Here is a 144,179-nt window from a genome sequence, read left to right as displayed (position 1 = left end):
GGGCCCTGAAACTGCTGGGACGAGAACACCCCTACTCACCTGAGATCCTGATTGCAGCTGATGTCTGTGCAGTCAGAGCAGACCTGGTAAATGTAAGGCAATGGGAAAGGAGCAGCATTTACACCTGGGGGGTTTTCAGGGAATTTGAAACTATGGGAGAGAAGGAGGGATTACCCAAGGGTCAGTTTCTATGGTATCAGAGAACCAGAAAGATAGCAAAGAAGAAATGGAAGGAGTGGCCAGAGGAGCCAATAGCAGACCCTCTACTAACACTGCTCCACAACCTGGGTGATGGATGGAGGCCAGTGTCCAGGCTTTATAGTCAACTGGTGATAGGCCCAACCCCAAAAGCACAGTGTTGCAGCAGCGGTGGGAGGTTGACCTGGGAACCAGCATTACGGAAAAGGAATGGGAGAGGTTCCTGATGTATCCCGGGGAAGTGTCTAGAAACACCCGATTCAGGCTGATCCAATTAAACATTTTGTATAGGACCTACATGACACCAATCAGGATAGCCAAATTCAGTAACAGAACACACCCACTATGCCCATGGCGTGGGTCAGAGGGAGAGGGAATGTTACATATGTTTTGGAGGTGCCTGAAGACACAGTGCTTCTGGGCCAAAATAGAACAGACATGCAGAAAGGCTGGGGTAGTAAGGTATGCATGGACACCGAAAGAATGTCTCCTGGGAGCCCACCCAAGAATAAGCAAACTTAGGCATGTGGTCAAATTTATGGACATGGTATGTATACTGGCCAAATGGTCCATCGCAATGGTGTGGAAGACTGCGGGGGGACCACAATATGCTAGATGCACAGTGAACTGGAACACTGAACAACGGCTGAAACTGGAGTATGGGGTGATGGGGTGTCCAAAGCTGGGGAAGATGCAAGCCCAGAATATGAGGCCTGGAAAACGCTGCTGTGGGACTTCTTCCACCCATCAGATGATAAGCCCTCATGAATGAATAGAGACCATGCTTCCACTATCTAAGACCCGATAGGAACTAGGTTGTCAAAGCGAGGAAAAACGAATTGGCACCCGCTAGCCCCTAGTAAACACAGTGATTCCCTACACCCTAGAGCCTCCTTAAATGAAATGACGAGTACCCCTAGAAGCGAATTAAGTGGTAAAGACTGTTTGTTGCTGTTATAATATCACTAGTTGTTGTTGACCAACTAGTACATGTATGCACAACAATTATGGCAAATTGAGATGCAAAATGTAAATGTTAACTATAAATGCCAATAAAAACATTTTCAAATAAAGTAAAGAAGCAAGGAGAGGACACAAATATGCTGGACTTCATTTGAACAAAACTCACTGATGAGACATGGGGACCTGTGTTCACATGATAGGACCTTTCGACAAGGGGGTGGATGGGAGTGGTGCTGCAAAGCTTGTTTTAAACCATTTCTACGTTTCCTATACTTTTATTTAAAAAAGAAACCGTTCTGGGATGGGTTTTTTAAAAGTAAAAGTAAAGCCACCAGGAAGAAACTTACATTGTTAGTCTATTAATACAGCTTCAAAGAGGCACTGGCTGAGGCACGCATTCGCAGGCCCATGAGCTGCCACTGCTTCACTGATCCGAGGAACGGAGTCCGCACACACAGTGGCAGTGTGAGGCTACAGGCACCAAATGGACTGAGAGCCCCAAGTGTAGGTGTAACAAAATGTGTCATCGTGCCTCTGTATTTCTCAGTTCGCTCAAATTAATAAAGGACTGTCTAGTGCTCACAACTAAGCAGCCCCACCCAGACAGGCAGCACAGTGCCCTGCTGGCAGCAGTAGGCATGAAGCACAAGTGCTGTTTCTGGAAGATGGGATGCTATATGCCCGTACCACCTGTGGCACGAACGTCTGTGTAGTCTGGGGCGATACACCACTGTATTCAGTTTCTTGAATCGACCCATCGTAGACAGTTGTGCATTCGAAGAGTAATATATATATATATATATATATATATATATATATATATATATATATATATATATATATATATATATATATATAGAGCGTCTTGAGATTCGTTGCAGGGCTCCACCTAGGCACAAAGGCTTAGAAGCCAGCCAGCTACAATGGGTATTGAAAGCAACAATATGAACGTAAAATCCATTGGAAAGAAGGGACTGCTTAAGAGTAGCTACAAGCTCAGGAGTCTTTTCAGTCTTCAGGCCTGCATTGGTTTTAGGTGCCTCGCTTGAAAACATAAACATTGTATTGCTATTTGATGATATACATGTTGTTTTTGGCCTGGGAATAGATGTATTTAATGTCACAGTGTCTCACAAAATGCGTGTTGCACTTCACTGAAATGCCAAATGAGAAAAAAAAATCCATTGTTAGGAACTGCTCTTTCAGAGACACGGATGCCATTTCGAGGTAACCTTTCATCTTTATTCTTCACTTACAGATGGAATACATGTTTTAGAATGCGGATAATTTCGAACATACTTGGGAGACCTCCACCGCCCCCCTTTATCTTTCCCTGCTCAAACACCGGCTGTACTGTCATCACTTTTCATGTTAACCGACCCCTCTTTATGCATCTCAGTGTTTGATTGGCCTCCTTTTCACCCTCGATTTCTAGCCCCCCACCCCCGTTGACTCCCCTCCATCGCTGTTCTCACTCACTGTGGCAAGTCATGCAGCCCCTTGGCCATCCATCCAGAACCGCAGCTAAAAACAACCCCCTTTTCATGGCAGAGACTCCATGTTTAGAAGAAATGCCCAGCTTCCTAGAACGTGTCCAGTTTTGTGAATCACAGGGTGTGTAATGAGTACAGCAAAGCACGGCCGGTGGATTTGCGGTATAGGAAACCGTGGCATGCAAAGAAGAAATTCCATAGGGAGCACCGAAGCAACAGAGCGGTGGTGCAGGCGAAAGCGGGGTACATGCAGCAAAGCGGGAAAGGAACACTCATTCAACCATACCTTTAATCACCCATTCATTCTTTTATACTTACCCCTCCTTCCGCCCCCCACCCTTTGCACCCCTTTCTCCAGGCTAGTCATTCTGTAAAACTCTGCCTACCCCATCTCTTTCCTTTCATATCATGCTCACATCTTATCAACTGCTGACACTGGTGTGAATTCCTTCCCTTTGTTTTTCTCGTTTTCCACATATCACAGGCATCAGATAACCCCTGCCCCTTCATCCCACTGCTGACACTGGCAAGCATGCCTTCCCTTTGATTTTCACGTTTTCCCCCCATCTCACGGGCATCAGATAACCCCTGCCCCTTCATCCCACTTCTAACACTGGCATGCATTCCTTCCCTTTGATTTTCTCATTTCCCCGATCTCACAGGCATCAGCTAACCACTGCCCCTTCATCCCACGACTAACACTGGCATTCATTTCTTCCCTTTGATTTTCTCATTTTCCCGATCTCACAGGCATCAGCTAACCACTGCCCCTTCATCCCACGACTAACACTGGCATTCATTCCTTCCCTTTGATTTTCTCATTTTCCCGATCTCACAGGCATCAGCTAACCACTGCCCCTTCATCCCACGACTAACACTGGCATTCATTTCTTCCCTTTGATTTTCTCATTTTCCCGATCTCACAGGCATCAGCTAACCACTGCCCCTTCATCCCACGATTAACACTGGCATTCATTACTTCCCTTTGATTTTCTCATTTTCCCGATCTCACAGGCATCAGAGAACCACTGCCCCTTCACCTCACTGCTGACACTGGTATGCATTCCCTTCCTTTGTTTTTCTCGTTTTCCCATCTCACGGGCATCAGCTAACCACTGCCCCTTCATCCCACGACTAACACTGGCATGCATTCCTTCCCTTTGATTTTCACGTTTTCCCCCCATCTCACAGGCATCAGCTAACCCCTGCCCCTTCATCCCACTGCGGACACTGGCAAGCATGCCTTCCCTTTGATTTTCACGTTTTCCCCCCATCTCACAGGCATCAGCTAACCCCTGCCCCTTCATCCCACTTCTAACACTGGCATGCAATCCTTCCCTTTGTTTTTCTCGTTTTTCCATCTCACGGGCATCAGCTAACCACTGCCCCTTCATCCCACGACTAACACTGGCATGCATTCCTTCCCTTTGATTTTCTCGTTTTCCCCATCTCACAGGCATCAGATAATCACTGCTGCTTCACCCCACTGCTGACACTGGCATGCATTCCTTCCCTTTGATTTTCTCGTGTTCCCCATCTCACAGGCATCAGATAATCACTGCTGCTTCACCCCACTGCTGACACTGGCATGCATTCCTTCCCTTTGATTTTCTCGTTTTCCACATCTCACAGGCATCAGATAACCCCTGCCCCTTCATCCCACTGCTGACACTGGCAAGCATGCCTTCCCTTTGATTTTCACGTTTTCCCCCCATCTCACGGGCATCAGCTAACCACTGCCCCTTCATCCCACGACTAACACTGGCATTCATTTCTTCCCTTTGATTTTCTCATTTTCCCGATCTCACAGGCATCAGCTAACCACTGCCCCTTCATCCCACGACTAACACTGGCATTCATTTCTTCCCTTTGATTTTCTCATTTTCCCGATCTCACAGGCATCAGAGAACCACTGCCCCTTCACCTCACTGCTGACACTGGTATGCATTCCTTTCCTTTGTTTTTTTCGTTTTCCCATCTCACAGGCATCAGATAATCCCTGCCCCTTCATCCTACTGCTGACACTGGCATGCATTCCTTCCCTTTGTTTTTCTCGTTTTCCCATCTCACGGGCATCAGCTAACCCCTGCCCCTTCATCCCACTGCGTACAATGGCAAGCATGCCTTCCCTTTGATTTTCACGTTTTCCCCCCATCTCACAGGCATCAGCTAACCCCTGCTCCTTCATCCCACTTCTAACACTGGCATGCATTCCTTCCCTTTGTTTTTCTCGTTTTTCCATCTCACGGGCATCAGCTAACCACTGCCCCTTCATCCCACGACTAACACTGGCATGCATTCCTTCCCTTTGATTTTCTCGTTTTCCCCATCTCACAGGCATCAGATAATCACTGCTGCTCCACCCCACTGCTGACACTGGCATGCATTCCTTCCCTTTGATTTTCTCGTGTTCCCCATCTCACAGGCATCAGATAATCACTGCTGCTTCACCCCACTGCTGACACTGGCATGCATTCCTTCCCTTTGATTTTTTCATTTTCCCCATCTCACAGGCATCAGATAACCACTGCCCCTTCATCCCACTCCTGACACTGGCATGCATTCCTTCCCTGTGATTTTCTCGTTTTCCCCATCTCACAGGCATCAGATAATCATTGCTGCTTCACCCCACTGCTGACACTGGCATGCATTCCTTCCCTTTGATTTTCTCGTGTTCCCCATCTCACAGGCATCAGATAATCACTGCTGCTTCACCCCACTGCTGACACTGGCATGCATTCCTTCCCTGTGATTTTTTCATTTTCCCCATCTCACAGGCATCAGATAATCCCTGCCCCTTCATCCCAAAGCGAAGTTGAAAAGGAGCGTGCAATGAATCGAAACTGAGTTATTCTGCTTTCATGTATAAGTGAAAGCATTGTTCCACTTCTTTTAACAATCATTTGCATAATTCGCGATCTGCCCTTTTCAAAGCTAATGCTACCTTCTTAATTTTACTTGCTAGACTCTGAGAAGCTAAACACTTCACTCGGACAGTAAACCAATATTTCAGTCCTTGCCAAATGCCTCTTTCTGCATCCGTGCGGGAGTCAAAGTGGCTGTATGGGGGACAGTACTCTGCTCAAGAAGCAGGATTTAGAAAAATGATGCTTGAGTGGTGAAGCATGTGTTAATCACATTGCACATGTATTTTGTTCTTCTTAAAACCCTCATAGAATGCAATTCAACAGGCCCAAAGAGGGACAACATAGTGTATTTTATGAGCCAATGTATCCTCTTTGATTTAGTGGTTGTGTGTGTGCTATCCTTGTATGCTGACTGCAAGGTATGTATATTTATTTTTCACCACAAAATAAATACTCCGTGAACAATTTGGTTTAATTCTCAGGTTCCTCCAGAGTCCGTACAGAGGAGGAGGGTAAATATAACAAAAAAAAAACATTGCTTCCCTTACCCCCAACAAATTCTGTTTTTTGAAGGCATAGAAGTGAGTGTACCACTAGTTTGCTTCATACCTACACCCTTAGACCATGAAGGAAATACAAATGATTGTACAACAGTATAACATGTCATACCCGCGTTGTCGAGAGAAAGTAAACCCTAAACTGTCAACTCCCTACACGGTTTACAGACTTGGCAGAAGAAAACCTTCCAAGTGAAGATCCCTTTTTGGCCCATCCCACCCACTTGGCCATCTACCTTCCTCTCCCACCCGACACTTTAATACCAAGGGCCTCATTACGAGTCTGGCAGTAACCCTGCCGGTGCCACCGGCGGGTTGCCGCTAGACTAGTGAAATTTTACTGGCGCCTGACTTCCCAGTACCACCAGGAGATTACAAGTCCGGCGGCCCGGGATGTCAGGCGCCGGTAAACTGTAAGTCCCCATTCCCATAGAGAGTGGGGACTCGGAAGCACCGGCACCAATGCTAACAGTGCCATCACTTCTGTGAACGGTCTGCCTACCGTGGCCGCTGTACCCCGCAGGGTCAGACCTGTCAGGCACAGTGGCACCGGCAGGCAAACTCCTAGTTTGCCGGTCCAGAAACAAGGATGCCGGGTGGGGGCTTACTCGCACCCTTGTTTCCAGACCAGCAAACGTATCACGAGGCCCATGTCTGTCTTCACAATAACATTTTCAAACAGATAAGAGCTTGAAGAGGATTGAATCTCGGTTGGAAGAGGATTCATTCAACAAATATACTTAGCATGGTAGCGCCAGGGGCATGCAAACCAACCCTTTCCGCACATTCCGATTCCTAGAATGCAGGAATCCTCTTCAGACAGAAAGGTCTTCATGTCGACTTCTGGCAGCTACATATCTTCCCTATGAAATATATTGCATAGACTTCTGAAGAATACAGAACTCATCTCCTTTCAATAGCCTGAGTTCCACATTCAAAATGTTAACAGCTGCACTTCATAAGCACTGACCCAACTGGGCTCTCAATGTAAGTTATCACCAATATTGACAGAATGACTGATCTACCCCCGTAGATCTCCTCATCTACCTGTTGGTCCTTGAAAAAGACCGGCGTTGTGGTCAAAGTATGTGCTGGATGTCCTTTGTACATGGTTTAATTTACATATTCTGGCACCACCTGCATGGATGTCTTCATTTTCTGATGACTTAATTTGATGACATTACATTTTACTTTTTGTTCAACATTTGTTCCACGCACATAGTTGTTTCGGGTATTTCGTTATTAATCTTATGTCACTCTTCCCACCTGTCACTCCACTGAGGTTTCTACCATTAGGTTTCCTAAAGACAATCAGAGAGACAAAATGTGTAGGAACATGTCACTAGTCCAGGCGAAAGGAACAAGGGAATACATACACACACAGAAGAGTTAGGCTGTATGGCAGCGTGATAATGTAATCAATTGTGAACTAATTGTGACATTGTATCGAAGGGAGTGTAGAAATTATTCATCCTTGATCTAATGGGAAGTCTATGGGGTGAGTATGTAAGGCTGGGAGGAAGAGCTGGATTCTTTAAGGGTGCATTCAATTTTACGATTTTACAGCACAGATTGAGACTGTTGATGCCCCATAAGTAGACAGATGCAATGGCTTGTGAATGCATACTAGTAGGAGTGTGGGAAAAATCCTAATATTGACCCGAGAAAATTGAACCTTTTCCCTGATTCAAACATTTGTTGACCCATGACGTTTTGTGGGTCACTTTTGGGGTTTGAAACAACACCCTCTCACTCGCACAATGCTCCCCATTGCCCACAACATTGAGTACTATATGTTTTCCTATTTTCGGCACACGAGCTCTGGAAACATAGAAAGGTTTTACATGTCCCAATGCCATTCAGCAGCCTGCCAGATCCCAGTAGGGCAGTGGGACATGTTGTAGGGCCCAGAAGGGACCCCCTTCTCTCTCAAGGCACTGTTTTGCCTCTGGGTGCACATAAACCCTTCTGTGTGAATCTCTGGGAATGTTCTGAGGGTTTGTGGGACTCGAACCACCCAATCCAAGAATGGTTGGAGTGATGCCCAAAATAGTTTGTCAAACATTAAGATCAATTGGTTACAAGAAACCAACCTCAACTTGAATGGCTGGTGGGAGGAGTTTGTGGCATCACACTGCTATCCGATACAGAGTATGAAAAACTGGGTATGCACACCCTGCTGCCGCTACTGCAGGCTTGTTGGGTCCCTTGCATATGCCACTTTATATGACCAACTTTTTTAGATAGATATATCTTCAAGCAGGGCTTGAAGGGCATAGTTGGGCTAACGCTACATAAGAGGACATGGGAATAGTAACCAAACGTGTGCAGAGTAGTATCCAGAGAAGTATACAAAACGGCACATGCAAGACTCTGCCCAAGGGCCCAGAGAACATGTTTGCATTTGACACATTACACAAGAAACGGTCAACAGCAGTACAGTTATACTTTAAAATGTTCAAATAAAATGTCGAATGCAACGGTCTCCTTACCCATACATTAATTCTCCCTTTGACAAGCAACTGCATTGGATGCATGGCTACCAACTATAAAATAAGGACACTTGCCCAAAGCACAAGGGGTCTATCTTCAGATTATAGCAATTGCGTGGAACGTGACAAAGGAAAACAGTGTGTTTCTGTTGTCTCTAAATATCAGAATTTACACCCCCTGAAATTGATTCTCTCAAGACTACTCAATACCAATTACATTTTGATGGAAACATAGCTTATGGCAATATCGCAGTCAATTTCGTTTTACGTTTTTTTTATTCGTACTTATTCTGAGGTATATTTCAGTAAAGTCACATTCAGATCGCTGTGGATTGATCAACCAAATGCAAGTATCACAATACAACACATTGAGACGGTACGTACAAGATAGGAGATCTGAAAAGTAATGGCACACTTAAATGCAGAGAAACATAAACTGCGATTGAGTGAGTTGCATGTCACATGTCATGATTGATCTTTCATTGTATGTACGAACCACCAAATACGTTTATTAGAAGCCCTGCGACTGCTATGATTAACAATGCTATTAACGTTGACTGCCTGCGGCTTTGACATAGAATTCTCAGTAGAATGTGTCAATAGCTGATAAGGTGAAGTTGAGTTAATTCGAGATTAAATAGTCTGCCACAAATAACCTGTGATCACCCATATAGAAGCAAATCTTGTATTCAAATAGCATAGGTCGGCTGTTGTGCACATATCTACAACATGTGACACAATGAACAATGAAACCTCAATGTATTTGAGGGGTCATTCATATTTCTGATTAAATGGCAATCGTCAAAACGCTTTTATTCTTGAATTCCTGCGGTTCTCCTTTTGGGTTTTAAACATATAGCTTAAAGTTAACTCAAATGTTCGCACAAAATCCGAACCGATTCAAACAAAATACCACTTAATTTAGCTTTAGAAACATGTTTCAGATACACGCACTTCAATATATTGTACCATATATGATACTTGCCTTTTGGAATGGTGGTTTGATGTTGATGTATTATTACTTTTAAAATGAATTAAATAGTCCTGCAGAAAGTTATGCATCAATGTTTTGTAAGGAACGTGTCATGGGACATTTTAGGGCAGGACAATGGTGGCTTTTGAATAGGTCTCTTATTGAATGCTTGAATGTTTATTTATTATGCTCTTAAACACAAGTGTTTCAAAGCGCAACCATGCATGGGAGGGAAGACATAGGGAAGACAATGCAAACGATCTTGCTAGGCATGGTACATTCAGATTATGCAGGTGAACAGGGAAGGAAGTGCATGGGGGGAGGGGTCAATAGGGACAAGTGCGCTAAATCCCATCAGAACATGGTTTAAGTGCAGAGAGATACCACTCTCATGGGTCGTAACCAAACTGCAGTAGAGCTGCAGCAAGTTAAAGGCCCCGGGGGCAGGTGCAGGAGACTGGCGAGGAACGCTTGGGACCTGTGAGGCTTTGAAGGTACACCAGGCTGCCAGTCAGCAAAACTGAGCAGAAGTAGAGGAGAGAGAGCGAGAGAGCAGGAAGAGGTGGTTAGCAGGGGAGAGGGAGAGAGAAGGAGGATGCAAAGAGTAAAGTCTTATCAGTACCATGTGCTAATGACATTAAAAAGTCAGCAAAGCTGGCCAAAAAGATATGTGAGTCCAGCCTATCACAGAAGACCTTTTTCGATGCCAGGTTTAGTTCTATCTTCCAGCACACGTACGAGGAGGTGTATGTAGATATAAGGCAAGGAGTAGGGGTGTACTGAACTTCGGCTTCAAGTCACTATTCTGCTAAAGTTCAGCTAAAAAAGCTATTTGGCTTCGGCAGAATAGTTTCTGCAATAGTGACTCGAAGCCAAAGTCCACTTTCTATGATTAGCTATCTTCTCCCTGTTTGAGAGATGACAACCAATCATAGAACTCATGGCAGTGTCTAGGCTGCAGAAGCCAAATAAGCTGTTTGCTTATTGGCTACTGCAGCCTGACCACAAAGGAAACAGCCTCAGCATGCGTTGAAATAGGAAGTGCACCCGCAGATGCCAGCACCCAGAGACCGTCCATTACCCAGGTAAGTGCACCGGCCCAAAAACTTCCATGGATAATTTGGAGACCTCTCCACTCTCTGGGAGTGGCCCCCCAGACTCGCAAGGCCACTGGAGCACTTTGTCCACCCCAACGGCCTCGCAATTTGCTGAAGCCCCCAGGGCCCTTTCAACACGGTGAGGCTGCTGCGGTGCCCAGCACTCTTGCAGCCTCACCAAAATGCCAGTAATTTCCGTCAGGCCACCGGCGCAAAGCTGGTGGTCTGACTTTATATGGATACATCGGGGGCCGCTCCACTCGCACTTTGTCCACCCCGGCTGCCTCGAAATTTGCTGAAGCCCTCCCTCCCCCTTCAATATGGTGAGGCCGCTGGGGTGCCCTGTTCTAGAAAAACAGAACCCTGGTTCACCCCTCAAAAGACTGAACTCAGGCTTCTCTGCAGGTTGGCTGAACGAAATGGAGGGGCAGATATTGTACTGAGTTGAGAGCTCTATTCCGTACCTTCCTTTCTACCTACTTTAAAGCGATTTTTTAGGCTAAACACTTTCATTTTATGAAGTGTGTGGTGGCCCAAGGAGCTCTTTCAGATTGTCAAGTCTTTCTCCTCTGTGTCTACTGAAGGTGCCTCTGTCCCCCTTCACAAGCCCTATGTGACTGTTTACGTACTTCCTGGATAGAATTCGGGCGTCAGGAGATTGCCTCATCTACTGTGTCTCCGTTATTTCAGGCTGATCCCTCTCCAAATATTGTTGTGCTGTCCTTCTGGTCAGCTTTTCCACTTGTATTTCCTGGTGGATATCATTAATGCTACACAGAAGATGAGGTCTGCTTTGCCTTTGGACTCTATTCCTCTCCCCACCATGAAAACTATTATTGTGGCCACTGCCCCTGCCGTGACTGATGCTGTCAATCAATCAATCATTTTCACTGGCGCTCATCCCTGATATTCTTAAACATGCTTTTTTGATAACACTATTAAAAAAGCCCACTATGAATCCTGCTCTTTCTACAATCGTCCAATGTATTTAATCCCTTTTCTCATGAAGCTTTTGGAATCCCTGGTTTCTCCTCTACTTTCTTCTTTTTTTTAAACTCTTCTTACTTCGATTCTCTTCAAGCAGGGTTCAAGCCGGGCCGAGGTACTGAGTAAGTGCTTGTCTCAGTCGTGAATGACTTGACCCGTCTTTCTGATCAGGGTGGGGTAGTGACACTGATCCTTTTGGATCTTTCGGCAGCCTTTGACACCGTTGACCTTTCCATTCTGCTTCACCAACTGGTCACTGCTGGTATCTCTGACTCGGTCCTGTCCTGCTTTGGATTTTTTCTTTTTAACCATTCACAGTCACTCTCTCTTCACCCTTTTCAATCTAATCCTATAACTATCACTTGTGGGGATCCCCAGAGTTCTGCTTATTGTCTACATTCAGTCTTTGCCCAGGCTCATCCAGTCCCACAGATTCTGCTGGAACACTTATGCTAACAATACCCAAACTGTTGTGCATCTCAATCTGGCCGCAGCGGACGCAGCTGTTCATCTGTGCCGCTGTCTGGAGACCATGGGTAGCTGGATGAATCAAAACTGGATGAAGTTGAATGCTGACAAAACAGAGGTGTTGGTGGTTGGGCCCCCTTCATCTGTTTCTTTCTGGAAACAGGCCTTCTGGCCCACTTCCCTAGTTCCCTTTCCAACCCTGGTTGCAATGGTGAAGGACCTGGGCTGTAAAATCTCAGCATCTCTCACAGGAGAAGCCCAGATCAGCATGGTCGGCAAGAATGGCTAATTTAAACTTGAAAATCTCCAGAAGGTTCTTCCTTTCTTGCCTGCGCATCTCCCCGTTTCAGTTACAACATCTTCCATCTTTGGCTTGTTGGACTATTGTAAATCGTTGTATTTAGTTCAACCTCTCTATGTTCTGAACAGGCTCCAGGTGCTACTGGCACCCCTCTTCATGTCTCCATCTGGCCAGTCCTTCACCATCTACAATGACTTCCGATTGCTCGCCTGATGGAGTTTAATGCTCTTTGCATCACCCACCATGCTTTCTATGGCGCGGTGGCAGAGTTTCTTCAGGAGAAGTTCTGTCCTTATACTCCCAAACGTGATTTAAGATGTGAGCATGATTACCTCTTGCAGGGCCCTAGGTTTAAGCGCTCACCGGTGGGAGGAAGGGCCTTCTCTGTGACTGCGGCTATTCTTTTGAAATACTTGCCTCGTTCCCTCCATGCGACTGATGGCCATTTTTTGTTTTGTCATCAACTCAAGACTTTTCTGTTCTGATTCTCCTCCTCTGGCTCTTTTAGCTGTTCCCCTCTCAGTCCACCAGCGCCATAATGCCTTTATTGGTGAAAGTTTGTAGGTTCGGCTTAACATAACACTCAAATGGAGTCGGCTGAGAATTGCATTCTCTGCAGTATTTCTTTGAATACCAGTACTTTAAGCACTATATTTATTGTGTGTGGAATATTGCAAGTGGCAAAACAACAACAACACTGGGAAAGGATCTCATACGATGGACAACATAAGATCCTTTTGCTAAGGTGGACCAAGTACACCACTCCACTACAGTGACACACTACGTAACTCCAGGATGCAAATCTCACTGCTCCCGCACACCATTCTGGGAGTTGTATTCCTACACTTATTGGAATTTGCCATTCCATTATGTTGCGGGAATGGACCTTTTATTTGGGTTCTGTTTCTTCGATAGCACAAAAAGCATAGGTGTTAAGTGGCATTGGATATAGTGTATGGCTATCCTACACTCCCAGATACCCAAATGCTGGAATAAAAACAAAAGAGCATAAGGGATATCCCCACCAGGACACCAAGAAGACTAGAAAGCAACACATTCGGAGCCAGCTAATGTGGGGCGAGGTGCGTGCAGCTACGGTGGCCCTCATCCCTGGTTCCCGCCATGATCCACCATTAAAAAACCACCAACTGTCAGGCTCTAAGTTTCACCTGCTTCCCCCTGCCCTGCCCCCCCCCCCCCCAGATCCCAGCTCTCCTCACCTGAAGCAGCCAGGCAGGTGACAGGGCAGAAGTGTGGAGAACATAAGTACTAACACCATTTGTTCTCAGTTCTATCTTAATAAAAAAGTGTTAAATATTTGTCTTTCAAAAATACTTTGTTTATAGAGAGGGATCGATAAATGTATATAGAATAAAAAAAATCCCTACAGAAACAGTTTAAACAATAACACTATGATGCAGCTTTATTGTCCCCATGGACTGAATTAAACTACAAGTGATTTGTATTGGGATTTCAGATAAATATCTGTCGGGTTTTATAATTGTACCATCCCACACTGAAACAAATGCAAGATAAACCTGACTGGAGTCCTTGTTTCTCAGACTCCGAGCTCTGCAAATTTCTAATCACCCGCCAACACATACGTAGACTACAGAGACTCCCATGTGCCCATGCCCTCAATGATGTGTCTGTAGCCAAAGCTCTGCTCACTTAAGTCCTGTTTTTACTGAGTCTACGTAGAGCCAATCATGTTAAATGCCAACCAGATTGCAATCTTCATGTTGAGAAAAACTGTAGTGTCAATTTAGCTACTCAAATCTGTGTCTTTTTTAAGACAAATAAAATGACACAAAAAAAGCATTTAAAACTGTCTCCCTTACTATTAAGCATGCTTATTTGGCACACTACAAGGGTTTGATTTCTGTGTGGAAGTTAATATTTCCTTCACATCATGTATTCATGCATGTATCAAACAATAACTACAATCAGGTCACCTTATCACAGCATCTTTGTGTGCATCTATCTCTTGAACGTAAGTTCACAAAAGCCAGAAGACATTGTTTAGCATGTCTCTGAATTTTATTCTAGCACTTGCAGTGTTCCACTCAGGATTGGGAAAAATAACACTACACTCATGATCGTTTTCTTATCATATTACTGTAGTTATTTTATATACATGGCAGAGTGATTTAACATGATTTGTGTACTTTTTATCTCACCTCTTTGATAAACAGTATTCGTAAAAGCTCTACCAACTACAGGTGAGAAGATATGTGCAGAGTGGGTTCAAATACTTGCTTCACTACACAACTCAAGTGTGTGATCCTGGCCAAAACATCTGATCTCACTGAGCTTTACCAGACACAATTAGAAGTCTCCAGAAATGATTTGGTTAATATGCTTTGATACTATTTAAAAACATTGCAAGTGGTATAGTTCCCTATATGATATTAAAAGTAACCCTTCATATATGTGGGATAACGTATATTACAAATCTAAGTTTGTGTCACAGTCTTGTAATGCAACCTCCATTCATCCCCTAGAGCAGCAAAGGCTAATGTCACTCAATGTGATGACATTGTTTTTCTTTGATGCCAGTTAATATATAAGCAAATTAAGGGTGTAGGGTGAGTGTAGGCTCTGCATTTCATCATTCACATTTTAACAAAGGTTTGCATTTTAACTAGGGCCAAGGGTGTGAGACCTATAGATTTGAATCAAGGGTCTGAAACTCAGGCTGAATCTAAATAGATGTCAATGCACTGAACACATGCTAGAAAATGATTACTTTGCTCCATGATGCTATTTAATGGGCTGAGTTGCACTAAAATAAATGAAACTAACATGCTAATTTGCACTAACCATGTAACGTGTAACAGATTCCCATAATAACATTTAGTGGAAATGAGTCCATTATATAAACTGGATGCAGATTGACAGATAATGCATGGTGGTCTGGAAACAAAAATACACTTTAAACGTGCAGGATTGAAGCTCTGCCGTGTTGTAAGCTGTGGAATGTGCAGATCTGTTCTGCTAAAGACAGTGCTTTGTCTTGAGGCAGGAAGCACAAGCGAGATGTAACAAGTTCTCTTCAGCAATGAAGTTTGTGTTTTGGGTAAAGGCACAGAGGGAATTACATGCTATTTTGGTGGGATGATCTTGTAAAGGGGAGGTGCTTTTTGATTTACAGAGGGTTTGGTGAAAAAGATTTGAGGCAGAGAGGGCTGGGTCATTTCTTTCACTCACTGGCGAAAAAGGCAGAAGTGTTGGAAGGAAGAGAGGGCTGGTACCAGGGCAGACTGAGTCTTCCGGGCTGACGCTGTCTCTCTCCTGGGTTGGCAGTCATTAGAATAGCCGCAGTCTCGAGCAACCTTATCTGTGATTGACCCTGGTCACTGCCAAGCTGAGTTGTGGAATATTGCAACACACCTAGGTAATTATGCTTTTAATTGAGGGGCATGTGAAGAGGATGTTTGATACTATGTAGTATAGGTCAAAAAATTCAGTTAATTTTAGGCACTGCACTAGTAAAAACAATTTAAACGTGCATGTAAATTTGTGTTAATATTTCTCAAAGTTTTGCTGTCATTCAGAGTGTTTTTCCTGCCAGCTTTGTTGCGAAGTCAAGGGTGGCAACAGTCAGAGCTCTCCACTTTATCGCACATAAAAAGTGTTTATATGTTTGAATTAATAACGTGGGTGCACATGTCATTCTATGTAACTTGCATAGTTCTAGTTTATGATAAAGAACAATAATATGAATAGGTAATTTAGTCTCAGTGTATTTCTTCTGTATTGAGTCTGATTGATTTGGCATGCATAGAGAGATAAAACGTGCAGTAAGAAATCTCAAAGCAAAGTTAGTCACAGTCAATTGTTTTCCATTGCGAGGCTGAATGAATGTTTTGTATTTCATTTGCATGTTTAATATTGAACACAGCCACAAGGGCATAAGAGTAAAATATCACAGGGGAGGATGAGCCAATTATTCACAGTGTACTAAGTTCAGTATCTGTTTACTGTTAGTGACCCTGGTGAAATAATTATTAGGCAGTAGTCTCACCACTATTTAAATACCCCAACAAGTTTACCACAATATATTGCCAAGAAATACTACAACATACTACCTAACCAAATACCACAATATACCATGAGATACTAAATATAACCCATATAACCCCAAGAAAATCTCCTGCAAGGGGCATTGCACATCTTTTGATGTGAAGAGCTTCACAAATCCTAGAACTGCCCATCCATGTGTGTACCCAGATTGGGTTCTACATTATTTCATCCCCATCAACTACTAAGTGGAAATTTACTTTGTGGGAGATTTCATCGTGTTTTTTTTCTTTTATAATGAAGGGGTCACTCTTACCCCTCTACGTATTATTGTATTTTTTAACCTGCATCAGTTCACCAAAGCACGTAAACCTTGTGTATGTCAAGGAGGCAGAACCCATAATACAGAACTCCGATAAAAAAACTAAAGATTGGATAAAGCTGTTAAATAAATTTGAATTAATAGTATTGAATGGTAATACACCAGGAGATTGGGAGATGAATGTGACACGGATAATGGGATCATGTATGAACACTATAGATTACATGATAGTAAATAAAAGAGCTAGGACAATGGTCAAAGACATGGCTGTTGGATACAGAGAAGAAAGTGACCATCTTCCTCTGTATCTTTTACTTGCCAGCAGAACTCCCTCGAATGTAAAATATCAGAATAATGGGCAGATCCGAGCAAATATAGCAGGGAATAGAATACGATGGAACCCTAAAAATATCGAGAAGGGTAATAATACAGCTGAACCCCTGTTAGATTTGTTTGTTGAAATGGTCAGAGCAAATGAACTGCACAATAATAGCAACAATAATCTATTAGATATGTTTAATCAATTAACAGAACAGGTCAGAGTAGCCATAAGCGATAAACGCAGATATAAGTCCACCAATGAAAGATGGAATTTAGGAAAGAAGAAGAAACATGATAAAGCAATCCAACAAAAAAAGAAAACCTTACGGAAAGATATACGGGACTGTATTAAAGTGAAAGATGAACAAGCAACGAGTAAAATACGACACCTTAAGATAACATATAGAAGATGGCTGAAATTCCATCTCAAAGCAAAAAAAGAAGAGATGTGGCGTTCGCTAGCCGATGCATCTAATCTTAAGAACAGTAAATTGATGTGGGACATCATTAATGAGAAAAAAGATACGTGTATACCGATTAATTGTGTTTCTGAAAAGAAGTGGATCACCCATGTTACTAATACTATTGGTAGACTAGCAGAAGATGAAACTGACTATAAACCAGTAAAAACTGAATGGAAAGGTAATTATACAGTCGACTCACTAAATAAAATAATTAGCAAACTTCCTAAGTCCAGAGTTGCTGGCCCAGACAACACCTGTAATGCCCTATTACAGAAATCCCCTGCAAAATGGGCTAAGGTATTATATATTGTCTTTAAATGGATAGGAGTACATGGGAAGATCCCATATTCATGGAAGAAAAGTATAATACTTACGGTACACAAAAAAGGAGACCGCAAAGAACCCAATAATTACAGGATGCTAGCGATGCTGGATATTCCAGGTAAAATCTTCGGTAAAGTCTTGTTAGAAGAGCTAAATAAGTGGATAACCAACTGTAGAATTCTGCCTGAATACCAATCTGGCTTTAGATGTGGGTCATCCACAGCCCACAACATAGCCATTTTGGTTAATGCAGTAGAATATTCCTGGCTAAACCGAGGACTGCCTGTATATGCTGCATACATAGATTTCTCTGCAGCATTCGATACAATAGCACGTAGCAAATTGTGGGCTAAATTAGAGCAATGGAAGATACCAAGTGGCCTTCTTTACATGATCCAACTACTGTACAAAGATACCTCGGTCAGGATACGACTAGATGCGGAAGGACAACTCTCAGAAAACATCCAGACTCGACGAGGGGTAAAACAGGGATGTACTTTAGCAGCCACCCTATTTAATCTTTACCTCGCCGATTTTCTGCAAAATGTGAATTCCATTAACATGAATGACATTAAGTTAGGCAAACTGATGCTAAGTTGGTTGGGATATGCTGATGACCTCATTTTACTAGACCATACCCCTAAGGGACTACAGGCAAAACTTAACGAACTTGAAAAGTATGTAAACATTAACAATCTTGTTGTAAATATTAGCAAGTCTAAAATTATGAAGTTCGAAACGCAGGTAGCTAAGAAGAAGAGATTTACTGGAGGGTGGAAACTAAACCAACAATGGATCGAAATAGTACATGAATATAAATATTTAGGAGTTATCATAGACGACAAGTTAACATGGAAGGCACATTGGATAGAGACAAAAAGAAAGTGTATGATAGCAACTATGGCACTGAGTAGGTTCATAGGTAATTTAGGCACCTACTCTGTCGCAACAGTTGTAAAATTATATTCAGCTAAAATTGTCTCAAGTTTAATATATGGGGCAGAAATCTGGAGCAGCAAATTAGGGGACAATATTGACAAATTTGAAGCTAAGATGTTAAGAATTCTGCTGCGAGTGCCAAATGTAGTACCATATGAATACATGATGCTAGAATGTGATTTATTTAGTATAAGAAGTAAAGTACAACTGTCCTCTGCTGTACTATATGCGAAGCTTACACGACTCAACAATGATACCTTTATAGTGCGATTGATGGAACAATATAAGGGACTTGATTGTAAAACAGATTTAAAAACAATAGACAGATGGAGATTAAACTACCTCCAAATGATCAAAAATGAGACCTATACCTGGCTGCTATACTCTGTAGCCCAGATAAAAAATAAATTGAAAAAATTAATTTGGGAATTAGATAGAGAACAAAAAATAGTAAATCTGGCCACTAAAATGAATACTGGAATATATATAGAATATATACAAAAGAGGACACTGAAACCTAAATACCAGATGTCCTACCCTAATTGCTCCACCATTCGATGGTATTTGTTGTTCAAATTTAATGTATGTGAGGTTTTAGAAATATTAGGAGCACGAGTGGGAATACCTCGCGGACAAAGACTGTGTCGTCTTTGTGGCACCGATGCGATCGAATCGGCATACCACATTATATGTGAGTGTGAAAGTGTGCAAACTATACGCACCCAATATCTGCTGAAATATGACAACTCAATGAATATGTGCAATATGCATAGTGTATGGGAGAAGCTTGTGGAAGGTAATGATGCAAATCTAATTTTTTATTTAATGAAATTCTATGTGTTGGTTTTAGCAATTTTAAAAGATTTATCCCTGGATATTTTATACTATTAAGTGTGTAATGCAGTTGTTATATATATTTTTTTAACAAGAGACTGCCAGAGTTGTGTACATTCTAAGCTAGCAACTTTGATGTGATGATTTAAGTAAAAATATGTAAAACTGTATTGTTATATACATATTATCAAATAAATAAATAAACATATCTCTACCCCACCTCCATTGATGACAACTACCACCAAGTAACCTACCACATAGTGATTTTAGTTTAATAAACTAAGGAAAACGAACTGATTGAGAGTTGGGCAATTTACTGTTTAGTGTTTGTAAAGATGGGTGTGGAGGGTAGGAGAGTGAAACTAGAGGGTGATTATAGGTAGTGGGAAGGTAGATTGGTAAAGAGTGAGCGAGTGAGGTGAAAGAGAGAAAGTGTGAGTGAAAGAGGAGGCAGGGAGTAGGTGTAGTGGGAGAGGTTGGAGGGAAGGTGAGAGCAGTAGGAGGGAGAGAGGGGAAAGAGAGAGGAGACCGATAGAGAAAGACAGAGAGACAGACAGGGTCAGAGAGAGAGCGAAAGAGAGAAAGAAAGAATGTGACCAAGAGAGAGACAGGGCACCATCTTGATCATCATTTGTTGCATTGTGGGGAATCATCACATTAGGAAGGCCTTAGAAAGTCCAGGAGCGAGAAAGGTAGATCAGGCATCGGAATTTTGGCCACCACCTTAAGACCAGGACAGAACTACACAGAAGAGGTCGCCCATCAGTATTCATTCCTATACAGACATAAGGAAAATGGTATGCCTGGACTAGAGTGGAGGGAGCCCATGGGAGGTTGAAGAACCCCTGGGAATCCTTTTAGTCTGCCCTTGCTACCAGAAACAAGCAGTGGTAATGCCAACAGTTTCAGCTTGTGTGTAGGCAGCAAAAGCAATCGCCAGGCACAACCGTAGTAGTTTAACTGCCCCTTGATGGTAGAAAGTGCAAAGTGGTGTTAACACCTGGGCATCTAACAGTAGTGCCTGGCAAAAGCCTAATACTTGTACACAAGGCAAACCTGTTGGTTTGGCCAATGCTTGTTTTTAACAGGACTTAAGGACACACAGAGTGCTTATAAATTGAGTGGCTGATGGCAGATCAGGTTAAGACACTTTTAGCAGGCTTACAACTCAAATTAAGTCATTAAGTCATTAAATCTCAGAAGACTGCCTTGTATACGCACTGGCAGGCACTTGAGTGCAAAGTCAGGTGGTAAGGCTTGATTAAAGTGAGTAATAGTTCCCATGAGGAGGTGTTTTAGGCGGGGAAGGGCAAGAACTGGATGGGAAAGGCCATAAGGATTAACATAGACATGGGCAGTCAGTGGGTGAGCACATAACTAAACAACAAAACAACACCTAAGAGTTGTGTGTCCCTCCTCATATCCCACCACTTTTAGAATGTTATATTGTGTCTACATCACTAGCTATGACTGATTTTTGGTTGTTTCAGTTTATTTCACTTTGTTAGCTGTTAGGCACTACCTTTGCGCTTTGAGCAGCCTACACGTATCATCCATGGTAAATAAGTAACATTTTTTTCCCAAAAAATCTATTTGATCTTTTACCTGTTCTAACACGTTTTACTACGTGTATATTTCCATTCTACAGTAACCGGGAGAGCAATTAGTCTTGTTAGTTTGTTTTATTGGTAGGAAACAGGCAGGACTACACTTACATTGGCTTTCTTTTTCTCTCGTATAGCAACTAATTAGTTATCAGATATCACGTTTGCCGGGATAGGTTTTTGACTGTGTTGCACATCTCACATGTCTTGATTCCTTCCTTTTTTATCATGGATTCAACTCATTACTGTGGGTATGTCGAGCCCTAATTATCATGACATTGTTAAGGTGGTTGTCTCTGCTATTTGCCCCCGTGTATGTCTCAATGAGCATTCGTCACATTGTATGCATGTTTAACATTTTTAAAGTGTTTTTATGATCTTGTTTTAAGGGGCTCTCGTGTGTAAGCGTGGTGCCTTTCTTACATCACGCTGTGATTGACAGATCCTATTGCCTGACAAGTTATTTTGTTGTCTGTTTTGTCTAGTTGTATGTGTGCACAGAAGTATTAGAGTGTGGTGAGCATTATAATAAATAATAATAATCATTCTAATAATAATAATAATAATAATAATAATAATAATAATAATAATAATAGTAATAATAATAATGATAATAATAATCTGTGTAACCTTTTGGTTTTTTGTTATGTTTATTATTTCAGAATAACGTTTTATCCAAAATGCATTGGTCTTTTTTCATTCTGTTTCCTTTGTTTGAATCTCCATAAACAATGCATTTCATGGTTATTGTGCATAACTAATTGTTGGGCACTTTATTGGAATGTTCTTACGTGTTTATGTAATATTGGGGTACCATGCTTTGTGCAGGGACACTTTGTGAGCACACAGTATTACAGCTAGTGTGACTTATCTGCTCTATGTTCCGACTTAACCTAGAATGCCACTGGGCTTACTGCAGTGCTCCTTTGAGTGATCTGTACTTCGCTTACCAGTTATTGCTGGTTTACCAAAGATGCTGCCCACTCATTTCTCTTCTTTTGTTTCTCTTTCTTTTTCTTTTTTTTTGTCTCCTTTTTTCCCTCCTCATATGGCATTCCTCCTTTTTTGTACTCAAATGCAAAATGTTCGGCATATAGGTGTCGCAACACAACAACAACAACAAAAACTAAAGAGACATCCACGGGGTCCAACGTTCTGCTGACAAGATGGGTATTCACCCACTGTATCCACCAGGTCGTTGTTGCTGGCTCTTCACCTGCACGAGGCAGGTCTTCCAGGCGCACACCTTGGCCAGCACTATCAGGCAGACGAGGTCTACTTCTGTAGACCTCCCTGGAGTTCTGTGGCACCTTCTGGCTCCTCTCCATGTCCTGTAGCCTCCACCAATGGCCACAGCTATTTGCTAACTTGCACTTTGTATCGGTGGCATACTCTATTTCGTGGAGATGACTTAAAAAGTATGAATATTAATAATAAACTTGAAAAACCTATATGGTTTTATACAAATAGGTCGTTGCTGATGTAGCTTCTACATCTAGAACGGAGACAGTGCCAATAGTGCAAAGTGATTGGAGAGCTACAAGAACAGCTCCTGTTTTTTACATAGAAAAGCACATTGCAGACTAGACGTATGCTGAATCGAAAGGCTTGATAATTCTGACATTCATCGCAGTGCACGCAGTATGCTATACCCTCCCAATGTCTAACCACCCAATGTTGTCACAGGCTACCCACTCACAAAGGCCTAGTCCCCACATTATTGTACGGCTAGTCTGTATATCTCTAGTGACATAGGGGGCCTCTTGTGCTCTGCACCATCACAGGCAGGCTGAAAAGAAAAAGTACAATGTCTTGGTGGGTTTTGTGAGACTCCGGAGAGTACACTTCCTGGGATTCTACGTGTCCCTCTGTCCCAACAAGCATATGCATAGATGACAAACTTAAGAAACTCGAGTCCAGTCCTGGTTTTAACTTTGCCTTCTGGGGCTTGTAGCCTTGGCTTTATAAAGGGGAACTCTAGCCCTACAATTCACAGAATACTGGACTAGTACCTCCTCAATGTAGACATGTGTGTTCCTACAAAACAGTGAACTGTCCCCGTTTTATGGAAGGATGTAAAAGCTAAATACTCTTCAGAGGACTTGCCTAAATAATAGTGAGTGCAGGTCAGAAAGACCTGTGTGAAATGAACAGTGTACACACATAAGGAGCTTGCACAGCTGCTAGAAAGTTAGATGGATTAAAAAATTAAAGTGAAAACACAGAATGGGGAATAGTGATGGGATAGAATAGAAGGTATGAACGATCAAGTGGAACGTAAGAAATAGAAGATGGAGGAAAATACGGGCAGTGTTAAGGCGAAGGAGACTGAAAAAAGCATTGTCAGTAGGTTTCCATCAGGTTTTTGGTTTTGGAAATGTCAACATATATGGAATATGCTTCTCGTGATAGCAGCAGGATTGCAACTATTTTGAAGACACGAGGATCCTGTGCCATTTGAATACATTGGGCTACTGGAACACATTGAAGAGCTCAACCTCGTCTGAGGCAGCATCTGCAAAAAACACTTCATTTCAGAGACCAGCTTCCCTCCATGTGATTCTTTATTCTCGACATGAAAGAAAAATAACAAAAACACAGAAACACTCTCAATCTCGGGAAACTAACTAGAGCTGATTATTGTGGGGTCGGCTGTCGCCACACATTCATGGCCCATCTTAAAAGGGCAATACACTTGGGAGCGTCACACATAACACTGATGAAGTAACGCAAGACTGAACCTTTCCATAATACCGCCTGCTTCGTCCCACAACCCGAACAAAAAAACAAAAAACAATATCTAAGCTGAAAACACCATCAAACTTAAACGTGACTTTGCCCTGGCCTGGGGATTAATTACCTGATTATCTGGTTGCAGTTTGCTTAGTTTCTCCAAATGTTAACACGGAACAGCTGCATCTCCTTTAAACCTCTCAATTAAACGTTGCGCTCTTGTCCTCGCTCAACCCCTTCATGCCCCTCCAACAATTTCCTGTAAAGGAGGGCTGGGGTGTGGCCAGAACTGGAAACATGGCTATAGCCCAACTGAGGCCAAAACAAGCCCAAGCATAGGCCAATCACGTGCTACAACAATGTTGTGAGCAGCACAATTATCACATTGTATCTGCTGTGCAACTTTCAGTGTTGGAATTAGATTTGCAAAACCCCCCAAAAAGGCTTGCTTTGGCATACCTGCCAACAGTATTTATTCCAATTCTGTAAACTCTAATCCAGAACAAAATTTAAATTTCATTATGGGACCCGTAATCCTGGGTGTATCATGGGAAACTACAGGACTACAAGTCCCAGAAGGCAAAGGTAGAACCAGGACTAGACTAGTGTCTCCCAAATGGAATGGACACGGTTGGCATCTATGTTTTAGATCACATTGCTTTGTGATACTCATAGGTGCCAAGGTTTGATTTTGTGTGGATATGTGGTCAAAGTGCATTGGATACAGACTGCTCTGAAATTCCGGTTCCACCGCTTAGCTAAAGTGTATGATCCTGGGCAAACCATTGTTTCTCACTATGCATTATCTGCAAAACATTGAAGCCCATATAAATGATTCAGTTCACACTGTATGCTGAACCAGTAGGGCCTTTATGTGAGGAAACACTTTATTGGATGGATGGGAATGCAGAATTTACTCTTACACCAATAATAAGACCGACTCAGGAAGTTGGCAAAACTTTAGCTGTTTTAATATCAGTTGTCTAAAACACGGAGTACAACGGCATGAACGGACGTCTCACAGCATATCTCTCAATGTTGTACATGAGAAAAATACACTTTTATAGCAAAAACCTGCCATCATTGACATCATACTACGTGGCAAACTAAGAAAACAGGGACTGTGTTTGGTCTACGGGGAACATCTAGGTATACTTTCTATGGGGATAGGATTATGATTGGGTCTTTATAGTCAGGTGGACAACTATGCCCACCCCTAGTGCAAGTCATCTTCATTGTCATCAAATACACGTTTCATTGGCTCTCAAACTACTATAGGGCTCTTTGCAACGTAGCCCTATATAATTGGTTGGCATGCCTGTACGTACCCTTCTGAAAAATTCCACTTGTTAGCAGCGCGCAAGCTGGTTGATTGTGGGTGGACTCGACCATACCTCCCCACCCAATTAGCCCATCATCCATCATCTCTCCTGCTGTCTTCCATTTGAATTGTCTTTGAACTCGGCCTTGCAAAGTATCACTGCACCTGAGAACAGAAGGGAGTGTGAGCACGTTCTTATCTTCATTCTCGATGTAGCTTTCCCAAAGTTGATTTGCAACTACCCCATGTGACAGAAGCCAGTGTTTTAGCTTCTTCTTCGCATTTAATACTATTAAATGAATAAAACTTGGCACTCATTGTGTTTTTCCATTGCACCTTAACAGGAGCTTTCCTCGCTTCTCACGTTCATTGCATCTTCTCAAATAGATAATCAGTTTCTTGGCTGCCTCAACCCTTGACACCGGGCCAGACAAGTCCTCTAGATTCTTCCTCCATCTTCAGCTGCTTTTCTCTGCTGCGCCACACTCTCAGCCCTTCTGCTACTGAGGTCCTGGCTTGCTAAAATGCAATGTGGAACATCCAGATACTAGACAGATATATATATATTGGTGGCTCCGCCTGCCGTGTATTCACTACGTATAGCCAGCCTTCATGGTTGATTAGTCTACTTGTATTGTAACATCTGTACAGTTATAATGCGACTTATATTTTTCATTCAGTGTTCTTCACACGTGCAATCTTCATTCCGCACATGAAATGCTACTCGATTCTTTATTTCGTCATCAGATTCTATAAAGTTCATTAGCCTTCTCTTGGCATCTCTACTTGGCACGTCGTCTTTGCTTTTTGTGACGTCACCACTCTCCTCTTCATTCATCTTTACACTTCTTTCGGAACCTCTCCTAAGATGCCAACAGCTCTCCGGGGATACATGAAGAGCAGTTTTCTCAATGGATATCTTGTTTCAAAGGCTTTTCATGTGATAGGCATTATTGCTGGTGTTTTGCTTATCACAATTTCCGGTTACCAACATATAGGCAAGATAGGGGTGGGATTTGCGGTAGAGGTATTTGGCTCCTCCTCTACAATGCTATTAGAAATGCCACACTCATATGATTACTCCATGTATAATATTGAGTTTTAGGAGTAATAGATTACACACCACAAACACATGAGGTCTTGATGTGGCTGTGATGTGTGTATGATTGTGCTGTTACGCTGTGACTTATTTTTGTGATGTTGTTGTGATGACAATGTAGTTGGGATGAGGATGTAGTTGCAATGAGCTTCTGATAAGGTTGTTATTTCATTTGGATATGCATATTGTAGCGGAAACAGTTGTTAGGTGGATGCGGTTGTAATATGATTGTGATGTTGCTTTGAAGAGTTTTAATATGAAGATGGTTGTGATGGTTGTGATATGGGTGTGGTTTGGATGAGGATATCATGTTGCTGTGATATAGATGTAATATTTGATGTGATTGTGATATGGAGATTATTGGGCCTCATTACGAGGTTGGTGCTAGTCATGGCGCTATTAGCGCCATGACTAGCACCAATAACGGGACCGTGTCTGCCCTCGTTCAATGGGGACTTACCGGTCCAGTCTGACCTTGGCGGGACCGGTAAGTCCCCATTGTAATAGGGCTCAATGGGAAGGGGGAAGGCGTCAATAACAGTACCGCAAATTGCGGTACCATTATTGATCCCGGTATCCCTTAACGGGACTCGTCCATAACGCCTGGTAAAACCAGGCGTCAAGGGAGGGACTCACTAAGGGACCTCGGAATAGGGAGCAAAGAGATTACCAGCACCGGTGTTATTACCAGTGCTCGGTATCCCTTTGCGCCCACCTCTGAATGAGGCCCATTGTGTTGTGTTTGATATTTCGTTGTGATGAAGAGTGTCTAAGCAAATGAAGTTACTCTAGAAAACCACACAGTGGAAGAAAAGTGGTTAGAGCAATGAGTCTTTTAATGTTGGGGATAGGCATACAAAATGTGTGAAAACACAGAGCTACATTTATCTGTTTTATAGTGATTACTTGAAATGTGCACAAATCACATGATCAATCACACCATAAACCAACTCGACAATGTATAAATCATTATAATAACATGTTGATCAAACATAGTGTGATTGTATATCTCATGCCCTGACCTGAATGGAAGCCTGCACTTACCAGCATGCAAAGTATGCATCTCAAAACATCTACTTAAGGTTGTACAACTGTACTGTCAAGCCAAAAAAAAAACAGTGAAAGAAAATAAGTGGCACAATCACCTGCTTGTGGTTATTGTTTCACAAAGCATACAGCTTTATACACCCTTCCTATTTCTAATCACCTACCACTCAAACATTTTAGGGGACATACCATAGACCATGGTCTTTCCCCATTTTCCACTCACAAATATGTCGGCAGCCATATAATGTTAATCACATTTTAATGTACAAATCGAAAGACAAAACAGAACCAAGCTCTACTGAGCTCAAACATTCGAAGCCAAATGCTGAGAACAGCTAATCATTGTGTGTGCAGTCTTGTATGGCATTTGGGCCTCACCCTTTGGTTCTACCGATCAAAGATACAGAGATACCATTTATGATGGATTCCACAACCTGAGAAGCTCAGCCAAATTTCTGCAATACGTCTGTGAAAATTACAACACTACCTAGTTCCTTTAAAAAGAACAATGGTCATATGCACAAGACATGGGGTGGATGGAATCACGCTACTAATAATTAATGAGTGGGGAATCGATTGTCGGATTACTCTGACACATCTTATGATCTCCTGAGGGGTGTTCATGTTTCGGCAAGAGAGAGAGAGTGTGAGAGTGAGAGAGGCACAAAGGGAGAGATGTGTAAACATAAATAGCAAAAGGGCGAGATGCAACGTGAGATACACACACATGTACACACACCCTAACTATTCATTGACAAAGAGAGAGAACAGACACACACGTGAGAAAGTGTAAGGGGGTTAGCGGGCGAGAAAAGCAGAACAAACTGACAGAGAGAGAGAGAGCATGCATACTAGAGTGCACTGAAACAGAACCTCTGGACCACTCCAACAGAGGAAGCAGTATAAAGTAGCAGACCCTATTGACACAGAGAGAAACATTCAGAAAGTGATTTAAGTACAGTAGGGTAACAAAAAACACGTGTTTAGGCTTGGAACCTTTTGCATTCTGGGATTTTTAGTTTTCCATTGAGCGAGTGGATAATAACTCTAAAACAAGATTCTTTTGGCTAAACATGTTTCTCTAAGAATGTACATATTGTAAGGTTGCTTTGATATGAGATGTGTTTTTCTTTGGATTCTGGGACTTGCTCTTTTTTCTTACCCATTTAAAATGTAGGAAATCTGCAAGTAGGAGAATTCCAATTAAAAATGACAAAGACAGTAGGATTGTAGACCATGGGCCTCATTACGAGGTGGACGTTAAAGGATTAACGGCACCGGTAAGGGCACCGGTGCCGGTAAAACCTTGCCACCCTACTACGAGTTCCCTTTGCGGGTCCGCCCTCAACACCTGGTTTTACCAGGCGTTAAGGACAGGACCCGCAAAGGGACTTTGGAACTAATAACGGTACCGCAATTTTATTAGCGCCTTCCCCATTCCCATTGAGCCCTCTGGAATCCATGGTAAGTCAAACCACAACTATTATTGACATTATTAATACCAGATTTTAAATCATGGAAGCAAGCAACAATAAATTAGAAATTGTGTTAGCTGGAATGGACAGTCAAATTAATATTATCATGTACGATCCATTTTTCATAATGAATGGTATCATACCATTCAACAGTTGATCAATAAGTGGTGTAAGGACATTATCCTGTGACTGCACAACATGTGATGTCCTGGAGACCAGACATGATGACATAATCATGCTGCCACATCATTGTGGTGACGCAACATTAGTAAGCAGCCATTTTAGCCAGACACAGTGAGATTCTATTATGGAACTAGTAAAGGAAGTCAGACTTTGGTCTGAAGTGGGTAAGCATTTAACTTTCCAACTATTTATTTATGTATTTATTTTCACATTTATTCAGTGTGCAAAGCTCATGGGCATCCAGGCGCTATAACAAGACCAGTTACCTCTGAGAAAGTACAACCATAGTAAATGTACATTGTGATTGGGTTGACAGTTCCTGTGGTGGTGATCGCCAGTTGAGGTTAGTTGAACAACAGTGTTTTTAGAGCTCTTCAGAATGATCAATGTGAATGTTCGGCTCACAAGGCAGGGGGGAGAAGGTTCCAGTGCTTGGCTGCAATGGCCGGGAAGCTGGATCCTCCAGCTTTGGCCCATTTCAATTTGGGCTAGGTGACTCGGTGGGCACAGGCAGCCCTGGTGGGTTTGGAGGCGGATGCTTTAGTGAATTTTTGGGATAGATAAGATTGGGTATATTTGGACAAGCATTTGTGTGTGATGGAGAGAGTTTTGAAAATAATTTGTTAGCGAACAGGGAGCCAATGGGCTTTTTTTATTGCCTCAGTGATGTGTTCCATTTTAGGGATATTCAGTGCTGCTCTAAGTGTGTTGTATTGTATGACCTGCAGTTTCCGAATGTTGTTATTTGTGGTTCCTGCAAAGAGGGCATTGTAGTAATTGAGCCAAGATCCTACGGTTGCTCAGGCTATGGTAAGGCGGCTCTCTGGTGATAGGAAGGGTCTGGATGCATTGATTAGCTTGGTAGTATAGGCGTCGGAGGTGATGGCACTGGCATGCCGTGAGAGGGAAAGGTTAGTATCAAGATATACCCCAAGGGTTTTCACAGATGGGGAGACAGAGATCAGGATTCCGTCAATGTTGAAGGTGGAGTATTGGGGGTCAAGCCTCTTGATTACTGTGGGGGTGCCCACAAGGAGGATCTCAGTTTTCGTGTTGTTCATACATAGATGGTGAGTGGCCATGCAGGCCTGGATGGTCAGGTACACAGAGTTAAGGGAAGAGGCATGTTTAAGGTACTTGCCCATGAGTGGGTGTAGGATTTGTGTGTTATCTGCATAGTTTGTATAAGATACACTGATCAAGTCCAGAAGAGCAAATATTCGGATCGTGAATATGTAATATAAAGTAGGCGATACACAGGATCCTTGAGGCACTCAGCAGGTGATGGGTGTGTGGGGGGCACTGGAGTTCTCAGAGAATGGTCACCTAATAAAGCGGTGATCCAGACAGTGGCCAGGAGAATGTGCCAGCCTAGGATTTCGTGGTCCACTAGGTCAAACGCTGCTAATAGGTCGAGGAGTAGCAGCAAGGCAGGCTTGCCTTCATCTCTGATTTCATCAATCTGGATCTTTAGATCCAAGAATGCAGACTCTGTTTTATGGCCTGGGCAGAACCCTGACTGGTGTATACCAAGGATATGGTTGGCTTCTAGATATCTTTGGCTTTGCAAATAGGCTGCTCTATCCAGAATTGTTTGCAAGGAAAGGAACTGTTGTGATGGGACGGTAGTTGGTGGGGATAGCGGGGTCCAACGTGGGTTTCTTGATGAGAGGGAGTACCCAGGCATCCTTGATGTTGGTAGAGACTTAGCCTGTGGAGAAGAAGGCTTTGATGAATGAGGAATGAGTGGTGTAAGTATGTCGGAACAGTCTCTGATAAGGTTTGAAGGATAGGTATCACCCTTACTTTGGGATGGCTTAAGGCCTTTTAGGATAGTTATAACGTCGTCTTCCGCGATGTTGGTGAAATAAAACATAGGGAGGTCTTGAGGGCTGATGGTTGGAAGGGATGAGGTGGTTGTCGATGCTAGCAAGAGATCGACCAGAGATAATTTGGTGACAATTTCTTTTATGCACGGTGTTGATTTTGGTGAGCATGGCGCTTTGGATATTCGAGCACCATGATTCATCTTTGATTATGGTGACTGAGGGGTGGTGGGTGTTTCCAGTTCCCTGAAAATGTTGAAAATCTCATGGGTGTTGGGTTTGGACCTGTCGAAAGCGGTCATTATATGTGGCGGATTTAGCACAGACGATGGCTTTTTTGTAATGTTTAGCTGCTACAGAGAACAGTAACTTATTGGAAGAGCATGGTTCTTTCTTCCAGCTGGTTTCTGCTAATCGTTTGTTGGCACGGAGTGATTGGAGTTCCGGGGTAAACCAGGAGTTTCTATGAGCGAAAGGCTTGAGTTTGCGTAGTTTGGGAGGGTCATGTTGATGGCTGCCTTTAGAGTTGTAATATAAAAGGCAGCAAGTGTGTTAGGGTCTTTAGCGGGGCAGGGGGAAGCAGTGAACTGATCATGGGATCAAGATGTTCCTTGGTGAGGTTTCTGGAGCTACAGGTGAGGGTTGTGGAACAGCGATGGGTGAAGAGCAACCTAAGCAGAGAATAGAGAACTGCACTATGTTGTGGTCTGACCACGGGCAGGGTAGTTTGAGTGGATGGATATCTGGCATTGGAGGTCTGAAATCCAGTCTAAGATGCACCTTTTTTATAAGTGGGGTTGTTGATATGATGCTGGAAGCCAACTGTGCTAAGTGAGTTTGCAAGTGAGGAAGATGCTGGGTCTTCTGGGTCTTTATAGCCCAGGTTGAAGTCTCCCAGGAGGATCAATTTAGAGGTGAGCTTAATGTAGGTCCCCAGGGTGTGAAGGAGGTTCTCTTCAAAAGACGGGGCTGGGCACGCAGGGTGGTAGATGGTGTCAGAGTCAGAGAGGGTCCGTTTGGCAGACAGGATATTACAGTTATCAGGAATGGCAGAATTACATTTTCTGAAGGGCATTGTGTCCTTAGCTGTAAGTGCTAGACCTCTACTTCTGGCATTCGGTCTGTCAGAGAGTCGGATGGTGTACCCAGGGGGGAGGGCAATGAAAAGGGCAGGGCCAGATGAGGCATGCAGCCATGTTTCCGAGGTAGCTAAGATGTCCATGTTTAGTGTGGAAATGAGGTTGTTGATGTCCAAGGCATGTGCAAGGATGCACCATGCATTGATAAGGGTGCATTTTAGTGGAGGGGTGGGCACAAGGCCAGACTGCTGACCAGGATAGGTCTTGGTGGGGCCTCTCTATGGGGAGGAAGGCTTAGATGGTTTCTGGTTTCTGCAGGAGGCAGTCAGCTAAATTCTGGGTCTGGGGGAGATAACAATTATGTTGGCTAGGAAGAAGTTTCTATTGGAAGTAGTTTGTGAGAATGAGGTGTGCTGGGGGTTATTATAGCTAGTGGTAATGCTAGGAAGAGCAAGGGTGTCTTAATGGCTAGAAGAGGGTTGTCACATACTTGCGTGGAGTGGCCGGTCTGTCTGGATCAATAAGCAACGTGACTTGTTTGCATTTTGGGATTGGTGCTCTATGCAATAGGTTGGAGCAGCATGGAGTAAGGAGTCCAGCGGGCAATGGTTTAAGGTTCAAGGGAGTGTTTTGACTTCTGCGAGCTGCCGAAGGCGCCAGGCACAGGTGGGCTAGGTGTGATGTGCACAAGACATTATGTTTGGGTGGTAGAAGTGTGCGAGTTTGCATGTGTTTGAGTCGAAGCATTCCTGTGCATGGCAAAGTCGTGGGTGGTTTAGGGCTGGAGCGCTTGGGTGGCAAATATGCAGGTGGGGCCAGCAGGGAGGGTGAGAGGCCTGGTTTCACAAGGCTGGCTGGTGAGGGTAAATGATTCTTGAGTTGCTTGGGCAGTAACATTGGTAGGTATGGCTGGGAGTGGGTGGTGGTGCAGTGGAAGGTGGTGGGGTGGAGGTGGTGGGAGGGAGATATAATGTGGCTAGCTTACTGATGGAGACAGAGAAATGACTCAGTGGTGGTATGGAAATTATGGGACACGTTTGTGTGGTGGTTGGAACTGGGGCCATTACATGAATCAGGCTGTCTGATAGGGGTCCCTACTGTGGTGACAGGCATTCCTAACACCTCTGGGGCCATAGGTCTGTAGGGCACATGTGTAGGCATCAAGATCAGCGTTGGGGTCTTTTTGTGCAGTTCAGAGTAGATAGGCTGCCTAGAGTGGAGTTGGGGCAAGATTGTTTGCATGATTATAACAGCTAGAAGGGAGGGCAATCTGGCTGCATGAGGAGATAAGGGTAGACTGATCTGAGCATTGGAATGGAGTAAGCAGGACGCTAGTATGTTAGGGCAGGGGTATGCAGCGGTAAGGCACTCTGGTATAGGTTGTGCAACCAGGGCTGGGCGACTGTACAATCCCTGTAGGGGTGAGTGAGAGTACAGAGGAGACACAATGGGCAGGGGGTCTGGGCTGTTAGTTAGCCTTAATGGCAGGAGAAAGTAAGTGGGTGAAGGCATGGTAATATGTGTAGAGCAGTATAGTCTTATAGTAGAGGCCGGGCACGAGGATTTACCAGACAAGTGATGGAGTATCAAAGAATATGCCCAACGGTGGTTAATGGGCAGAGCAGGGCGTGGAGTCGGTTTCTCAGTGTCCTCCTGGCCCAGACAGGTCCATATTGGAAGAGTCATTATATGAGGTTCTTCGTTGTTGCAGGGGAAGGCATCTCATTAGTTGAAGCAGCCATAGATGCTGCGGTCGGGACAAGAGTATCACTGCAAGCAGCCCCAGCACAGGGCTTTCCTGCGGCAGCCATTTCTGAGTGGATCATTCGCTCATTAGAGGGATTCATGGTCAAATGGTCGACCTCACAGCCTGGATCTGAGGGAACAGGATCCCGATGCAGGGGTCGTCCTGCTTCTTCCTCTTCCTTCTTACATGGAGATAACACAGAGATAACTTTAAACTTAAACTTAGACACTTATAATTTCGAGGTCAAAATGTTGAGTATGACCGGCTCTCCATGTGCTTTGGTCCTGAATTTGTGATGGTGGCATGCAGCGTGGCTGGACCAGTAAGGTCCTACTCTTGATCTCATAAGGTAAAATAAATAACAAATTGTGAAAGTTAGTCACGCTTGCGCAAAGAAATGATTGCACATGAGTTATATTCAATACTTTTGGTTTATTATTGGAGTTCACTCTTAAAGAAAAAACAGCCAAAACCCAGGGCCTCATTACAACTGAGGCGGTAAGGTGTCTACAACGCCGGTAAAGGTACTGGTGCCGTTAACCCCGTACCGCCTCATTACGAGGTTCCCTGTACGTCTGGTCAGACCATATGACCTTTGCGGGTCCCACGAGGGGACCAGCATGCTAACAACGGGCCTGTCATTAACGGGCCCGTTGTTAGCATGCTCCCCATTCCCATTGAGCCCTGTGGTGGCTCAAATGGGAATGGGGATTGTCTGGGTCCGGGTTCCCGGAATGGGGAAATACCAGGCCCTCCAAAGTCGGAATGGCCCGGAATTTCCCCATTCAGGGACCACGAACCCGGACCCGAGTTTGGAGGCAGCCATGCCCTTATTAAGGAAACACAAGTCAATGCTGACTGGGGTGGCAGGTGGTTTGTCTTTGGAGACTTGATATTTCAGAATGTGGTAATGTTGTTGGTGCAGATCAGCAGAACGATATATGATTCTCAAATGGATGGGATTCCAGATTATGGGGACCCTGACAGGAGATCTGCATGTCTAGATCCCCAATCCCCCCAATTGGGGACCCCATTGTTGCACAACAGCTACCACTGAGTCAAAATGAAGATGTCCCAATCCAATGGTGAACTGTGACTTCTACAGCTACTGTATGCACTTTCAGAATTGCTTTGCTCATTCATCCAGTTCAGTATACACGACAGACATTTTTAGCTAGTGGTATGAGAGTTTGTACTGCACACGCAACACTCTCCAAACCTTTCTAGTGCTGTATGGCTGGCTGGACTATGAACATATCTTGTGTATCACTGTTTACATGGAAGTTAGCCATGCTACCACCACATAATCAACTTTCTCCCAAATGTTTGCTCCAGCAAGGTTCCTAGAATCAGAACCTTACATAAACAAGTTGGCTGGTTGTTGGAGGTCATTCAGCTGCTCTGATGACTTCTCTTGCTCACCATTAAAGGGGAATGTGACCCAAGGCACTGTCAAAGCCTTAGAATCGCTGCTATGCCCACTTATCCATATATGCATATTAAAGTGAACATTCCTACCCTGTGGTATTTCTCCCTTCAAGAACTACAGAATCATACAATGCAGATACAGTCTGAGATGGTGCATAGACATTGCTCCCTACTTAAACCTTGTGTTTTGTTGCTACTGATTGGACTGGCATACACCATACTTTGCTTTGGGACTGGCACGCCTCTCAGTTCTGGGTTCCCCAGACAGAATAATGCAGTGCCAAGCAAACAATATGTTAACAAACAAAGCTGAGTGCACTGAAATCAAACATAACTTCCCATATGCCTCATGAAGAAAAAAAGCTGAAGTTAACTAAGGCATTATAAGTAAAGCCAGGCCAACCCTACATGTTTCTGTTTTTTGCATTAATCATGCTGGAACATTATTGAGGTGTGCATATGCCATCAGTAATACACTACTCGTAATATCAATATCTTCCATTATTGTACTTAAAGATCATTTGTTTATATTTTGTAGGAGACAAAGGGCCCGATTCAATGAATAATGTGCGCCGAAAATTGGGGACTTGCGCATGGAATCGCGCACAAATGCCCATTTTTCATTTCATGGAACGCATAGCTCAGGGCTTACCAGGGACTTGCGATGAATCCGCGCCGGTCCAACTTGTAACAGCGACACCACGAACGCCTTGCGCGAAACTCCCAGTGAAGTGCTGGCCGGGTCTGCGCAGTCACCTAAAAAGGGGGCGGAAAACGTGGAATGGGGAACAACAAGCGAAAATGTGGGCGTTACGAGGGATGTTACACAGTCAAACAATCGCTACACCCACACGCGCACAAAGAAAGTGGATTCATGGATTGAAACAGGGATCGACAGTGCACAAAATAGTATACACAAATCCCAAAGCTTCTACGCCACGCGATAGCAGGTGGAAACGTCAGGGCCTGGATTTTCCACTCAAGGGCCACACTTTTTGGGATGCCTGACAACCAGGTCTATGCCAGGTATATGTTTCCCCCTCATATCACTCTAGACCTGGTCACAGAGTGGGAAGATGACCTAACATCACCCACCTTGTGCTCCCAAGCACTGAGACCCTTGCAAAAGGTGCTCACTGTGATGCATTTTTGGCCACTGGCTCATTCAAGCAGACAACTGCAATAGTTGGGGCCATATCACAGCCCACCCAGTCACAATGCCTACACCAGATGTTGGCAATCGTAACTGCACACCAATCAGTCCACCGGCACATCTATATGCCCCGGACACCTGCTGAAAGGCAGGCTGTGGTCCACGAGTTTTATGGGGTGGCACACTTCCTTGAAGTGCTTGGTGCCATTGATTGCCCCCATGTTGCTCTATGTTCACCTAGGGCAAAGGAACATATCTATAGCAACCGGAAACACTGGCACTCCATCAATGTTCAGGTTGTGTGTGATGACAAGGGTATTATTACCTCTGTCTATGCAAACTATCCTGGATCCAGCCATGATAGTTACATATTCAGAATGTCACCCCTATACCGGGCCCTGGAAGCTGGGAGGCATGGCAACACATGGCTCCTTGGTGAGTTTCAATGAAACTGCACATGCATGCATGTTAGACACAGACAAAAAAAACACCAATGACAAACATTCTCACCTCTCCAGGGGGCAGTGCCTGCCCTCTGAGCACCTACTTGATGACGCCAATACGGAACCCCACCACACCTGCCCAGGTAAGATACAACACCGCCCATATTGTAACTTAGGCCATAGTGGAGCACACATTCAGAGTGCTCAAGTCACGGTTCCGCTCCCTTGACCTCTCTGGTGGTGAGTTGCTATATGCACCACCATTAGTCTGCAGGCTCATAGTTACAGCTGTTAAGGATTTCAATCAAGCAATACACCTGCGTCTCAGCCTAGCATGCAATGCACAAATGAAATACTTATTTATTGTGTCTATAGGTTCAGTATTCTGAGTGATATATAACTCATATCACACCCCTTCTCAAAATACCTCCAGGTCACAATGGACCAGGAATCAGGCTGGTTGTTAAAGGTAATATTTATTCATTTATTTAAAATTCAAATCAAACATACATTTTAATATATATGGGGAAGCAATCACCAATTTGGTGACAATACAACTCAGAAAGTAGGTAAGGCAGTTAAATTCACTTATAGCAACACAGAATATAAAACACAGGGAAAAGAACAGTTTTGGCTTGTTGAAAAAATAGTACTTAAGTTAATATATCCCTCTGCAAATTTCTCCACTCACAATTAAGCAATTCTACACAGATGTAAGTAAGCAGCAGGTATTCACTAATATAGAACAGTGTACAAGATTTTAATACAATCTTCCCTCCACAAACAAGAGAGAAAAACGTTTTGGAAATTTTACACTTTTAAAATGACATTTGAAAATGGCTGTGTGAAACAATGAAAAGTGTGCAAACATCCTTACATTGATATACATTCCTATGAGAGCAACACTGAAAACGTCCTAACAAAAATAAGCTAGAAGATGAGCAACAGTACACACTTTGAATCAGAAAGGACATTTGGGTGTAGCTAAGGGTCTTAGGTTTCAGTCAGAGTTGAAATTAAGTCTCTAGCTATACAATTGAGGAAGTTATGCAAGTTTGAATGAGAGGCGTTTTGAGAAAAAATAAAATGGAGAAAAGCAGAAATTCTGTTTTACAATGACAGGTTGACTTTACTTAAACTAGATTAATGGCTAGGAAAAAGAAGAATGCCACCCGTGAATCTCCACAGTTACTTGGCCAGCGTAACCCTTCATGTGGTGGATATCCCGATTTCTTTGTGGGAATTACTTTATTTAATCCAAATAACAAATGGCTTATGGTCTAATAAAACAAAAGGAAGATAATCAGCGCTAACAGAATTATGGACAGAGTTGCAAGAATGGTTCTGACAATATTATAGGTTCTTAAGTTAAAGATGGGATGGTTGAGAGATGGGGATAGGACAAAGTAAGGCAAATATACTATGGTTTACTATGATTTCTATTGATACATACAGTCCACTGTAATTTAAGTTTGGACCGTCAAGAGCTCTGGTCATCACGGATCGGTTTTACAGACAGCAGTGTGTACCTGGTGGAATTGGATCCGCTGGGCGGTTCTGGTCAATTGGACTGGCACCTCAGACTGGACTGGATTGGATGGGATTGGCTCTTCTGGTTGCTGGATAATGTAGATCAGAGGGATGGCGAAAATTATTTCCCTTAAGTTTTGAGATGGTTTCAGGATTTGGGCCTAGCTGAAAAAGATTTCACAAAATGCTGAGGCCTTGGCTTCAGAAATCTGGAATCTGGAATCAGATGAAGAAGCCAGGAACAGAGCGCCACTCGGAAATCAAGATGGAGTCAGGAATCAGTGTGTCCTGTGTGTTGTGAGGTTCCATTATTTATCCTGCCAAATGACATCACTCATTTTATGGTAAGGGCAGACTTGCAACCCACACCCACAAGGCTATGATTGGTCAAAGGCACAGTTCCCGCCTTGCTCTTTGCTGGTAGGATGACAGAAAGGGTTGTCATGTTTTATGATCTGGTCTGGAAACCTCCCACAGTTATTTGGACAGAAATCTAACTTTCCCACAAATACATATTTATGTACTCATGCCCTCTAAGAAAATCGGATATATAAATTACATATTTTGTGGTTCACATTTACATCCCACTCCCAAGTCGGTGGGACCTGGTGTTGTCATTCTGTTGAATTTTGCAATTTTTAATCATAAAGGTTTGGCCTAACAATTCCTAATTCGGTACATATATGTGCAATCACCCCTAGTACATGGGTATATACTAATATACTTCTGCGCTTCTGCGCAATTAGTCTTTTTGCTTAACTTTTGTTCCTTACGCAGTAAGAAATCCTACCAAGTGTTCAAATGGCTGGCACACGCTCAAATTTACATGTATGTACTTTTCACCCGTGTACTTATTCTTGCCGTCAAGTTAAATGTCTTGAAGTTCTGTGGCAAAATAAGCAAATGAACTCCAAAAATCACAGGTCAGTTTTTTTCTTGCTTCCCAAGTGTGACCCTAGCTGGCCAGTCCTTTGAAGTTCAATGAGAAGCCTCCTACTGGAGTTTGGAGCATCCTGCCCCTCCCCTGGCAGGATAAGTGTTCAAGCCGGCTATTGTCTTCTCCTGGGGCAAAAGACAAATGTCTAATGAGGTCTTTTGTTATGAGTATGCAAGGCCTCCCCGCAGCAATTAGTCCTTTCCTGCCAGCAGTGAAGTGTCAACCTTTCCCAGGCTAAGGTTGTCAGGGCAGAATTTTTTTTTTTTTTATATAGTTAATTAACTCAAGACTGGGCGTAACTTTAAGTTTGACCTATCTTTCATTTAAACATATAAAATGTACACAGTTTATATGTGGATTTTTACATTAGAAATCCTTTGACATTTCTTAAAGAGTTAAACCTTTAGACAAAAACATGCTTTCAAAACAGGCGATTTTACACTTCATTCCTGAAAAAGCACATTAAACTGAGTCCTTTAAATCAGATTTTCCTCTGCAGCACATACACATTTGATTCAGCATTAGGTCTTCCCTTGAGCGCTGGGATTGTTTGCAGTCTGGATACATGTATCCTGCCAAGCCTTTTCTTGGTTGTGACTCAAACACAATTTTTCAATTTTGGCATCCATTTTGGGCTGTTTCTTTCACCATTTGTAAAGTGATGCAGTGGGCACCTTGGAATGGGTCAAAATATCCCACAGAAGCCCCCCTCAGACTTCAGCTTGACTTCCAATAGTGGGGAATTCAGGCACGTGGGATTTTTCTTTCTTCTCTTGAAGAACACAGGTTTCTTTAGGTGTAAGTTCTTCTCTCCTCAGTGAATGATGCGACACGCTCTCCTCGCCGTTTCTTGTTGGAATAGGAATGATACCCGCATCTTCTCTCAGGCTTCTTTTCAGGGGTGTGGAGGGACACCCCAGATCTCTTTGGTTTTTCCTCCCAGGTCCCTGAGGAGGTCCTCTTCGGATGTTAGGTGCACTTAGTGTTAACACTAGAAAACAGAACACACCCCAGTTATGAATATTTCCCCACTACTGCCTCCAATAGGGATGACAGCCGTGGGATATACATATGCATTCAGTGACAATTTACAATATTCCCCGCATGTATTTAATGACAATTAAACATCTTCCTAGGTTTCATCATTCTCTCCCTCTGGGTTTTCTGTATGCTCTTTGCCGCAAAATATGCATGGGATGGCAACTCTTTAGCTGGTTGATGTGGACCCACTTGTTTTCTCAGCAAGTCACATCTGGGGATGCAGATTCTGTAGGTGAGGCCTGCGATGATGACCTCTCTTCCATTTCTGAACTTCCATTTCGTACCGTAGTACATGGGCTACCTCAAGGCTTTCTTTAGGACTGCCAGGATCCTGAGATTTACTCTCCAGTTGAGACCGGGCTTGGCAATAACTGGGGTCTAAATTAATCTTGAGTTAGTAGAGGAGGTGACTGCCCATATAAAAGGCGGAAAGAACACCTGTCACAACCCAACAATTATGTACTATGCTTTTCTCATCTCTAGAAATTTTGATCATGCAACTGTTATGCTCACCTGATATCCCCGGGGGCGTCTGGAAGGCTCTGAGATCTGGAACCTTGGAGGCATAGTTGCCCAGTGCTGAATAATGAATTTGCAATTACAGAAGGGAGGATTTGTGATAACTGTCTCTAGTGGGTGAACCTCCCACTGCCCTCTGACCGATTCCCTTCCCACTGGGTTCTTTTCTCAACTTAGTTATTTGTAGGGTGAGCTATCCATCCTGCGTTTCTTCTGCAGGGGCACTTGACGTTTGTTGGCGAGCTGCCCGTGTTGCTTCACTGTTGCAGTACGCCTTCCTTAGGCCCAGGCCTGCTGTGACCCCAAATCTGCTAGTAGACTGGTAGGTTTGTTAATTGTAAGCCTTTGTTCTGTTTATGGTCGTAATTCATTAATTTCTTTATCTCCTTCTTTTCAGGTGCGAAGGTCTTGATGCTGGCGTGCCGGATGGAGAGGCATGTTTTCTAGGTAAGAGAAAGCGCGAAGCACAGCGCCTTTATTGTCTTTTAAAGCTAACCTGTGTTTTCTTCTTCTTCTCCTCACAGGCCGCTGTGGTGCTGCGAGTGGATGAGAGCGTGATGAAAAGCAGGCCCCCGGAATCCGTTAAGGTAAGTAGAGCGCTGCGCGGTTGTTTAATATTGAAAGCGAACCTTAATATGTCTCTTTTCCTTTGCAGATGTTGCTGTGGTGCTCCGGATGGAAGCGTGGCATAGCGCGATGGAATTCAGGTAAGACTGATGGAATTTGATGTTTTGGAAGCACATGTTCTAATATTGTTTTTCACTTTCTCGTTATTGCAGGTCGCAATGTTCGAACAGCAGCTGTGATAGCGGTTTCCCTCAAGCTAGTATTCACAGGTGAGTGATGTTTCTTCTTCTCTCGGTTTCCACAGATTACAGCCCAGTTGAGATGCTGAGTTCTGAATGGTGTTTTCTCTGGTAAGGCAGAATTAGTTGTCCTTAACGTCTCATTGAACATCAAAGGACTGGCCATTTGCTCACACTTGGGAAGCAAGAAAAAAACTGGACCTGTGAATTTTGGAGTTAATTTGCTTATTTTGCCACAGAACTTCAAGACATTTAACTTGGCAGCAAGAATAAGTACACAAGTGAAAAGTACATACATGTAAATTTGAACTTATGCTAGCCATTTGAAGACTTGGTAGGATTTCTTACTGTGTAAGGAACAAAAGTTATGGAAAAAGACTAATTGCGCAGAAACCATTATTGCTGCAAATCTAATATTTTGTACCCATGTACTAGGCCCATGTACTAGGGGTGATTGCACATATATGTACCGAATTAGGAAATGTTAGGCCAAACCTTTATGATTACACATTGCAAAATTCAACAGAATGACAACACCAGGTCCCACTGACTTGGGAGTGGGATGTAAATGTGAACCACAAAGTAGGTAATTTATGTATCTGATTGTCTTAGGGGGAATGAGTACATAAATATGTATTTGTGGGAAAGTTAGATTTCTGTCCAAATAATTGTGGGAGGTTTCCAGACCAGATCATAAAACATGACAACCCTTTCTGTCATCCTAACAGCAAAATTCAAGGCGGGAACAGTGCTTTTGACAAATCATAGCTTTGTGGGTGTGGATTGTAAATCTGCCCCTACCATAAGCTGAGTGATGTCATTTGGCAGGATAAATAAAGAAACCTCACAACACACAGGACACAGTTATTCCTGACTCCATCCTGATTTCCGCGTGGCACTCTGTTCCTGACTTCTTCATCTTGTTCCTGATTCCAGATTTCTTTGCAAAGCCAAGGATTCAGCATTTGCTGAACACTTTTTCAGCTAGACCCAAATCCTGAAACCATCCCAAAACTTAAGGGAAATAATTTTGATCCATTCTGGCTTGCTACCATTCATGCTTGCTTGCTGAAACTGGCCATCCCACTGATCTACAGTGTCCAGCAACCAGAAGGGCCAATCCCATCCAATCCAGTCCAGTCTGAGGTGCCAGTCCAATTGACCAGAACTGTCCAGCTGATCCATTTCCACCAGATGCGCCCTGCTGTCTGTAGACCTGATCCGTGATGACCAAAGCCCTTGACGGTCCAATCTTAAATTACAGTGGACTATAAGTATAAATTGGAATCATAGTAAATCATAGTATATTTGCCTTACCTTGTCCTATCCCCATCTAGCAAGCATCCCATCTTTAACTTAAGAACCTATAATATTGTCAGAACCATTCTAGCAACTCTGTCCATAATTCTTAGGGGCCGATTCATGGAACAAACGTACGCCGAAAATCCCAGCGCAAGCAGGCGCAAGGAGGCGCAAGCGTGAGAAAGCAAGCGCACATGCACGCGTGCAATTCAAGGAAGGCGCTGCGCTACTTTCCCACTGGTTGTGCGCCAAATCCGTGCATGGCGCATGCTGGCGCACACGTCTCCAAACAGCGTGCACTAAGCGCACAGCGAAAGCGCACATAGCGGCACACACAACAAAAGTAGGCAGAAGAGGGGGTGTAACACGCGGAATGGGGAATAACGTGTGAAAAAGAAGGCGTAACGGGGGAAGTACAGCTGGGAAGTACACGGAACACCCACACGCACGCGAACCACACGTATTCATGGAATTGAATAGGGCAAACCTGCGCACAGGCAAAGACAGGCACAGGCCTAAACACGTCCGCCACACGAAAGGCAGACGGTAGCGTCCCTGTGCATTACAAAAGTGTGCACAAATAAAAAGCACGCATATACTGAGTGGGGTACATGCATTTCAGGGGTGCGCGGGAAGTTTCACACGCGATTGGCCTGGGTACGTGTATTTCAGGGGTGCGCGGGAAGTTTCACACGCGATTTCAGCAGGGTACGTGTATTTCAGGGGTTCACGGGTAGTTTCACACGCGATTGGCCTGGGTACGTGTATTTCCGGGGTGCGCGGGAAGTTTCACACGCGATTGGCCTCGGTACGTGTATTTCAGGGATGCGTGGGAAGTTTCACACGCGATTGGCCTGGGTACGTGTATTTCAGGGGTGCGCGGGAAGTTTCACACGCGATTGGCCTGGGTACGTGTATTTCAGGGGTGCGCGGGAAGTTTTACACACGAAAGGGCAACGCCCATGCGCGATACGTCACAGACGCGATTACGCTCTAAGGGCCTTTGGTCCAATGAAATCACGTAAGTGTGCTGATGCGCTTACGCGCTAAGGGCCTTTCCTCGAATTACACGCTGACGTGCAATTTTTTCACGTGCTAAATCACTCCGTATCAAGCTGGCCACGCGAAAACAGACGGGAGACCACGCTCCTGCCCTGAAGGCCATTTTCTTGCCCCCCAGAGCCCTGAGCACGCTTCCACCTGCCATCTGCTGCTGCCTGCTGCCCAAGTGCCCTGCTATTTGGTGCCTGCACATCAGCCATCTGCAGGGGTCCAGTTGCTGTGTCCACCCCTGCTGGAACAGAAGACTCCCGAATGGGATACCATCGCTCCACAGCCCAGCCCCAGGACCCAGTCGCCCACGCACGCCTTCCTCGGGGGTCGCCATGTTGGGGCAAACACCATCTGAGACCACTGGCGACCCCTAGCCAGAGGGGCAGAGGGCCACCAGCTTCAGTCAGAAGGAAGTTGGTGTCCTGGTGGAGCATGTCCTGGGGCATTATGATGCCCTCTTCGGAACATCACGCGCCAACAAGGAAGGACAGGATAGGATCTGGCACGACTTTGTGGTTGCCATCAACGCGGAGGGGATGGCAACCCGCAACATCAAGCAAGTCAAGAAGCGCTGGGAGGATTTGAGGTCCAGGACCCTCGTAAAGGCCCGGCGCCTCGTGGAAGGGGGCCGGGGCAGCATGAGTACCATGCAGATGAGGGTCCTGGAACACGTAGCCCCAGCGCTCCACGCCCAGATCCTTCAGAGGCAGATCCGTCTGGAGTTGAGCGGTAAGTGGCCAAGCATTGCTGTGTGAGACAGGGCATGTTGCAGAGTGCTGGTTGTCTGATACTTGCCTGTATGTCTGACATAGGCCATGTACGTATGTGTGTGTGCAGGGACATCATGGTCATGCATGTGAGACCAGTAATGTGTGAACCACATGGTAGGTGCATGTATTACAATGCAACATGCGGAGCAGCATGCAGAATGCACACATTAATGCATGCCTGTCTCTGTTATTGGACATGGATGGGGTGTGAGAGATGGGTGCTGCTGTCATGGACATGTATGGTGTCCATGTCTGTGGGCCTCATTACAACTCTGGCGTTGGACCATGCTGCTATTAGCACCATGGTCCATGCCGGATTCCGCCATGATGGATGGCGGATTTACCGGCCCATTCCAAGGTTGGCGGGGCGGTAAATCCCCATTCACCATGGCCCCCTCCCCATTCCCATTTTTGGCCCATAGGGCTCAATGGGAATGGGGAAGGCGCTAATTACGGCACCGAAAATTATGGTGCCATAATTAGCACCAAGGTCCCTTAGTGGGTTGGACTTTAACGCCAGCAAAAAGCAGGCGTTAAAGTGTGAATCTGGCGTTAAGGGTTTAACGGCGCCGCAGCCTTTTACGGCGCCATTAACCCCTTAACGGCAGGGTTGTAATGAGGCCCTGTGTGTCTGACTTGCGTGTCTGTGACTTGTAAATGCCATGGATGCATGACACATGTCTGTGACAATGTTCAGATACACTGATGCAGCCTACTCATCCTTGTATCCACTGTGTCTGGGGTGTACAAGGCCAGATGGATGAAACTACGGTGAAGTGTGTGCATGTGATAGGCATGACCCATGATGCATGTGAGTTTCAAACCAGCATTGTATGTTTCAAGTGTCCCTTGGACATGTATGCTAATGTTCATTGCATGCGCCATGCCTGTTACTGCATGTGTTTTGCCTGCACTGACCCATGTGTTGTGGAGGGACATGATGGAAGTGATGTTTGACAGTGCCACTCATCTGCTATTGCTTCCTGTCTAGGGGACCATTGTACAGTACCCTGATGCTTGTGTTCTATGTCTCCCTCTAAACAGTGGCAAGTGTTGAAGAGGGCGGAGACGGCGCTGTGGAGCAAAGCGGCGGGGATGCCCCCACCGGCCAGCGACGCAAGGCCCAGTCACCCTCCAGAAATTTACCATCGTCCGGGAGTGAGGGGACTGGTGCTGCGTCTGCCACTACGGCTGCAGCAGAAGGGGTGGGTGAGCCCCCACAGGGGCTTGCAACAGCGGAAGACGGTGTGGAGCCATCCAGGTTGGTGGTTTCCACAGAGGAGGAGGAGGCCGCTACTGAGCCGTACATGGGGCCTGGTGGGGGTGGTACCACTGGTAAAGTGGTGCATTCCAGGGGCAGGGGCAGGAGGCAGCACAGGTCGCCGTGGAGGGGCCTGTGCATGTCACTGTCCCTGACACTGTGACTGCACCACCATGCACCAGCAGGGATGCCCCATCCCAGGCCCGTCCGCAGGTATGGGGGATGTCCATGTCATCTGACACTCCTCTACCTGCGGACGAGGGGACCCCTGGCCGTATGGAGAAGGTCCTGATTGGTGTTGCGTTGCGCACACATGACATTCGTGATGACGTGCGTGCTTCCCGGGGGGAGCACGCATGCCATCTCGAAGAGCAGCGTGCCAACGTGGCCCAGTTGGGAGTGTCCATGGTCGGGGGTTTTGTACATGTGTCGGCCACTCTGGCGGCCCTCTCCTCCTCTGTGGAGACTATGTGCCAGTCGTTCTCCATGCCGTCTTCCGGCCCAGATGCCACCAGGGCCCCCTGTGGACCTGCCCTGACCAACGGAGCCAGCTCGGTGGGGATCCCATCCCTGCCACAGTCAGGTGTCGGAGGTCCAGAAGGGGAGGACACCACAGCAACTGGACCCCAGTAGATGGAGGATGTGCGAGCATCATCGGGCACGTTCACGACGGCGTCGATGGATTCCATCAGCCTGGATGCCGTCGTGCTGGCAGAGGCAGTTGCGTCAGAGGCAGCGGCAGGCTCAACGGTGGGAGGCATCATGGCTCGTGGCCATCTACATAAGAGGGGCAGGCATCGGCTGGAGGGCAGGAGGACCCTGGAATGGGAGTGTCTTCCGTGTGGCAGCGGTTGGGCCAGCAGATAGGTGCGGAGCGGTGGCAGGCATAGGAGGCACGGCTCACAATGGTCAGGGTGGAGAACTCCATGCGCAAGGCGCTGAGGCGGGCTGAGTGCCTTGAGGAAATTCGCAAGGAGTTGGAGGTGTACATGGCATTATCCCTGCGAGACCTCAGGGCCAGAGAACAGGCCCGCCTCCAAGACATTGAACAGGAGTTCGATGATGCCCTGGCCCATGACATCAACAAGTGAGCTGTTGGACTTGCCCGCCGCCATTGTATATAGTTCATTAGTGTTTCATTTCTTTTTTCTTTCATTTGGGGCGCATGGACTATGCCCCACATTTTTGTATATAGTTAGTAATTAGGTAGGTTTCATTGTAGGTTTCATTTATGTCGTTGGGCTCACAGACCCTGGATTTGCTATTTGTACATAGTTTTACAGTGGATTTTTCTCCTTCATCTTTATTTTTCTTCACCATGGAGCAATGGACATTACGCTTTTCTTTCCCTTTGGATTTGCTTTCTTGGACGGTGACTTTGGACACATTTTCATTTGGATTAATTTGGATTTGCATTTTATTTATTTATCATTTTTTGAGACATGCTGCATTTTGATTATTATTGGCATTATTGTGTGTTTTGATTTCATTTCCTTCATTTTGACTTGAATACATTTTTGTTTCTTACTTCAATGTGTGGTCTTCTCTCATTGGTTTCATGCATGTCACAATGTGGGTTTTCTCAGTCATGTGTTGCCATTTTGTGGGTCTGACAGACTTGTACTCATGCACATACTGCTTATTTGTGATCTATCATGTAATGGGGATTTCAATTTTGAGTGGATGTAAAGCTTGGTTGGGTGTTTGGACTGGGGTGGCGTGGGGTGGGATTTGGGTGGCCATAAGAGCCAGGGAGCTAGATAGTGATGACGTGTTGGCTGGGGGACATGTGTCGGGCCTGCTGGCAGGTGCCCCTCACTGCTGGGGGGTGGGGGTGCTGGGGGACATGTGTCGGGGCCTGCTGCCAGGTGCCTGTCAATGATGTGGGGTGGGGGTGCAGGGGGACATGAGTGGGGGCTTGCTGGCAGGTGCCCCTCACTGCTGGGGGGTGGGGGTGCTGGGGGACATGTGTCGGGGCCTGCTGGCAGGTGCCTGTCAATGATGGGGGGGTGGGGGTGCTGGGGGACATGTGTCGGGGACTGCTGGCAGGTGCCAGTCAATGATGGGGGGTGGGGGTGCTGGGGGACATGTGTCGGGGCCTGCTGGCAGGTGCCTGTCAATGCTGGGGGGCTGGGGGTGCAGGGGGACATGAGTGGGGGCCTGCTGGCAGGTGCCCCTCACTGCTGGGGGGGTGGGGGCGCTGAGGGACAGGGGTGCAGGGTAGTCCCCTGTGGTGTGGGCTGCCTGCAGGGGTCATGGAGGTGGTAGAGGGGACACCTGGGAGGACCCCCCACGCACCCCCGAAATATGAGTTCCCCGCTCTGACAGCAAAATCGCGTGTAAAACTTCCCGCGCACCCCTGAAATACACGTACCCTGGCCAATCGCGTGTAAAACTTCCCACGCACCCCTGAAATACATGTACCCTGCTGAAATTGCGTGTGAAACTTCACGCGAACCCCAGTAATACACGTGCCCCGCTCGCACAGGGCCAATCGGGTGTGAAACTTCCCGCGCACCCCTGTAATACATGTACCCTGTAATCGTGTGTAAAACTTCCCACGCACCCCTGAAATACACGTACCCAGGCCAATTGCGTGTAAAACTTCCCGCGCGCCCTTGAAATACACGTACCCTGCTGAAATCGCATGTAAAACTTCCCGGCACCCCTAACATACATGTACCCTGCTGAAATTGCGTGTAAAACTTCCCGCGCACCCCTGAAATACACGTAACCTGCTGAAATTGCGTGTGAAACTTCCCGCGCACCCCTAACATACACGTACCCTGGCCAATCGCGTGTAAAACTTCCCACGCACCCCTGAAATACATGTACCCTGCTGAAATTGCGTGTGAAACTTCACGCGAACCCCAGTAATACACGTGCCCCGCTCGCACAGGGCCAATCGGGTGTGAAACTAACCGCGCACCCCTGTAATACATGTACCCTGCTGTAATCGTGTGTAAAACTTCCCACGCACCCCTGAAATACACGTACCCAGGCCAATTGCGTGTAAAACTTCCCGCGCGCCCTTGAAATACACGTACCCTGCTGAAATCGCATGTAAAACTTCCCGGCACCCCTAACATACATGTACCCTGCTGAAATTGCGTGTAAAACTTCCCGCGCACCCCTGAAATACACGTAACCTGCTGAAATTGCGTGTGAAACTTCCCGCGCACCCCCGAAATACACGTACCCTGCTAAAATTGCGTGTGAAACTTCACGCGAACCCCAGTAACACACGTACCCCGCTCGCACAGGGCCAATCGCGTGTGAAACTTCCCACGAACCTCAGTAATACACGTACCCCGCTTGCCATGCTGGTACAGGGTTAGCCCAGACCTTTGCGCTGGATTGGGGATTTTGATGGCTTTTCCCTGCGCGAGGGGCGTTCTTGGGGGCATAACTGGCGCTGCTGCAGTGTCGCTGCGCCACTGTGCGCCACGGCTGGTTTTGGTAGCTAAAATCCATGAATACGCTGTGCGCGGAAATGGATTTTAGCGCACGCGGCTGGTGCAGAGATTTGCACGCGCACACTGTGCGTCAGCCGTGTGCGCCACTTGTGCGCTAAATTCTATGAATTACCCCCTTAGTTTTAGCGCTGATTATCTTCCTTTTGTTTTATTAGACAATAAGCCATTTGTGATTTGGATTAAATAAAGTAATTCCCATAAAGAAATCGGGATATCCACCACGTGAAGGGTTACAGTGGCCAAGTAACTGTGGCGATTCATGGGTGGCATTCTTCTTTTTCGTAGTCATTAATCTAATTTAAGTAAAGTCAACCTGTCATTGTAAAACCAAATTTCTGCTTTTCTCTGTTCTATTTTTTCTCAAAATGCCTCTCATTCAAATTTGCATAACTTCCTCAATTTTATAGCTAGATACTTAGGGGGTCATTACGAGTTTGGAGGCAGCCATGGTGCTATTAGCACCATGGTTGCCTCCAAAGTGGTGTCCGGGTTCTCTGAATGGGGACTTACCGGGTCATTCCAACCTTGGATGACCTTTAAGTCCCCATTCAAAAAACCCTTCCCCATTTCCATTCGAGCCCCCATAGGGCTCAATGGGAATGGGGAGGGAGCTAATAACGGGCCCACAAACAGCGGGCCCGTTATTAGTTCCCTGGTCCCTTAGCGGATCCCGCTAAGGATGGCTGGTTTTACCAGCTGGTCTTAGTGGAACCCCTAAGGGACCTCGGAATGCGGTGGTAAGGTGTTAACTTCACCGGCATCCTTACCGGTGCCATTAACCCCTTACCACCACACTCATAATGAGGCCCCTTAATTTCAACTCTGACTGAAACCTAAGACCCTCAGCTACATCGCTACCCCAAAACCGCATCCCAAAACAGTGTCTTTGACCCGTTTTTCTTAAAAATTGCATAGTGAAATTTAGCCGGGAATTCGCAATTTTGCAAAAGTTTTGCACGTGTGTTTTCCCATTCAAAGTATTTCCAAACTTCGATTCTGATTCAAAGTGTGTACTGTTGCTCATCTTGTGGCTTATGTTTGTTAGGACATTTTCAGTGTTGCTCCCATAGGAATGTATATCAATGTAAGGATTTTTGCACACTTTTCATTGTTTCACAAAGCCATTTTCAAATGTCATTTTAAAGGTGTAAAAAAACGTTTTTCTCTCTTGTTTGGGGAGGGAAGATTGTATTCAAATCTTGTACACTGTTCTATGTTCCTGAATACCTGCTATCTTGTCCTGGAGCAAAAGACGAATGTCTAATGAGGTCTTTTGTTATGAGTATGCAAGGCCTCCCAGAAGCAATTAGTACATCCTGTACCTTACTGGGGAGAGGTTGGATTTGACCCCCTCCTACCTCATGACCAAGATATGTGACTTTCCCCTGAGCTATCTGGCACTTGGTGGCCTTGATAGTGAGGTTAGCCCTTTTCAAGGCCTGCAACACCTTACCCAGATGTGTCAAATGCTCTTCCCAAGTGGAACTGTAGACGGCAATGTCGTCTAAATAAGCCACACAAAAGGCTTCCAGCCCACTGAGAGCATGATTGACCAATCTCTGGAAGGTGGCTGGGGCATTCTTCAACCCAAAAGGCATGACCCTAAACTGGTAGAGTCCCTCTGGTGTTGAGAACGCCGTCTTTTCCTTGGCATGGTCCTTCAGAACTATTTGCCAATAGCCTGAGGTGAGGTCAAAGGTGATCACAAATTTGGCAGCACCTATGGTGTCAATGAGCTCATCAGCCCGGGGCAATGGGCGCGCATCAGTTTTGGTGACGGCATTGACTCCTCGGTAGTCCACACAGAACCTCCAATCCTTGGTACCTGCCTGGGAACTTGCCTTGGGGACAAGGACCACGGGACTGGACCAGGGACTGGACCAGGGACTGGTTGAGGGTTCAATAAAACCCAGATCCAACATCTTGGTGACCTCAGCCTGGATGTGGTTCTTAACAGTGTCTGACATACGGTAGCTCCTGCTTTTGACAGACACGCTGTCACCAGTGTCAATCTTGTGCGTACACCACGGTGTAAGGCCTGGCGTCAGCGAAAACAGAGAGGCGTACTGCTGGAGCAAAGTCCTGCAGCCCCTCTGCTGCTCTGTTGTCAAATCTGGAGAGAGATGCACTCCCTCCACTGAGCCATCCTGAGGGTTGCTGTACAGCAAATCAGGAAGGGGCTCACTCTCATCCTCTTCTTGCTCTGAAGCCAGTAGGAGACATGAGACTTTGGCTCGCCTGTGGAAAGGCTTGAGCCTATTAACATGGAATACCTGAGGGGCTACCCCTGGGATTCCCATGTCAACCAGATAATTGACCTCGCCCATCTTGGAGATTATCCTGAAGGGTCCAGTCCATTTATCTGCCAATGCCCGAGGCTTGGTAGGCTCCATCAGTAGGGACCTCCTGTCCCAGAGTCCAATCCACTTGCGATGCTTTAAGGTCATGCCAGTATTTGTTCAATTCCTGGCTGGCCTTGAGATTCGCTGTTGCCTGACCCATCATCTGTGTCATGCTCCGTCTGAGGCCTAGCATATAGTCCCCCACTTGCTTGGCGGACCTCGAGGGGTGGCTTCCAAACCTTCTCTGATCAAGGCAAGGGGCCCCCTCACAGGATGTCCAAAGAGTAACTCAAAGGGGCTGAAACCAACACCCTCGTGAGGTACCTCTCTGTAAGCAAACAGCAGGCATGGCAGGACGATATCCCATTTCCTCCTTAGGGGCTCTTCCAAAGCACCTATCATGCCCTTGAGAGTTTTATTAAATCTCTCAACCAGACCATTGGTCTGGGGATGGTAAGAGGTGGAGAACTTATAGGTTACTCCGCACTCTTTCCACATGGTCTTCATGTAACTAGACATGAAGTTGGATCCTCTGTCAGAGACAACCTCCTTGGGGAATCCAACACGGGTAAAAATGCCCAGGAGAGCCCTGGCAACCACCTTGGCAGTTATAGTCCGAAGGGGTATAGCCTCAGGGTACCTGGTGGCATGATCTACCAAAACCAGGATGAACCGATGTCTACCTGAAGTGGGAGGGTCCAGGGGGCCGACGATGTCGATGCCCACCCTCTCAAATGGTGTGCCAACCACTGGCAATGGCTGCAGTGGGGCAACGCCACTGCCTCCAGTCTTGCCAGACAACTGACAAGTTGGGCAGGTCCTGCAGTGGGACTCCACTTCTACTCCCATCCGAGGCCAGTAGATATGGGCAGAGAGCCTCTGCTTAGTCTTCTTGGTACCAAGATGACCAGCCAAGGGCACCTCATGCGCCAACTGCAGTAGGAAGGGCCTGTAAACCTGGGGTACCACCAACCTCTTGAGGGCACCAGGTTCAGGTTTAGTGGGCTCACTAACAAGGAGCTCAACCTCCCAATAAATCTGGAATGTCCTAGGCACTTCGCCTCGTGCCTGGGACAGGGCCTGTTTCCTCAGACCCTCGAGAGAGTGGCACTCTCTCTGTCCTTTACAGAAGTCTGCCCGGGAGGGTCCCCATTCAGCTAACAAGCATTGAAAATTGGGATGATCCTCCGGGTTGAGAACCTCTCCCACAGGAGAGTCTTCTGGCTCTTCTCCCACAGGAGTTGAGACGGGGTTTACCACTGGACCCAGCCCATACAGAGCATGGATCCCAATGGGTGCTGTAGGAACAGCAGGAAGAGAAGGAGCTCCCTCCACAGAGGTGGCCTTCTTGCTCTTCCTTAGTCTTATCTTAGGCCGCGCCTTTGGCTCGGGTACCTGACTCAAAGCCAGACCCGGGGTCACCTGTGACCTAGTGACCGCAGCAGCAGTCATGGGAAGACCATCCGAGATCAATCCCAACTCTACTAGATCATTACCTATCAGAATGTTAGCAGGGACATTGTCCTGAACCAGGACAGGAAACTGTCTTGTCTCCAATTACGAGTGTGACTAAGGCTACAGGCGATAATTTGGGAGGCCCACCAGCTAACCTGGTGGTTCTCAGAGCAGCACTTACATAGTCCTCTGGCTTGAACAGGGTCCTGTCCACCACTGTCATGCTTGCCCCAGTGTCTCTTAAACCAGTAGAAGGCTGGCCATTCAGGAGGAGACTTCTCAAAAAGCACGTGTTCTAATATTGTTTTTCACTTTCTCGTTTTTGCAGGTCGCAATGTTCGAACAGCAGCTGTGATAGCGGTTTCCCTCAAGCTAGTATTCACAGGTGAGTGATGTTTCTTCTTCTCTCGGTTTCCACAGATTGCAGCCCAGTTGAGATGCTGAGTTCTGGATGGTGTTTTCTCTGGTAAGGCAGAATTAGTTGTCCTTAACGTCTCATTGAACATCAAAGGACTGGCCATTTGCTCACACTTGGGAAGCAAGAAAAAAACTGGACCTGTGAATTTTGGAGTTAATTTGCTTATTTTGCCACAGAACTTCAAGACATTTAACTTGGCAGCAAGAATAAGTACACAAGTGAAAAGTACATACATGTAAATTTGAACTTATGCTAGCCATTTGAAGACTTGGTAGGATTTCTTACTGTGTAAGGAACAAAAGTTATGGAAAAAGACTAATTGCGCAGAAACCATTATTGCTGCAAATCTAATATTTTGTACCCATGTACTAGGCCCATGTACTAGGGGTGATTGCACATATGTGTACCGAATTAGGAAATGTTAGGCCAAACCTTTATGATTACACATTGCAAAATTCAACAGAATGACAACACCAGGTCCCACTGACTTGGGAGTGGGATGTAAATGTGAACCACAAAGTAGGTAATTTATGTATCTGATTTTCTTAGGAGGAATGAGTACATAAATATGTATTTGTGGGAAAGATAGATGTCTGTCCAAATAATTGTGGGAGGTTTCCAGACCAGATCATAAAACATGACAACCCTTTCTGTCATCCTAACAGCAAAATTCAAGGCGGGAACTGTGCTTTTGACAAATCATAGCTTTGTGGGTGTGGATTGTAAATCTGCCCCTACCATAAACTGAGTGATGTCATTTGGCAGGATAAATAAGGAAACCTCACAACACACAGGACACAGTTATTCCTGACTCCATCCTGATTTCCGCGTGGCGCTCTGTTCCTGACTTCTTCATCTTGTTCCTGATTCCAGATTTCTTTGCAAAGCCAAGGCTTCAGCATTTGCTGAACACTTTTTCAGCTAGACCCAAATCCAGAAACCATCCCAAAACTTAAGGGAAATAATTTTGATCCATTCTGGCTTGCTACCATTCATGCTTGCTTGCTGAAACTGGCCATCCCACTGATCTACAGTGTCCAGCAACCAGAAGGGCCAATCCCATCCAATCCAGTCCAGTCTGAGGTGCCAGTCCAATTGACCAGAACTGTCCAGCTGATCCATTTCCACCAGATGCGCCCTGCTGTCTGTAGACCTGATCCGTGATGACCAAAGCCCTTGACGGTCCAATCTTAAATTACAGTGGACTATAAGTATAAATTGGAATCATAGTAAATCATAGTATATTTGCCTTACCTTGTCCTATCCCCATCTAGCAAGCATCCCATCTTTAACTTAAGAACCTATAATATTGCCAGAACCATTCTAGCAACTCTGTCCATAATTCTTAGGGGCCGATTCATGGAACAAACGTACGCCGAAAATCCCAGCGCAAGCAGGCGCAAGGAGGCGCAAGCGTGAGAAAGCAAGCGCACATGCACGCGTGCAATTCAAGGAAGGCGCTGCGCTACTTTCCCACTGGTTGTGCGCCAAATCCGTGCATGGCGCACGCTGGCGCACACGTCTCCAAACAGCGTGCACTAAGCGCACAGCGAAAGCGCACATAGCGGTACACACAACAAAAGTAGGCAGAAGAGGGGGCGTAACACGCGGAATCGGGAATAACGTGTGAAAAAGAAGGCGTAACGGGGGAAGTACAGCTGGGAAGTACACGGAACACCCACACGCACGCGAACCACACGTATTCATGGAATTGAATAGGGCAAACCTGCGCACAGGCAAAGACAGGCACAGGCCTAAACACGTCCGCCACACGAAAGGCAGACGGTAGCGTCCCTGCGCATTACAAAAGTGTGCACAAATAAAAAGCACGCATATACTGAGTGGGGTACATGCATTTCAGGGGTGCGCGGGAAGTTTCACACGCGATTGGCCTGGGTACGTGTATTTCAGGGGTGCGCGGGAAGTTTCACACGCGATTGGCCTCGGTACGTGTATTTCAGGGGTGCGTGGGAAGTTTCACACACGATTGGCCTGGGTACGTGTATTTCAGGGGTGCGCGGGAAGTTTCACACGCGATTGGCCTGGGTACGTGTATTTCAGGGGTGCGCGGGAAGTTTTACACACGAAAGGGCAACGCCCATGCGCGATACGTCACAGACGCGATTACGCTCTAAGGGCCTTTGGTCCAATGAAATCACGTAAGTGTGCTGATGCGCTTACGCGCTAAGGGCCTTTCCTCGAATTACACGCTGACGTGCAATTTTTTCACGTGCTAAATCACTCCGTATCAAGCTGGCCACGCGAAAACAGACGGGAGACCACGCTCCTGCCCTGAAGGCCATTTTCTTGCCCCCCAGAGCCCTGAGCACGCTTCCACCTGCCATCTGCTGCTGCCTGCTGCCCAAGTGCCCTGCTATTTGGTGCCTGCACATCAGCCATCTGCAGGGGTCCAGTTGCTGTGTCCACCCCTGCTGGAACAGAAGACTCCCGAATGGGATACCATCGCTCCACAGCCCAGCCCCAGGACCCAGTCGCCCACGCACGCCTTCCTCGGGGGTCGCCATGTTGGGGCAAACACCATCTGAGACCACTGGCGACCCCTAGCCAGAGGGGCAGAGGGCCACCAGCTTCAGTCAGAAGGAAGTTGGTGTCCTGGTGGAGCATGTCCTGGGGCATTATGATGCCCTCTTCGGAACATCACGCGCCAACAAGGAAGGACAGGATAGGATCTGGCACGACTTTGTGGTTGCCATCAACGCGGAGGGGATGGCAACCCGCAACATCAAGCAAGTCAAGAAGCGCTGGGAGAATTTGAGGTCCAGGACCCTCGTAAAGGCCCGGCGCCTCGTGGAGGGGGGCCGGGGCAGCATGAGTACCATGCAGATGAGGGTCCTGGAACACGTAGCCCCAGCGCTCCACGCCCAGATCCTTCAGAGGCAGATCCGTCTGGAGTTGAGCGGTAAGTGGCCAAGCATTGCTGTGTGAGACAGGGCATGTTGCAAAGTGCTGGTTGTCTGATACTTGCCTGTATGTCTGACATAGGCCATGTACGTATGTGTGTGTGCAGGGACATCATGGTCATGCATGTGAGACCAGTAATGTGTGAACCACATGGTAGGTGCATGTGTTACAATGCAACATGCGGAGCAGCATGCAGAATTCACACATTAATGCATACCTGTCTCTGTTATTGGACATGGATGGGGTGTGAGAGATGGGTGCTGCTGTCATGGACATGTATGGTGTCCATGTCTGTGGGCCTCATTACAACCCTGGCGTTGGACCATGCTGCTATTAGCACCATGGTCCATGCCGGATTCCGCCATGGTGGATGGCGGATTTACCGGCCCATTCCAAGGTTGGCGGGGCGGTAAATCCCCATTCAGCATGGCCCCTTCCCCATTCCCATTTTTGGCCCATAGGGCTCAATGGGAATGGGGAAGGCGCTAATTACGGCACCGTAAATTATGGTGCCATAATTAGCACCAAGGTCCCTTAGTGGGTTGGACTTTAACGCCAGCAAAAAGCAGGCGTTAAAGTGTGAATCTGGCGTTAAGGGTTTAACGGCGCCGCAGCCTTTTACGGCGCCATTAACCCCTTAACGCCAGGGTTGTAATGAGGCCCTGTGGAGTCAATGCCGTCACCAAAACTGATGCGCGCCCATTGCCCCGGGCTGATGAGCTCATTGACACCATAGGTGCTGCCAAATTTGTGATCACCTTTGACCTAACCTCAGGCTATTGACAAATAGTTCTGAAGGACCATGCAAAGGAAAAGACGGCGTTCTCAACACCAGAGGGACTCTACCAGTTTAGGGTCATGCCTTTTGGGTTGAAGAATGCCCCAGCCACCTTCCAGAGATTGGTCAATCATGCTCTCAGTGGGCTGGAAGCCTTTTGTGTGGCTTATTTAGACAACATTGCCGTCTACAGTTCCACTTGGGAAGAGCATTTGACACATCTGGGTAAGGTGTTGCAGGCCTTGAAAAGGGCTAACCTCACTATCAAGGCCACCAAGTGCCAGATAGCTCAGGGGAAAGTCACATATCTTGGTCATGAGGTAGGAGGGGGTCAAATCCAACCTCTCCCCAGTAAGGTACAGGATGTACTAATTGCTTCTGGGAGGCCTTGCATACTCATAACAAAAGACCTCATTAGACATTCGTCTTTTGCTCCAGGACAAGATAGCAGGTATTCAGGAACATAGAACAGTGTACAAGATTTGAATACAATCTTCCCTCCCCAAACAAGAGAGAAAAACGTTTTTTTACACCTTTAAAATGACATTTGAAAATGGCTTTGTGAAACAATGAAAAGTGTGCAAAAATCCTTACATTAATATACATTCCTATGGGAGCAACACTGAAAATGTCCTAACAAACATAAGCCACAAGATGAGCAACAGTACACACTTTGAATCAGAATCGAAGTTTGGAAATACTTTGAACATAAGCATCCCACCGCTGCCACCAGTGTGAAGATACTGGTGGTGGGTGCCTGTACTTCCACTCTCTATATGGTAGAGGAGAGGCACAGAGGACCCCAGCCAAGATTCTCAAGCGGTAGCAATGGACGAGCAATCAAGGCCTAGCTTCTCAGGAGGTGATGCAGGCTGGTTCTTAAGTACAGTGTATTCCCCGAACCCCAACAAAGGAATGTCCACACACTGTATTACTGAAAACATAGTCTTTATATAATTAATATTCAAAGGTATGTACATAATCACAATAATGCACTTTGTACTCGGAAATCAACAATGATAAATATATACAATTCTAAAGTTGTAATCACCAATGTTATCGAATCTCATTAAAGTGCATCAACTGTACGGTTAAAATGTCACACAGATCAATAACGAGGACACCAGCGATAGATATAGGCAGGAACGTAAGATGGTTGAAACAATAGGCAGAATGCGGGACTATACCGATAGACACAGTTCTGTGTGGAGATCCCCCCACCTGGGCAACCTGTAAAATAAAGATATATAGCACAAGCCCAGTCCATATATTGTTCAATAGCCTTATTTCCTCCTATTAAGGTTTTACCCCCACAATGTACCTGGTGGAGTAGAGTTCTTCGAAGACGCGTCGAAGGATCCTTCTTGAGTGACTCCCTTTAAAGCAGGAGCCACGGATCGTCAAGAGGCATCGAAGATGGTGAACTTGTCGTCGACGGCGGCGATGAGAATTTCAAGGGTGCCGAGACCCCGATGTTGATCCAGGCGGTGTTCGTCAGTGACATCCTGCGAGGATGAGGTTTGCGGGGCACCTTGGCGATGGATTTTTCGTCGCAAAGAGTTTCAGAAGAACTGTAGCCCAACAAGGGCGTTGAGTCGTCAAAGTCTTTGTGGCCTTCAGGTGGCGGGAAACCTGCCGGCGGATTCTCCTCGGCGCTTGGTCCTCCTCGACTTTCTCCGGCGGGACAAAGCGGTCAACGATGCGGACAAGGGAGTCTTTGGATTCAGATGTTCTTAGGCAAAGGAGCGGGCGGCTCCGGTCGTCGGCGGCACAGCGTCAAGTGGTCCCCATGGCTGGGCAACACAACTTTGATGGGCCTCCAGCGGTTACACAAACCTGCGAACCCCGGTCGATGGCAATGGACTTCGACAGCAGCGAAGTCAGGGTGCTTTACTTCGTTCTCCTCAGTGGTCCCGTCTCGGGTCGGCAGCCTTTCGAGGGTCTGACTTCCAGGGAGCTTTGGCGAAGGTTAGCGGCACTCGATGGCCCCTTTGAGCATGGGAACAGGGTGCCTTACCAGGTCCTCTCTCGGATCAGTCCTTGACGAATTCGGCAGCTTTCAGATCAGGTCGAAGCAAATGCAACAGCAAGTCTTCGTCTTCCAGCTGGGCGTCGAGGATCAGCAGTTCCAGTTACTCTTAAAGTGTAGACACAGCTTCTGAATGCTTCTAACAATTTCCAGTGGTGAGAGGTCCCCAGATATACTATCTTGTCTCTCATCCACACTGCTGGGTCACTCTCAGCAGCCAATCATACAGAAGGGCATTCATGCAGTCAGTCAGCCAATCAGGCACACAGTGCATTCAGCCCATTCTCCTCCCTCTCAGACACTCACAATAAGGAATGTGGATTGGGACAAGTACTCAGCCATTCTACACTACATACTGCATTCAGGCCAGTTTCGGGCAGGGCTGTCTCAGTCTTTGTCTCCCATACCAGAAACCAGACAGCCACAACAAGAAGTGCATATTGGTCACACACTCCATTCACCCAGGTCCCACCCACAGGGTGTACCCACAACATACAGTCACTGGGAAGGCTCCAGTCAGTCTGGACTGGACTTCACAACAACACCATATATGGAACTTCCACCCAACAGCCAGTCAGGGGGAAGGGACAGAGTCAGGGCTTCCCAGGACTTTGGGAAAACAAGGTAGTAGGTAATAGAAAGCAAGAGGCCACAGGGGCCATGTTGTTTTCCATCAGGAATCAACTGATTCCAATGGCAGAGCCTGGGTATCCCAAAATGGAGGATACTCAGCGCACCTGTCAAATTCAGCATGGAGCTGCCACCAGCCCATACCCTGCTCTGCGGGCCACCCACAGGTGCCCAAAAACATACACTAGGGGCACAGGGTTGTACCCCCACCCATGGGTGCCATAAGGGTATCCCACGGGTCTGTTCACCAAACCAAAAGAGAGAGAGCTGCACCACCAGGAGTCCCACATGAACTCCTGCATGGAAAATATGACAGAGCACACGATAAAAAGGCAGTAAAGGACAAGGATACGGAGGCCATGTCCCTCCGATGCATTTCCAGCATCACATACACTTCACTATTTTGTGCATACGGGGCCATTAATGTTGGTGGCGGTGGTAAACTGCTTGTGATCATCATGTGAGTCTCAGGGATAATGCTGTCAGTTATTTCCAGAGAGCGCCGTGCCGGCTGTGATAGTGATCTACGACTAGCTTCAGGCAAACATTCATTGCGTGCTAAATTGCTTCGTGAAAATATTGCGTGTCGCTGTGCACCGTGTCAAACTACTCCTTAGATGGTTTCAGAGTGCTCTCTTGTGCCGATCTCGCATTTCTGCCGAGTGGACTGCTGATCGCTGTAAAGCGGCTTACCTGCGTCTACTTGTCTCTGCTCCTAGCAGTGTCTGTAGCGATTTCTGTGGCTACGCACAAGTGCGTTAACTATATGTGGATGTGCTGGTGGTGTCTCCGCGTCCAAGGATCAGTGGCGCATGCGTTCGCATGAAGTGTCACTGTCTGGGGCAGCTGCACCTGCCCAGTGCGTCGCTGCGCAGGGACTCATCACTCAATGAAGTGCAGTGGGTCTGGGTCACGGGTCCGTACGGGGCCTCAGCAGTTTAGACAAGAGGAGCCGCAGCTTGTAGTCATGATCGGTGTGTTAGACCATTTTAATGATTGATAAAACCATGGTGGGCAATGCCTATCCCTTTAACCATTATGATGTATGATAAACAGGGGATTTTATGGTGAATATATAGTATCCCTTCTGCCTTACGTGCTATTACGTGTGTTTCACATGATCCAAGTAGATAGGACAACACTCTACAAACACACTTTTGTAAATCACAGGTGTTCGTAATGTAACGAGGACATTATTTTGTTACATATTGAACATGTAGCACTTGACGGGTTTTACATAGCCAAGGCGTATAAAGTGAAACAAATGCGTGGCAAGACACCAGGCATACTTGATTTGGTTGTCTAAGTAACATGGTTGTTTTCTTTCAGAAAAACAAATGACTTTCAGAAAAACAAATTCCACTCAACGGAATTGCAGGAATTTTTTACATGGCTCAACAATGTTGACACATGCATCAAATTCACGATGCAATATGACACCAGCAACCTGGCTTTCTTAGACCTCCACATTCTCAGAGCAGAAGATGGGACAGTCACAACTACTCTATATCGGAAACCCACGGACAAAAACACATCATTGAAATTCTCCAGCTTTCACCCACAAGCCCTGAAAGAAAATGTACCGTTCGGACAGTTCCTGAGAATAAGAAGGAACTGCTCCACCTTACCAGAATATGACCGACACGGGAAAGAACTTGAAAACCACCTCAAGACCAGGGGGTACCCACCAGCAATAATCAGAAAGGCACGGAAAATGGCGAGAAATTCAAACAGGACAGACTGCCTGACCAAACGGGCCAGAACAGAACAAAAAGAAAAAATGACATGCGTCACCACTTTTTTCACCAGTGAGCAACATACTCAGAAAGACCATCCTGACAAACTGGCATTTGCTACAGACAGAAACCTTTTCACCAGAAATGCCACGGTTCGCGTTTACAAGAAGCAGAAATCTTAAACACCACCTGGTACATACATACTCAACAGAGAAACCCAAAACACATCTCAGACCACCCTCTGGCATCTCCCACCGGTTATAGGACACTGCCGCTGTGGAAAGTGTTCTGTATGTCACCTGACACAGGACCAGAAAGAAGTATCCCTCAATGGCATAATTTGGAAGTATAAAACTTTTTCTAACTGTCTGACCAAATGGAGCGTATATATGATCAAATGCCCGTGCAACCTATTGTACATAGGTAAAAGCAAACGCAAAGTTAGGCAAAGGATTTGCAAGCACAGGTCCTGCCTCAAAAATGCAATAGAAGATAAACCAATGGTATCTCATTTCATCCAAAAACAACATAAACACACAGAACTGTGATGATGTGTGATCCAAACTATTGATGCAAAAGCGAGAGGGGGAGCAGAGATTTAGAACTGAGAAAATTAGAGCAGAAATGGATACACCGTTTAGAAATGGTGAAGAACGGGTTAAATGTGTCCATTGAGTGGAATGTGTTTTTCTGAAAGTCATTTGTTTTTATGAAAGGAAACAACCATGTTACTTAGACAACCAAATCAAGTATGCCTGGTGTCTTGTCACGCATTTGTTTCACTTTATACGCCTTGACTATGTAAAACACTGTCAAGTGCTACATGTTCAATATGTAACAAAATAATGTCCCTGTTGCATCACAAAAACCCATGATTTACAGAAGTGTGTTTGTAGAGTGTTGTCCTATCTACTTGGCTCATGTGAAGCACACCTAATCGCACGTAAGGCAGAAGGGATACTATATATTCACCAGAAAATCCCCTGTTTTATCATACATCATAATGGTTAAAGGGATAGGCATTGCCCACCATGGTTTTATCGATCATTAAAATGGTCTAACACACCGATCATGACTACAAGCTGTGACTCCTCTTGTCTAAACGCTGAGGCCCCGTACGGACCCGTGACCCAGACCCACTGCACTTCATTGAGTGACGAGTGCCTGCAGAGCGACGCACTGGGCAGGCGCAGCTGCCCCAGACAGTGACACTTGACGTGCCCGCATGCGCCACTGATCCTTGGATGCGGAGACACTACCAACACGTCCACATATAGTTACCGCGCTTGCGCGTGGCCACAGCCATCACTACAGACACTGCTAGGAGCAGAGACAAGTAGCCGCAGGTAAGCCGCTTTACAGCGACCCCCAGTCCAATCCGCATAAATGCGAGATCGGCACAAGAGAGCACTCTGAAACCATCTAAGGAGTAGTTTGACAAAGTGCACAGCGACACGCACCATTTTCACAAAGCAATTTAGAATGCAATGAATGTTTCCCTGAATCTAGTCGTAGATCACTATCACAGCCAGCACGGCGCTCTCTGGAAATAACTGACAGCATTATCCCTGAGACTCACATGATGATCACGAGCAGTTTACCACCGCCACCACCATTAATGGCCCTGTATGCACGAAATAGTGAAGTGTACATGGGAAAGAGACAACACTACCTGATAATCACATATCCTCTCCTACAGCTACCTAGCTGAAGACCAGATCTTACTCATACAGGATCTAATAATCTCAGGCGCACAGAAGGCACCCCCAGCAAAGAACTCGATATTTCTTCAACATACCTGTGACACTGGAAAGCAATGACTCAGGTGGGATTGAATACAGCATACTTTGCAGGCACCACAGTCCCTGTAGAGACATACCCACTTTCTAATTTTAATTTTTAACCTTCTTACCTTTAGATGTTCCACCTTGGGGTACATCTTTCACAATATACAGCCCACTTCAACAGTCCTGAAAACGGCACTAGAACACCAGCCTCCCACTAAGTGCCAGAAACACCAATTAGTGTCGACTAGATAGATGTGAGGTCATGATGACCACATTCTAAGTCACCTTTTGTGTACTATCCCACACTGTGCAAAAAACAAAATGCAAAAAAGTCAATGTATGAGGCTTTGTAAGATGCCTTAAAAAATTGTTTATCCCCGGAAACTACCGGCAGGAAAAAGGTTATGATGATAGCCTTGTGATGCTATTTTTAAACCATATGAAACTAAAAATGTGTTAATGTGTTACATGCAAATTGGGTAATCTCTTTGTGTACAGACCACATGTTGTGATTTGTTCAAACGTATGCTGGATCCACACCGGGCAAGTGTCAGACAGGTGGGGTAGCCTATGTCCTCGCATTCTTTAAATTGTTACCCCCTCATGACATAGGCCCCCCTCATCAAAAAAGAGGGCAAAATACCCCCTATATATAACAAACATAACCCACATGGACATGATGCACGCTACTGCATTAATAGCACGGAATACAGTGGGAGATGGAAGTGGAGAAGATACAGGAATAATGACCAATGTGACCCTAAGGAGTACTTCCTCAATGTGCATGGGGACAGTGAGTCTACCACACAGAAGGCATCAGGCAGATCAAATGGAGCCACCACAATCCCTTCCAATATCTAAGAGACTCACACACAGGTAGTCGTTGCAGGAGGAATCCAGGAGAACAGAAGCCTAGTAAATCATCATTAAGTGTTAAAGACGGTACCGGGACACAGACATCCCTGTGTAGGATATCCCTGTAACACAATGTAATATGTGCAGAGTCTGTGATCTTCAGAAGCATTCAAATTGGCGGTGAGATGCTCTCCCTGGCCCTGAGTCAACGGAGAGGTCATGCGTACATCATCTGGCTAATCTGTAGGGGTTTCAGGGTAGAACAAGGAACACTCATGATTTGGATGTAGCAGTAGTGTAGCATGGAGAGTGCCACAGCACGTGCAACATAGCACCTCAGCCTGATGTCGCGGAAGTGTACATTGACTGTGTGCATCAAGAACTGCAACTCATACTACTTCACAAGCACAGAAAAATGTACCAGTAAGCGAATGGGGGAGTAGAAGTATAATCCAACATTCCTGCCTTGGGATGATTGTGGAGGGAGTGAGCACATGTAGGAAGGACACAGTAAATGGCAGAAGTATGCTGCAGTCGTGTCAATTGGGACATGCAATTTTCTAAATGGCGCACAATCAGACGTCATATTGAGGGCACCAGTCCAGGGTGGCTGTGAGGCAGACATGGTGAATAAATCTGCCACTGTTTCAATAGCAGCAGCGCTGAAGAGTAGTCCGTCCTTACCTTAGTACATGAAGCAGTTGGTCCATGCTCCAAATATGCATTGCCGCAGTCAAATGTATATGTCAAACATGCATGGCAAAGGAATGCACAGCAGCATGATGCCACAGCTGGCGGCTTAAGTAGGGTAGAAGAAAGGACACTGTATGGTGCATCTACGGAATTGATACTTTTGGAATTACCTAATCAAGTCCACTGTCCCTTCATGGATCCTCCAAATGAGGATTGAATTCATCACTGCGTGAAACGCATTGAAAAACATATGAGACCTCAAGGATGATGAGGAAACAAGGCCATAATGAAGGGAGGGATGCCAACATCCATCATGTGACCCCTGTAGAGCAGTGTCTATTGCCCTGGTGTGATTCAATCCAAACTGGTGCTGATGTACATTCACAAGAATGACCTCATAGGTGTAAACAAGTGTATGGACAAAATTGGCAAGCAGTTCATCCAGCATGGTGTATAAAGCTGTGCCCCAGTGCGTTGTTGTTACGGAAGGCAGTTCTTATGTTATGATGGTGTGCACAAGTGAGTGCCTGATGGAGGATGTAAACTAAACACCAGGAAAGGAGTGTCCGCATGCATCCCCAAGAGCATTACACAGAGAGTAGATGTTGTCAATGAGGGTTCTGTAGGAAGAGATGTACACCAATAGGGATGACACCTTCATGCACTTCTCAACTCTGTCCACTACTTCTGGAGACCCAGGGGTGAATGAAGAGAAAGAATTCAGAGGATGGTGAGTGTCAGGGGTTGGGGAGATGCAGAGGGTTGAGTTTGAAGACCTTGTCACCTGTCGGTTCAGTCACTCATGTGTATTAACATAACATATGTGCTGCGACTGCACACCAAAGCTACTCTAAAACATTTTGTGGAGAATTTACAGTCTTGACAATCATAGTGAAACTTTCCTCTTACACCTCTGCCTCACCCTGCTTGATGGCCCAAAGTACTTCTGCACACCAGTGGAGCCTCAACGAAAGACATAAGCCAACAATACAAAAAATGAAATTTCAAACCACAAATAAATAATGCCAAAAGACTAACCACCAGCCCATGGTCCATGCAGACTTCAGTGTCACCACATAGCAATGCTGTAATGCTGCATCCATTGCAATGCAGCACCACCATGACCCCAGATGCGTTGCACTAGAAGCTGCATACAACATGTTGGCGCATGCACGAGGAAATGGAGAAAACCCATTAACAACACAAAAACTAATTTGCAGTTGCACCAAACATCCCACATACCATCAGACATAGCAACATGTGTGTGGCTTCACAATGGCATAGTGTACAGTAATCCTTGACCCAGAATTATGAACGTCCAGATGAGACAAGCATCGCTAATCCCAAAAACCCTGCTAGTGATCTAAGGTTTGAATCATTAGACCCGAGAAAAGTTAAATGAGGCACACCTCAGACCAGACATCTGCACCTGACACAGTCCACAAACAGTTGATCATGCTGAACACAGCCTAACAATCATGGAGGCTGGGCACACAGATAGAAAGCACAGTGATCAGAATCAGTGAACAATAGGCCCAGCAATCCATCTGTAGAACCTGACCATAACCCTCATTAGAAACCCGCCTGTGACGATCCTAACCACCACACGCAATAGTGATTGAACACCAATTAAGTACATCTGCAGTGAACGCACACAGTGCCCCACCAACATGCAAACACCCCAAAGTGTCAGCAAAAGCCCTGCACTTACCTGTCTGTTGAACTCACCTGCCTTGCATATGATACAAACCATCAGGATGTGCTTTACCGAAATAGATTGCAATGCAGAGTCACAGCACAAACAACATGGACATACATGATCAGTAAACATCACATAAAGGAAACATGCATACAACACAAAGTGCAGGAGCAACACAGGGAGCCCGAGTGTCAATGTTTCTAGACAAGAGATTAGCACAGGAGTACAGTGTACCATAACAGAGAGAGGGAGATAGAGAGAGTGACACTGAGAGGCAATTAAAAGGAAATGACAGATCAAGGAGTAAATTAACAGGTTTTCCGATGTGCAATTATATGCTGCCCAGCACAGTTGGTGCACCCATATACCCAATACACATAATAGGTTACACAGTGACATGAGCCCCAAAGCAATTACCATAATGGCATCTCAGCATGCAAAGGACACATGAGACAACCAACACATGCAGCAAACATGCACAACAATAAAGCATGCTCAACATGCAAGACAGTGCAAAAGCTTACCCTCTGACTGTGCCTGCATGGTGTAAATCCCACATCCCATGCCATCCTGCTCAACCGTCTTCATGAGAACCTGGGTATCACTGGTCAGGCTCTGGCGTGGCTGACTTCTTTCCTTTCCAATCGACCCTCACAGGTCCAACTTGGGTCCTTCCTCTCTGACCTCTTCTTCTCCACCTGTGGTGTTCCCCAGGGATCTAATCTCTCTCCCTGGCTTTTCAACCAGTGTCTGGCACTCCCTGCCCACTGCATCACCGCCCTCTGCCCCAACTTTCAGTGCTATGCGGACGATACCCAGCTCATTTTCAGGCTACCCTCGGCCTCCTCCTCTCCTTCCCTCATCTCTGACTGTCTGTCTGCTATCCAGGAATGGTGTGCCGCCAATGACCTCTGCCTTAATGCCAGTAAGACTGAGATTCTACTCATCGGCACACCCACTCCCTCCTTCCCTGCAGCTCTCTGGCCGGCCTCTCTTGGCCCTCTTCCTGCTCCTACCTGCAAGGCAAAAAACCTCAGGGTCGTCTTCGACTCCACACTCTCCTTCTCTCCTCACATATCTGACGTCTCTAAGAAGTCACACTACCAGCTGCACCTCCTCAGAGGTATTCTTCCCTTCCTCTCCTTCCCCCAGAAGCTCACTGTCTCCCGAGCCCTGGTTCTCTCGAAGCTGGACTACTGTAACAGCCTCTATCTTAATCTGCCTGCCTCCACTCTTCGCCCTCTGCAACTCATCCAGAACAGAACTGCGAGACTTGTCCTTGGCCTCAAGCCCAGGGACCGTATCTCTCCAGGACTGAAATCTCTACATTGGCTCCCAGTGGCTGCGAGGATTAAGTTCAAAACCCTCTGCATTGTCCACAAGGCCTTCTGGGGCCTGGGGCCTAAATACCTTCAACTCTCTCTTCCTAAATATCTTCCTTCCCAAGCCCTTCGCTCATCCGTCTCCAACTCCCTCAGGGTCAGCCGCTTCTCAAAGCAACAAGCTGGGGGTAGATCTCTCTCTGCTGCAGGGGCCTCCCTCTGGAACAGCCTTCCTGTTTCCCTGAAATTTGAGGAGAACCATCTCCAGTTCCGGAAGCACCTCAAAACCTTCCTCTTTGCTTCTGCTTTCTCTGTCCCTCTCCCCTGCTAAATTCTTCATTGAAATTGCATTGAATCTGCAACTGGCCCACTCTCACCAACCTCGGTCCTGGGCCCAGCAACTCTCCACTTGCACTGCCTCCCTGGCAACCCCTGCACTTCGGGACTGTCTCTGTATCCCTACAGCCCCCCAACCCAGCAATTGTCTGCACTTACCTTGCACTTGCCACCAGCTGGCCCTATTTATTTATTTATTTTATCTTTTTATGTTTTTATTTTTTTATTCTACTTACTTGTACTGCACTTCCCCCCTCCCCTTCCCCTTGCACTTTTCCCTTCACCTACCCCTGCAGTTGCGCAGTCTGAATGATCCCTGGCCTAGTAGGATTGTTGTCTGTCTTCCCCTTGTTCCCCCCTCCCTGCCTCGTCGCGCCTTGAAACACCTGTGTATAGGCGCGTTACAAATGCCATATCATATCATATCATATCATATCATATCATACCTTTATCTGTTACTGTGTAGCCTAATTCTGTATAGGAAGCACAGTGACCGTTGGAGGGAATGGGCAGCATGGACTTCAAATGGTGCAGGGTGTCTTTCCTGGGACAGCAGTCACCGCCACATGTTGGTTTACTGTAAAAACATGTGATAACATATTGAAACAGCTATTTTGAAGTACCATTGACACAGCACACACGTGCAGCAGAACTACAAACCTAGAATTACCTGCACATGCCATCCTGTATACCACCAGGCTAACATGCTAGTTGACTCCACTAGGCATGTCTGCTCGTACACCACTGTGCAATAATAGTCCCTGAGGAGTTTATGGCACACCTCAAGGGCATTCAAGATACAAATGATAAATAGAAAAAGAGAAACAGGACATTGCAAAACTAAATAATAAATGCCAACATCTGGCCATGGGGGTATATAAGAGAAAAGATTATTAAAACAAAGAATAACAATGTCCATCTTGGACTGGGGGGGTGGGCAGGGTGCATGTCAACTCTCACATGGGTGGATGCTGGCAAAAACAATTCCCTCCATGGGTTCATGGACCGCACAGCTATCATCGATAGGGAGGCATTTCTCTGTTGTGGCCACCTTCCTGTGTAGAAGCAGAAGGTGGTCGTGGTAAGGGAGGTTGACCACGCATAGCCCTTGCCTGGTCCTTAGTGGCAGCGGCCAGACGGGACTCTGATGAGTGCATCTGCAACATGAACCCTCAGAGGTCTTCAGCAAACATCGCACGGGATGAACAAATGTCCTCCGAGATGGTCTGCCTCAAGAGTTGCATCTCCTGTTGGTACTGTGTACTGCGGGCTGTCTCTCGCACTTCCATAGAAGCTCTGAGGGCAAACAACTCTTGCCTCAGGGCTTCCCTGTGGGCCCGACCCTCTGCAAGCAGGGATGCCTGCCGAGACCTCAGTTTGGCGCTTAGGCTCCTGCTACTGGCCTCCATGTGCAGCCCGAGTGAGCAGCATGTGGATAGCAATGCCTGCAGCTGGTGCTCTACCTGTGTTTCTGGTGGTATCATGGAATTGGCCACCCTATCCATGCCCTCAGCCAACAACTCATAGGCAGCACCCTGTTGTTGTGCAACATGCACTATTGACTGCTCCCACACTGTTTCCCCAGTCAGCACACATTCCCCACGTGTGCAGGGCCCATGCCTGCCTGATCCAAGGGAGCATGGCCCTTGATGTGATTCCACTGTCTGTGGCTGCAGGACTGCATCCCTCCCCTGGACAACTGTCCCAGGACCAGAAACCATTGTTGTGGAGCATGCCGCTGCAGCCGTAACCACCACAGACGGACGTGACACCACTGACTGGCCCTGTGTGGCCACCTGACCCCCAGCAGACGCACGGGCTGCAACAGATCCAACACTTGGCGCACTCACCTCCAACTGGATAGAGGACTGGACATCCGGTTCAGCACCAGAGCTACTAGTTTCATCAGAGTCGGTGTCATAGTGAGCCATGCCCCGGATGGAGTACCAGTGGTTTTTCATGGGCTGCCACATCACATCCTCCACTGGTTGTTGGTTCATGCTCAGACTCCTGTTCCTCCTCTACCTCCTCCCCTGCATCTGGAGCCTCATCACCTGCACAAGGACATGTAAAGACATTAAGTATCTGGTTAATGGCATAAGCACAATACATTTGTATCAAAATGCTGTCCAGCAACACATTGCCATGCATATTACAATGCCATAAATGGCAGACACACACTTTGTTCACTAGGCTACCACAAATTGGCATATGCAGACTTTCCAGAACATCCCATATCCCAGGCCATGTACTTGCTCACCCTGCCACCCTCCTGCACTGCTTCCGGGCTACCCCTTGCGCTGGGGTCTGTATCTGTACCCATAAAGCCCCCCCTTTTTCTTCATGCACTTATCAGACCTACCTTGTCTGCTGCCTTAAACCTAGCATTTGCAAATTGCTGGCTGCACTAAAACTGTTTGTTGCCTTTATTATTTATTTATTGTTATTTATCTGTTTCTCCTCTGCTTCGCACTTTCCACTTCTCCCCCTTCCATGCACTTTTGCCCTCCCCCATGCACTTGCGCGTTCTCAATGTCACTGGGCCTAGTAAGATCGCTGTTTTGTTCTCCCCTGTTCCCCTCCCTGCCTTCTCGTGCTCTGAAACACTTGTGCACGAGAGCGATAGAAATAAAATATCATATCATATCATGGTCCATGCAGTGTGTGTTGAGTGTCAGAGGTTAACAGGGATGATACATGACTATTGTTGGAAAGCACAGTTAGTGCCAAAGCTGCATAGGGGGTGTGCACTGTGTTGACAAATGCAGCAATGACACTAGGCACACTGTCAGGCTTGCTGCGATAGCTCGTGGAAGTAATCTGCATCATTGAAACACCGAGGTACATGTGTGGATGGACTATCTACAACATGTAGAGCATGATGTGTCACACGTGCCTCAGACACAAGCATTTGTCTAGCATACCAGGGCCATTTACATCAATGATGCAACTGACCAGATGGCACGTTGCAGTGGCATGTGGAAAAGGTAGTTAATTTGCATGACGGTTGGTGATGAATACTGTCAGAAAGTCATGTTTAACGGATGTATGGCGCATGTGTTGTATGCACTGTGCAGTGCACTGTGCACGGGTCAGTACACCATGACATGGTTCACCCAGGGCAGTCATTCATAGGAAGGCACATGAGCAACACATTCATGCCACATTTTCCTATCAACATACTCATATAGATAATACACACAATTGATCACTCACCGGATGTGTCCTCGTAATTTGGCAGGCCTCCCTCGCCTTGCACCTGATCCACATGAATTAACTTGCTCATGGTCTCTTAATATGGGGTAAGATCCTGCTCCTATGGTGAACCCCCTCCAGTTGCCAGAGCAGAGGCGAGGTTGGCACCCAACTTGTGTTTGGTGCGACGGTGGAGGTCATTCCTCCGCTTCATGACCTGAGCAACGATACGCCACTCATTCCTCAAGGAGTTGATGTGATCAGTGACTCGCTGCCAGTGCACCATACGCTGAGCAGGCGTGTGTGTGCTCCCAGAATGCGTGCACATGTCACTGTGGTGTTCGTGCACATAGACCACGAGGATCTTGAGTTCCTCATCATTGAAGCTCCTCTTCCTCGACGTTGCGGTGTCCTGTGACGTGCTTTGAGGTTGAGCCTCTGCCTGTTGTGCACGTTTTGCCTTCTTGGCATGTGGTGGGCACAGTGTGTGGCTGGGACCACTCAGGGCACCAGATGCTGGACCACTAGTGGCCTGCGCCATGCCATCACCCACTGAGGCTGGGACAGCAGCTGCCCCTGCAGGTCCCTGAACCTGGGTGGTTAGGACCGGAGCTTTATGGTGACATGTCTTCCCCCTTGAGGGATGGGCATCAGCTGCCCCTGGGTTTCTGTGCACCTGGCGGGGGGGACCAAAGCTACCACTGCAGGTCCCTGCCCTTGGATGGTGGGGACAGCTACTGCCCCTGCAGATCCCTGACGCTGGGTGGTGGAGACCGGAGTTTTATGGTGATGTCCCTTCTTCCTTGAGAGACAGACATCAGCTGGCCCTGGGTGTCCATGTACCTGGGGGTGGGGAGGCAACCACAGCTACCACTGCAAGTCCCTGTTCCTGGGTGGTGGGGACAGCAGCTGCCCCTGCAGATGGCTGACCCTGGGTGGTGGGGACCTGAGCTTTATGGTGATGACCCTTCCCCCTTGAGGGACAGACATCAGCTGCCCCTGGGTGTCCATGTACCTTGAGCGGGGGGGGCGACCAGAGCTACCACTGCAGGTTCCTGCCGCTGGGTAGTGGGGACAGCAGCATCTGCCCCTGCAGCTCCCTGACCCTGTTGGGGTGGGACGACAGCTCTCGCTGCATGTCCCCTACCCCGGGCACCTCTGCCACCTTTTCCTCTTGGGACCTTCCCACGCATGGTACTGATGGATTAGTACAGTAAAAGGCACACCAAGCAATTGTCCTGGGCAATCGGGTTGAGAGGGCAGGGTACGTGATGGTAAACGTACTTCACTGGTCCAGCAGATCTCAATATTAGCCCTGATGAAAAAATATACGGGACCCGTAACGCACAGGCACCCCAAAAATAAAAAATGCATGTACGTGACACTTCGGTAGCTCCCGTAAAATGAAAAAGCATTACGCGATACGCTGTGGCACCCAGCAACAAAAAAATGCATATGTGAAGCCAAGGAAAGCAACTGTAATGATGTTAATTGGGGCACGCGATACACGGGGGCACACAGAGTATGAATAATGCATACGCGACTCACCGTTAGCCTCTGAAGAAGAAAAGTACATGCGCTTGTGCGTGGAGGCAAATCCCCCACCAAAATAAGAAGTATGCACTGTCACAGTAGTGAACGTATTGCGTGGCACCCCAAAAATCTCAGTAATGCACTCGTCCATCCACACCAAAAAGCACGTATGGTTGGAATTACTTCTACACACTTCTTTATCCCGATTCTGAACACCAACGCCCAGCGTGTGTCACGTAACTTACGCAATGAGGGCCTTTCCTCTGATTTCACGTTTATGCACTAATTTCGAACATGCAGAGAAACCATCACTCTATTTCTGGCTGACCACGCAATAGACACGGAAGACCCATGCTCTTGCCTATGAGTCCATTTACCTGTCTCCTACTGCCCTGAGCTGCCTCCTACAAGCCATCTGCTGCTGCCTTCCCACTGTGTGTGCCTGCTGGTGACCAGCCCTGCAATTTGAGTGCCTGCTGTCCTGCCATTGCCAGAGGTCCTGTCCTTGGCCCTGTGACCACCTCAGCTGATTCAGGAGACTCCCAATGTGCCAGAACATCACCAAAGCTCCAAATCCCAGCACCAGGACTACCTTGCCCACCCACGCCTGCCTCTGGGGTTGCCATGTCTCAAGCAACATCATCTGAGGTAAGTGGCAACCCCACAGCAGCGAGGCAGAGGGCTGTCAACTTCAGTGCCAAGGAAGTTGACATTGTGGTGGAACATGTCCTGGGGTATTATGATGCCCTCTTCAAACCCCCAACGCAAGTCATCAAGGAAGGACAGAAGCTGATCTGGGACCAGATTGTGGATGCCATCAACGCGGAGGGGGTGGAATCATGTGACTTCTGACACGTGCACAAGCACTGGGAGGAACTAAAATCCAGGACCCACACCTAGGCACTACGCTTCCTCCAGGCCAGTGCCACGGGAGGGGGGCACTGGAGGGGGGCACAGGGGCCGGATGAACAACACTGACATGCGGGTCCTGGAGAATTTCTACCCAGCGCTGCATACCCAAGTCAGCGATTTGAGGCAACGTCTGGAGTCGTCAGGTGATTGTCCATGTGTTGCTGGGCTCCACAGTGCATGTGCATATTCATGTATGTTGGGAGTGTGCACCCTGGGCATACAGCAAGTATGCATCTTTTATGCATATCTGCGTGCATGTCACAGACAGTGCTCTACATGTGTGCAGTGAACCATGAGAAATTTCAATGGTGTTACATTTGCATTGTGTGTTGTATTGCAGCATTTCACAATGTGCATGTGGTTTGTTACATGTGTCTGAGACGTGCCCATGTGACAAGTGTGACAGATGACGTGGTATTGGCAACCTCCTGTGCATGCATGCTTTTCATGTGTATGTGTCAAAGATGTGATTGTGTGACTGGCCATCACTCATGTGTGGATGAAACAGGTGCATTTCAATGTGTGACATAGTCATGTTGCAGGATTATTATTGCTCGTTGCAGTGCTTGAGGACTGTCAGGTGATGTGTGTGCATGACATGTGTATGTGTACATGATGCATGTGTGTGTAGCATGCATGATTGATAGGTTGTGACAGTGCCATGTCCATGGATGTGATTGTCTGTTGTGATGGACAGACATGTATGTGCATGTATGTAAATTGCATGTGCAAGTGGATTGTGGAGGGTGATGATGGTTGTACCCTTTAGCAGTGTACTTTATGTGAAATTCTTGGATGCCAAGCACACATGAAGTACCCTGTTGTTTGTGTTCTATGTCTCCTTTTCTGCGGTTGTGTTGGAAGAAGAGGTTGGAGACAGTGCAGTGGAGCAAGCCAGCAGGGATGCCTCCACCTACGCTCCCTGGACACAACATCATCGGGGAGCGAGGAGGCTGGTGCTGCGTCTGGACCATCGGCTAAAGCTGCTGAGGGGGAAGTCCAAGAGGGTGAAGGTGGACGTGGACTCCTCGGCAGCGGGGGGACGTGAGGCAACACAGGGGCCATCCAGTGCGGAAGGAGCTCAGGAGTCATCCAGGATGGTGGGGGAGAAGGAGGAGGAGGAGGCCATAGTACCCCAGGCCATGGTGTCAGGCCGGGGTGGTGAGGTGGGTGTGACTATTGTAGTCCTGCCGCAGGGGCATGAGGCTGTGCAGGTCACCGTGGAGGTGCCTATGCAAAATCCTGCCCCTGGAACAGTGGCTACAGCTGTATGCACCTGCCGGCATGCCTCAACCCAGACCCAGCCTCAGGTGTGGGATGCTTCCACTCAGACCGACACTCGAATGCCGGCCGCTGTTGTCATTCGGGACAGAGAAGTACCGCTGCTGGTCGGTATTGGGAGGTGTACCGGCAACATACGTGATGAAGTGCAACCTTTCTGTCGGGTGCTTGCACATCATAACAATGACATCTGGCATCTCCTGAACTGGCTAGTAGCATTCCTGGTCTCGAATGTACTGACTGGACTGTCCACTAATGCAACCCCCTCCTTGTCTTGCTCCTCTGTGCTCCAGTCATCCTCCGGGGCGCCTTCCGGCAAAGATTACACCAGAGCCCCCTGTGCACCAGTCCCACCCATGTTGGCCTGTCTGGTGGAGCAGACATCCCTGCCTGAGTTGGGAGTCAACATTGGATCAGATAAGGTGGTCACCATGCCGATCCAGGCAATGACAGGAGCAATGGCAATGGAGGAAGAGAAGGCACCCAGGAGCAGGGCATGGGCCAGACACCCCCGGTTAATGTCATCAGCCCGGAGGGTGTCCACACAAAGCAGGCAACAGGCGCTATGGCAGCAGCAGGCTCTGAGGAGGAGGCTATTGTACTCAGGGCATACCATCGTGAGGGGGCAGGATGCAAATGTGGAACTCAGAAACAGCATGTCTTCTGTGTTCATACACTACGGGCAGAAAATTGGGGCAGAGAGGCAGAGGGCTCTGGAGGCGAGAGTCACAATGGCCAGGGCGGAGATTGCACTGAGTTGGGGAAGGAGGCTGGCTGCCATCCTGTAGGAAACTTGCAGGGAGGCGGAGGAGATGGAGAGGACCATGCTGGAGGCCCTGCAAGCCGTCCAGGGAAGAACAGAGGCCTGCCTGGTGGAATTGGATGCAATACTCGATGATGCCCTAGACCAGATATTGCATGAGATTAGTGACTAGCCCCCTGCCTGTGTACATAGTTTTATAGATGTAAGTTTCCTTTTTTTATATATGATTTGGAGTTGATATTTTAACATCACTCAATTCTTTTGTACATAGTTCAGTAGGTGTAAGATTCCTTTTGATTTTGTTTTGTTTTGGAGTGGACTAAATGGACAATTCTCCATGGTTATTTTGTATATAGTTTTTTATGGTGTGTTTCACTTTTACTTTTCACCAGACTTTATGGACCTTTATTTTATTTTTGTATTGTACATATATTTTTACACATGTGGATGTTTATTTTATTTTTTTATTTTCATGGACACCTTTTGTATTTTTGTTTGCAGTCTGTATGCCAGTGATACAATTGCATCACATATTATTTTATTTACTCACAGTCATTGTTTGTAGCAGTTATTTTTTATTTGTGCCTGTTTGGTAGTCCATTTAGTTTGCCCTGTTTCTGACCAATGGTAGTCATGTGTGTGGTCGCTTACATGCATGTGTATTGTTGCTGTTTTTTTTCTGAGGGCAGTACACACATGTGGCTGACCGGTGCTGGTGTGTGAAGTGGAAGTATGGGTGTGCACTGTCAAATGGTATTTCCTTTCACATGTGCTGCATCACTCTGTGTTAGCCCTCACTATGTTTGGTAGGGAGATGGGTGGGTTCACTGTGGAAGAGTTAAATGTTCAGGATAATGGCATGTAGACATGCAGTGCTGTCACGCTTCACAAGCATGTGTATCTACAGTATTCATTATCTCAGGTGTTGCTAAGCCTCTTGCACTGGAATACACCACATTTCTTTATATTGCACAGTGCTGACCAATGCAGCTGTCTCTGTGAGTCGTGCACTCTCTTATTGCCATGTCCTTTACACATGCCCGGCCCAGTGATGTATTTGTTAGGGAATCTCTTTTGGAAATAGCAGTTCAATGAGGCTCAGGCTGTGAACCACCTGTCCATTGTTTGTTCTTATGGCACACATTGAGGGTATGTTTGCTTGTGTCATTATTATACATTTGGTCCCTTGGAATTTATGACATGACATTGTCACATGGGCAGCAGGGTGTCACTTTCACAATCACTTGCCACACATGTATGTTGGGAGATGGATATGGGCAGCAATTGTGTGTGAGAAGATGCCACACTAATGGATGTGCCACAGGTGAGTCATTTCATTTTTGTTTGCAGGATACATGTTCCTGAGGATATTCTGACTGATGTCAGAACATGGCGGGCCAGGTGCACAACACACAATCGTTGCAGTGATGATGTGTCACAATGTCAGGGTACAGCATGGAGGTGATGTCCCTTGTGGAGGGGGCTGCCTGCAGGCTGGTGTCACGGGTAATAGGGGCTTGGGTGGGTCTGACCTGGCTGGTGGGTGCTGCCTGCAGCGTGGTTTCCCGGATAATAGGGGCTGGGGTTGGGCTGTCCTGTCTGGTGGGGGCTGCCTGCAGGGTGGTGTCACAGGTAATGGGGGCTGGGGTGGGGGTGTCCCTTGTGGAGAGGGCTGCCTGCAGGATGGTGTCATGGGTAATGGGGGCTGGTTGTCCCTTGTGGAGGGGGCTGCCTGGAAGGTTGTGTCAGGGTAATGGGGGCTGGGGTGTCCCTTGTAGAAGGGGCTGCCTGCAGGGTGGTGCCATGGGTGATGGTGGCTGGGTGCCCCGTCAGGTGGGGGCTGCCTGCAGGTTGGTGTCACGGGTAATGGGGACTGGGGTGGGGTGTCCCTTGTGGAGGGGGATGCCTTCAGGGTGGTGTCACAGGTATTGGGGGCTGGGGTGGGCGTGTCTAGTTTGGAGGGGGCTGCCTGCAGGGTGGTGTCACCTTAATGGGGGCTGGGATGGGGATGTCCTGTCTGGAGGGGGATGCCTGCTGGGTGGTGTCATGGGTAATGGGGGCTGGGTGTTGCACCGGGTGGGGCTGTCCTGTCTGGTGGGGGCTGCCTGCAGGGTGGTGTCAGTGGTAATGGGGGCTGGGGTGGGCATGTCCCTTCTGGAGGGGGCTGAATACAGGGGATTGCGAGGTGGTGACGAACGATTACATTGGGGTGTGACCGGGTTTGCGTGCTGTTTTCACACAATTACTCTGGGGTGCGATCACGGATTATGTGGTGTTTTCACGTAATTACGCTCAGTTGCAAGCAGGGATTGCGAGGTGTTGGCGTGCGATTTCGCTGGTGTTTAGGGGCTGCCCTTGCGTAGGAGGGCAAGCGTATTCTATGGGATGCGCTCGGGGATAACAGGGTGTTTACGCACGTTTCTGCTCGGGGGGCTGTATGCTGGGCCAGTGATGGCGTAGAGGCTTTCACCGCGTTAGGCCATTTAGCTGGGGACGTGGACTCCCTGCTCACTGTGCTCAGGGAGGCACCGCTTCACCTCACTGATGAGGCCCAACAAGGCTGAAACACGTGTATGGGGTTGCTGTTGGTACTATTCTTGTTCAGAGAGGAATTGCCATTGCATTTCGGTGCTGGACTGCCCATGTGGGCGGGACAATGACTGATTTGCAAATGGATATTTCCCATCTGTGAAAGGTACAGTGAGCAAAAAGCGTGTGCTGCAAACTCTCTTCTCAGAACAGGTTATCATGCCATGTTCTTTCTGGAGAGGAGCGCCTGCTACCTTTTTTGAAATATTTACAAGGAACTTGGGATTGGTCACCCTGAGTTACCTGGGGGCAACCAGACGTGGACTCCTTGCTCACTGTGCTCGGAGAGGCACAGCTTCACCTCACTGATGAGGCCCAACAAGGCTGATACACGTGTTTGGGTTGCTGTTGGTACTCCTGTTCAGAGAGGAATTGCCATTGCATTTTGGTGCTGGACTGCCCATGTGGGCGGGACAAAGACTGATGTGCAAATGGATATTTCCCATCTGTGAAAGGTACAGTGAGCAAAAAGCGTGTGCTGCAAACTCTCATCTCAGAACAGGTTATCAAGCCATGTTCTTTCTGGAGAGGAGCGCCTCCTACCTTTTTTGAAACATTTAGCTGGAGGTGCTGTATGCTGGGCAAGGGATGCCGTGGAGGCTTGCACCGTGCTAGGCATTTCACTTGCTTTTTGGTGTGCATGGAGGCGTGCTGGTAACCTTCCGTACACAGCTTGCTCTTACTTACACAACGTCTATTGATGCCTCTGGTAATCCATGAATACGTGTGCCGTGCATGTATTTCTCTGCACCACGGCTCGCGCAGAGGCCTTCCTGGCGGGCTGCCCTTGCTCCTTTTCCATTACATTTCATTAATCAACCCCTTACGGTCAAAAACACTTCATAGCTTCAATCCAAATATGTTTATAATATACTTGAAAGATGAACAACGTAAAACATTACATTCTAGAGAAATCAGATCAGTAACTTCCTATTCAAACCAAAAAAAGACTATATTTACTGTAGTCTATTCTGAAAGATATGGAAAATGTAACTGAATGGTTCATACTCAATCTTCTGTCTAGTATCCCTTAAGCAGCAGAACTCATTGTGCAAAACTGTAGCGTAACATACAGACCACTGCTTGGTGGAACTCAATTTACCAAAGGATACGTCCAAAGAGATTTCTTTAGTTAGTAGGTTAACTACAATATGAATGAAACCTACAAAGAAAAAGCATGGGAATGGATCGTAAAACCCTTTGATATCTAAACACAAACAATTACTTTACCCAACATCTAAAATACAATTTTGTCATGAAAATGGGAAAATGTACCTCAACCCCCAATGTTTAGATATTGCACAGGACAAACCTCCTGCATTGGCTATTCCCATACATTTCTTAGTTGCATGAATCAATATCAAAACAAATAATAAATATGATAATCGTTCTTTTCTATTCATAATGTGCAGATGTAAAGGGACAAGACTGTGCATCTCTCACTGGCCATTTCTGCAGTAAGTAGCACATCTTGTTGTGAATGAATTCCAAACTGGAACCTAATCTCAAAGATGCATGCATGCTTTGCATGCTTTACATGCCTATATCCAGTGGACAGTACATAGATACACTAATCTTACTTCCTTATAAACAGCATGCAACAGATAACTAATGCACCCCCACAATTAGCAATAATCATCTATATGATTACTAGCACCTCAATTAGCATATGACCTCCAAGATGAGGTTGAATCTCTAAAGCGCCACATAATTTCATATCATTATATGTCCAAAGGCTACGAAATCCATCCATGTAGAAGTTCAAAGCAGGAACCACTACTTGATTCCTGGAATCCTTTTCTATGTGTACTTCAGTTCGGTAGAGACTGAACCAATTTATGGGAGATGACAATAGACACTTATGTAGAAAAATGTCTACAATGAGTGCCATCCATAGAGTACAGCTTGAATAGACAGACCAGCCACACATATTGATTCATAAAATCTATGTGACCTAATATTTGCACATTTGACAAACTCATTCAGACCTGATTGGACAATCTTTGTTATAAAAAATGACCCTTTGTTCCAACTCAAAAAGTATTGAATTTCTTGTTCTGTTTATTCTGTTGATGTACTTTAGCTTATACAACAAAATACTTTTTATAGGACACCACCTATTTCTCTGGGAAGATTCAAGAGGCAGAATGGGTGCCTGGCCACATTGGATGCCAATTCACTTTATTTCAACTTTCCACATGAAGATGGATCAGTTGAATGCCAGATAATCCTGGAAAACAGCATGGAGCAAGATAGACCATCTAAAAGTGCACACCACACATCTCTTGAGAGTCATAATCACACACAACAATGTCTGCTTTAATGGAAGACACTGCCTACAAAAGACCAGAAACGCTATGGCCACACACATGGCACCTTAGCATGCCAACATTTTCAGGGCAGATGTTAAACAATAGGTTTTATAAGAACATTCCCAGAAACCACCGGCATGCTTGCGATACAACAATGATCATTTCTTGATTTAGACAGGAGCAAACTATTCCCATAAATCAATCAATGGTTTCCACCATTGCATTAAGTTCATCATGGAATTATCCAACAAACACATGCAATTCCTGGACGATCGTATAATTCACTCTTAGAGAAAACTCGCAAACATCCACTGAAATAACAGAAAAAGTTACATGATCACACAGTGGAAATGCTGAGATCACATTGGCTTGTCTTTTTGATAGACAAACAATTTGTCCCACAGTTAGATGAGAATCCGAAGTTAATTTATAGGAAATCTGAAACATTACAAAACAGAGTTAGTCCTAGTTATCTTAGATGTCCAACACACAAGGGAAGTTGGTTAAAGAAACGTTCATAATTGTGGAGCTTGTCGAACCTGTCGTTATGTACTTGACCAGACAATGATGGTTACATTACATAATGGAAATCAGATCAAAATGAGATAATGTATTAATTTCAAAAGGAATAATATAGACTATAGCATTAAATGCCTCTGTTGAAAGATTTACATAGGTAGTATTATAAGAAGACGGAAGCAACAGATTAATGAACACTTAAAAGGCATTCAGAATGAACACACACACCAATCTCCCCGAGTGCTTTGGGGCAAGAGCTCATTGGTTAAACCCTTAAGAATTTGGCATTTTTAGGATTAAAATTAATTGCACTGTTAGCTAGAAGTGGTAAAAGAAAATTGAAATCAAGATACAGGGAAGCTTTTTGGATCCATACTATGAGAGGAATTGATCATGAACAGCATGTATTTGTATTATTTGTTATGGAGAATTATGTTCTCTGAAACCTTTGGAGTGATCATAATATATTGGGAAAAAGGGAAATATAAGAATCTTGTATTTGTAAGAATTTTTATTAAGAAGGAAAATATTGGGACTTTAGATGTGTTATGTAAGCACAAACTTTAAGATTGCGCACCTGGTAGATAAGCAAAGAAATTAAATATTATTCAAGAGCTAAAAACACGCTTAATACACATGTAAAACTGTATTTGAAGTATGTTGAAATATACTGTGGTCGGACTTTCTATTTACCAAAAGAAGTGTCAAACTCACAATGTATGGTTTATTGAAGAGATAATGTGGCTTTTACTTACTCAGTAGCACAATTGTCAACAATGACAAAAAAAAACAATGCCTTAAACATGTAATACACTGTTATACTCATGCATTTATATTTGTGAGTATAGTATTACGGGATAATAGAATACATAACGCTGTGATGTAATGATGTGAATGCTTTACTATTGTATTCATGTGAGAGGGCATCTTGGAGGCCACAATACATGTGCAGGAGGTTACCTGTAAGACACGCTAACCGTGTTTAGTTTCCCTGGAGGGAACTATGATAGTAAAACCACCGAAAGGTTACATAATATATATTAAGGAGAAGGTAAACATTTTTATTATTTAAAATAATATTTAACTTAAAAAGAATATTGCCAGCACCATCACTAAAAGAGCTCAAAGGCTAGTAATCTATGAACATAATTAAGAAACACACAGTTTATTATATTAATAGTGTTTCATCAATAATTGTAATATGATTAATACAGATCTTTATTGTGTTTTAGTTGGCAAGCTGTAATTTAATGAATCAAAAGCAATTTCAAACAACCATATATGTGGCAAGAAGAAATATAATAAGGATACATTAGAACAATAAGAACAAAGGCAAGTATTTTGTCTTTTCTTCTCAATTTAGAATTTGTAAGATTTTACTATCCATAATCGATTACAATTACATTAGGGTGTGTCGTTTACAACTAATACAGATCTTTATTGTGTTTTAGTTGGCAAGCTGTAATTTAATGAATCAAAAGCAATTTCAAACAACCATATATGTGGCAAGAAGAAATATAATAAGGATACATTAGAACAATAAGAACAAAGGCAAGTATTTTGTCTTTTCTTCTCAATTTAGAATTTGTAAGATTTTACTATCCATAATCGATTACAATTACATTAGGGTGTGTCGTTTACAACATACTACACTTCTTTTTACTTCAGAAAAAAAAATCAATTGATTGTACAGTGTACATTAATGAAAGACTACTATTTAAGTGTCCTAAGCAAAAAGTCATTATCAATACAAATGAATAAGGTACACAATTTAGATATATCTTCATAAAAAGCAAAATCCAAATATCGATTTATTGAAAGTGCTTTAATGAATACATAAAGTAATAAGATGAGACTGTTAACATTGAGAGCTACTTCTTGAGAATAGCTTTTTTGAATAGCTTTTTTGAAGACACTAATTTCTGTTGTCAAAGGTGATCTTGTTTTCTTAATGTTGACTTACATTTACTTTAACTGAAAGATGTAGATCATGTTTACTAGTTGTTTCTTGTTTTTGCTTTTTCAACCTCGAAAAAGGGCCCTGTGCGAGGTCCAAATCATGTGTCGGCAGAGATTGCCTGTGGATATAACATGATTTTGAATGATCAATTAACACATGTAATTTAAGACTGATTAAACTTTCTTGACTATTGAGGTGCTTATTTGAATATTAGAATGCTGCTCCCACTTAAGTTGAACAAGTGGTATTCATATGTTTAGTTCGTTTTTTACAATACCGTTTTCTTAGGAGTATTGATTGCCTCCTTACAAATCCTAATCAGGGTGTATCAGTCATTGTACTTTGACATATATGGTAAGCATGACATATGTTGGGCATCAGCAGCCAAATATTGTTTCTTGAGCAGGTTCTGGACAGTACTAATGCTATAGGATGGTATGGCCAACTTGAGACAGTTATAAACAAGAAACCCACTGAAAGGAAGAAATACATTCACAGGACAAATTTGCATCCAAGTCCAACAAAAGAGTGTATTATTTATTGCCCGTCTATTTAGTTCCATCATATGTGTTCCATCTGGAAGACAAGGGACAATCAACCCACTTCACTTTGTAATAGGGTCTCTTAGCCAGACAAATTGACAGGGAATTTGATGATGCATTGGAAATACATAGATACAACCTGCTACAATAGAGAGATTGTTTGACTAGAGACCAATTACTGTTGGCGGTCCCATTTCATCCAGCAATTACAAAACTAAATATAATTGATAGGGACCAATATTATATAATTGGAAAGAGGAATATCTTGGTGAGGGTTCTAAGTCATATTTTCGCTTTTTAATGGTTGCTGCGAAAAGACTGTTTTTCCAGCTGAATTTTGGTGGCCCGTAAAAAGAGGACATATAAGAACCTGTTGCCTCACCACCCCCACCCCCACCGGATGTCTGTAAAGAAACAGGGGGTTTCACTCTCCTCCCCGAACTCTCTCCTCAGCTGCACTGGCATCCCTCCCCACACAAGCATACCCTAACTCCCTACACTCACAAACATGCAACACACTCACACACATAAACACACGCACATAAACACTTAGCTGTTCTCCCGCAATGGTTCTTCCTGGTCCCGACTTGCCTGTCAGCACCTGTGCGCACTCGTGTGCGGCAGGGGCATGACAGTTCAATTTAGAAAGACCACTCTGTGACCGCACATTTGAAAACTATTTATTTAACTAATACCCTTGGTGAGACATGCCAGGAGCTTAGTGAAAGAACAACATCACATTGGGACACTATATCGAAGCACAAATTAGAGAAAACACAGCGGATGTGTCAGTGATGGTATTGTAAATTGACCTTGCAAAAACTACACACATAAAAACATGGGAGCTCAAGTATTTGAATCAAGTATTTGAAGATGCTCAATTTAAATAATAATGATCTGAACGTATATATAGTTTTTATGATGCATTCTGGGCAACTGTGAGCACAGGACTATCAAAGCAATTACAGCCCTAGACTCAGAAGGCATCTTTCCAGTACCACCCTTCAGGAACATCTGTGGGACGTTTCTATGTTGTTTGGCAGACTATCTTAGTCTGGCAATGGGTCAACTAATTTTGGACAACCTTATTTTGACTTGCATTTTGCTACAGTGGTCGTACCCATGCCGCTCACACCCACCTAAAGATCTCTTCCTCGTCACCTCTCTACACTCCTATGCCATACACAAACATGTACATGCATATGAAAACTGCCAGATGAAGTCCTGTGAGGATGGAATGTGTGGTGAAACGTTAAACCTCTTCATGGGTTTTTCTCCATTATCCATTGTTGTATTCGATGTTAAGATGCTGGTCTTTTGACTACTTGCCCAATAAAACTGCTCTGTCTTGCACTTCAAGCACTTTATAAGAACATGTTCCAGGGTATTATTTCTGGTACTTTCTGTGGTTCTGGGAAGTTGTGGAGACTGGATTGGATCTGTGATGTGGACATTTACACTGAGTAGCTTTGACTCCGACCAGGAGGCACCCTATGCAGTAAAAAGGAGGCAGAGTGCTTTTGTTTGAAATTGGAATCGTTGGCAATGCATATGCATAAATATGTATGTATTTATTCGAGTTGACCAAATGCAGTCAGTCAAATTGCACACTGTCAAAAGATAGTCTGTCAAACAAAAGCATACCCTGAGGGACACAACTGTTGAGAACTGCATTTGGTGAGGGCACAAAAGATTAACAATGGCAATTGTGGGGGTTCAAGCTCAAATGGTTGCTACCTATTATCAATCAGGAGGCAAAGTGAGATAACAGTGATCTTTGTACTAGTCATACATAGGCAATGTAGGTAAAGTATTTAGTTTTAGACATATTATAGTCAGTCAGTAAGACTTTATCAAACATGAGGAACGCCATGATTGAGTTGGATGTGGGGAACAGATGTCGGTGTTGTCACATTGTTTGTAGAAAGTAAGCCTTAAAGAAATGTACCAAAACCCCTGCACAACCTTGAGTGTCACGCAAGGAGACGGCGGGACACTTGCTTACATCTGACATAGCGCTCTAGCATACAACTTGATGCAAAGGGCCATTCAAGTTTGATTTGCACATGGAAGTCGCTGTAAGTGAATGTATTTGTGGTGAGGCCAAGATGATTCTATACGATGTTTCATTTAGACAAACTGAAGGGTGTGTGTATTAATTACCGTTTTAGTAAACCTTTGAACTATGTATAAGGTAGATGCAAAGCGGTTTAGGATTGGGTGGTTGGTTGTCATTCATAGGCCAATATCCGAGAGGCAAGAGGAGAGGTCAGGAAGTGGGGAGGCTGGAGTCTTGGGAATTTCGAAAATGATCTGGGTGTTGTTTGTGTAATTGTAGCATGTAAGGCTGTGAGAGCGGATGAGAGCCAGCAATAGGCTTAGGTAGATGTTGAAGAGGAGGGGTGAAGGGGAGGCTCCTTGTGGCACCCCTTTTCTGATGGGGCAAGGGATGGAGGAGAAAGGTGGGAGGAGAATGATTTGCAAGTGATTCAAAATAAATGAGGTGATCCAGTTAAGGGCAGAATCTTTGATGTCTAGGGTGAGGAGCCTCTTCCCGAGTATTGTGTGGTCGATGGCATCAAAGGCCGGGGATAGATCCGGGAGGATAATTGAAGTGCACACTTCGGATTTGGCTGTTCTTTTTAAGTCATCTCAGACAGTGACCAGTGTGGATTGCATTCCTCGGAAGGGTCAGAGCCTGGATGAGTTGGGCCAAGGAGTCTATTGCCTTCTGTGAAGAGGCCAAGTTGCTTGTATTCTGCATGGCCAATTAGTTTCGCAATGAAACGGGTGTTGTATATTGAGCATTAGCGTGTTTGGGAGACTGGGTTGAGGCTGGGTTTTTTGAGTAGCTGTTTGACATGAGAGGTTTTGAAATCTTCTGGGAAGGCGCCAGCTAAGAGGGATTTATTGATGATGGAGCAGACTACGCTGCCAGCCCAGGTGGAGGTAAGGATCTTATTTTGAAGGGGGTGTAGTCAAGTATCTCCATGTGAGCCCAAGGGTCATCTAAGTGCTAGTAGATTGCATCAACCAGCCTGGGAAAGAGATGAGATTGAGGAGAAACTTGGTAGCGAGGGTGAGGAAAAGATTGGGTTTGAGAGAGGGAAGGATTTGGAGGGAGGGACCAGAGCTAGTTCTGTGGTGAGGGTGCAATGTCTTTCAAGTGCAATGTTATGAAAATTGTTGGAAAGTTCATGGCAGAGAGCTTGTGAATTAGAGGGGGCAAAGGTTAGGCTGCTAGGGGAATTGAATTCCCCTAGGATTTTATGAAGTTCATTGCATGGACTGTTGAAGTTGGAGATTCTGTTTCCATAGTGTTTTTTTGTGTGGCTTTCTTGATTTTGTACAGATATGCCCTATTCAGTCTTGAGAAGGTTGTTTTGTTTTGTGGGGTATGGATGGTCCTCCAAGTTTGCTCTAGATGATGTTTAAAGCTTTTGAGAGCTTTGAGTGAAGGTCTATACCATTTTTGGTGGGGGCTTGATGGTTGGTGGAATGGGGGGGCATAGCTTTGGCGAGCCATTGGTCAAAAAGGTCAATGGAGGGGTGTCCTTCCTTGCCAGAGAGATCAGGGAGTGTGTGGAGTAGGGAATTGGCCAGGTCTAGTATGATAATGAATTTATTCCAGAAATGGAGGGTGGCCGGGCGGTTGAGGAGATGTTTGAGGTAAGTCATGGGGTGGGGGAGTGGTGGTGAAGTGAAAAAGGTACAGCAGTTTCTGTGCTTCTTAAGAAGGGCGTGCACAAGGGAGTACTTCAGAGGGGAGGAGAATGTTCCAGTGGCAAACAAGTGATTGCAGAAATCGGCCAAGGATGGAACGAGAGTGTCAATGTGGTCCTTGATGGTTTTGGAAGAACAGGGTAGCACCGTTCATAAATCGGAATTGTCTAGAAACGTAGCAGGGGTGAACAAAGGAAAGGAGGAGAAGGGAGGAGAAGGATGCATAGGAGGAGACAGTGGACAGTATTTCCTCAGTTTTAGTGATTAAATGAGAGGCCAGGGCCATGCAGACGGCCCGTGAGGGAACAGGAGAAGTAGAAACTGCAGAAGAATTGGCCAGCTCCTTGCAGATTTTAAAGAGTTTGGCCGAGTTGTTAGATGCTGCAGAGATGCAGCCTTGGATGTGTGCTCTCTTAGCAAGGACAGAAAGTCTGTATTGCCTTTGGAGAAGGTGGCAGGCCAGTTTGTCAGAGGGTGTACCTGTTGCCCTCCACTCTTCCTCTCAGCCACCCTACATTGCATTTAAGGGTGACAAGGTCTGAGTCTTACCAAGAGTTGCATTTGGATTTGGGCTTCAAGCAGATCCTCATGACAGGGGAAAGAAATCCAGAGTGTCCGTGATAGAACAATGAAGGTTAGTCAGAGCTGTGTCAGGGTGTGTGTCAACCAAAGGAGCAGAAGGAGGAGAGAAAGCGGCAGCAAAAGCCTCAACTGACACAGGCTTCATGGGTCAGATGACCGAGAAAGTGGGTGGCAGAGCTGGTGTTGGCTTGGCCTGAGGATTAGAGAGAGAGACACACAAGAAAGGAGAAAGCGATCACTACAGAAGAGAGGAGTGGTGAGAGGGTTAGAGTGGAGATGGTCTGAGGAGATCAGAACATCCAAGATGTCCCCGCAGAGTAATCCGGGCCAGAGGGGTCAATAGAGAGCCAGAGAGAATCACAGAGGTTTCAAAAGAGTGCAGAAGAAGGACAGTGTTGAGGTTTCAGAGGAGGAGAAGTTGAGAGATAGAGGCAAATACGGAGGAGGCAATGTCCGCCCACTCAGAGAGGAAGAAGGTTAGCTGGCCAGGCAGCCGGTATATAGTGGCCACATTGAGAGAGAGGCTGGGACAGAGAGAGCCTGCAGACCAGACATTCAAAGGAGGAGTAGTCCTGCATAGAAATGATAGAGGCAGGGATCCAATCCGGGAAGATGAAGGCTACACCCCCACCATGACGGTTGGTTCTGGGCATTGAGAGGATCTTGTAGCCATGAGGGAGGAAAGTGTCAAAACTTGTGACAGATCTGGCCGTGAACCACATCTCGGTCAGACCAACAACATCCATGTTGAGTTCTTCAAGGAGATGGCAGATGTCAGATGAGTGTTTGACAGCTGAACGAGAGTTCAGAGTGGCAATGAGGAGCAGGTTGCCCTCTTTAAAGACTTGCGTGGGGGGGTAGAGATCTGAGGTATGCCCTGAGGAAGCATAGAAAGAGCCCAAGGGTGGCCAGAGGAGGAAGGAAGAGAGGGCAACGTAGCCATGGAGGAGGAGGATGCCAAAGAGGTGGCGGAAGAGGGAGGCAACAGGGCAGACAAAAGAAGCAGTAGATATTGCCACATAGGTGGCAGAGGATGGAGGAGGCAGCAGAGCCAGAGAATGGAAAGAAGGGACAGCAGGAGAAGAAAGGAAGTTGATAAGGCATGGGAAATGTCTATCGAAAAGGAGGTGGTTAGCCTTAGGGTCTTGGACCAGAACGGTGCCATTTAGCTAAATATTAATTATGGTCTTCGAGGAGTGGAAGAGGGCCATGAGGGCTTCCCACCGGGTGCCACCATTAATGGGTGAAGAGAAAAAAAAAGAGAGCACCAAGACCATATGGAGGGTCCATATGCCTGGAGAGGGAACAACAAAGAGGATGTCGGTGAGGGTCTGTCTGGAGGAAGCACTGATAAAGGTATCAGCGATAGGGAGGCCTGGGTTGGATACCAGGATATCCATTTTGAACTTCTTCCTCCCAGTCTTAGTGATAAGGACAGTATAGTCAATAGAAAAGCAGTTTGAGAAGATAGGCTAGACAGAGAGCACAATAGAGGATGCAAGAGAAAGGGAGATGGCAAAGGGTGTGTAGAGAGTGCTGGGGGGTACTAGGTTTAGGACACAAAGAGGAAGGGAGCAAACAGACAGACAATGACAACTAGATGAAGGAGTGGAGAAGCAGATGGGCAATAGATAACAAAACCAAAATTAACAGTGCATGCTATCAAGGGAACCTAGAAGAAAGAAGTGTGCAACAGGGATACAGGCAGTACAATGTGAGAAGATCACCATGAAGTAGAACTATGAAGTTATATTTTCCAGCGTAGAGTACAACCACGATAATTGTGGTGGCAGAAATTCTGCTCCATAATTTAGTAGAGAGGACTGGCCAAGAGGTAAGAGCCCCCTGATTAACAATTGCAGTATCCGTCCGTCAAATCAATACTGCATATCTCTTGAAACTCACATAAACGTTAACTAGGAGACATCCCATATACTAATGGCCCCATCTTATCACTCTTAAGATCCCAGTCATGCCTACATTTCAGATACCCTTCTCGGCTCATATAAAGGAGCTTGCAAGTATATTCGCTCATATACCTGAGATTGAAAAAGGCTTGCTCTTTCTCACAAAAGTGTCACGTAGGCTCACTGTAATTGTGCATATCCATCTAAGAGTTAAAGATTGTGCTTAGCAAAATATGAAGTTGGAAAGGGAATAAAACGCATTCTCCACGTTCAGAAATTTGAATACAAGTTTTGATATGCTGAAACACCCAATGCTATTTGATATTATTTACATTTTGTATATGTCGTGCTTGCAGCTATAAAACAATGTTTTTAAGTAATCTGTATCAAACGCCCAAGGTTGTGTGGAGCCTTACCACGGAGGCAGGCGTGGGGGAGTGGCCTCGAAAGAGGGGGAAGAGACATCTCTGCATGGGAGATTTTGCCAGTATGTATCACGTACTGGCCCATTGCCATGAGGAAATAACCCACACTCCTGCAGCCAGACTTCCATGCCTTTTTGCTGCCTGCAGAGCCAGTGTCTCCAGTCCAGACAAGAAGCAGAACTTCGATCCCTCCCCCTCCAGTCGACGGAGATTGATTGGGCTGAATGGAAGAACGTCAATAGCAGGCAGCGAAGGTGAGGGACAAAGAATCCTTGACGTTGAAAATAATGTGCTTCAATGCATGCACGTACTAAGCCAGGGTGTTATTCTGCTAGGATCTGGGGCAGATAGTCTTGAAAATGAACAGGTTTCGAAAAATCGATTAATGCAACCCAGAGAATTATGCATATAGAAATGTGGACAATGGATAATAAGGCAATCACGCCAAGTACTTTTTCTAATGATTAACTGAAAAGCTCATTCCTCACTTTGCACACGTTCTGATATTGCTGTAGGGCTATTTAAGCAATGGAACGAATATCATGTAGGATGAATGGGCCGGCACAAACTGCTCACTCATTGAACGCTCCATGTATATCTGTATATACAATCTGACCTGCACAGAAACATGCTTGCAAATGATATGCTTCGCTCCACACCATTTCTGTTTCTCGCACAATTATAGCATGTTTCACCAATCAATATTTGTAACCTTTTTAAACAATATCCCTGTTTTTACTCACCACCACGTGTTTCCGCAGGTAGACCTACTCACTGCTGGCCTAATTCAAAGAAAAAGTGCTTAGTCCATGCAAATTAGCTAGTGCTAGTGTAAACATTGCACAGTTCAAATGTACGGCGCTGGGAGCTGGTTCACTGAATGATATGGAAGAACATGGAGCGCAAAAGAATGAGTAGCGCCTGGCACGCCCATAAAACGCCCCCAGGGCAACATGAAAATAGTGTTGTCGAAGTACTCTGCATCACAATGTGAGGTGTAACATTGGCCAGACCAATGGGAAAGAAGTAATCAAGGATTTCTTACAAGCAATCACCATTACTTTCATACTTCTTCTGCATCCAATAAGGTAACTCCACTAATTTGCAGATCCCCTCCCCCCACCCCGATCGCACATTAAGGCTGCATGTGCAAGTCCTTTTTCCAGTACCTTAACTAATCTGCGGCACGCAATACCACATTAAAACTGCACCCACAAGTCCTTGTCCCAGTACCTCCACTAATCTGCACTTCCAATCCCAAATAAGGTCTGCACCCACATGTCCCCCTCCCAATACCTCCACTAGCCTGTGCCCCCCCATTCCCACATTAAGGCTGGACCAATACATCCTTGTCCCAGTACCTCAACTAATCTGCACCTCCCCCAATCCAGTATAAGTCTGCACCCAAAAAACCCTTGTCCCAGTAACTCCACTGATCTGTGCCTCAAAATTTGCATTACTCTACGACGACTCCCCTTTCTCACAGTACTTGCCCCAACAACAACAAACAACAACAAGCTTCTATTGCACAGTACTGACACCAGGTATTGGATGAAATGGCAAATGTCTGAGTGAAATCCTTCTGAATCTGTTTGCAGCAGTGATCTATGTTGAAGCCCCAGTCCACCTTCACAGACCCTAGAAGTTGCTGAACAGGCAGTCTTAGAATGTTTGTAAGTTCAAGAATACATGGCCAAGTTTAGCTTTGACCACTTACCTCCCTCGACTCTTCAGGCCTGCGTCTTCCATCAACTACACTTTGCAGATATCCTCCTCCAACATGATCACTTGTAAGCATTGCTGGTAGTACCACGACAGTCATTTCTTCCATGGATCCCCCTTGGATCAAACTCAGTTGAACAACAACAGCCAACCAAATGGTTTGTTGTGCTACCCCTTGGTCATTTGCCGTTAAGGTTATATAGTCCTCATGTAAGATGGTGAGCCCATTGAATCAAAGGGATCCAATATCCTTTTTATCCTCCACAATGTTAAATAGCTACATCTGTAGTGGAAGTGTGAACCCATCCACATGGACAATCAAGCACCAAAGGGCCACCCAAACCACTGTGGCAGCATACAGGAGCACTACAAGAACAATGAGCAATATGCAGAAGTGATTGGTTAGAGGTAAATGAGCTGTCTCCAGATTCCTCAAATATCCCAGCACTGGAGAACATCTGGCCAGACACCTAAACAAGTGTGTACCCATCCTAAAAAAGAGACCCAAAAAATCTTCACACAAATACCTACAATCACAAAATGTCTACTAACATTATCACCAGTAGACACCATACAAAACATACTCAACCACCACTGATACGTCAAAAGCAAACATGCAATGCCCCACACCATAAATTGCATCGGTCAACCATAGCTTGCTACCCACAGCCTTGCTGTGCTCCCTTCCCTAAAGGTGGAACCCATGCCCACATTGCCATATGTGCAAGTCAGTCAGAGTAATGCCACCATGCCTACCTAAATTAACCCCCACCATGAATCAACACCCCTGAAATAATTTACAAAGGAAGTGCCATGCCAGCCAAAGCATACATGGATGACACACCCATACACACAATGTTCACACATGAACATCATTCCTGTACTCCAAAGCATGGAAGTTGCTAAGGAACAGATGTGTAGCCTAAAGACATGAAACTCGTGCAACTCTAAACATGCCACCTACCTACATCAACCATAGTCCGCATACGTACATTGACCATGAAGACATCAAACAAAACATCACACTCACTTGAAGCATGCACACATGTCCCCCTGCACATAGGCCACTACGCGCCAGAGAGTGTGCCCTAACACTGCATGATAGTCATAGGACGTAACCAGTTACAGATCATGTGAGAACAAAAGGTGCACATGCCCAAAGAAGCAGAAAAGCAGATATACAACGGCAAGCCAAGACATGTTGCACATGGCAAAAAGAGAAGGGAACATGTTGAATTGAACAATACAATATTGATGTAATAATGATAACCTATTAACAAATATGGATTACCAAAAATGTAACATGCAACAAAATAAATGGAACAAAAGCAAACCTACTACTACATAACTATGTACATGGGTCAGCTGGATAATTCATTTAATCTTATGACAATGCCTGTGACAAGGCCGAATATCCCTCAACATTCGCCTCTTGCAGGTGGGCATCTGTTGTCTCATGGATTGCTTGCAGGGCCTCCCTCATCCTTCACGTAATCTCCTCTGCTGCCCTGCAACACTCCTCCAGAATGGTACCCCGTGCCAACCTCTCCCCAGCCTCGGCCCTTGCAATTGCCGCCTCATGTGCCCGCTCCCTCTCCTCATCCTGCTGCCTCAGGCATTGTATCTGTGAAGACGCCAGGGCATGAACCTTCCATCTTGTCTCCTGCCTTACCTGCCAGATGTGTGCTTTTTGTTGCCTCCTTCTGGCAGCTATCCTCCAAAGGATTTGCCTCATCGGCAACAACAACCCATCTGACTGTCAATGTGTCTTTGATTCAAGTACTTCCTGTGATTTGATGACAGTCTGCTTCAGGGGAGTACTTCATCTGCACTGCCTAGCATTCCTCCACAGCCTTGTTCCCTGTTGGCTCCTGGGCATGCTCTGTGACCACCCCATCTCCCTATGTACCAACTTCCACCTCCACCAGGGACACAGGCACCTCCAGACTCTCCAATGGCAGGACAGTGGCACAGGAGGTCATGGTGTTGGCTGACATGAGGCCTCAGTTGAGGTTAACTGGGGCACAGATGAGGAGGAGGGTGCCCTTGCAGTGGCCTGTCCGCAGAGGCCACCACCAATCAGTGCTGGTGCCATTTGTGATAAAAGGTGGCACACCTCACTGTGATTCTGTCGAAGCCGCTGGTGAGTCGCATACACAGCATCACAGAGAGATGCTGTCTGACTCAAGCAACCCACCAGCAGTGGAAGCACCGCATCACAGATAGCCTCATTGACCACAAGTGCGATATCTGTCTGGGTGGAGGCATCAGAGAAGGTGGGTAGTGCTGCAGAAGATGGCTGTGTGACAGGATATTGTGCTGACCCCTCCAAAGTGAACTGCAGAGCCTCCTGTCTCAGGGCCAAGTATGCAGCCTGTACATCCCCCTTGGTACCTCCACCTGACACATGGAAATGCCTGCAATGGCATCCCCATCCTCCTCCATCAACCCTGACACCTCCAAGGAGCTTTCCATGCCGGTTCCATGTGATGTTACCAAAGTTATTTTTACTGAATCAGCTTTTACCAAAAAAAAAAAGAAATATCAAATTCTTGAATTAAAAAGAATATAAATACATATTTATTTTTCAGTGTTCTTACGGTAAAAGTTCATTCAGTATTTTATTTTTGGCACCATCAATGCATACCCTCCATGCCTTGGGGCCCTTTTTTTGGTTACTTCACCACTACTCTGTCCCTCTGCTGCTGAGGGGTCCACCATGGCGATGGAATCTGGGGGCTCCTCTTCAGCAGCACTGCCATCAGAAGCTGATGCTCCCCCAGGCACACAGCCCTCAGAGGAGGTTGATGTAATTGGGTGTGCCTATGGTCTGTTTTTCCATCTGGAGGCCTTGGCCCTGGCATGCAACTCCACAGCACAGGTTGTCCCCTCTTCTTTGGCCACTGCAACTATGGAAAAGGGAGGATACAACATAGGAATCAATCATAGGTGAGAATGCATGTGTGCTCCCCTAAATTGCATTAGTAGCATGCAATCATCGTCCGTCAACAAGTGACTGCCACATACACAGAGGCCTAATCCTGCCTCACATTTGAAAGCAGAATGACAAGTTACAATGAAGAGACATGCACATGTGAACATAGCACATCAACGTGTTGTCACATACACATGTAAATGACTAATTTGACATCCTAATAGCAATAAATCAGTGACCCAATTGTGGCAGGCAGGGGCATGGAAAGGGCACCTGGAAATATGTGTCTGTGGTATTATAGTCACTTCCCCATCATACCACATCTTGCTAGATGTACCCCAGACAGTCCAACATAAAAGGATGCAACACATACATCCACCCATTGCTGAGGATGAAGCAGCAATGCTGTTGGTCCTAACACGAAAAACTGTTATGATAACATAGCATGCATGACCACTTATTCTGTGGCCTGACTGGTCCATATGTTGAACCAGATTGTTAAATGTTTTACATTTTCTTCACCAGACATCCAAAACACATGTGTCAGTCTCACCTGCTAATTGGATAGGATGCAATCATCATTTCCTAATTTATCAACCCATATAAGAGGTGTCTCTGAATGTACCTTATGTGACCTAATATCTCTTTCTGCATTGTGTCCCTGTTTGAGGCCTTGCCGACAGCATCTTACATTGCATGTGCACAACTATTCTATGGCACCCAAGAGCTCACTCCTAAACCTCTCCACATCACAGATATGTGCCATGAGACCATTCCAATATGTGCATGAAAGTGCATGCCAGATATGAATTGTGCAACACATATGCCTTGAAAAGCAATGACTTGCTAAATTCATGCATACTCACCCAGGCCATTCCATATCAATGGTACTGCCCATCCTGTGAGAACTTACAAGCAGCTTGGATACAGGCCTGCAGGTCAAGGACCTGGACATGAAGCACTGGGTTGATTGTCTGCAGGATCTGGAGGTGAAGCAGTGTGACTCGATGGCGGCCTGCAGAGTGAACCTCTATGGAAACTCCTGCCTCAAAGGCTGTCTTCGCCTTTGCCTGGCTTCAGATTTCAGGTCATAACAGAGCTTCTTGGCATTGTCCAAAGTACAAAATGCCACACTGCCATATTTATGGCAGCTGTGATGTCCTTCCAGATCCTTTGACGTCCACACACACAAGTTGCTTCTGCCTTCTGTGGTTGAAGAGGGAATCGTAATGGGTCAGGACCTGTTCACCCAGGATGCCATCTTCTGCAGCAGAGAAGTTGACAACCCCAACCTGGCCACCTTGGGGGTGCTGGTAGATGTTGCAAAATAGCACACCTAGGCTGGTGGGGTGAACCTTGGTCCTGACTGAACCTAAACTGTGGAGCTGTGATGATAATATTGAGGTGTCGAAGTCTCTATTTGTCAGAGGATGCGGTCACACAGCCTGTCAGGGGACCCACAGAAGAACAGGCTATGGAGAAAAAACAGGCACTCTAAGACAGTGCAAGTGGTCCTCAACCAGTTACAGACAACCAGGCAGCAGGAGATGTTAATGTAAGGAGGAGGATGCACAAAATGATACACGATGTGAGTAACAGCAAGGCAGAGGTGTCTCAACTACATCCACAAGGCAGCAGTGACAAAATCAGAGGAATGGCCCTATGTGCGTAAGTTCCATGCCACACACAGCTCATGCCGTTGTATACGCTGTGTAATGCTGTGAATAGTGTGATAATGTACACCTTGCACATGTAGGTCCTTTTCCTGATCTCCCAAATGCAGCAATATCTGGAGGGTCCCTTGCAGAAAATGTAGCATACTATGAGCTCAGGAGAACATTTTCCATTGACTATTGCATTGCACCATGAGTGGGAGTGGTCCACTGAGAGGACGGAGATGAGGGCAGAAGAATGGTCCGCCTGTGTTACGCTCACCTGGTATCCACAGGGACACCCCCCAGCCGGGTTAATCGCTGGTATGCTTCTCAGCTTTGTCCTGATGTGGTCTGTGGGGAAGGTTCTGCCTTGTGTTAGATTTAGGCGTGCTCTCCATCCTGCCTTCTTTGCAGGGGCGCGTTGTCTTTCATGGGCGAGTGCGGTCCAGTTGCTTCACTGACGCCGGCCCGTTTGATATTGTTCAGGTAGGTCTTGTTGCTGTTCTTTAGTTTTGTTGCTATCCTGCATGCCTTTCTTTTTTTTTAAAATGTCTCTTTTTTCTCCCTTAGGTATGCGGAGCTTCAGCGCGGCGAACTGGCTTGGTAGAGCCCCGCTGGTAAATGATGGCGTATTAAGAGCGCTATGATGCGGTAAGTAAGCGCTATGCGCAGCTCAGCAAAGTCTTGCCTTTGCCAACCTGTGTTTTCCTTCCTTGTAGGTCACAGTGTTCTTCAGCGTAAGTGGAATGTCCGGAGTGGTGCCAGACGAGAGGCGACCAGCCAGGTAAGCCTTTTGAGAAGTTTGTAATTTGTAAATGTCTCAACTGCTTTCTTTAATGTTGCCTCTATCTTACTCTTTCAGGTCGTTCTGTCCGGGAGGCGTGCAGATTCGAGGAAGCTGTTCTCAGTAGCTGCGAGTGTTTAAAGATGAAGACTGCAGGTAAGATGCTGCTGCTAATGATGTTCCTTTTGTCTCCTTGCAGGTTCTGCTTCTCCGAGGTTTGAGGGAATAGCTGGACACGGTGAGCGTCACGTTTCAAGCTGTAAAGTAGCGCAAAGCGTGTTGTCTTGCTCGGGTGTGGTTTAAATAGCCCCAACAAAATAGTCAGGTAAAGTAGTCCCTAGGCTACCACACCCAAAACACTAGACCGTGAACCAAGCTATGTGGATGCCTCCATGTTGGCTGACAGTACAATAAGTAGTTCCCAAGCACATTGTTTTTCATGGCTATGGTGCCAGGACTGGCCCAATGAGGGCTTTTAAAGAGGATGCCAGGCTCTAGTAGCCCGAGTCCTGACTCCACCTGGCAAATGCGTTTGCCAGAGAGGGTCGTGACAGCACTCCCCCCTAAGGCCCCTCCCATGGTGTTCCTTCTGTCTGTCCCAGGTTTGGTAGGGAAGTTCTGATGGAATTTCCTGATTAGACGTGGTGCGTGGATATTCTCACTGGGCTCCCAGGATCTATCTTGTGGTCCAAATCCTTTCCAATTGATGAGATAATATAGCTTGGTCCTAGAGTATTTAGAGTCCAAGATATCTTTGACTTCGAATTCTGGTTCTCCGTCAACAAGTATGGGCTTAGGTGGTGTCCCAATCCATGTGCCGGGTTGCATTGGTTTCAGGAGGGACACATGGAATACCGGGTGGATGTGTAGATTAGGTGGTAAATCCAGTTTCACGGCTGCTGGCTTGATAATTGCCTTAATGGTATAGGGTCCTAAGAATCTGGGAGGAAAGGTCCGGGTTCCCTTGATGGGTACGAATTTAGCAGCTAACCAAACTTTGCGTCATGATGCCCGCTCCCGGGGAGCCGGTTCAAGCCCTGCGTCCCCGAAAGCGGACATCCAGTCCCCAAGGAAGGACCCAGCAACCCCATATAGGGGCCCTTTGGACAGTGTCCATCAGTCCTGGCGCCATAGGCGGCAGGCTCATTATGGGAGTGCTTGGGTGCACTTACCTGATGCAGACCATGCTGCAGGATCCCGGCCTCCTTGAGGCCTAAAAGGAACTACTTTACCTGTGGGACTAATTTACCATCCGGGCATGGTCGGGGAAGGATACATACCTGATTGGATGAAGGATACATACCTGGAACTTCTTCCAAGGCTATTTAAACCCCACCCGAACAGCCACACGTGCTTCGCGTTGTTCTGCATCTAGCAGCTGGACGCTCACCGTATCTGCTCCTGCATCCTGACTTCTGCCACGCCTGCCAGCATCCTGGTTCACCTGCAAAGGAAGAGAAGAAGAGAACAGAAGAAGGAAAAGTCCTTACCTGCTAAATGCGCATCCCGGAGACATCTCGCCGACAATCCTGAAAAGGAAGACTTTTATTTAAAAGCTCATTGCGTCAATCGCTGCAGCGCCGCATTCCACTCACCTTTACGGGGCGCCTCCATGTTCAGCAGCGATCATCCGGATTCGCAGTCACGCCCTAGCGCCTAGGGAGAAAAAGACCAGAACAAAAGGTGAGAGAGAGAAGGGACTAAGGAAAGCTAAATCTCCATGTTAAGACTTACCTGTTGATTCATTCCCTCTTCATTTTGGGTCCGCGCCGCATCCTGGCATTTCCGGACCCCGGCCCCTAAGGGGAAAAAGAGACATCAGCGTTAATGAGCGAATGAAAAGACATTACCAAAAAAAGCTCATTAAAGACTTACCTGATTTCTACAAGGATTTCACCTCTCATCTCGGGTCGGTGCCTGTTCCCCGGCATTCCGTACCCCGGCCCCTATGGGGAAAAAGACACTAGCATTAGAACATTAATGCATAGACACAAGGGGAACCTCTTATCAAAAAACTTACCTGGAAGCCAAGCAAGTTTGTTTCTCACCAATCCCAAAATCCAGTGACGTAACTGGATACCAATGCACCCCTGCATCAGAAGCAGGATGGAGAGCTCGTCCTTCCAGACCCTAAGGTGAGAAGCTACGAGGAATCACAGAAGGGTTTCGAGGAGGGTGAGAGGGGAAAGTAGGAGGCCGATTGCATTACCCCACAGACAGTTAATCCCCTATTTTCGCCTACAGAAGGATACTTCTGCGAGCCAGACAAGCCAGATTTGGGGGCCCGGTCCAGTCCGTCTTCCGAACCCTGCGCATCACCTTAGAAGAGGTCACAGCAGCGCAAACCAGGCCAGCGCCTCTGTGGGAGTCAGGTGAGCGTTACCGAACGTGAAGCCTTCCTACAAATTCCCACCCAGGCGATATGGAAAGTTCTGAGACTGATCAGTTGGCCCAATTACTGGGGGAATTACGGGCCAAAGTACATGCCGCTCGTCAAGAGACTAATGCCCTCAGGAGGGAATTAATAATATCAAAGGAAAGAACTGATGACCTGGCCAGACAGCTTTTTCAAGATCAAGCTGGGCAAACTCCTCTACCCGGTTCCGGAGGGAACCCCGCTCCTGTGGTTTCCAGTAACCCTTTGCAGATTAATCTACCTGGAAACATGCCGCTGGCCCCTCCCAAACGCTTTGCTGGGGACCCCAAACGATTTGCCGTATTCATGAATCAGTGTCGTTTGCACTTCCTATGCAGACCTGGGGCCTTCCCTAATGATCAGACCAAGGTAGCTTTTGTATTGTCATAACTCAGCGGCTGCGCTGCCGATTGGTCAGTTCCACTGGTTACTCAAGATGACCCGATTCTCCGTGATTTTCAAAGGTGTCAAGCAAGCATGGAAAGGTTATTTGCTCGACACTATCAGGGGCACGCTCTGGATGACGAACTTCTATCCCTGCGACAGGGCAATCAGGACCTCCTATCCTATATTGCAACCTTTAATAGACTAATTGTGGAAACGGGATGGCCAGAGGATAAAAGAGTCACGTTGTTTTATCGAGGCCTACGCGGAGAACTTAAAGATGTCTTGGCCCAAGTTGTAAATCCGCCCCAAGAATGCACAGAGTATATAGACTTAGTGGTCCAATTGGATCACAGACTTCAAAACAGAAAAGCAGATCGGTCCAGGTTTGAGACCCGGGTGTTGGTCAAGACCCATGCTAATCCCAAGGGAGTTGATGTCTCTGAGCATATGCAAATTGGAGGGGTTAAAGGACCCTTAACTCAAAAGGAACGTGAAAGGAGGCGGCAGTTAAAATTATGTCTTTATTGTGGGAATTCTGGACACTTTCTACGAGATTGCCCGGCAAAACCGCCCCGAAAGGCGGTAGGAGCCGCTGATAAAAACCATGAAGACTCTGTTTCGGGAAACGACTCTGCCCGACAAGTGTAGGGGTCCGCTTGCCGAGCTTAAAACTAACTCTCAGACCTCGCATTTCATTGTGCCAATGGTTCTCGTAGATCCAGAACAGCCTAAGCGGTTGCATGCAATAAAGGCATACATCGATAGTGGGGCTATTGGAAACTATGTGGATCGTGAATTGGTCTCTAGGATTAACCACCCTCTCCGTCCTAAAACCAGCAAAGATGTCATCACCACAGTCGATGGAACTGAAATTGCCTCTGGACCGGTAACACATTCCACTACTGAGGTGACTCTTATTGGTCCCGACGGCCATCGGGAGGGTGTTGTGTTTGATGTAATCAAGGCTCCACAGTTTCAGGTTATTCTTGGAATCCCTTGGTTAGAGACACATAATCCTCGAATTGATTGGCAAGCTAAGAGAATAACCTTCCCGGATTGTACACAAACCTGCTACCCAGAAAACCTGAAGATTAATCTAGCATCTGTAACCTGTGCCTCCATGCAACTACCTCCGGAATACCAAGACTTTCAGGACGTCTTCGAAAAGGAACAGGCCAACACGTTACCTCCTCACAGATCGTACGATTGCCAAATCGATCTAGTGCCCGGTGCACAACCCCCTTGTAGCAGGATTTATGCCCTTACCGAACCTGAGAATCTGCACTTGAGACAATATTTGGATCAATACCTAGCTAATGGTTTTATTCGCCCGTCAAAGTCCCCGGCATCCTCGGATTTGTTCTTCGTGCCCAAAAAAGAAGGCGACCTTAGAACTTGTATCGATTACTGCGCATTGAACCAGATAACGGTTAAAAACCGTTATCCTCTGCCTCTGATCCCTGAACTCCTTCACCAGGTGAAGGACGCTTGCATATACACCAAGTTAGATCTCCAGGGGGCTTATCATCTGGTACGAGTTAAAGAAGGCGACGAATGGAAAACTGCCTTCCGTACTAAATACGGATTATTCGAGTACCAGGTGATGCCTTTCGGATTGTGTAACGCGCTGGCTGCCTTCCAATACTTCATGAATGATGTCCTTCGGGAACTCATCGATGTTTGTGTTGTCGTATATATCGATGACATTCTGGTGTACTCCTCTTCGGAATCTGATCACAGAAAACACTTCAGGGCAGTACGTGAAAAACTGCGCCAACACAAACTATTTGCTAAATTGGAGAAATGTGTTTTCCATACCACAGAAGTCGAGTTTCTAGGTTTCATCCTGACACCCAAAGGAGTCCGAATGGACTCAGAAAAGTGGATGCCATCCTCAAATGGCCATAACCTAGCTCTGTAAAAGGGGTTCAAAGCATGCTCGGCTTTGCCAATTTCTATCGCAGGTTTATCCCGGAATTTTCACGCGTGGTACAACCCATTACTGCACTCTTGAGAACAAATAAACGTTTTGAATGGTCTGAAGAAGCCGAGCAGGCCTTTCAGGATTTAAAAGCTAAGTTTACCTCCGCACCTATATTGAAACACCCGCATCCAGGTCTCCCTTATGTCGTCGAGACTGACGCATCCAGCCTAGCCATGGGAGCTGTCCTGTCCCAAAGAGATCCCGAAAACAACCAACTGCATCCCGTAGCATTTTGGTCCAGAAAATTCTCCGCACCCAAGGTTAATTATGCAATCACGGACAAATAACTGTTAGCCATTAAGTCCGCTTTTAAAGCCTGTCGGCATTATCTGCTTGGCACTCGAGATACCATCACAGTGATCACTGATCACCGGAATTTACAGTATTTGAAAACCGCCAAGGCTCAGTCATCACGGCAGCTCCGATGGGCTTTGTTTTTCGCTGAATTTGATTTTGTGATTACCTATCGACCTGGCTGCAAGAATGGCAAAGCAGACGCCTTATCCCGAATTGGAATGGGAGAATCTGATACAAACTCAGAACCAGTACCAATAATTCCCGAACAGAGGATTCTAGGCATGACTTTGTTACAGACGCTTGAAGACATTCAAGCCAGAGTGAAACAACTCCTGGACCCTACAACCTTACAGGATTGGATATAAAAGGGATCAGACTTTACCATAGATAATGGTTTACCTTATTTTCAAGGACGCTTATTCCTGCCACATAAGGAATTACACAAACTAGTTATTTCCGGTTATCATGATAAATTAATAGAGGGACACCCTGGTATTGCCAAGACAGAGGAAAAGGTGAAACGACAATTTTGGTGGCCCTCTTGGCGAAAAGATGTTAAATCTTTTGTGATGTCCTGTGGTGTTTGTGCCCAAAATAAGAGTCAAAAGAAAAGACCAGCCGATCTCCTTCAACCTCTAGACATACCGCCAGCACCCTGGCACACCCTATCAATGGATTTTATTACGGACCTGCCTCCTTGTTCGGGGTACAATACTATTCTGGTAATTGTGGATTTGTTTTCCAAAATGGGCCACTTTATTCCTTTGAAAGGTTTACCTTCAGCTTCTGTCCTAGCCAAAGAATTCCTCGAAAATATTGTTCGGCTACATGGATTCCCATCTATACTAATCTCTGACCGGGGAAGCCAATTCATTTCCCACTTCTGGTGCAAATGTTGTCAAATGGCGCAGATCGACGTAAGATTATCGACCAGTCACCACCCTCAGACCGATGGTCAGACCGAGAGGACAAATCAGACCCTTGAGCAGTACTTACGGTGTATGTTACAGCAATCTGAAAGCAACTGGAAAGACATTCTTTGGATAGCCGAATAGGCATATAATAATTCGGTACACTCTGGAACTGGCCACAGTCCTTTTTATACTTTGTTTGGGCATCACCCTCGAACCTCAAACCTTGACTCACCTCAGAACCTCGGAATGCCTGCAGTAGAACATCTGCATTCTACAATTACCCAAGCCTTCAAAGAGGCAACAACGCATTTACAACAAGCCAAGAGAAAATACAAGGAGAATGCTGATCTACAACTGAGTGAAGCACCTCCGTATCAGATTGGGGATCAAGTGTGGTTAGTTACCAGACATTTACCACTCAAAGGGCCCTGAACTTTTAACCCAAAATATCTGGGACCTTATTCTATTACGGCAATAATTAACCCAGTGGCTGTTAAACTTGATTTACCAGCTAGTATGCAAATTCACCCTGATTTTCATGTGTCACTTCTGAAACCAGTGGTACCCGGAACCCGACTACTCAAACCTCCAGAACCTATTCTAATAGATGGGGAGCCCGAATTCGAAGTGAAGAACATTTTAGACTCAAAAATGTTTAGGTCAAAACTGTTCTACCTAATTGATTGGAAGGGGTACGAACCTCAGGAGAAGTCGTGGGAACCCAGCACCCATGTGCATGCACCTCGATTAGTCAGGAAATTCCACCGACTCTTCCCAGACAAACCAAAACCCCCGGAGGGAACAACCTTGGGAGGGGCCTTGGGGGGGAGTGCTGTCATGATGCCCGCTCCCGGGGAGCCGGTTCAAGCCCTGTGTCCCCGAAAGCGGACATCCAGTCCCCAAGGAAGGACCCAGCAACCCCATATAGGGGCCCTTTGGACAGTGTCCTGGCGCCTATGGCGCCAGGCTCATAAAAGACATCAGTCCTGGTGCCATAGGCGCCAGGCTCATTATGGGAGTGCTTGGGTGCACTTACCTGATGCAGACCATGCTGCAGGATCCCGGCCTCCTTGAGGCCTGAAAGGAACTACTTTACCTGTGGGACTAATTTACCATCTGGGCGTGGTCGGGGAAGGATACATACCTGATTGGAGGAAGGATACATACCTGGAATTTCTTCCAAGGCTATTTAAACCCCACCCGTACAGCCACACGTGCTTTGCGTTGTTCTGCATCTAGCAGCTGGACGCTCACCGTGTCTGCTCCTGCATCCTGACTTCTGCCACGCCTGCCAGCATCCTGGATCACCTGCAAAGGAAGAGAAGAAGAGAACAGAAGAAGGAAAAGTCCTTACCTGCTAAACCCGCATCCCGGAGACATCTCGCCGACAATCCTGAAAAGGAAGACTTTTATTTAAAAGCTCATTGCGTCAATCGCTGCAGCGCCGCATTCCACTCACCTTTACAGGGCGCCTCCATGTTCAGCAGCGATCATCCGGATTCGCAGTCACGCCCCAGCGCCTAGGGAGAAAAAGACCAGAACAAAAGGTGAGAGAGAGAAGGGAATAAGGAAAGCTAAATCTCCATGTTAAGCCTTACCTGTTGATTCATTCCCTCTTCATTTCGGGTCCGCGCCGCATCCTGGCATTTCCGGACCCCGGCCCCTAAGGGGAAAAAGAGACATCAGCGTTAATGAGCGAATGAAAAGACATTACCAAAAAATGCTCATTAAAGACTTACCTGATTTCTACAAGGATTTCACCTCTCATCTCGGGTCGGTGCCTGTTCCCCGGCATTCTGTACCCCGGCCCCTATGGGGAAAAAGACACTAGCATTAGAACATTAATGCATGGACACAAGGGGAACCTCTTATCAAAAAACTTACCTGGAAGCCAAGCAATTTTGGTTCTCACCAATCCGAAAATCCAGTGAAGTAACTGGATACCAACGCGCCCCTGCATCAGAAGCAGGATGGAGAGCTCGTCCTTCCAGACCCTAAGGTGAGACGCTATGAGGAATCACAGAAGGGTTTCGAGGAGGGTGAGAGGGGAAAGTGGGAGGCCGATTGCATTACCCCGCAGACAGTTCATCCCCTATTTTCGCCTACAGAAGGATACTTCTGCGAGCCAGACAAGCCAGATTTGGGGGCCCGGTCCAGTCCGTCTTCCGAACCCTGCGCATCACCTTAGAAGAGGTCACAGCAGCGTGAACCAGACCAGCGCCTCTGTGGGAGTCAGGTGAGCGTTACACTTTGTCTCCTACTTGATAATCAGGGGCCTTTTTCCGGTGTTGGTCGGCAAATCTCTTTTGTTTTTCTTTGGCATGAATAAGGTGTTCCTTTGCCCTTTTGAAAGCCTGAGTAATGGTTGTGTGTAGAGTATTTACCGCTGGCATTTCCAAGCTGGCTGGAGGGTCTAGTTCAGAGGTACGTGGATGTCTGCCATAAAGGGTATAGAAGGGTGTTTGTCCCATGCTTGAATGCAAAGAATTGTTATATGCATATTCGGCCATCCATAGTAGGTCTTTCCAATTCCTTTGTTCGTGGTGCAGCACGCACCGTAAATATTGCTCGAGTGTCTGATTAGTTCTCTCGGTTTGGCCGTCCGTTTGGGGATGGTGACTGGTAGATAGCCGAACTTCGATCTGCGCCATTGCACAACATTTTTTCCAGAAGTTTGAAACAAACTGGCTGCCTCGATCAGAGACCAGAACCGAAGGGAAGCCATGTAGCTTAACCACGCCCTCCAGGAACACTTTTGCTAAAGTGGCTGCGTCAGGGAGGCCTTTGAGAGGAATTAAATGGGCCATCTTCAAGAATAAGTCCACAACTACAAGGATGGAACCCTTGGCTTGAGGTAGATCAGTGACAAAGTCAATGGAAAGAATGTGCCATGGAACTGGAGGAATGTCCAATGGTTGTAGGAGACCAGATGGTTTTTGTTTCTGTGATTTATTTTGTGCGCAGACACCGCAGGACTGAATATACTGAATGATGTCCTTATGCCAGGTAGGCCACCAAAAATTCTCTTCCACCTTAGCTAGGGTTTTGGTGATCCCAGGATGCCCTTCGATCAGTGAATCATGGTTTGAAATAACATGCTGTTGTAATTCCTTATTGGGTACATATAGGAGATCCCTGAAAAAGGTTAGATGGTCCTTGGTGGTATATTGTTCTCTTTGAGTTTGCCATGCGAGGTAGGCATCAGGATTCATTGTCTATTGGATTTCTTTTTGTAGTTCTGCTTGTGTTAAGGCTGTCGTGATACCCAAGAGTTTGTCTTCAGGTATAATAGGTACTGGGTCTGTAGTTGTATATACCATTTCATCTATGCCCATGCGAGATAAGGCATCCGCTTTTCCGTTTCTGACTCCTGGTCGAAGTATGATTACATAATCATATTCGGCGAAGAAAAGGGCCCACCGTAATTGGCGCGAGGACTAGGCCTTGGCTGTTTTGAGATATTGCAGGTTTCGGTGGTCTGTGATGCGTGTAGTGGTGTGTCTGGCCCCCAGAAGGTACTACCTCCAGGCTTTAAAGGCAGATTTGATAGCCAGGAGTTCCTTGTCCGTGATGGCATAATTAATCTCTGGGGGTGAGAACTTTTTCGACCAGAAGGCCACAGGATGTAGCTGGCTGGTTTCCGGGTCTCTCTGTGAAAGGACAGCCCCCATTGCGAGTCTGGACGCATCAGTTTCAACGACATAAGGGAGGTCTGGACGAGGATGTCGCAGGATTGGAGCGGAGGTAAACCTTTGTTTAAGTTCCTGAAAGGCTTCTTCTGCTTCTTCGGTCCAAGCTAACTTTTTATTGTTTTTTCGTAACAGTACTGTGATTGGGTACGCAACCTGAGGGAAGTCTGGGATGAACCGGCGTTAGAAGTTCGGAAAGCCCAGCATGCTTTGTATCCCTTTCAGAGATGTCAGTGAAGGCCATTTCAGAATGGCATCTACCTTGTGCACGTCCATTCTGATAGCTCTTGGAGTAAGGATAAAACCAAGAAATTCTACTTCGGTGAAGGGAAAAAAACATTTTTCAATCTTTGCATACAAGCGATGTTGACAGAGCTTGGTGAGGACTGAACAAACGTGCCTGACATGATCTTGTTCCGAGGCTGAGTATACTAAGATGTAGTCTATGTACACTAAGGCGCACACATCAATTAACTCCCTTAAGACGTCATTCATGAAATATTGGAATGCCGCAGGAGCGCTGCGTAACCCGAAGGGCATGACTTGATATTCAAACAAGCCATACTTAGTACTGAAGGCGGTTTTCCATTCATCTCCTTTTCTGACTGGGACCAGGTGGTACGCTCCTCGAAGGTCCAATTTGGTATGAATCTGGGCATCTTTAACTTGGTCTAGCATCTCAGGGATAAGTGGCAAGGGGTAGCGGTTCTTCACGGTGATCTGGTTCAATGCACGGTAGTCAATACAGGTTCTCAAATCCCCTTCCTTTTTTGGTACGAAGAACAAAGGACTGGCTGCGGGGGACTTCGAAGGACGGATAAATCCGTTTGCTAGGTACTAGTCTAAATAGGATTTCAACTGAAGGTTTTCTGGTTCTGCGAGAGTGTAGATCCTGCCGCAAAGGATTTGTGTACCAGTAACAAGGTCGATCTGACAGTCATAGGGCCTGTGCGCTGCCAATGTATTGGCTTGGTCCTTTCGGAAAACATCCTGGAAACCATGGTATTCACTTGGCAAGGTATTAGTTGCTCCCAGGGTTGATACTGTCGCTCCGGGAGTCATGGGGATACATATGTCGGGTTTCTCCTCTTGGTAATAGCAGGCAGGGGAGCAGTCACTGGGGAAGGTTAATTTTCATGCCCGCCAGTCTATCAAAGGGTTGTGAGCAACCAACCATGCGATCACTAGTATTAGCCTGAAATGAGGTGCCTTGATGAGATCAAATGAAATAGACTCCCGATGTCCGTCCTGGCCCAGCAAGGTTACCCTGGCTGTGCACTGGGTTACTGGTCCGGAAGCGATTTCTGTCCCATCCACGGTGGTTACCTTGTCCATAGTTGGCTTAGAACACAAAGGAAGCCCCATCTCTGCTGCCAGTTCTTGATCAATATAATTTCCAACTGCTCCACTATCGATGTATGCTTCAACGGCATGCATTCTTGATGATTGTTGGCGCTTAATTAAGATCACTGGTATTGCAAAGTGCGAGGTCAGCAACTCTTTCTTCTCACTCGGCAAACTGACCTCTACGTTTGTCGAGCTTGGTAGTTTTCCAATTTCTTAGCTTCATCCTTCTCTGTGGCCCCAACTGTTCTTCTTAGGGGTTTTACTGGACAGTCCTTCAGGAAATGTCCTGGTTTCCCACAATACAAACAAAGCTGTTGTTGTCTTCTTTTGTCCCGCTCTTGTTTTGTTAATGGATGCTGTATCCCTCCAATCTGCTTGGGTTCTACAGCATTTTTAGGTACACGGGGTGTGTTTTCCCTTGGTCGAACATACACGGTCCGAGGGTCCGTCTTAGACCAGTCTGCCTTTCGGTCCTGCAACCGGTGGTTTAGCTGCACAACCAGATTTATGAATTCTGCACAGTCTCTGGGTGGATCAACCACCTGGGCTAAGACGACCTTTAATTCGCCTCATTAGCCTCGGTGGAATAACGTGGTTCTTTTATTTTCTGGCCACCTAGCTTCGGCAACCAGTCTGTTGAAGGTAGCAATGTACGTTAACAAGTCCTGATTCCCCTGTCGGAGGGACAAGAGTTCATTTTCTACTGCTTGTTCCTAAGTATGGCGAGCAAAAAGTTTTTCCATTTCTCTCTGGAACCCCCCAAAGTTATGTAATAGAGGATCGTCATGGGTTACCAACGGCACCGACCAATCTGCTGCACTACCACTCAGGTATGATAAAACTAAAGCTACCCAAGCTTGGTTGTTTGGAAATGCTCCAGGCCTACAAAGAAAATGAAGGCGGCACTGATGTCTCCATGGCGCCCAGGTGGATTTGTTATGGGAGGCTTTGCGTTCTGTTACTCTCACCGGGTATCCACAGGGACACCACCCAGCCGGGTTACTCGCTGTTATGTTTCTCAGCTTTTCCCTGATGTGGTCTGTGGGGAAGGTTCTGCCTTGTGGTAGAATTAGGCGTGCTCTCCGCCCTGCCTTCTTTGCAGCGGCGCGTTGTCTTTCATGGGCGAGTGCGGTCCAGTTGCTTCACTGACGCCGGGCCGTTTGATATTGTTCAGGTAGGTCTTATTGCTGTTCTTTAGTTTTGTTGCTATCCTGCATGCCTTTCTTTTTTTTTTTAAATGTCTCTTTTTTCTCCCTTAGGTATGCGGAGCTTCAGCGCGGCGAACTGGCTTGGTTGAGCCACTCTGGTAAATGATGGCGCATTAAGAGCGCTATGATGCGATAAGAAAGCACTATGCGCAGCGCTGCAAATTCTTGCCTTTGCTAACCTGTGTTTTCCTTCCTTGTAGGTCACGGTGGTCTTAAGCGTGAGTGGAATGTCCGGAGTGGTGCCATCCGAGAGGCGACCAGCCAGGTAAGCCTTTTGAGCAGTTTGTAATTTGTAAATGTCTCTACTGCTTTCTTTAATGTTGCCTCTATCTTCCTCTTTCAGGTCGTTCTGTCCGGGAGGCGTGCAGATTCGAGGAAGCTGTTCTCAGTAGCTGTGAGTGTTTAAAGATGAAGACTGCAGGTAAGATGCTGCTGCTAATGATGTTCCTTTTGTCTCCTTGCAGGTTCTGCTTCTCCGAGGTTCGAGGGAATAGCTGGACACGGTGAGCGTCACGTTGCAAGCTGCAAAGTAATGCGAAGCGTGTTGTCTTGCTCGAGTGTGGTTTAAATAGCCCCAACAAAATAGTCCAGGTAAAGTAGTCCCTAAGCTACCACACCCAAAACACTAGACCGCATAGCTTGGTTCCTACGAACCAAGCTTTGTGGATGCCTCCATGTTGGCTGACAGTACAATAAGTAGTTCCCAAGCACATTGTTTTTCATGGTGTATGAGCCTGGCGCCTTGGGAACCAGGACTGGCCCCATTAGGGCTTTTGAAGAGGATGCCAGGCTCTAGAGGCCCGAGTCCTGACGCCACCTTGCCAATGGGTTTGCCAGAGGGGGTTTTGGGCGAGGGTCGGGACAGCCTGAAAACATGCAGCAAGCCTGGTGTTGAGGCTACAGGTGGCCCAGTGCCACCAAGTCCTACCAGGGGCCAATCAGGGCCAGACTGCAGAGTAGGCACAAGCTGCATCACAGGAACCTACACAAGTTTGGGAGAAGGGGCCGTCAAGGAAGAAGCACTTCACCAATGAGCAGCTGCAAATCCTCACGGGTTATGTCGATGATCACCCTGTTGATCTGTACCCTTCCAGTGAGCCAGTCGTGAAGGCTTTGGGAGGAGGTCACATATTTGATAAATCCCTGTAGGGTGGAGAGGCGCACTGCAAAAGAGGTCCACAACATGATGGGTGACCTCACTAGGCAGACCAAGGAGAAGCTTGGCAGCAATGAGGCATTTGTCCAGGCTACTGGTGGTGGATCACCATTTGTTGAGGAGCTGACTCCATTTGAAAAGGTCCCCAGTGGCCTCATCATGAGTGAGCCGGTGGTTGGCATGGGAGACATGGACACCAATGTTGCCACATCAGGGAAATGCCATGTGTGCATGATATATAAGCTGTCCACAGTGCATTACATACAATCAAATGTAGCAGTACAGTTTGCTGGGTCCTTCTCTCCCATTGGTGATTACTACAGTAATGCGTCTAGGTCACTTACATTACATGTGGTGGACCGTAGAAGGTGGATGCTTGATTCATGTTTCTAGTTGACATTGATCTTACAGCACACATTACTATGTTCAGCCATCTAAAGTGAGACCAATACACCTATATGTGCCAATGGTCTGCAAGGCACATGTGATTGATCACACTCACAGTGTCATGCTAGTCGATAGTGCCATCTGAGTGCTACATGTGGCTCACATGGAATCACACTTAGCAGTGGATGATGTCAGAGTAATCCATTCACTGGCCCTGTTTCAGTGGTCATGCAAGTGAACATTGGTCATATACTTATTGTAGTATCCTTACACATGGTGAAGATGTGAGTGAGCGTGGCTAACCACAAATCTGTCTTTGGGCAATCTGGTAAAGGGGTTGATGGGGATGTTGGCAACACAAATTCCTGCATGCATGTTTTGTCAGCAGAAGAAAACATGATACCCCCACATGTTGCAAGTATGCATGGATGAAGTGGAGAATAGGCTCAGCAATGAAGCACGTAACACCATATGTCTACTGTTAGACATTCCTCTGACATACATATCTGTATGTATGTATTCACTATACAAGGATGAGACAACTGACTACCCCGCTCAATTTCAATGCAGGTTAGGCTTGGTGATCTATGATATTATCTTAATTGTTAGTTTACACCTTACAATTGGGTGAACCAATCAAATATTAGTCTAATTACTATTTTATGTGACTAATGCCACACACTCTTGAAAGAAAAAGAACCATATCACTTTTGTACACTCAAAAATACACTCAAAAATCATTCATAAATGAGTCCATACAAATGTATTTATTTTAAGACCAATTTAGAAATGTTAAAACAGAGAGAGAGCAAGATAACACATGTATATAACAAATCAACAATACATGGCGCCTCATTATGACCCAGGCGGAAAACCATGGTGCTAATAGCACCACGGTCCATGCCGGTAACTTACCGACTCCGCCATGGAGAAAGGGGGAATTACCACCCCATTACAAGGTTGGCGGGGAGGTAATTCCCCCTTCCTCCATGGCCCTTCCCCATTCCCATTTTTGCCCCATAGGGCTCAATGGGAATGGGGAAGACGCTAAGTACAGCACCGCAAATTGCGGTACCGTACTTAGCACCAAGGTCCCTTTGCGGGTCCCTAGTTTAAACGGCTGGTGTAGATCAGCCGTTATGGTCGGTCCCGCAAAGGGACCTCGTAATCAGGCGCTAATGGGTTAACGGCACTGCAGCCTTTTACGGCACCGTTAACCCATTAGCGCCAGGGTCGTAATGAGGCCCATGATCTTCTCAGTCTATTCTTAAAACAGTATCATCTGTGAGGGTTGGATTAATGAAAAATGGACTAAATTCACTTAAGCAGTATTAAGATACAAGACTTCATAAATTTGGTGTCGACATGTTTCGGCCCTTCTGGAGATTAAAACACTATCTCTAGTGTCTCCACACCCAATAACTTTTCACGGCCTTCTTCAGGACAGACTATTTCTTTTAGATGTGATTGAAAAAAACTCTTTCATATACCCCATGACAGGTTTAGCTAAATCTAAAAACAAACACACAAAGTTATAAACGACAATGGTTCGATCATTCAAAAGACTTACATTTGTGCAAAATACATCATACTCTTATTCATAATCAAGCAATTTTTACGTATATTTTATCCCAAAATTGTTCAAGAGTGATGTCTTTATAGACAATATGTTGTACTTCTGCCCCATTCGGGCACATCAATCAGTATCACCAAGCCTTTACTTACATCCTGGATGGACATGAGCTCAAAAAACGGCTCAATCATAGCCGTGACAGATCATTGTTCTTATCGCCGGGTATTCACAGATCAACCCTGGTTCATTCACAAATCCCAGACTGTATTGGCAACCTGTATTATATAACAAACAAGGAATACATATACTTATTTTATATTGTTTTAAACAGCATTAAAATTTATTAGTGGCTATTATAATGGCCACTCAATCCTGATTCTTTATTATTTACCACAATCAAACGTTTTTGCAGCATTAATGCTTATTTATAACTGTGCTGAATCTCAATGTTTTGCCACCTATCATAGTGGTTGAAATCAAAGTTCAGCAATGTTTTTACTATCACAGTCACCCACAATAAATAACTCACTTTGGTCCTGCTTGATGTTAGCATCTGTTAACCAGCAGCGTCTTATGGATTGAACTTCTATCATTCAGAGGGGGCAGCCTTCTGGAATGCCAAATAATCACGTATCAGGGTCCGCCTCGAAAAATTGTCTACGAAATCACAACAAAGCAGAGCCTTCAAAAAGTCTGCTAAGCGCTACTTAAATGCACTATTTCAGAGAACGTTTTAGTAAAGCAAACTGGAAAAATAGCCCCGCTTAACAGGGGACACCACATATTGCAAAAGCGCTCCGGGAAGCCACTACTTTTCAACGCCTCCCCTCAAAAAAAGTGAAACACCCTTAACTAGGGCGTCTGCATTGTGGTGGACAAACAAACCACATCACATTACTTGATCACAAAAGAGCCTTGGCCGACCAAAAGAGCTTGTACTGCATGGACAGCTTACCCTGTTATTATGATCCCTTTGGCAACACCAAGAGAAACGCACCCGATCGGTCCCATTTTAGCGGTCGAGTGCCCCATGAGTCACAGCTGGTCGTTTTGACCTAATCTCAACGGTCACGTGGTCAGTCACGTGAGCGATAAAAGCGTCCCAACTTTTAAAGGGGCAGTGATCCGTTTTGTCATAAAGAACACAAACCTATGAAAAAACAGTGCAAGTGTGGTGCAATGAGATGATCATTGCTAGTGCGCAAGTACACTCACTTTTGCAATATGTGCATTACACTAAAGAGTGAGTGTACTTGCGCACTAGCAATGATCATCTCATTGCACCGCACTCGCACTGTTTTTTCATGGGCTTGTGTTCTTTATGACAAAACGGATCTCTGCTCCTTTAAAAGTTGGGAAGCTTTTATCGCTCATGTGACTGATCGAAAACGACCAGCTGTGACTCAAGCGTCACTCAACCGCTAAAACGCGACCAATTGGGTGCGTTTCTCTTGGTGTTGCCGGTGATGGGTTTACAACTGATCCAAGGTAATGCCATTGGCCAGGACCCCACATGCCCCAATCCTGTTGCCACCTCCACCCCATCTTCATTTCTTCATCCACCCTGGTGTCGAGAAGCCTGTGGATAGAGCATGGATTTTTCTATTCTTTTTACCCATCCAAGGAGCAATGTATTTATGCATTTCCTCTTGGTGCTCTAGATGGCAGTGACTCAACTGCCTACGATTCTGGGCACATTATTGAGCTGGGGGTATGTACATGCAGACATGCTCAGTGATGTCAAAAGAAGTGTCCATCTGGATTGCTACAGCCTCCCACACATTGATGAACATTCCTTAGAAAAATGATGTGTATGATATGTGCAGTCTATCAGACTCTGTTAGCTAGTCCAACAAATGTCCAATGTCATTTCTGATCTCTTCGCTCATCCAGCACCAACATTCCCTGAGAAGACACCCTAAGCACTCTATTTCCACCCAAGTCCTTATTCCCTCTGCTGGACACTGACCATCCTAGCACCAATCTGGAGGCTCAGTGTTAGGTGGAGGAGGTGCACACCAGCAGTACCGCCAGGTATGTTTGTGTGTTGTCATGCCTAGCATGGGTGTTAATCTATGCATCTGAATACTGGCATAATGTGGCACATGTAGGGTTGTGCGTGAATGATTCAATGTGGTCATATATGGGTAATGGTCACTGTCACTGAAGATGTGCGTTGTCCTACATCATTGAGAGTGTACATGTCTCCTTGGTCATTTACGCATGTGCTTTGGGCTATTGGTTACACCTCCTCAAAATGCTGCTTGGAGTCAGTCTCCACAAGATGTTTCTCTGCACAGGTTTTTGATGAAGGGTGATGCAGTCGCTTAGATTTGGTGCACCATTACATTTAGATTCCTGTCATATCAGCCTTTCATGCCATCTCCTGACATATGTCATGTCAATTAGCCACTCCATTATGCACGAGCATGCAACACACCAGACTCTCACAAACCATGTAAGAAGATGATCTAGATGACAGGTATGCATGTGGATGATGTGTGTAGTCTGATGTGCATTGCTGGTGAGGTGTGGATGTCAGAGGGCAAAGAGTCTTTCTCATGTGTCATGTGTACTCTTGCTGCTGTGTTCCCATTAAGGTGAAGAAGAATGGTTGATAGTGAGGGGTGTGTAATCTTACATTATGTTCATACATGTTTGTATTTCATGAGTGGCTACATTACATCCAGGGGGATTTGGAGAACATCTGCATGATAGGGCAAACGACATGATGAGGATATGAGAGACATGCATGAGGATGGAGGGTGAGGCCAGTATATGGCCATGGAATGATGCACTGCCAGCCAGGGGTGGTAACAGGGGATAGCAGCTCACACTGTCACTGGTAGGGTGGCAGGTGGACTATGTGTACATGCAGGTGTCATGCAATGTCTTTACCTTGCAGAGGATGGTAAAATGCACTTTCAGGAACTGTGACAGTGAGTGTCGAGTACACTGCTGTGCGGAGGAAGTATACGTATTATCAGACAAAGGCTAAATATGCCTGTCTGCTGGATCTCACATTAATGTAGTATGATCAGAGAAGTAGTCTACACTTTTCCCCCACTTCGGATGTGTATGGTCTACAGATATGTTGACTGTGTGGTGGAGAAATCTCATTGACTACAGGCTGACAGAATTGTAGAAAATGCACAGGAATGTATGGTATGTAAGACTTGCAATGGGTCACAGTGCAGGTATAATTCATGTGCCCTCATTTGCACAGTACATTGCTGGTCAGTGCAACTGCATGTGGGACACATCCCAGGGGTAGGAGATTGCTAGACAGAAGGGATTACATAGGGTTTTGTCACACACAGAGGCGGCTGGCCTGCCTAGGAAATTGCACCAGACTGGGTGATGTGACTACGCTTCGAAATTTGATTTCCATGTCAGTAATTGGCACTTTACCCACTCTGCCCTCCTGCTCTTCCCATTCACAGACCCCTGAGTGTGTAGCATGCAGGACCTGGTGTGAGAGTTCAAATGATTTGTCACTTGACACATTAGAAAAAGTACTGCACATCTGTGTGATGCATGCCATTGACAGGAAGAACACAAGGAAATTGCAACCTGCGTGCCAGGTGTCCTATCCAATTTAAGCATTACCTGCTGCTTGCATCTGCTTTTTGGCCATCCATAGTGAATTGCTGGTAGGCATTCAAGGTTAGCAATGTGCCACAAGCAACAGCGACTTCTTAAACAGCGTCTGACAGTGAGGGTACAATCCATGCTGAGACGCCTTAGGCAAAGCAACTCCTCCATTACATACCTGTATTGTCTTAGACATGCACAGATACCAGACAAGTTTTGGGACACACGCACCTGTCATCCATCCATTGCTGTAGGATGAGTGGAACCAACTATTTTGTTATGTCCTGGGATGAGGAAGAGGGACAAGGGAGTCCGGAAATCTGGGAACCATTAGATGGAACGTTAAATGTGTACTGCATACAATGGTTCTTGTTTGTCCTAAGGCATTCTTGCAGGTGAATGAGCGAGGGCAGTGCATTCTGCCGGTAATTTGTCATTTATTTCTGTTGGGGTATGGTGGGGTGAGCTGAGGGACTCTGCAGAAATTATTTACAGAATAATTGTGTGTTTCTTTTGCTGCTGATGGTGTAAATGTGTCTGATCTATGCCCATACAAAGTGTTGGTACAACAATGACACATGTGTTGAACCAACCAACATCCAGTGGTAACTGAAGTGGCTCTCATGAGTTGCCTTACACTATGGGTGTCCTGTGTAAGATTGACAAATGGCAATTGTGTGTGTTCATACACTCGGGTGAGCTCAATATCAGATCATTTTGTACTCAGCCATTAGGTGGTGGTTGCCGCACAACAGCAATAATGTTGTAGTACATCTGTCTCTACACATATGGGCTGTGCTGTCATATGAGGACGATCTGGCAATGGTGTCAGTATAGTTTGCACAAGGCAGGAAACACTCTTCACCATTTGTGTTGTCAAAGTTGGCAAAGCATGATGTACATGCATGTCTAATTTGTCAGTGATATGTTGAGGCATGTGTGGCTTTGCTGAAGTGTGTTCTGGTGTGTGTGTGCTGTGCCTGGTGGGTCCTGGAGGGCATGCAGTGCACTTTGGTATTCTGGGATATTTGGACACTGCATTGGGGCCAGAGAAAGCAGGATGGAGTGTAGCCAAGCACCCATGTTACATGTCTGCTGGCACACAAGATTCTTTAGACTGTGCTGCATTACTTGTTGGAGACACCTTGGCAAATACAAACTTGACATGATGACATGTGAATGGGCCTGTGGAGTTGCAGTTCTCAGCTTTGGTGGTAGGAGCTCCAGCAACCTGCTGCAATGCAGGCCCAGCCACAGCAAGAGGGGCAGGTGAAGAGACAAGCATTGCCCGATACATGGGAGAGGGGTGGGGATAGTCTTCTATTTTGCCTTTTTCCATGGAGCAGGCAAATGAACACTCCATGAATCTGTAGTTAGCAGGGTGAGCTAACAGAGAGGTGACTGAAATTGGGGGGGGGGGGAGCCAAGAGCCAGTGTCATAGGTTGGTTAACATCCATGGGTGCATACGTTGTATCTGTTCCTATAATGTTGCCAGGGGGCCTTTGCCTGCACAGATATATGACAGTTGTTGCCTCAGCCAGTGGTCAGTGGTTAATATCAATAGTATATGGGCATGGACCATGAGAAACAAAGCGGTGGGCCTTTGTCTAATTAATAGGGGATGTATGTGACAGCTGGCTGAGTTGGTGTCAGCCATGACAGGCAGGGTTGGGGAGCAGGAGGAATGCCTCGGTGGTGGTTGCACTGAAACATGGAGTGCCAAAGTGGAAGGATGTCAACCCAGAGGAGGTGGGTGCAGACACATGGGGAGATGAGCAGGTAACAGGAGCGCATTGAGTAGGGTAGATTTCACATTAGATTTGTGCTGATGAGGGCCTTGATAGGTGGCTGGGGTGCTGACAGAGGCTGTGGGCCTGGTGTTGATCGGGCATGGGCGCAGGAGGGCACACAGGGCACAGTAGGGGTTGGCAAAGGTGCTGAGGAAGTGGGGGTTTATGAGGGACATGGCAAGGGACTCCTGTGCCACAAAAGTTCATGCATAGGGGAGCTGGGTGTGTTCTGGAGAGCAGGAGGTGGAATGGGTGCATGGGTAGGCCTCCACAAATCAACGTGGCCACACATGACAGGCAAATTGGCCCAACCCTGCCAGGGGTAGTAGCAGGTCACCAGAGGATGAGTGTGGCTACATCGTGGTTGGAGACAGAGGCAGGGACATCAGGTGTTCTGCCGACACATGCCATGTACAGCATGGTAGTGGGTAGGCCAATACCCACGGAGGTAAGTGTAGAGATGTTTGTTGGTGTTCACGCTAGTGAGATGTGGAGGAGACAGTCACTAGGGGTATGAGGTGTCATGAGGGAGCATTGATGGATTTATAGGAAGGGCATGATGATGACTGTGGGGAGGTACAGGGCATTGAAGATGGATACATAGTAGAGCTGGGGAAAGTAGATGTAAGTGGCAAGGGTAGGGATGTGATTGGATAGAAGTGGGGAGAGGGAAAGGAAGATAAACAGGTACAGTTGCTGGACAGCAGTTGTTTTCCCCATTGCAGGAACACAAACTTGCCAGAGGTGAGTGGAGGTAAGAAGGACCAGCAGCAATGGTGCAGAGAGACCCAGAATCAATACGGCCATCAGGTGAGCATGAAACTGAGTGGTCAATGGCATGGAAGATGGGGTGGAGTTGGGTGCAATGGGGATGTGTGAAGGAGGTTCTGGGTTACCAGTGGGCTGACAAGCTGACAGAGGTGACTGGTGCATCAGCAGGGTCACCTGGTGTTAAGGTGGTGGTTGTGTGAGTGCAGAATGGGGGTGAGAGAAAAGGGGATGGATGTTTCATTGAAGACTGTGATATGAGGTGCAGGGGTGATGGACAGGGGTACACATAGAGGAACAAGGCAAAGGTGGTGCATTGAGGGTGAAAGAGAGGGCAGGGGAAAAGGGACAGTGTGCAAGCAGTGACCAAGAACTTGCTCAGTGTAAGTAGTTGATCTACATGGCCCTGAGTGAGCCATATTGGTTGCACTTGATGTATGTGAGACAGTAGAACACTCGTATGGAGACATTATGCCAGGGGCTGTCTTTGCAATATTTGGATTTTTGGTTCTGTGACATGGGCACTTCTCTTCCTACTGATGTGAGTGTGGACATAGTTTGTGCACTTTAGGGCAACAATATCAATGATGTGGCAGTTTCATTTAATGTTATGGGGCACACACTGTTTGCCAATCCAAGAGACACATTCTCAGGCTATTGTCATGGGCACACTGGATTAGCCAAATTTCATCATTGAAGGCCATCAAGAATGAGGCTTTAGTGTGTGTGTTCCACATGGGTTGTAATGTATGTGAAGTAGGTTTGTACTACCTGGTTGCATGTGTCCAGACCCTGTGACCTTTGGCATGCTAAGGGAATGTTTGGTTCCTAAAAATGAGGGCTCAAGCTCTCCTGCACCTCCACAGCTATGCAACAACGTGTGACAATATTATGCAGGACACAACATGCACAATGACTTTGCATACTTTAGGTTGTGCATATAGCAATACTCTATTGGAGTGGTCAAGAGTGCAGCTGCATGACTATAGCACTCCGAATGTATGCTCCACTATACCCCGAGTGGCTATGTATGCTGCCTTGTAGCGTGCCTCAACTGGTGTGGCTGGATTCCTGATCAGTGTCAACAGGAATGGTGAAGGTATGGATGAAGTACATGGAACAGATGGAGTGCATGGAACGGCTAGAACCGAGGGAGTGCATTGAACGGAGGGAATGCATGGAACGATAGAGTGCTCGGAATGGATAGAGTCCATGGAACTGATGAAGTGGATAGAACCGATGGAGTGGATGGAACGGATGGAGTGGATGAAACGGATGGAGTGGATAGAATGGATGCAGCAGATGGAATTTATGAAGTGAGTAAAACACATGAAACAGATCGAACGAATAAAAAAGATGGAACAGATCGAACACACTAAATAGATTGGAACAATGATATGGATCAACAGATTGGATGGAGTAGTTTATGTAGATGAAGGGAATGGAAAGACTAGTAAACTAAATGACGAACCAGATGAAATGTATGAACAGACGAAGCTGAATGAACGAACAGAGTGAATACAACAGAGAGAATTGATGCTCGATCTCAAGCACCTTTCCGAAAACCACCATATCACACCACTACGCTTACTCTCTCCTATACACCACCACTCAACTAGAACACAGCGATACTATGACACATTCGGTATAGCTGTTCTCATACTAACACCCGCCACATGCTCCTCATCATCCTGACGAAACTCAGCCACCTGAGCACACACCGCCAGCCTAAGCGTCTCCCCAGGCCTAACACAGCCAGAAATCACTCTGGGTATCAACCCACCAGAATGAACACATATTCCTGACCTCCCAACCATCACACCTACCGCTAAGAAGCAGCTATCATGCAAATGCCACAACGGCTGCACACATATCATGTGCACCCATGCACCGTATGGCTCTCTCTCTCTCTCTCTACTGACTTTAACTACGGTTCCCGAGGGCGTTCAACCTACCAGCGCTTTGAGATCATACCAATGATACATAAGTCACTACATAAATGCAAAGTAACATAACATAACAGCGGGTAGGCACTGTCCCCTGCACAGGAATATGTGGTTATTGATTGCATGTTGTGTCATTTGTTGTGTTTCTGTGTGTCATGTGACTGCTTGTGTGTGCGTGATATTTGCTACTCACAAATGAGCGAGTTATGGCCAAAGGTTCCCGATTCTAGGCCTGGTGTATAGGTGAATGACTCAAGATGTAGCTGTCATGTGTGCATCCAGGGTAATTGGCATTGAAATGCATGATGTGCCCCTTGGCATTACATATCACCTGCACATTTATGGAATTTGTTTCCTGTTATGATATGTGTGCTCAGTGTCTAAGGGAGGTTGCAAGTCAATGGCTCCCAGGACCTGGAGAAATTGGGCAACTGGATACAATTCCTGACACACTCTTTGTCTTGCTAGAAGTTTGCTTGGCATGTCAATGTACCTATGTGTGCCAGCCCTGGTGCAGGGACCTTGATTGAATGGAATCTGATATACTTCCAACAATGGCTTTAGTACAATGGAAGGGAAGGATCCAGTGGGCAGGAAGTGTAAGGCTGATAGCACTTTGGCCAGAGGTGTCACAGACTGTGCGCACATGGAGGTTGATAACAGATCACTCTCCCAATCCCTGACAAGGTCTAGGATAACATGGGGAGGGAAGCAGTATCTCCCATACACCTCCTTATCTGGCATCCCAAATATTGTTGTTCATGGATGGGAGATTATGGCTCTCCTCCTCCTCCTACTCCACCTCCATTCATGTAGTAATATCAGTGCTAGCAATGCAGGAACTAGTCTTGTGGCAATTGATTGTTTGTTGGGATTGCCTTGCACTTTTTATATGTCGGGTTTCATAGCACTTTGTGCTTTGCAACGGGTGATGCACGGCGGGCGGAGTGTTCTCCTTTGCAGTCAATGTGATATCACTATTCTTTCTGTGAATATAATGTACTTAGTGCTTGATGGGGCGTGTTTGTCATTTACACAGTGCACTACTCCCCACTCCCATGTAATCCTCAATTTCCTCCTGTAATGAGGAGATTTGCATGTTCCTCCCCTTTTCCTTCTTTGGCTCACCCTTCCCACACGCTGAGATCAATCCCATGCAAAGCGCGTGCGCTGGGCTCTAAGTTGCAAAAGCCATTGCAAGGTCCGATCTCTGAATCGGAAAATGGTGTTTAGCACTGCACAAAGTGTACATTTGCGACACAAAGTCACTTTGTGATACGCTAAACATTTAGCAAATTAGGCCCTGTATCTATTTTTTTTTTTTAAAACCGACTTGCATCTCCCTTTCCTTCCTGCTGTTAAGGCCACAGTATCCTGCAACATGCTGCATGTAATTGCTCATTGCATTGTGTTTTATTTTGGGATTTGGACCATGCTACATCACATGCAGTGGTGGCATGTTTATTGTTTTATGGGAGGGTTGTAAACATGTCTTATGAATTTGTGGAATCAACCAACTGTAGTGGTGGACCCTGAATGAACCAACGGATAGGGGGCTTGGTGCCCTCTCCAGAAAACATTTACAGTCATGTGTTCACATGACACATTTTATAGCACAATTTCTATGAAAAATGTGGAGAACGCCACACAATTTACAATCAGTTTTCTGGGATAGCATATGAAAAAAAACAATAGCTGCCACATCACCAATAGTGCACAGGCGCTTTTTACAATCTTTTTCAAAATGCCTTACCCAACAATATATATCAATCTTCAGTACGACATGTCGGAACACATTCCACCTCACTTTAAATTGGGTAAAGTGGACAATGAAGATGTAAATGGAAGACATAATGTAAGATCACTGCCGTGCTCACACCCTCTGTCTTGTATGAGCACTTTGTTTGACACCTGCATGAGATTTGTATGCAGGAGTAAAAGAAATGTATTCCTATGGAATCCACCTCCGTTTTGCACCTGGTCGAAACCGGGCGAATTTCAGAGGGATCCTTTAGTTTTGCCACTAGCAAAGTGTATCTGTAGGTGTTGTTTACTTTTTCATGAGGCGGACTGGGAAAATCAAACCATAAAAGTGAACTTGCCTTGCTTTTGTACTTTTCGTCTCCCCTATGCCTTGTGAATCCTGGAAAATTGCACAAATGGGACAGCACTAACATTGGTAGCCCACTGCAAGCAAGTAACACTTTAAAGCAAATGAGGCTGAATTTGGTGGTTTTGGCATAATGCTAGTAAAACATGCCAAGCCATTGTTAAAGACTATGCCCATAATGGCTCATCTACCAATTTGGGCCAGTTTACTCACATGAGAACACTCATCATGAAGGCTTTGCTAAAAATGCCAGCAGAAAATGCAATTCCACAGAAAAAATACACCAATGTACGCCAGTATGACCATGTCAGACCACATAGTGTTGGCTTTGCTATAATGCTGTCCCACGGTAAGAAAACACGTCTATACTGGTTGATGGCACAGATGTAGGTACCCACTATTTCTACCTTCAGGGTGAAGCAATAGCTAGTCCTCCTGTCTATCTCTCCCCACTCCACCCAAACACTTATAGTGGTGGTTCCCCTTCCCGCTGTTTCACCTCCAGTCGCACCCCCTGAAATTGCGGCTCTCATCTCCCACAACTACCCTTGGTTATTGCCTCAGCTAATGCACTCGCACCCCAACCATTCCACCACACCTTCACATATATTACAAACATGCACAAACACATTCACACACACACACAGAACTCCTCACATGCATGTAAACACGTAAGTATACACACACACGCATACACACACAGATACATTAAATACACACATAAACATCATTTTGTTTTGAAAATATGCTTGCCACCTCACAGTGACCACCATCATAGTCAGAGTGCATGAAGACACATGCTTCTGAAGCAAAGAGGATCGGCCAGCAGAGCTAGAGTTCATACTCCCTGCCAGCTTCTCAGCAGTGTAGAATTAACTTTTTGCTGAGAGACCATTGGATTCCTTAAGACAAATAAAATAATGTCCCCATAGTGCCTTGGCTTGGCGTTGCTGACAACATCACTGCCCCGTCTGTGTATAAAATTAAGAGACAGACGGGAGCAGAAATCTTTTAGCAGCATCAGTCCAGGTGAGACATGCTCACCTAACAAAGGGGGTGTCACCCTTTCGGCCCATCATAAAAGCCGCCACTTAGCATGCCATAGAATCCGCTTCAACGTCTTAACACACAGAATTGTAAATTAAGTTTAAGGATGGTACGTTGCAATCCATAATTTGAAAAAAGGCAGTAAAATGTAAGCTGTATAGGAATCCCAGTGCAAGTTCAGTCAGATGTGTGAAACTGTGGGTCTGGCCCCCATGGGGAGGCCCGAAGGTGGCGTGAGGCTGTCACAAAAGGGAGTGGGGTGACTGATTTTAATAGAAAATATAAGCAGAAATGACATCAAGGTGGGAAGAGCAGCAATATTTGTACTCAAGGTGCTGATCGGTAACAACCAGGGGTGGACTGGCCCATAGGGAACTCTGGAGATTTCCCGGTGGGCCTCTGCACCCTGGGCCTCTTTTCTGTGGTATTTCCACATTTTCTCATAGGAAAAGCATTGGGCTTGCTGAAAAGGTGTCATACAAGGCCACTTTGAGCTTTATTTCCAGGGCCTCTTTTGGTCCCCAGTAATTATTTCCAGGGCCTCTTTTAGTTCCCAGTCCAGCCCTGGTAACAACATTTTCACACAATGGGGGTCCGGCATTAAAACGTTTGAATACCACAGGTTTAAGGCGCATTGATCTTAAATTAAGCAAACAGCACTGCTCAGAGTATCAGTGATGCAGGAATTAGAGCTGTTGCAGTACCCCTGACCTTTTGAAAGGAGCTTATCAAGATAATAGGCAGTAACGTTCCCTTTACATTTTAGGTTCTTGCCACATCTTGTGTGTGTTCAGGATAGTGAAATGTCAGGCACAAACAAGTACAGAGCACAACATATTGTTTATTCTGTCTTATTCTGCAAAGTGAGTGTGTGTTGGTAACTTAAGGCTAGAGCCAGTGCTTTAAGTGGGATTAGAAATCGAGGAGCGGGGGTGGGGGGTCTCATTAGGCTAGTAAAATAATGAATGCTACTTTAGCAGGGTTTTTAGTAATGTTAAACATGGAGAAAAAAAATGAAAGACTTACTACATAATTGTGTTAGTAGAAACAATACATATACACATTAGAGGCACATACAGGGAAAGTAAAGTATGCAAAAAAGAAACAACCATAAAAAGTCAATAATATTAAAGTTTATCATTATGAATACAAGTGAATTGTGTGTTTGAAGCCTGCTTATTGCTAAATATGTGTGCACCATAAGCTGAAACCAAGCCCTAAAGAAAGTACTTTAATAACATACAAATAGGTTAATGTCTACCTACTTCACACCTTTTCAATGTCCATATTTTCCCTGTCAGTGAAACAATCTGCCTAGCCTACATATGTCAGTGAACAAAAACAAGTGGCACAAATATGTGATGTCATTAGTGATGTGATCAATGACATTTGTAATGTCATCATTGATGTTTTGGGTGTTAGTGTGAGCAGTGCCCGCTGGTGGCGCAAGTTATGGTCGATGGTGGCGCGAGTTATGGTTGCTTAGCTTACCATAACTGGCGAATTTAATTTTTTTCTGGTTTTACTTGTAACCATAACATCTCATATATATTCAGTGAAAAAACATTGTTAAAGCGATGTTATGGTTCAATTGCACTGATAAAAACCTATAAAATTCAGTGAAAACACTTACAAGTAAAACCAAAAAAAAAATAACTCATGCCACCACTGTGCACTGCTAAAACCAACCCAGGACATGAAACCAACCCAGGACATGAAAGATGCCATCACAAATGTATACATTATTTTCTATTTATAACACACAATAGGCCTCATTACGACTCTGCCTGTCCGGTAACAACGGTGCCAGTGAGCCTACCAGCACCATTGTTACTGGATCGGCACAGTACAACTCTGCGGGTGGGTGCCGTACCGCCCACCAGAATCAGACCTAGCGGGTGGAACGGCTCCCACCCACAGAGTTTCACGGAAGCACCGGCACCGTTTTTAATGGTGCAGGTGCTTCCATGGTCCCCATTCCCATTTCTCAAATGGGAATGGGGATTTACAATTACCGGCGCCTGACTTCCCGGAACACTGGGGTTTAATTGCCCCGGTGTTTCCGGCAAGCCAGGCGCTGGTAAAATGCACAAGTCCGGCAGCAACCTGCCATTTTTACTGGAGCGGTTACTGCCGAACTTGTAATGAGGCCCAATATAATGGAATGCACCAAGCATAAATCATAATTGTACACCTCATATTATCACTTCAATACAACTGTTCATAGAGCTTGACATACACCGAGCCCTTATTCTAAAACAATCTCTCACCAAACAGTAAGTACACTGTATTTCTTTCTTTATTATTAACATTCATTATGTAAACAAGTCTTATAAGGAAAAAGCACTATTTTTTTCATTGTGACAGAAATGGCAAACATACTTGATTGGTTAGAGGAGAACTTCCCAAAAGAAGAACAGAGTAACAATAACATGTCTAATGGTGTACAATACAAACAAAAATGTATCTTTGTACATGTCTCACGGAAAAAAAATGTATTTTGTTCTTACACTACATAGTTTTCATGAAGTAACCACACCCAAATTTAATTATACACAATCCCAAGAATCACAAAAAGAACACCTATCCCCAACTGTATATAATCAAATCATGAACTTGTCTGCAAAATTCGATGAACTATGTAATGATATTAAGGAACGTTTACAATATCCAAAAATCATGTAATTAAAAATCTTCCCTATCACTGTCCTTCTTGCACCTTTCCCCTTTGTTCCAGAAATCATCCCCATCAAATTCCCAAAATGTAAATGAAAAATGATTTGATGAAACCTCACTGCCTTCCTCCCCTGATCATTATTGTACAGAAATTCCTATTTCTCCCATTTCTGTTTCCCATTTTGATACCCCATCCCTTTCATGAATACATGTATTTTATTATACTATACATATGTTGTGTATCATTGTCTGATATTTCTTTTTTTTAAAAGCCCAATTATGAGTCCACGGACACAGCGACTGTCCAGGATATCTGCACTCAAAATGGAGGTGCCCTGGAACAGGCGAGCCATTTTCTCATGATGCACTTTTAATAGGTCTGCAGACACCGCGCCTGTTCTGTGGATATCCCGGCACTTGCACACTACATCCCCACTCAATGGGTGTACTCAGATGGCCCCCAGGGCTGCAAATGTCCCCGGATGTCATCATGTGACCGCATCCGACCGGTGTGACTGGGGTGTCTACGGATGGTGTTCATCACCGCAGACAGTTTCAAACAGCATTTTCAACCAATTTAGGGTGTTTCAAGTTCAAAATTTACCCTTCCACAGCTCCTCGATATATTCTTAGTTGATCTGCCAACGCTATACAACCTTCCAAGGTATATTTTTAACTCGTTAGTCCACGGAGCCACCCATTCATTTTCCTCATTCTCAATCTGGGTGCCCAGGAGAGAGCATTTGGGAAAACATGCTGCAATGGCATCTTTTATGGCCATCTCTGCTTCCCAACCACCCCCACCACCACCTCAATAACATGGAGGGTTTCGACAGGCAAAAAGGCACAGAGATACAGATGATGAGGATCAAGAAGAAGAAGACAATGAGGTGGAGGAAGTCCCTATCTCCAGTACTTGGAATGAGTTCTGGGTGAGGCAATTTTTATGACTGTTGGAAATGTCTCAAAGGCTTGTGTAAGCATGGTGAAATGTACTACATTCAAAGTTGTACTCAGTTGCGGGAAACCTGTCTTGTATTCTTACGGGGCAACTTGCATGAGGCGCCACAACAAATCTAACCACCCAAATGCTTTGAGGAAGGCGCTACCTTTCTCAGGTAAGAGTAAGTTGACATCCTTCACCCTATCAACATCAACTGCTCCTGTTACCACAAAGGATACTCCTTTGGGGCAGAGGATCCCAGCGGCAGCTTCCCAGGCCATACAGAATACTCTTGACCCTTCCCTTTCGAGGGTCTCAGTTCTATGTTTGTACTGTGAAGCACCGATCTTTAGGGGGGAGCAGTTTCAGAGTGCTTTCGGGGCCGAGGTCAAGGAGCATGAGAAACACTGCCACTTACCTTAATTGAGGCTCACCCAGCATCTTCCTCTGTCCACCTGCTCCTTCATCTCTGTTGTTTGGGCCCCTTCCCTCCCTTCCCTCCCCGACCTTACCTTGCCTCTCTCAAAAAAAGCCTAAAAAAGTGCAAACACAAAAAAACAAATAAAATGTTTCCTTTAGCAGCCACCTTTCCCACTCAAAATCTACAAGTGAGAAAAAAATTCACAGTCCCCTTTGCAGCCTGCATAGTCCATGGACAGCATGGTAGTCGGCGGACATCCAGAACATTTTAGGCATCTGGTGGGGGCATGAAAATCATTTTAATTTTTTTTCATGCAAAAATGGTGGCTCTGAAAAGAGCCTTTTTTATCTTTTGACTTTTACATATTTTTGGGATTATTTTCTTTTATATACTAAACTAACAGCGATTCTACACAACATAATTATTATGTGTTCATAAAAACTGATGCAATACATTTTTAACATTTTCGAGAAAAATCTGGTTGCCTCCATCACTTACATGCACTCCGTCTCTCTGAAAATTGTTGACAATATCAAACTTAATGTTCTCATTATGAATAGATATCATGCCAAAATCTCACAATAAAGCACACACAGCTTTATGCACATTGTGCCTTGCTTTTTTTATTTGCAGACAAAACAAATTTGAACGCATCCACATTTGTCTCTGAGCAATCCATGAAAAAATAATTGTGGAATTTGGAAACATTTCCATCAACTTTCCAAATCTCTCCTTCATTGCAATCTGCAATAAAATTCCAGTAACGTATCCCAAACTGTCCACCCACTTCATCCCTCGCGCTCCATACCACGAGACTTCAAATTCATTGAATCCAAGATTTTCAGCCAATACACACTGCTCAACATAGACCTTCAGCCAATGGATCCAAGAGTCCCCCAAAATCCATAAACCCTGCCTCCTCAAAGACATAGCCATAGCCAAGTTAGTGCTCTCAAAATTCCTGAAAGCAAAACTCGTTCTACCCTCTCTTCCTGTACACCACATCCAAGAAACCTGATTGGCTGATCCCCGATGTCCGCGGACATCCACGACTGTCGGAGGTCTCCATAGTCCCCTTTCAATTTTGGGCATCCTCAAATGACACGGATGTGGAACATTCCGGTGCACGCAGACTGATCATCCAATTGAAGGGGGTGGGGAGATTTACACTTAATTTAAACAATGTATTGCTTAATGGTGACTCTTAAAAGAGAAATTCTTTTCAGTTTTGATTTTTTTCGCTTTTCTAATTTTTATTTTCTAGAACTACTTACACACATTTTCACATGCACTCTACATCTATTTCAAATAATCTTTCTGAGTGCATTGTTATTATTTATTATTTACAAGAAACATCTGATTCACAAAATAAGTAAAATTCACTACATCTCCCTGAAAATTGTTTGCACCATCCAACTTGATGTTTTTAATTTTCAAAAGATGCCATGCCTACACCATTCAAAAAATCACATGCACCTTTATTTACAAGGTGCCTAGCGTCTTCTAGTTGAACACAAAACACATCTGGGCATCTCCATACTTCCCTTGGATGGATTTCTGGGAATATTATCTTTCCACATGGATATCGTTCCATTAAGCCTCAGAACATATATTTTAAAGCAACTTGCAAAATATACTGGAGTAACATAGCCCAAACAATTTCCTCCACAATGAACAACAAGATTATCTGAGCATTGAAAGTGAGCCATAGTCTTAAAAAAATGATAATAAAGTCACCCAGTTTAGCCCAGACACTGTATACCACCACAACTCCACTCCTTCCAAATAATAGTACCAGAGATGCCACACAACTCAGTGTACCTTTTCAAATTGTTCATCCAAAGATCTCCCAACATCCACACAGTGAGCTTTTTCTTAGAAATAACCACATCCATATTCCCTACACACATGGAAAACACCTACTACCCTCTCTTACTGTAAACCACAACCACAACACCTCATTGGCTGACCCTCACATTCCCCTTTTCATGCCAGACAACCTACCATGGTGTCCACGGACATTGCAGCCACTCAAAGGGGTGGGCGGGGAATTTAAACTCAATTTCATTAATTTATTCTTTAGTGGCACCTCTGAAAAGAACCTTTATTTTTTTGGGGGGTTTCTTAACAAAGACCTTTTTTTTCCTTTTTTCCCTTTTATGTACAGTAGAACTATACACTGTACATCTTGGCATACAATTTTCTTACAAGAACATTTTCAATGCATTCCTAACATTGCATTTCCGACATCAGTAAAATGAACTCCAAAAAATAATGCCTTCGGACCTTATATTGTCCTTCCCAAATTATGACATTCCTGCAGCGTTTAAAAAAACATTTAAAAAAAGCAGATACAGCTTTATTTACAAGCTGCATTGAGTCTTCCATTTCTAGACTGAAAAGCTTTGGACATCTCCATGTTTGCCTCTGATTCATTTCCGGAAAAAAAAATCCATACTCTCAGAAAATGAGAACAAACTTTCCCAGATTAAGCCACAAGATGCATGCCACAACACTTCCACTTCTGCCAATCCAATACTTCCAAAGATGCCATGATTTTCAGCATACACCTTCAATGAGTGAATTGAAGATTCTCCCAAAATCCACACACTGCTTCCTCAAAGCCATAGCCATAGCCATCTTCACTACACACAACAATCAAAACACCTACTACCCTCTCTTCCTGTAAACCACAACCAGAACACCTCATTGGCTAATCCCCACAGTCCCATTTTCATGCCACGGATCCTTGACAGACCTGAATATGGCATGTGCTGTCCACAGACTACCACAGTGTCCATGGACCCGGTAACAGAGAGGCAGTCCTACCCTTTCCACTTTCATGTTCTCAACACTCCCTCATTGGCTGCTTTCAAAGAGTCACACATCCATCCATCCACCAATCACATCCAAAAAGTCTACACCTAACCCTGTCATCTCAGTTCAACATTTCAGCTGTACACTCAAACTCCGAGAGTACATATCTCCTCATAATCACAGCCACCTGCATCAAAAACTACTGTGAAACTCTCCAACATTTCTATTTCCAGATTCAACATCTGCATCTAACAATACATAGTACAGGTATGCTTATATCTGTAAAAGTATTTTCTGCAACTCGTTTACAAATATATATATTAAGGGTTCCTGCTACTTACCATGTAATAAGCTTCTCAATAAGCATATAATCTTTTTTAACAACTCCAAAAAAATCCATGCATTGCAGCATTCAGCACCTGCTCACATCAAGCAGCAAATACTTGCAATGGTGTGATTTAAAAATGTATCTTTTTAGGAGCATTTTCATGAAAGTAAAAAAAACATATGTGCATTTATAGCAGCACTGTGTGTTTAACCTTTTTCTAAAAAAAGGAAAAGCATATTGAAAGGTTGGGTACAACATGTTTAAATGGCAAATAAAGTGTGCAAGTTCAATATGTTGGCAGTGCATGCATAATTGCCAGCATGACACATTCCAATCTATAAGTGCTTATAAAGTCTTCTTTTTTTCTTAACATTCTGTTACTTCTAATAGCACTCCTCCCATTATAAAACTCAAACTACAACTCCCAGAATGCAAAGTCAAAACCAAGACTGCATGGAAGCTTGCAAAGTATGACATGTACATTGAATGAAAAATAGAAAATGCTGTGCATTTTTAAAATATTTCTTTTTAGCAGCATTTTCATTGACTGTGTGCATCTTTTTTGAAATGCAAATGATGTGTGCAATGTTTTTAAGTGCCACTCGGTGTGTTCAAGTTTAATAACTTGGGAGCACATGCATACTTGCTAACATAACCTGTTCCAATCTGTTGGTGCTTATACAGTCCTACTTGTTTCTCTGAATTCTGGAACATGTAATCCAACTTTTCTATTAGAAAAGGGGGCAACTGCAACTCCCACGATACAAGGACAAAAACCAACACTTAATTAGCACCTACATATTAGAATGCATTATATTGGTAAGTATACATGTACTGCCAACATATTACATTTCCACAAGTGCCAATTAAAAATGTTCTACGCATCTTTAGCATCTGCTTTTCTTTTCCTTTACAAAAAGGTTACCCACTTTGTTGCTATAAATTCACATATCCATGTCTTAACTTTCATGAAAATGCTCCTAAAAAGAACCTTTTTTAACGCTCTGCATTTTCCATTTTTCATTCCATGTAAATGTCACACTTTCTAACCTCACTCATTACATCCTTTACACTGCCACCATTCTCCACCTGCTCAAACATACATGTGTACCACCAAAATGTCTACATTCAACAAATTCACTCGCTATCAACCCACTCGTGCCCTTCTCTCTCAAGGGTCTTGTCGACTGTCAGTACCTCGCTTTAGATTGGTTCGCAAAAGTGGCCGTACGTTCTCGGTAGCAGTGGCTAAGGATGAAATAATCTGCCTCTTTTCCTGTGCCAGACTATCGACCATCTCACTTTCCGGCGCAACTTGAAAACGTTACTTATTTAAATTATGCTCCTGGTCTTCAGCCAGCTTTTCTGCTCCACCTCTCTCCCAGCGCCATGATACCTACGGGTGGGCGTGCACTTTATAAAATTCAATAACATGGCATAACATAACTTCTTCTTATATATAAAGGAAGTTTCTTTCCAAATGTAAGACAACAAACACTGCTGCAACAACAATCCCCCATTGCATTACTACTATGCCACAGTTTCCCTATTGTTTAAAACCAGTGCAACACATTACAAATACATTGCACCATAAACAGAGCAGTTCTTTCATTGCAATCAGCAGCACCAAAGTAACCTACAAATGCCCCTTTTTCTTACACACATGTTTGCCCTGTTCCTTCTAATCTCCCAAACAGCACTACTCATGTTCAATTGTTCTAACAACATAGTTAACATACTTTAGTAGACTATCCATAACATTTGTTTATTAACTATTTTTCCCAACAACTCCTCCCACATTCATTAATAACAACCTGTTTTACTAAGAGTATTTCACCATTACCATATATACCCACTAACTTTCTTTTACAATTACAGGAAAGAAGAGACACCAACCAGAAGAAGACTACTCTTCACATCCTACAAAGTAAGTACATTACTCTAGTGTTTATTTCTCTAGTATTGTCATGATGTAGTTTTGCTGTATTTTTGCCTACAGTATTCCTTTCAAATCAACATTTATTTCAGTCTTACTCATTATACTTCAACATGCATACTCTTTCTATTCTTATCTAAACACCATCATTATGACACACACTGTGCTCCTCAAAACATCATAATGTCTCTACTTATTCATTCACACCACCACTCTCTTACTTACTAACCCAAACCCTTCACACCTCTACACACTTTTGCTCTTGCAACCTTCCAACCCACATCTATCACCCCACTGCACAATCACTCAGCACTCTATTAATCTCTACTAACACATTCACACACCCATTGACAATACATCCATATATATTCCACAACTTTCAAACCCAAACTTTCTTTTTTCCAACAGACACAACAGAATGCCTACTAAAAAGCAACTCCACAGAAAACAAAAAAAAAATAGAGCGGCTAAAAATAAAAGCAAGCCATATAGTCATCCACCTCTAAAACAATGCAAAGAAAACAGTAAAACAAAACTGCTAGTAACGTCACTCAACAATACTCAGCCAGCGACCACTTAAAAAAGAAAGGCCCCTCTTCCAAATACTAAAAGTAAAAAAATGTATAAACAAAAGAAAACCTACTAATGAACCTAACACAATATCTACCAATGTTAACAAGACAAGCTAAAGCATTCCGAAAAATGTATTTTATAAAAAATGTCCACCGTTCAGTACTTCACAATCTTATAAAGACAGCTGAAAAGTAAAAATATACCCTTAAAAACTACTGTAGGAGAATAATCCTTGAAGCTCTAATTGACAGCACACTTCTAGTAAAAAAGTAACTTGTTTATTTTAATTTTAAACCGAATGAAACCACTAAAAAAATGAATCAGTAAATTACAAAAGTACTTCTGAGCATGCGGACTGTCAATATAGACATCTGTTTTTTATTTGTTTTATTTGATTTAATTGATATACAATTTTTACAAAACAATATATTTTACTTTTAGGAAAAATGTCCTTATCTTCAATAACGGTCAGCCAGAGTGTCCAGTGTAACACCTTCCTTTTCGTTTTAGTCTAACGTCTAGTCTTCAATTTTTGGAAAGATTTTAACCATGAATGACACCACTGCTATCACGAATGTTGTCTTTTCCCCACACATTAAAGCAACTCACCAGTCCTGGTTATGTCCAAGTGAGAGAGTTTTGGTCTCACTACTTGGATCCAAAAATCAATCTGGTTTTAATGTAACATTCAGGGACTGTCTGGATAAAACCCATCTCCAGTGGGTCTGAAAATGTTTGTATATCACTTGATCTTCTCTAGATCATGTCGACGGGGAAGAGGGTGCACTGTGTCTTTCTGGAGTAGTTCTCGTACCCCCTGCGGTGTTCTCTGTGTCTCGTAAAGAGATCAATATGTCCACATTGCTGTTGTCAAGTCAAAACCAAGCCTTAGCAGACTTTCAGCTGCATACATCAGCATCCCCTTTACCACTGGCAATGGGTTGTGAGAATATAAGCATCCATACATTGTTCAACTCCAAATTCAATAATCTTCAGATCTTTTGAAAGGACTTGATGAAGATTTGGAATACAGTGAAGGAGTGCCATAATAGTTTTTTTGTTTAATATCAGGTTGTCTCCTTTATCCAAAATTCTCTCTAATTTTAGTGAGCACTGACTGTTCTGTTTTGAGCTCGCAGATTGCTTTCTCACGATTCATGTGCCAATGGATTCATCTTTGAAATGTCTCTGATCTAGGGCACTTTTCTGACCTCTGTTTGCCTTGTTGGTTAGAGGGGAAGCTGTAATGGTGTCAGCAGTATGTTCCCAGTGACGTTTTTTCTGTGTAGTTGTCAGGGCTCACGGTGGCGGAGTCAAAGCCCTTTTCCTCCTAGACTCAAGGTGGGGATAGCCTAGATGTTTTCTGGGCAGGATTGTAATAGATTAAGGTGGGTTGTTATGCAAGATGCCTCTTAGGTGCTCACGTTCTTTTTTCAGAAAGGGTCAAGAAGGCTGGAGTGGCTGTTCTCTCTATGATTGGTTCCAATGTTTCTGAACTTTTTCCATTTTCCCTTTGCTGACATTGTAATCCCTGAGGCCCCGTGTCCATCAGTACCAGCTCTGACTCTGAATGTTCGGTGGAGTACTTGGATAGATCCATCAGATCTTGCATTATTTGTGATTCATCGTTTGCTGTTGGTACTGTAATCGCCACATTTCGCGCTTATCTGGTTGTTTGTGCGAGTTCAGCAGAGACTTGCAGTGTGTCCTTCCTTAAGACCTTGCTTGGTGCGGGTTTGGGGGCTGTGTTTTCTTTTTGGTTTAGTTGGACTATTTCTGGGGCTAATATAAGGAGAAGGTTTTAGCCTAAGATATGGGGCAGTTTTAAGATCTTTAATGGGACTTTGTTCTTTTTCCTTTGTGCAAAGATAGAAAAGTCTAGGTTAATGGCCTCGAAAGGGTGTTGGCTTCCTCTCAGGGTCTTATCTGGTTCATTTCCCTAATTTCAGGAGAGAGTTCATAAACTTCAAGTGTGTTTCTCCCATTAGCCCCTCTCTTTGTTTTTTCTGAATTAAATTTGATGTGCTCCTCTGCTTCACCCGTGAGGTCTCCTTGACACATTAACGGTTCAACATTGATCGTCTCATTACTGTTTTTCTGGGCACTGATTTTTGAGTTTTCCATCACTTCATCAGTAAGGTCCAATTGTGTAGTTCCCCAAAATTGATACTGCGTAGATTGTGAGCAGGATGAACATGGAGCAGGCTTTCCTGTTTTCCTTACATTTTCTGGGAAATAGGAATTTGTTCCCAAGTCAGAGTTCCTTGTTTCGTTGGCGGTGATGAATCCTACCATGAACAGGTGTTTAGAATGCATCGTGGCCATCAGAGTCAAGCAATCCTTGAGTGTATCGTTTATTGATTCATACAATTTAGTAAATGGTGCTAAAGCAATAGTTAGAGGCAACATTATTGTTAGTAGGTTAGGTTCCTTCTTTTTAATTCCTCTACCTGGTTGCAAATGTGATTGCTTTAGCCATTTGTTTTTTTCTTGGCTGTATGAAGTAAAGGAATCCAGTGAAAAATCTGATATGTGGGTGGCGTTATGACCAGCTTTCTGCACTTGTGTTTCCCCTGCCAAGATACTTGGTTCAGGTCTCCCAGCTATTACAGGCCTTTTAGGGTCAAGTGACTGTTGGTCTCTTCCAAACTCTTTAGGGGTAAGAGTCATAAGTTTGATACTACCAACCTCAGATTGCAGTTTTATTTTTTATAGGCTCCACATCTGTTCCCATTGGCTCTGGGCCTGAGGCAAAAACCAGGTGTAGTTTTTTCAAAGATGGTAGGTTGCCACTAACCGGTATATGGATAGTTTGAGGAAGGGGCAAAGCCGCCCACAGTCCTCTTTGCTACTATTCTCCTCCTTATCATGCATCAATATAAGATGAGGTATTGTTGTTTTTGGGGAGCTTGTTCCTTTAGGTTGGGTTGTCTTGATTTGGTGATTGGCCACTGCAAAGTGCCATCTTTTCATCGGTGGCACAGTTTTGCTTTCTCCAGGTTCAAGCAACTTATCCATAATAGACGCACCACTATCCTTTGCTCCTTCAAGAATTTCTGCATCGAAAAGTTCTCCTAAGGGGTCAAGTGGTAGCAATTTCCACAACTTAGATTGGAAGAAGAATGACATACTTGGGGCAGTGCGGGTTCCTTTGACAGTCACTTTTCGGCAATTTCTTTGGTGGTTTATTGATTTGCTCCCTCTATGTTGGTATGGTGTATATGCAGTGTTCGAAAAGCAATATGAAGTCTCTCACTTTCTTCTTGGTATCCTGTTTAGTTTTGAAGTGCAATTGTATTTGGTGTAAAAGACTTTCCTCTGAGAGGCCTGGACGATTGTTTATCCTCAGTGAGTGGGGATTTGCAAGTGCGTACGTCCACATTGGGGTTTGCAATTTGTGATTCAGTTGGTACATCATCCCTGGTATCTGAACGGGATTGGTGATTGTCCTGCTCCTCTTGGCCCAACTCATCGGGTATTTCATCAGGTTGAGGAATGGGTGTAGGTTCTGGTGCTCCTACAAAGTTTTGGTCCTGGGCGAAGTCTAAGGCATAAGGGCAGACGTTGTGCACCTCCACTAGAACAAGACTCTGAGCTCTTTTTGCTTTAAAATGTTTTGATTTCTAGGGATGCAAAAGTAAACAGGGTGAGTGACAAGCAGTGAAGTCAGGGCTGCAGGAAATACCAGAGCGGCAATCACGTTAATGTCAGCAGCCTGGGGTAGATTGTCATTGTTCCTGCAGCTCCTTGTTCTCTCTTTTATATCTCTGTGCTGGGCCAGCAGTCAAGCTCGCTGCTTGGGGCGCTTCTGTAGTTGCTGTTAGACTAAGTATTTCTTGTATGTTCATGGGGTAGGGGAAAGGTTCCCAATTCGCTGTGTCTGTCCGTAGCCACTTGTGACTCATGTGCGTCCCTCCACTGGAATGATGTTTTGTGGGAAAGGGCAGTTGTAAGCAGGGAGGTTCAGAGTCTTCTTCACCCTCTGTAGGGAGCTTCAAACTGTGCAAGCAGCAACCTTCTTGGTCTTGCAGACTGCGCAGATCGCAGACACGTTCTTCACCAAAATATAGTGATAGGAAGATAAAGCTCTGCCAGCACCTTCCAGTGTCAACCCCTTACAGAGGAAACGTCATTGGAGATGGCTGGAAAAAGAAACGCACATCCCTTACGGCCCTTGCCTCCCTCCAGGTACACCAGCAGTACCAACAGAAGTATTTGCAGGCAATATTTGCAGGCAGGGAGACAGATTTTCAACTTAGGACCTGTGTTTATTTGGGCTTGTCGCTTCTGCCACTTCTCAAGCTTCTGCTGGCTAGATAGGGCAAGGCAGGGCAGGGTAATCAGGGCAGTGCCTCACCCCCAAAAGGAGGGTACAAAGCTTAATTTGTTTTCAGGTACAGAGCTTGGATCTTGATGCACGTTGCCTCATGAATTAGAGGACAGGAACTCTCACGCACTACACAGAAGCACGCAACAATCGTCAAGCTGCACTGAACCCAGGTGTCAGCAACTTCTGACATCAACAGGCAGCCACTTCATGCACAACCAGAAACACTGATGCAGCTACACCTTTTCAACCTTCTGTGAAGGTGAATGGATTCACACAAGCAGCACAGAACCATAGTTCAATGAAGAGGCTTATAAACAAGAACAACAAAAAATAATTGCAATCAACAGTTATGGCCAAGGGTGTGAAATCGAAAGCAACACCATTATGGCCCAAGAAATCCTTAAAGGAAAAAAAACACCCCAACACACTTTCAACCAATTGTACCTTTCGCCCAGAAAATCCATCCAGTGTACAAATGGACATGAAGCTCAACGTGTAACGTACACCAACAATCCTTCAAATCTTTCCTCAATAACTATGTGAAACTAATAGACAAATGTAAAATGAAAACTTTACAAACCATAGACTCCTGTCTAGTGCACAGCCACACTGCACTGCAAGGACATTCATTAGCCTGCATTTCGGGAACTGCCTGCAAAAGCACCTGCCGCAACTTCACAATGTTATCAACACACCATTGCACTATACAGATTTTTGGGTACAGAGTGTACTATGCAAAATGTCCTACTCTACACAAAATTTAAATAACATTCTCCTACATCGAACAGCCAAACAACTCCTTCAAGAAATAGAGCACATCCAATGTAAATATTTTGGAACTAAATTTCACTTAGAAAATTCAGTACCCTCAGAAAACATTAGTGAACATCTTAGAAACACCAATCTCCTAAAAACATATACAAAAAAGAAATAGCAAAGTTTCAAAACACATCTACTGAAATACTAGACTAAGTATGTGTATGTTGTTGTAGAACCTTTTATAAAATAGCACAACAATTGTAGATATGGCATACAAAATAGAGGACAATGAGGAATCCCAATAGTTCCAATTAGCACCATATCTAACAGAAAATAAATACAAAAATAACTGACGCCTCAGTGGTTTGCACATACTGCAATACAAAGCTTGACAATAACCAAATGCCATCACATGCTGTCACTAATAACCTAGAAATATTCCCACTTCCAAGGTATCTCCAACAACTTAAATTGTATGATAGCATTATAATCCAAACAGTACACCCATTTCAAGCTACAATACAACTGCAACCCAAAACATCTGAATTGTCTCCTTCTGAGTTACTAAAAGGCATTTGTGGCAAAGTAGTATATTTTCCATTAGATCTTAAAAAAACTGTAGAAACTCTAGGAGTATAATGGCCGATAGATCACTCTTTGTGTGTACTATTTAATGGTGTACGGACAAAACACAAATGAATTTGGCAACAATTAGTCAACTTAGACAAGGTTAGACAAGCCCTAAAATATTTTAAAGAAAACATTGAATACTGCAAAGATGTAAACATAGTGGAGAATATAAGAGAAACCACCCAAATAATTCAGGATACACTACCAACCGGCCAATTTGAACATGTAGATCCGATTACTGCAGCCAACATTTTTTACCAGAATTCAATTTGCCCACTACACACCAAAGACACCATAGAAGATGCATTAAAGACACATCAAATGCATCAAGCCAAATGATCTCCAATGAGCATATGGGAGAAACATGTAGACGCACGTTCCTTTCCTCTACTTTTTCCTACAGGAAAAGGTGGAAGACATGATTAGGGTCAACATAAATCAGTTCATCAGAATATCGTTTTTAAGGAATATATTCTGAAGACCCCAGATTCAGACAAAAAATAGAATGTATGTTTCACCTCCTTTTTGAAAGTGAAATAGACATGCTATGTTATGGAGTTGAACACACTTTAAGATCAGGCTTTTTTGAACATGTCTGCTACCCAACTGCTTCAAAAGATAAAAGACAAAGAGCCTCATTCCGAGGTGGGCGGTAAGGGGTTAACGGTGCCGGTAATGGTGCCGGAGCCGTCAGCCCCTTACCGCCCCATTACAAGTCTGCTAGCGGGACCCACAAAGGGTGCCTGGTAAAACTAGGTGCCCTTAGCGGGTCCCGTTAGCAGACCAGGGAGCTAACAACGGCCCAATATTAACGTGCCCATTGTTAGCTCCCTCCCCATTCCCATTGAGCCCTATGGGGGCTCGAATGGGAATGGGGATGTACCGGGTCCAGGTTCCTCGAATGAGGAATTACCGGATCCTCCAAGGTTGGAATGGCCCGGTAATTCCTCATTTGAGGAACCCGGACCTGGTACCCGGTAAGGGGGTAACCATGCCGCAAATTGAGCATGGTTACCTCCAACCTTGTAATGACCCCCAAAGATGAAGTTGTGTAGTCAAGTATCAGAAATCTATAGGCAGGTATGCATGGGTCAAAATAATACTGGTTCCGACGTCACACTGATGTACGTTGTATGCTAAGTAACCCAGGCCCACACATGGTTTGTTATTTTAAATTGTGCAGAGTACGCATGGGATGACTTGCATGACTTCTTATGCACTGCAAACCAAAATAAAGAGGGAATAGATATACAAACACCAGAAGAACTCTGTTCTCTTGACTCTGTGAATGTATCAAGGTACTTTCAACATCGCTTCAATACTATGCTGCACTTTATCTGTTGTAAAAATAACCCTGTGCTCGGAGATGTGCAACACTTCTTTTGAGATAAGAATATCAATCCAGAGGAGCACCACACATCCACATGCTTGTGTGGATAAAAGATGCTCCCATATTTACAGTTTATTGAAAAATGCATTACCAGCGACATCTCTTCATAAACCAAATATAGTGACCTATGTACACAAATCTTACACTTCCAAAAACATGAGTGTGAGAAATACTGGTGATGTAGATATAAAAACAAAGGTAAATACTATACCAAATGTCGCATTGGCTTCCATATACCAGTTTGCAAAAAAGGACAAGCAAATAGCTTCATGTCTTCTGTTACACACAGTGTAAAAGGCAAATCCCCTAAAACACATACAATATTAAAATGGGCAAACAATCAAAGTACATCAATTGTTACAATGCAAGCATTGCCCTCTTGTGGAATGCAAACATAGACATAAAATACATTGCACACAATTCCACTGTGTTTGCAAGATATGGCACAGCCTACCTTACCAAAGCTGAGAAAACAGCACTAAAAGACCTCTGGGATGACATATTAGCTGACACAACACTGCCAAAAAAATTGTACAGCTTCGGTGTAAACATGCTCTCCCATAGAGAATGCGGGTGCTACCAAGCTACAGACCGTTTAACAGGTACAGCCTTATATGGCACATTTGAACACATTGGGCCTCATTAAAAGCCTGCCGCTCCGGAAACAACGGTGGCGGTATATCCGCCACCACCGTTGTTTCCGGACCGGCTGATTCTGAGTTCTGCAGGCGAGAGGTGTCACTCCCACCAGGTCTGACCTGGCGGGAATAACGCCACCCGCCTGCAGGCGGAAATGGAAACACTGGCTCCATCATAGATGGAACCAGTGTTTCCATTGTCTCCATGGGAATGGGGATTTACAGAATTCCGCTCCCGGAATTACCGGGTCACCGGGGTTGTAATGCCCTGTTGATTCCTGCAATCACAGAGGTGGAATGGTATTTCGGGTCTGGCAGCAGCCTGACAGTTTTTCCAGCATGGCTACCGCCGGACTCGTAATGAGGCCCATTGTCTAGCTAAACCTTGGTCCAGCTTCATCTCACAAAAGAGTACTAAAATCCTACCAAGAGATACAAACAATACCCACAAATGATCCCAACAGCTAAGACATTTTGAAAAACATTTTAATTGACACAGAATACCCAAATAGAAGTACTGCTTTGGAAAATATGTATTTGTACGACATAACCCAAAACTACTCCTACAAAAATCATGTCACACCCATTGACATAACTGGCAAATATTCAGTCTCAACTTGTGAAGGAAGGCTAGTAAAACTTACCAAACCCAGCCTAATGAATCACATAAAGTTATGATTTAAATCTCCACCACATAAATAACTGTATAACATGGCCATACTACAACCTTTTAAACCATGGAGAAAAGAAGAATTATTAGGTGACTATGACTCATTTGAAACTACAATCAAAGCAAACAAAAGCAGTAAGAAAAAAAGTAAATTTCAAACAATACAACAAGAGGACGAAATTGAAGCTCAACTAGATAAAGACACTCCTGAGAGTAGCCAACCTTCTCTTACAGGGATACAAGAACCACTTGGAGAACCACTAATACTAAATTATGCAGAAATAGACATGACTGAGGTAGAAAATACCACGTGTCAATATAAACAATCAGTGCTCAAATCAAAGCTAAATGATGTACAAAGACATTGAAAATGGTATAAAACATGAAACTAAAATGTGAAGCTCTAAAATTTATAAACCTCCGCTCCTGTATGTAAGTGTTGAAGCTTGCTCAGAACTGCAGGTTAACCTCCATTGATGGCTGCTGGGTGGCGCTATGGGCTGTGTGACATGGCCCAAATGAATTTTCATACTTTCACATTTCAGGTGAAAGTTTTTTTTCAAACCTTTTTAAATGCACCGCAACTTTTTTGGTGTTATATTACAGGGCCTGCGGTAGCAGCCCTGTAGTTATGGTTAAGTTGCTCAACCCATAGGAAGAGCACTTTTTGGGCAGCTTATACGTTACCCCTAGGACAAAGCCTCACAAAACTTTGCAGGAGATGTATGTGGCCCGGTCAGATTGATTCTGTGAAGTTTGGTGAGGTTTCGTGCAGGGGGGGCAAATTTATAGGAGGGCTCCCAAAATGTGTGTTTTGTCCCATAGATTCTGGAAAAAAATGTGCTCGCGCCTACAGCCCAAACAGCTGGAATGATTTTCACTAAATTTGCGGCAGGAGCGGCGGCTTGGTCCTGAAAGCGTGATTTTGTAAATTTGGTTTAACTCCTTAAAGCCATTTATTTTTATGGGCATAAAGTAGGTACAACAAATTGTGATATATGGGTTCAGTCTGTAGACTCACTTCCATATTCTGTCCGTGGACGGGCCTTCAATTGGTCCAGGGGGTGGCGCAATGTCCACAGACATAGTGCGCACCCACTGATTAGATGGTGAAAAGTGTGAGGTGCATCATATTTGTTGCAAACGCCCGCCATGTTGGATCCGTGGACAACACCCATTACAGTAAAAGCATATTAAAAAACACAGCATTGCATTTGTCAAACTAATGAAACAATCTGCTGGGAGGTGAGGGTTCATGAGGATGGGATGATATATGGCCATAAAAAGCCCAGAAACGGCTGGATTTTCATATTCAAAGTCCATGAATAGTTCTGGGATAGTCCAGTGATGTTCGCGAACATCTCAGATGTTTGGCGGCATCCATACATATTTTTGCATTACAGGGTTGGTCAAAAGCAGTTTTTGGGTGCAGTATAACATTGGTGCCACTCAATTAAACTGTATAAAAGCTTGTGATATCATTGTAGACGTGACCTTGAATTGTTCTACAAAGTTTGGTTTTGTTTTGCCAAGGGAGAACAACATTAGGGGGGGCTAACTATTTGAAAGGCTTATCAATTTGGTACCGTTTCACAAATCTGCACACAAGTTTGCAAAAAGATGTAAGATTTGGCTTTGAATGTCTTTGCAAAATTTG

This window comes from Ambystoma mexicanum, chromosome 5q, assembly GCF_040938575.1.
Source record: "Ambystoma mexicanum isolate Mex_15411 chromosome 5q, UKY_AmexF1_1, whole genome shotgun sequence".
NCBI classification, from domain to species: domain Eukaryota; kingdom Metazoa; phylum Chordata; class Amphibia; order Caudata; family Ambystomatidae; genus Ambystoma; species Ambystoma mexicanum.
This window is presented reverse-complemented; position numbering follows the sequence as displayed.